Raw genomic sequence first — 138,506 nt, forward strand, 5'->3', positions numbered from 1 at the left:
TCATAAACAATGTTTTAATGCAAGTTTGTGAGTTTGGAGGGTTTTTTTTAAAGTGTCAAAATAATGTTAAAGATATGTTCAGGGGCAACCTCAAGATATATCTATGATATTTACAAATGTTCAGTTAAGCATCTGTTTATTGCATGGCTTCTGACAAGTGGAATGAATTGGCTCAGGTTGTTAATCCGGTAATGACTTTGAGGGATCATTGAATGTGTCTTTCATACACTGTATATGTACTTTCGATTTATAACATTATTTTACAGATTAATCAGTAACAGAAATTTAGTCAATAGTTAGTAAATAACGACTGTATATCTGTTTTGATAGTTTGATAAATCAAGGCAACTAGGGAAAACATTAACCCCAAACAAAAATGGTGGAATTATCATCTTCATATTTTTCATTCGTCTTATCTTAAACATCTAGTTATTAAATATAGACAAGTCTGTATAGGTTTATTCAAGATTTGAATCTCTCGCCGTGAGTGGCTTATTTCTATTGACAATTGCAATTCATGTATCCCAGCTCAGGTCGTCATGCCTTGTAATCACCTGGCCCCGATTTCTCGAAACAAACTTAAGTCTGAGTTTTTACTCAAATTTGAGAAAAAGCAGGAAAATGCATTTTCCACAATGAACTGAAATCGATATTACACTCAAACATAGTTGACAATTTGAGTTGGGTAGATAGGCTACTTAAGTTGTTTGGGCCTTTTTATCTTAAAAAATGCAGTTGAGTTAAGAAATCAGCTGTTTCAAATTGTCAAACTCAGTTTGAAATTTGAGTAAAAACTTAAGTTTTTTCGAGAAATCGGGGCCTGAACGCCCAGCGACAAAGTGAGTCATAAGCTATAAATAGTTTTCCGGGCAATTCCTGTTAAAGCGAAAGCTGTCGGGCTTATGGGCACTTGGATATCATCAATAGTGCACTACCTATTACTGACTTTGGAAGGGAGGTAAGACAGAACACATGTCTGTTACATTATTCAGTACCAGAAATGTACTGACGAAAGGTCGAATTTACAGGACTCCCCTTACTGACAATTGTGTATCTGTTTTGATAGTTTGGCAAATCAAGGCAACTATCGGTACACATTAATCCTAGCCAATAATAATGGAATTTATGCCTTCCTATTCCTTATTCTTCGTATCTTTAAAACTCTGGACGGATGGACGGCCTGCACACAGTGAGATTTTTTCTGTAAGTTGTTCATTTTCGCATGCTGTTAAATATTCTCCCACACTTGGGACAGGACTGTTTCTGTAGACTGCTGTCTTAATGTTATTGTTTAGTTTCTAGTGTTACGAACATGTCATGACTTAACTGTTACTGGTGACCAAACACTTGAGTTCAAAGCCACACGCTCTCATATCAGCCCTCCACGGAAAGGAGATGTACAGTAAACCTCTGGAATCAAATCATTTATAAAGCATTTAAAAACAAGCATCTTGAAGATGTCATATTTTCTAAAGTCAACATTTGCAGCCAAAAAACGTGAGAGTTAACGAGCAAAGTTGACATTAATGAACAGCAAAACTAGAACCATAACACCGTAGTTGTATGAGTAGTTCTCATAGTTATAACATTCGCATATATATAAAGGAATGAAACCTCTTTGATATACTACAGCGACAATTATGAAGATGAAAATAAGTCTTGAAAACAAATTCTATTGTAATTATTCTCAGCTGCATCAGTCGAGTGACATTCATCGATTTTTTACCTTTCTCAATGCACTGTATTGTAAAGATGACTTTTGTATCCCATGGATAGATCTTAGACTACGATTGTTAGAATAAAGGTATCCAACATTAACATGCAAAGATTATGTTAGCGTGTCCCAACATATGGTAACGTAACGATAACTAGAAAATGAAACATATAACTTGGAACACAAGAGTGTAAATTGAGCCCCGATTTTAACCTGTCCACGACTGTGGTGATGTGGAAATATAATGGACTGTTACTGCACGAGTTCTCCCCCTTCTTGTACGAGGACGGACGTAGAATACTGGTTACTTCCTGGTTGTATGGACGGGTGGAGCGGGCGTACATAATGACAGTATCTCTGCAAGTTGTTCATGTTTAATGTTGTTTTATGCTCTGTCTCCGTGCCTTGGACTGAACTGTTGCTGTCAACTGTTATCTCAATATTATTGTTTAGCTCTTTCAACACCAGTCAACCAGAGGCATTTACTGCCATGACACCGAGTTCCCAGAGACTCTGAGGTCATAGATGCAGCCTATGTTTATGAAGGAAATTATAAGCTTGTAAAACGTTATTGCTACTACATCCCATACACCATTTAAAAGATCTAATCCTACTGTTGATAAATATGAAGTTTATTTTTATAATATTATTCAAATAATACAACTACAACTTAAATAAATTTATACTTGAATGAAAATGCAAGCTTACATTTATAACGTCCAGATAAACCACGAAAGAAGCAAAAACTATGGCGATTTTTTCCATTTGTGACATGTCATAAAATGACCGTGCCTTTTTCTTTTATATTTTCATTTTTACGTAATCAGAAAATTATTATAAAAAGATTACTTAAACAATATGTATGGTCGCCTATTTCCCGATATCTGTGGCTTTCCGCTCGGTAAAATGACATAACAACTGAAAATACCTCCGTTTTCGAAGCTTCGTATGAATAACATGCGCGGCAAATCGTTTCATGTCGGGCATCGTTCGAAAGCTTTGAACATCAACAATATCACTGTACCCTTGCCGAGAGTATTTTCACAGTTGTAAGAAGCGATTTTATTGGATAAAGATTGGTTTCTAATGACGCTTTTTCGCTACAGTCTGCTATAAAGGTCGTGATTGGTCAAAATCAGACACGTGACCTAAGGCAGCCAATTCTATGTCGAGTGTCTTTCCCAAGTTTTTGCAAAGTGGCCTATCAATCGGTATACTTTGTAAGATGGTTGTTTTGTTTCAGCAGATCTTCATAACTGGTAATTTCCTGGCGTTGATGTTAAGATCTATGAAGCTATGTGGCGGTTTGCATATGTCCAAGCCTGGTGTTGGTCATGCTGAAAACTTAGTGGCCCAAGCGATCTCAAACTTGCTAGCTCTTTGGCCGCCTTTGCAAAATCTACTCATACGTATTAATTGTCAATTTGGTGGATGAAAATGAAAAAAATAGGGTCAGAATTTTCTCCTGCATACTCCTGGACATTACCATATATGTTTATTTAATCATTTCGATTTTCATCTTGCATGATTTTGAGGAGGGGTGAGGTGAAATTGGGTTTAACGTCATGCTTGAGAATATTTCGCTCATATGACGACGTGCATGCCTGTGTATGTGTATCTGCGGCTGCTTGTACAAGCCCAGACTTCCGCTAGTTTTATAGTGCTAGCCCATGCCACAGTGAAGCATGAATACCCCACTCAGACACATTATACTGACTCCGAGCCGACCAGTCCTTGTTGTACCCATTAATGCCGAGCGCCAGACAGGGACCAACAAGTACCATATTTTAACGTCTTTTTTGTATGACGCGGTCGGGGATCGAACCCGCGACCTTCCGCTCTCCGGGCGGACGCTCTAACCACTAGCATGATTTTGAGTTTTAAATTTGACCATGTTCATTATTACCCTCAAACGTAAACTTATTTGGCGTATCTGAATTTGTGAGCCTGAAAAAGATGAACCTTGTCATGTCCGATTATTTCTGGTTGTAATTTTAACTTTTAATGACAATATTTATTGAGAAATACATAGACATATGATAAACTATTGACTTCATTTACAGAATGGTCTCATGAAGAATGGAAACTGGACCACTGACAAACTTTCCAGATGCGACAGAGTGCATACAGTCCCCATCGACATCAACTCTTGATGGCGCGGTGGCAGGATCAACAGCAGGCACACAGTCTGTTATTGAAGGGAACCAACACCAGGACATTCACTCCACACTGTCGCCAACACAAGATGGTGCTGTAATAGAAGGGAGTCAACAGCAGGGGAGACAACCCAACCCTTCCTCAACACAAGATGATGCTTTGGCCTTACCATCAACAGACACTCCGGTGGTAAGAAAATGGAGTCAACGGCAGGGTATGCAATTCAACCCTTCCTCAACACAAGAAGGTGTTATCGCCGTACCATCAACAGACACTCCGGTGGTAATAGAAGGGAGCCAACAGGAGGGGATGCAATTCAACCCAATTCATGAAGGTGTTATGGCCTTACAACGAACAGACCCTCCGGCGGTAATGGAGGAGAACCAGCGACAGGGAATTCAATCCAGTTCTCCAATAACACACAACTACATCGGTAAATCTTCCCCTACCATCACTGTCTCCTTGTTTTTGGAGCATACTTTCCCCATCATGATGGCTGCCACTGTACTTGGATAGAGTGTCTGCCAAGTTAAATACAAAATAGGACTGGTTCTACTCTAGATTTCTCTCAATATAGTATATCTCTGATATGTGGTCAAGCATATTTACACATCCTACAGGACTTAATCAAAGTCTAGAATGAAATGTGATGTAAGTTAGTTAAAGGATAGCGATTAAAGAACATTCTGGTTTCATATGTTAAAAAATATTGATCATCTTCACACATACTGTTATTAAAATGTTTAATGTCTGTTTGGGCTTAGGTCCTGTGTTATTGTTCGTTGTCATTCCGTCTGATAGCTCTGATTGATCACAATTTACCATGATCAATTTTCCAAAACTGAAAGCACACTTTAAGAACATAGTCAGCAGTTTGCTTGTTCCAGGTTGTTCAGTATCTCAGCAATTCCTGTCCACGTCACTCAACGTTGTTTTCATGTTTCAGATTGTTCTGTACCGCAGTGTGACCTGTCAAAGTCCTTCAACGGTGTTGTCTTGTTCCAGATTGTTCAGTATTCCACTCTCACCTGCTCAACGCATTCAAATTTTGTTTCTTGTTCCAGGTTGTTCTGTATCCCAGTATGATCTGTCCAACTCATCTCACACTTCATTGGGGAATCCCGGACATCGTGGCTGTGTATCACAAGGTAACTAATAGTGAAGGGTCACTCACAGCCTAAACATGTCTCCCATAACTGTGCAGCATCTTCTGTCTTCAGTAGGACCCGATTAGGAATGAACCTAACTGTAAGTTAGCATACTTTGTACATTGATGTTGTTACTAGTTTTATTGGAGAAGAAATATTTAAAAAATTAAAATATATTGCTTTTTGTTTAGTCCCTAGCCTTATGTGAAAATGTATTGTAGATTGTATGTATAATTATGCATCTATTTTACTTAAACACCAAATCCATCTGGTGTTACAATTTCTGGGAAGACGTCCTCTAGTTTCTGGTGTTCTTGTTTTCAGCATCTCTTAGCATCAGGATCAAGCAGCTGAATGAAGTGTTTGAGGGAATTCACACACTCCACACAGCAGAAGAACTCCTGAAAAAAACACAACCATGTGGCAGTTTGTGGAGCTCCTGGCGATGGGAAAACAAGCATTGCTCTCAAGATATGTGAGAAATATCTGCAAAAGAAATATGAAGTTGTGTTTGTTGAAAATCTTGAAGAGTTTCAAGTAGATACAATAATTCAACGACAGTGTGACATGCTGATTGTGTTTGATGATATGTTTGGTTCTGTAGCATTTCCATCCTATCTGCAGAAAATCAAGAAAGTGTTGACCGCCCTGGCTGATGATATAGTAAACATCTCAGTCCAGAAGGAGCAACAGGACAAGAGGAAGAGAGAGCTGAAAAAATTGAATGCAGACAAGAAGAATGAGACTTTAGGTGATGATGATTCAAAAGCCTCTACAAACTCCGCTTCATCTTCACATCTAGAACATACAACTGGAATGAAGGATGTAACAGACTTCACCAGTTTAAAATTAACCTCTTCAACCCTGTGAGTGTTATTGATATGACCACAACTACTCTGACTACTAAGGAAAAGGAATCTATAATAAATTCCTTCTGGAAAAGAAATCACATGTTTGATATCTCCAGTCAGGACAAGAACACAATTACACAGTTACATGAGAACGTGTTTGGGTTTCCACTCATCTGTCAACTTTACTGTACCAACCCAGCCTTCCAGATACACAAAATCACTTACTTCTTTCAGAACCCTGTGTCCTATCTTAGAGGTGACCTTGACACCATTATCCGTGAAGGTAGCAGCAGATCAGCAGCTCTCGTTCTCCTCGTCCTGTGTGGGGGGAAGTTGGACCTTGTCTCCTTCAAGTCGGGGACAAAATGTGCAGCATTGTTTCAGGTTGTAAAGGAGGAGATAGCGTCTTGCAATCGTACAGACATCGGTAAGGAGATCCGCAACTTTATCGGCACCTACTGTACAGTGGAGAATCATGTTGCCTCCTTCTCTCATCCATCCATCCACGACGCTGCAGCATGTGCTTTGGGCCATCTCAATGAAGAGTTGTTACTGGAACATTGTTCTCTGCAGTTGCTATATGAAAGAGTCAGACTTAACAGGGATGCCAGCTTTCAGTCAACCCACACTGATGATGTCACAAACATGATCTACATCACTTCCAGTCTACATCCTTTAGTGATCTCCAGACTGGTGCAAGGTGTCCGAGAAGGGTGTTTCAGATGGACAGTTGGCCACTCTATATTCAGCAACGTCCAAATAGCCTCCTCCTTCTTGACACAAATAATGCCAGACCTGCCCGAGATTGTTCACAGAAAAGATACGAAATCCGGTGAATGCTTTCTGTATTGGGTCTCAGTTTCAACTAACCATTCACTGTTTGAACACTCGGTGTCACTGATGTGTAGAGAGACGTACCTTTCAAATTCTATTGTCACTGACTTCTACGATAGTATCATAGGCTGTATACAGAGTGGCAATCTACTGTATCTTCAACGTACTGCTGCTGCACTCAAACAGCTTGACAGTTTTGATGTTGACAGGAGGACAAAAGACCACAAAACACTGCTGATGGTTGCTGCTGAGGCAGGACAGTTGGATGTGTTCAACTTCCTACTGAAAGAGGGAGCTGATGTTTCAGCGACAGACAATCGACATTGCAATTGTCTTCATTTTTCATGTAAATCAGGAAGCAAAGATATAGTAAACGTTCTCATTAAACAGTCTCAACATCTGATCAATGTTGGTGACGAAGATGGAGTTACTCCCGCTATTTTATGTGCTGAATCAGGGCAGGTGGAAATCCTCAAACTTCTTGTTTCGCACAAAGCAGATTTAACTAACACGACTGAGTATGCCAAGATAAACTCTTTTCACATAGGTTGCAGCAAAGGTCATGTATCAGTTGTAAAATATTTGCTGACGTGTGAAATCTTAAAGCTAGACATGCGAGGAGGAAGGAAGGATAAAACAGCAGTGATGTTGGCAGCTTCAAGAGGACTCTATGATGTATACAATCTTCTTGTGTCGGAGGGAGCTGATCTGTCACTGACTGATTCAGACAACAGTGACTGCTTTATGTTGGCATGTAAGGGAGGTAACATGTCTATAGAGAAACACCTCCTTTCCTTGGAAACATTTGACATCAACAAGCAAGGGGGAGCTTATTGTCGGTCAGCAGTTATGATGGCAGCTTCAAGAGGACACTATGATGTATACAATCTTCTTGTGTCGAAGGGAGCTGATCTGTCACTGACTGATTCAGACAACGATGACTGCTTGATGATGGCATGTATGGGAGGTAACATGTCTATAGTGAAACATCTCCTTTCTTTGGAAACATTTGATATCAACAGGCAATGGGGGATGTTTTATCAATCAGCAGTTATGGTGGCAGCTTCAAGAGGACACGATGATGTATACAATCTTCTTGTGTCGGAGGGAGCTGATCTGTCACTGACTGATATATCCAACAGTGACTGCTTTATGTTGGCATGTCAGGAAGGTAAAATGTCTATAGTGAAACACCTCCTTTCCTTGGAAACATTTGACATCAACAGGCAAGGGGGAAATTATGGTAAGTCAGCAGTTATGATGGCAGCTGCAAGAGGATACTATGATGTATACAATCTTCTTGTTTCGGAGGGAGCTGATCTGTCACTGACTGATACAAACAACAGTGACTGCTTGATGTTGGCATGTGGGGCAGGTGACATGTCTATAGTGAAACATGTCCTTTCCTTGGAAACATTTGACATCAACAGGCAAAGGGGAGCTGATGGTCAGTCAGCAGTTATGATGGCAGCTGCAAGAGGATACTATGATATATACAATCTCCTTGTGTCGGAGGGAGCTGATCTGTCACTGACTGATACAGACAACAGTGACTGCTTGATGTTGGCATGTTGGGGAGGTAACATGTCTATAGTGAAACATCTCCTTTCACTGGAAACATTTGACATCAACAGGCAAAGGGGAGCTGATGGTCAGTCAGGAGTTATGATAGCAGCTTCAAGAGGACACTATGATGTATACAATCTTCTTGTGTCGGAGGGAACTGATCTGTCAATGACTGATAAATGCAACAGTGACTGCTTGATATTGGCATGTGAGGGAGGTAACATGTCTATAGTGAAACACCTCCTTTCATTGGAAACATTTGACATCAACAGGCAAAGGGGAGCTGATGGTCAGTCAGCAGTTATGATGGCAGCTTCAAGAGGACACTATGATGTATACAATCTTCTTGTGTCGGAGGGAGCTGATCTGTCACTGACTGATACAAACAACAGTGACTGCTTTATGTTGGCATGTAAGGGAGGTAAAATGTCCATAGTGAAACATCTCCTTTCTTTGGAAACATTTGACATCAACAGGCAAGAGAGTATGTTCTGCGAATCAGCTGTTATGATGGCAGCTGCAACAGGATACTATGATATATACAATCTCCTTGTGTCGGAGGGAGCTGATCTGTCACTGACTGATAAATACAACAGAGACTGCTTGATGTTGGCATATGAGCGAAGTAGCATGTCTATAGTGAAACATCTCCTTTCCTTGGAAACACTTGACATCAACAGGCAAGGGGCAACTAATGGTCAGTCAGCAGTTATGATGGCAGCTTCAAGAGGACACTATGATGTATACAATCTTCTTGTGTCGAAGGGAGCTGATCTGTCAATGACTGACACAAACAACAGTGACTGCTTTATGTTGGCATGTGAGGGAGGTAACATGTCTATAGTGAAACATCTCCTTTCCTTGAAAACATTTGGCATCAACAGGCAATGGGGGATTAGCTATCAATCAGCAGTTATGGTGGCAGCTTCAAGAGGACACTATGCTGTATACAATCTTCTTGTGTCGGAGGGAGCTGATCTGTCACTGACTGCTACAGACAACAGTGACTGCTTGATGTTGGCATGTAGGGGAAGTGACATGTCTATAGTGAAACATCTCCTTTCCTTGGAAACATTTGACATCAACAGGCAAAGGGGAGCTGATGGTCAGTCAGCAGTTATGATGGCAGCTTCAAGTGGACTCTATGATGTATACAATCTTCTTGTGTCGGAGGGAGCTGATCTGTCACTGACTGATAAATACAACAGTGACTGCTTGTTGTTGGCAAGTAGGGGAGGTAAAATGTCTATAGTGAAACATCTCCTTTCCTTGGAAACATTTGACATCAACAGGCAAAGGGGGGCTGATGGTAAGTCAGCAGTTATGATGGCAGCTGCAAGAGGATACTGTGATGTATACAATCTTCTTGTGTCGGAGGGAGCTGATCTGTCACTGACTGATACATACAACAGTGACTGCTTGATGTCGGCATGTGGGGGAGGTAACATGTCTATAGTGAAACATCTCCTTTCCTTGGAAACATTTGACATCAACAGGCAAAGGGGAGCTGATGGTCAGTCAGCAGTTATGATGGCAGCTTCAAGAGGACTGTATGATGTATACAATCTTCTTGTGTCGGAGGGAGCTGATCTGTCACTGACTGATAAATACAACAGTGACTGCTTGATGATGGCATGTGGGGGAGGTAACATGTCTATAGTGAAACATCTCCTTTCCTTGGAAACATTTGACATCAACAGGCAAAGGGGAGCTGATGGTCAGTCAGCAGTTATGATGGCAGCTTCAAGAGGACACTATGATGTATACAATCTTCTTGTGTCGAAGGGAGCTGATCTGTCACTGACTGATACATACAACAGTGACTGCTTGATGTCGGCAAGTTGGGGAGGTAACATGTCTATAGTGAAACATCTCCTTTCCTTGGAAACATTTGACATCAACAGGCAAAGGGGAGCTGATGGTCAGTCAGCAGTTATGATGGCAGCTTCAAGAGGACTGTATCATGTATACAAACTTCTTGTGTCGGAGGGAGCTGATCTGTCACTGACTGATAAATACAACAGTGACTGCTTGATGTTGGCAAGTAGGGGAGGTAAAAGGTCTATAGTGAAACATCTCCTTTCCTTGGAAACATTTGACATCAACAGGCAAAGGGGAGCTGATGGTCAGTCAGCAGTTATGATGGCAGCTTCAAGAGGACACTATGATGTATACAATCTTCTTGTGTCGAAGGGAGCTGATCTGTCACTGACTGATACATACAACAGTGACTGCTTGATGTCGGCAAGTTGGGGAGGTAACATGTCTATAGTGAAACACCTCCTTTCCTTGGAAACATTTGACATCAACAGGCAAAGGGGAGCTGATGGTCAGTCAGCAGTTATGATGGCAGCCTCAAGAGGACACGATGATGTATACAATCTTCTTGTGTCGGAGGGAGCTGATCTGTCACTGACTGATAAATACAACAGAGACTGCTTGATGTTGGCATATGAGGCAAGTAGCATGTCTATAGTGGAACATCTCCTTTCATTGGAAACATTTGTCATCAACAGGCAAGGGGGAGCTGATGGTCAGTCAGCAGTTATGATGGCAGCTTCAAGAGGACACTATGATGTATACAATCTTCTTGTGTCGAAGGGAGCTGATCTGTCAATGACTGATACATACAACAGTGACTGCTTTATGTTGGCATGTGAGGGAGGTAACATGTCTATAGTGAAACATCTCCTTTCCTTGAAAACATTTGACATCAACAGGCAATGGGGGATATGGTATCAATCAGCAGTTATGGTGGCAGCCTCAAGAGGACACTATGCTGTATACAATCTTCTTGTGTCGGAGGAGCTGATCTGTCACTGACTGATACAGACAACAGTGACTGCTTGATGTTGGCATGTGGGGAGGTGACATGTCTATAGTGAAACATCTCCTTTCCTTGGAAACATTTGACATCAACAGGCAAAGGGGGGCTGATGGTAAGTCAGCAGTTATGATGGCAGCTGCAACAGGATACTATTATGTATACAATCTTCTTGTGTCGGAGGGAGCTGATCTGTCACTGACTGATAAATACAACAGTGATTGCTTGATGTTGGCATGTGAGGGAGGTAAAATATCTATAGTGAAGCATCTCCTTTCATTGGAAACATTTGACATCAACAGTCAAGGGGGAACTGATGGTCAGTCAGCAGTTATGATGGCAGCTGCAAGAGGATACTATGATGTATACAATCTTCTTGTGTCGGAGGGAGCTGATCTGTCACTGACTGATACAGACAACAGTGACTGCTTGATGTTGGCATGTGGGGGAGGTAACATGTCTATAGTGAAACATCTCCTTTCCTTGGAAACATTTGACATCAACAGGCAAGGGGATGCTGATGGTCAGTCAGCAGTTATGATGGCAGCTTCAAAAGGACACTATGATGTATACAATCTTCTTGTGTCGGAGGGAGCTGATCTGTCACTGACTGATAAATACAACAGTGACTGCTTGATATTGGCATGTGGGGGAGGTAACATGTCTATAGTGAAACACCTCCTTTCCTTGGAAACATTTGACATCAACAGGCAAGGGGATGCTGATGGTCAGTCAGCAGTTATGATGGCAGCTTCAAAAGGACACTATGATGTATACAATCTTCTTGTGTCGGAGGGAGCTGATCTGTCACTGACTGATAAATACAACAGTGACTGCTTGATGTTGGCATGTGGGAGAGGTAACATGTCTATAGTGAAACATCTCCTTTCATTGGAAACATTTGACATCAACAGGCAAGGGGATGCTGATGGTCAGTCAGCAGTTATGATGGCAGCTTCAAAGGGACACTATGATGTATACAATCTTCTTGTGTCGGAGGGAGCTGATCTGTCACTGACTGATACAGGCAACAGTGACTGCTTGATGTTGGCATGTTACGGAGATAACATGTCTATAGTGAAACACCTCCTTTCCTTGAAACAATTCGGCCAGGGTCAACGGGGATTAGAGAAGTATGTCTCTATTGCAGAAAGATGCCTCAACAAAGCCATTGTGAATCTTCTAAGGTCCTCTTCATCATGATGATAGTTGCCCCGGACTGAAGACTGAACGTTGTGAACATGGTGTCTGAACAGTTGTATGACTGATATATAACTGGCACTGCTCAAGCATGTATATAACATGTTATGATGACTCCTGAAGAGAATACATATCTGTGCTACTACGAAAGTTGATAAATCAATATTTTGTGTTTCAGTGTAACTACAGAGATTTAAAGTTACAATAGTCAATGTGTGTTACAAATCATACCAATTGCTTATTTTTTGCTATTTGCTACGTTACTGTTTTTAAGTAGAAATGTCACCCGAGAATGTGTTCATTATTTGATTATTCTAGGAGTTTTGGTATTTTTCCAACTGAGACAGGTGGTATAAAAAAATTAACCTTTATGGTACTGTTAAATATTAACATTGGATGAATTAAATTTTATTAACAGAGTTTTCGACCCAAAACCTGACTAGAAGTATTTAATACCAATCCCTTCCGTAGGCACTACGTCCAACCCTGACCTCGGAGAAAGTTTGTAAGCTGCTTGGTTCTTCTCACTTTTATCCTACACTAATATTGTAATGTTTCACAAATACTGTTTAATGAAGATTTAGATTAGGCCGCTGGGGGGTATTCCTCCGTTGGTAGATCATCAAGTGGCATAAGTGTTAGTCTTGCATCAGTCAGTCTCTGTATCTTCGCTTTTCGGTAAACATTCACAAAATGATACATATGTTATATTTGGGATTACACTTTCTCAGTAAAGTACAGATTTGGGATTCGAACCCACACCCTCAAAATCAGCAATCCCAGTTCATCAATAATATGGTCTGGATTTCCATTTGCATATGTGATTCGCTACTCTACTAGTATCGGAATGAAAGGACGATAACCTGTGTCGTTTATTCGGCAACATTCCACCTGCACCATCTGAGTCTATTTCTTTTGACTATGGTGACAAACATTACATCCATAAACTTTGTAAATACCCCGGAAGGTCCATTCAAACGTATGTACAGTTTATGCCTTTTGGTGATTCTATATTATTATTCTTCTTATTAATATATTACCGCTTGTTTGTTTCTTTGTTTATTTTACATGATGACAATGAAGGGTATATCATAAATTTTGTATTTATGGCTAGTATTGGCTACAACTAAAGTTACTAAAGTTATGGCCAAAGTCCTTGATTTATGCTGGAAGCTGAAGTACTTTAAGTTCCTATGATCTATGGTAAGGTTTTGATTGCTAGTGTTCTACTGCTCGTATTTTGTAAATATTGAATGTGATATTGATCGATGTGTTGATGAGAATATTGTATTATTTGAAATACTTCGTTTATAGGATAGCAAATTGTCTAAGACGTCTCTGTCAGATGTTCATCAGCATAACTGTTATCTTCACTATATGGCTTTGACTGTTCGACATTAGACTTTCACTCACTCACTCTTTCCATATAAGAGTAAACTACGGTTATAACAAACACGAAGGGGCCGTTTATTTTACCTCGTTATAACCATAGTTCATTATAACCGTATTTCGTGAATCGTTATATGCATTTCTGCTAAAATATGTAAAAAGTGCCGGAATCCCAAAAAACACATCAGTTCGTTTTAAGCGTGTTCGTCATAAGCATAGTTTACTGTGCGTCATAACATCTCTGCATTCTGTTCAGAGCTCTCCCTGCATACTGAATAAACGGAACATTTCCGTTTTGAATTTGACTCTTAGCTCAAAATTTGTAGTTGTTCCCACTGACAATGTCTCAAAGAATATAACCTGGATATGTTGGCATCATTACAATACTGTTTGAACAAAGAACGAGGTATCAGTGATGTGTCAGGTCACATATAAGGCCACAATGTTAACTAGAGTAGCAATTTACCAAAATATGGCATCAGCAGACACATGGCATCAGACTCCACAGACATGTCCAAAATTCATAGCAAAGAGATGCTAGGCTCAGCAAATGCACAACAGAATCCGTCTCTCGCAAATTGATCTTAATCCGTCAGTCAAGGAATGATATTCCTATAGTCACAGAAAGTATTTGACACAGGTGGAAAAAGGACTCTGAGAAGTTCAAACGATTTGTTTGTATTTATGCAAACAAATTTGAGTGAATTTCAGTTTAAAATCGCATTACCAGTTTTTCAGCCTACTGCATTTAAAAGGCCATGTTATGTGTTTATACAAACCTACATGAAGGTGACCAAATCAAAACAACTTTTTAAATTGTTACCCAACCTTTTATTTCAAAATATAACAAAAAAAGTGAGTATAATTCCTAACAGCCTTACACCATATGTATGTATTTCCACCAACATTTGTGTAGATTTGAATTCATGTTTGCAGAATAGAACCAACTTGACTCATTGTTATTTAATATTGACGTATCAATTTGACTTACTACACACAAGAAAGACATTCCTGTGTAAGTATCTGGATTAATTATCTAGATTTTGTTTCTTGCTTTTCACTATGGAAGTGATCTTTTGTGTATTTTCTCCGCTATTGATACTTTGCATATATATTTGTACCTTTGACTCATGTATCAATAAATTTGTTAACTCTAACTAAACTTATTTTGTCGTAATCATGCGAGAAGACTGGAGCTTTTCATTTGTTCGATGTGTGAAATTCATCATTTGCACTTTCGTGTGTATGTTTGTGTTTGTTTGTTTGGTTTTGTTTGTTTGTTTGTTTCAGAAATTTATTTCACGTTCAACCAGGTGTATAGCAACAAGGTTACATGCAAGTTCAGACAGATCGTAGTCTCCACCTACAGTTAATATTGATAGGATTCTCCTTGAATTCTTCAGTTTCAGATATATTTTAAAGTCATTTTGTGTATCTATTTCATTACAGCTGAAATTAAATTTTATTTAATTGCGAATTCGGGAAGAAAATACTTGCGATTCTGGAAATCGCTTGAAGAAATATACATTTGGACATGATTGTAAGGTGGACAGCCTGTAATAATTACATCATTATTATTGTTTAAAACAGGTTATAATCTAATTTTCGAGTGTTCAGTAATGTTAAGTACTGCTGGAATTAAGGTCGGTTGGTTGTTGTTTAACGCCGCACAAAGCAATATTCCAGCTACATGGCGGAAGTCTGTAAATAATCAAATCTGGACCAGGCAATCCAGTGATGAACATCATGAGCATCGGTCAGTTGGGATACGATAACATGTGTCAGCGAACCTGACCATCCGATATGGTAAGTTCCCTTTAACTACAAGCATGGGTTGCTGAAGACCCCTTTTTTCTCAAGAGTGCGCACGCGCACACACACGCACGCACGCACACACACACACACACACACACACCTATTCCTCAAAAAGCTGTATCCGCCCCTGTCGGGTATGACAAAAGTGACTGATGTTGACAGATGTTGCACAGACCATGGGCGGTATTCTAAAAAAGTCTTAAGTCCTTAAAAAAACTTAAGTCTATGGGAAATGACAAGTTCTTTTAAAAAACTTAAGTTTTGTCTTAAGTCACTAGTTTTTTCTTAGTCATATTCAATAAAGGTTTTAGGACTTAAGTTTTATTGTTTTTGGACTTATTTCCTAAGACTGCATCCATGAAGGCTTAACTATAGGATTTCAACTTAATCTGTAAGTAAGATGGCTGCCGCACAGCGTGTTTATTTGCCAAGATCAAACAGATTCAGTGATATGCGTCATGAGGAACTTCTTCAGAGATACAGACTGAACCAACAAGGTATTAGATTTTTATTGCAACTTGTTGGAGCACAAATACAGCCATTAACTGGACGGAATCATGCTATCGACGCGACAACAAAACTTTTAGTCACTTTGACTTTTTTAGAATACCGCCCCATGCTTCCGATTCAGTCTTCCCTCACAGTAACTATAGTAACTTAACTACCTCTGCTGAATCGTAACAAAACTTATGCAAAACAACAAAACTGTTCTATACTAAACAGAAAAAGAAACTTCACATGTGTCACTTTATGCTTAAAACCATGATAACCTACAGGTTAGAATACCCGAGAGGGGTATCAAAATCGAACAAGCTCCTACACCAGTTTATATTCTTCTATTCTCCCTGATAAAACACACAAATATAGAATTAGATGCAGGAGCTTGTTCGATTTCAGTACCACGTTCGCCCCCTCTCGCGTTCACAACGGCAAGTGCAAATTCCAATCACTGACAATCTTTAAAAGCTGCCTGAAGACGTATCTCTTTCAAAAGTGCTATAAAGATTGATTTAACAGAGAAAATGTAGCACCTCTACTGCAGTGTATTTTAATTTTGTGTAGCGCTATGAGCAAGCCCTATAAAGAGCTGTATTATTCTTCTATTATTAACGTACGTTGTATCAGTGACTGCCTAACAAAAGTGAACACTTCTTCCAAAAGTGAGTGAGTTCAGTTTTACGCTGCTTTACGCAACATTCCAGCAATATCACAGCGGGGTGCACAAGAAATGGACTTCACACATTGTACCCATGTGAAGAATCGAACGTGACAAACGAACGCTTTAACCACTACGCTACCCCACCGCCCCACTTCTTCAAAGAGCATCCCATACGTGCTCGATGGTATTGAGTTCAGGCAATTTGTCTGGTCACCCCATGACGCCTAAACCTAGAGATCCGGGCGTCACGAAGGCGTCAAACGTTCGAGCTGGTCTATGCACGTCGCCAACTTGCAATGTGAGAGACGGTAGCCCAGCTTGCTAAGATGGTTCCCGGTTCTCTTTACGCATCGTCAAGCCCGCTCTGTGACGCAGCTCTTACCTGAACGAACGGGAACCAGCTGGGCCCCGTCTCACATATCGCAATATACACGAGCCGGTACAGGTTAAAGAGACGATGGCTATGAAGGCCTACGAAAAACCAACATTGACAATGTTATGTCATTTTCTATTGGTTGCTATTTTTAGACGGCTGCGCTGTCCTTCGACGGCCAAACCACATTTTGTATCCTTTATTTTAAAAATCCCTGTCATGCAGGCGCTGGAAAGACCTTTGAAAATTAAAATGTCTTGGGAACTTCTTGATCAAAATTCTTACTTTCTGTTATTTTACGTATTTGATGTCAATGTTCACGAGAAATAATAATAAACGTAAATATTCGTTTTATTTGCGTGAAAGGATCGTCGCTTTTCAAATACACACCCTAATTTCCCTACGCGACAAAGATTTTTATTATAAGCTTGTCAGAAAACTGTGAGCGAATAAAATCATCTCTGATGTATGAACGAGAAAACTATGCAGGTAATTTTACATATGGACATCGGTCGAGCCACGCATACCAAACACGCATTCCAAACTTTCCTCGCAGATGACGTTAGAAAAGTGTGTTTTAGAGCGGTTTGGTGCGCCAACATTGGCACAAAATCAGTAGTAAGTCTGAAAACGAATCAATAATACTTAGTGGCGATATATAGGTATTGAATTATCAACTGAGAAAATACAGAATTTGTCCTGTAGACACTTTATTACAGCAACAAGAATTTTTTGATGCGATGCATCAACACCGCGGCAAACTCTTTGTTCATCAATCAACATGGGTAGGCTTTTTAAGCAATATGGTCTTGTCATCAGTACGAAGTGGTTATATGAAATCGAGGAATAAAGATAAGGTGTGGAAACAAAGGCGGTGCAAACTGTACTTGTGTAAAATGTAAACAAATCATCACAATTCAGTTCTTAGACTGTGTAGCATTTAGATTTAGATACCTCTGAACATAATGTGATAGTCGGAGGACCATAGATCCAATACAACGTTCACTTTTAAGATAATGTAAAACTGTGCGTCACAAAATACTTCCGCATACAGTGGTTGTATTATTTTCAGCAATTTCATTAAATTTGAAGATATGACTATTACTCTGTTACTAATGATGCCAAATTAGTCAAAATACATCTACACAAACAGGAGAATATGGGAATCTAAGGGCTAATTTACATATCGGATAGGGCCATCAAAATCGCTATTTGGTTTTCTTTTTTCATGTAGTACGTTGTCATCTTTCTTATAAATTGTGAAACTACCAAAACGTATCCACTCACATTGGGAAACTTTGTATTGGAATAATTTGGTTCAGGGTTAACAAACCGTAACGAAAATATAGCGTCCATATCCACAACAAATTCTATCCAAGTATCCTGAGTTACATTGAAATGGTGTTAGCATATAGGAGTTATGCCTCATTATCTGTATACCGTATTTCCCCTGCACCACCTAATCCCCCACCCCCACCCCACCCCCGCCGCGCTTACTTTTTCAACGGACCTCCAGACCCGGCGCTAAGTAAAATACCCTGTATTTTTAAAAGCGGGGATGAGTACATGAAGTTATAATTTAAAGGACCATTCCTTAATATATTTATTTTTAGACCAAGAGAATACATTTGCGAAAAAATGCAAAGGTCTATACCCGGCGCTTATTAGAGGCCCAGCGCTTATTTCTTAAAGCACTGCTTTATCCCCGGCGGTTATTTGAGGCCCGGCGCTTAATAGAGGAAATACGGTATATACGTATATGGCCACTCTGTCGTCGTTTGACGTCATAGAACAAAATCCATTTTAGACATTTATTGCGAGTCATTTTTAAGGTTGAGTATTTATTTTATGAAACGTTAAGCATAAGTACACAAACCCATTTCATATATACTTATGTCGTTCAGATATCAGACTGTACACTTTCCATAAAGAGGCCAAATTAAAAAAAGTCGCAGCACAGTGGTTTTATCGGTGCATGATAAAAACCGGAGACCTTTACTGTTTTTTAACGCATAACAAAATTTGACAGCATTTAGCTGTGTTTATTTCTCAAACCGCCGAGGTATTTGCACTTATATTTATACCAACGGATAGGAAATGTTTTATTCTACATTTCTGCGTAATTTTATAGCCGTACGCAGATCCAGGACCACGCAAGAGCAATTCTAGCTCAACGTTCACTTTTCCAACCTAATGATTCCCAGATCTTTCAGCAGGACGTCAATGTACAGCTTGACCAGCTTGACCAATCCAGATGTGACGGCGGCCTGTACCGGCTCCTAGCTTTGGCGCAAGGTGTACTGACGACTACCTTTGCGCAAAGGGAGCCAGGAACCAGCTTATGCGGGAAGGAGCTCGGTGCTCACCTAATGAAGGGAGAGCACTCTAGTTTGTTGTCGAGTCGATAAACCAAACAATCACCCCGACAGATGCAAGGACCCAGTACATGTGACTGATGTAATAGAGTGATCGATAACCTGATCATGGAAGAGGAGGAGGCAGACCTTCAAACGTGTGATTCTTTCAAAAGTGAGTATGTGGAAGGATATTTTTAAGGAAAACAGATTGATCAGATGCCAAAATGAGACTGAATGTCGCTGCGTTTCATTTCATGCAACAAATAGGATTGTCACTGCTAGTCGGGCAACAATCTTTGGTATGCAATGTTCTGATCGTTGACTGCTACTCATATAAACAGTAAACAGCTTATCACAAGAGTAATTTTGCATGGGAAAAACATGGTATATAGTTCCAAATGATAGTGATTTTACAAACTGATGGCAATAAACATATGCATGTTAGAAGTAATAGAACTATACTCAGTCAGATGAAATGAACTATCACATCACATTCAAGATTTTAACATTCAATGACGTACCAGGTTTTTGAAATTTTAGAATTATCTATTGTACAATTTCCGATCTATGTAATGAAGTTGTGGTGTTTGAGTACTTGAAATATGCATCCAAAAGACACGTCAGAGTTTATGGTTATCAAGGGATCTTGATTTTGAAGCCTTGACAAATTCCTCAATAGACAAACCTTAAATGCAAAATGTTTGGTCACCTCTGATCCCTGATATTGCACATTAGTGTCCAAGGTAAATATGATCTGTCCCAAATGTTGCCATGGTTACGGATGATTCCTCTCACCACATACATCCTAGGTATGTCTCCATGTTCATTGTATGTTTGTTCAGCTGAGAAGAAAGCTCAACGCTTGTCCTTGCATCTACTTGTAACCAGACACCTTCCTCCAGAGGCAACTTCTTCATGGGACCAGGAGAAAATGTAAATATCTTTTGTCTGTATTTATCTACTTTGTTAGTGAGGCAAATTCTGAGGTGGGGATAAAAGAAGGGTACTGTTTATGGGCACAGCTGACTGTAGCGATAATTGGCTCCTTGTTGATTCGACATTTCAGAAGTTGGTGAGTCAAAAAAAGAAAACAACTTTATTGATGACAACTTCTTGTTTATTGCATTGAGCGGCGTTTCGATGTAGATTCATACACCACCATGAAGCTAAAAGTGACTACAACCAAATGATTAGAAATATATATGAAGTATGTTTCAACAAACCTTGAGATAACATGGTAGGTTGTGACAAACAGCAGATTAACATTAACAACAGCATAATTGGCCCCCTTGCATTTGTTAAAACTGATATAAAATACAAAATCTTTGATGCTCCAAGCAGTATATCCGAATGTTTTCACAGGCCCCTTCACAAGATAATCATTCCATGTGTATATTCTGAATAGCAAGTTCATTTGGGCAAATTTTGATAATCAAAATAAGCATGGTAGTAATTATAAACATGGTAATCTAAGTATAAACATGGTAATCTAATTATAAACATGGTAATCTAAGTATACACATGGTAATCTAATTATAAACATGGTAATCTAAGTATAAACATGGTAATCTAAGTATACACATGGTAATCTAATTATAAACATGGTAATCTAAGTATAAACATGGTAATCTAATTATAAACATGGTAATCTAAGTATAAACATGGTAATCTAAGTATAAACACGGTAGTATAGTTAATATGGAGAACTCAGTAAGCATGATTATCCAATTAATTGCAAACATGGTAATCTAATTATAAACATGGTAAGCATAGTGAACATAGAGAAAATACTAAGTGTCATTATCCAATTAATTAAGAACCTGGTAATCTAATTATAGACATGTTAAGGGCAGTTAGTATAGGCAACGTAGTAAGCGTTATTATCCAGTTAATTTTATACATGGTAATCGAATTATACACATGGTAAGCATAGTTAATATAGAGAAGATACTAAGCATGATTATCCAATTAATTATAAACATGCTAATCAAATTATAGACATGGTAAGCACAGGTAATGTAGAGAACTCAAAAAGCATGATTATCCAATTAATTATGAACATGGTAATCTAATTATAGGCATAGTAAGATTGTTAACATAGAGAACATGCTAAGCATGATTATCAGTTTAATTTTGATTAGAGCTTAGATGCAACAAAGAAATGAAACATTATTAAAACACAATTATCATTTTTTCATGTATATACATTGCTAATTATGAAAAAAAACAAATAAACACAATTATAAGCGTACAATCGCAAATCAAAAGTGCAATATTTTGTACTTGGGTTTACTTCCCTCAAAATGAACACCCGGGATACCGAACCCAGTCAGAGTGGGTGGGCGTGCACTTCAGTGTAACGAAGGCTTTCATTGGCTGATTCATTTGCCGATACACTTAGGGCTCTTTGTGTGTGTATAGAGATGTTGGGTTTTGTAAATATATGCGCATTTTTTGTGTATAACATTTTGCAATCAACAGACATCATAGCATGTGATGTGTACAATTATCACACCTGCCTGTCTGTATAATCACATAATGTGACAGAGACAGAACTCAGGTGCACGAGCCATAAATCAATGCGTTTTGTTTTTGGTGTATAGCCTGATAGGTGTTAAGTACAACTTGCATGTGGTCAGTGATCGAAGTTGTGTATTGAATATTGTCATTAGCAGACAGGCAGGCAGACACATAGGTGTCAATAAAACAGACATTGAGTTTTGTCTGTGACATAGGCATATCTATATCACAGTTGCTTTTAAGTATCGAACTGAGAAGTGACTCGTTAAAAAGAATGTGTGGTGAAATAGTCAAATGAAATTATATAAACAGTTAAATCGGTAATCTACTGTCATAACATATTGAAAGCTCGCGCCTGTGAAACATTAACAAAAGTCAAAACATTAGAAAAATAGCTCAGATCAAAGCCTACTTCGAGTACTCACTGCCAGCAAAGGTTTTCCGTCTTGAAATGTCGAACATCTCACTGGTTGACACATAGCTGAGTAGATCTAGATCCTTAACAAGGTTCTTTTATGTAAGGAGTAGATTATTTACTATTTGTTGTTTGTGTACACAACCAAGATTAGACTACTCCTGCTCACGACCTTATAATCCGGGCATGCCGCTTCAAGCTGCACAAACCTATTCACTGCGCATGCACTATGAGCGCACCGCAGCACAGCTGTTGCAAACACTTTTCATCCCAGCTGGGACGATTTTAGTGAATCGTTTGAACTCCGATTTCGCTGGGTTTTTTTTCATCACATTATTTTTCAACTTTATAAGTCGAATTTGTGTTTTTGATAATTTGTTACTGTAAGTCCATACTGAAAGGTATCAGAATCTGCAAAGTTGTGTTTTGAGTTGCATGTAAGCTCTAGGTCAGCATTCTTTTCATGTGATTTACATAGCCACTGTGATCTAAAGTTGGGCTGGCTGGTTTAGAGTATAAAAGAGGGAATTAAAATATGTTCATTTCTACATCAAAAATGATTCTGCTTTATTTTGAATGTTTGTGGCCAGGGCAAATCTGCATATGGAAACAAAAAGACCTGTCTTCAACAAAACTATTTCTTCTATTTTCTTTGGTATTCGCGAAACTAAAATTATTTATACAGGAAAATCATTTGTTGTCAAATTTGCAGATTTTAAATCCGTAACAGATTGCACAGCAAGAAAAAGTAGCAGAGAACAAAGCAAACAGCAGAGACCATCGACAGATAATCAAAGTAGTTTTGACAATGATAATAAACATGATAATGACAGTGGACATAGCGAGCATAGTAAGCCGATTAAGCATGACTATCAAAGTAAGCATGGTATGCTTAATGAGCATAAGGCCAGTACAATGTCATTATTTTTTACAAAGCACACATGACACATGTGGACTCACCTTAAGCAAGTGAGTTTGTTCATGAATTGCCTCTGTATACCCAGCCGAAAATGGGTACGTGGTGGGATAAGCCATATAGCTTCCAGCGTCTATCAGGCAGCTTGGGTTATCCAGGGTAATAACGTGTTAGCACACAGCATGCACAAGTGCATGGAAACCAGCACTTTATTAATATCCATTATTATCATATTGCACAGTTGGACGTTTCAATTTCTTTTGAGAAACAAGTCTGTAAAGAGAAATGATCGTTCCTGGTTACTGTTTTTCGAACAAAGACAGTCAGAGTTAAGCCTCCCACTCATCCAACTGTCATAGCTACTAATTCAGAACAGCCATCGTCCAAGTATTTCCAAGGGCCAGTTACTATGTAGTCAAGACATTTGAGACTTAACTGTAATTATGTATAAAATCTTCATCACCCATCATCGTACATTGACATGTCAGTGAACCAGTACCAACCAGGCCCTGATTTCTCGAAACAAACTTAAGTCTGAGTTTTGACTTAAGTTAGAGATTTTACTCAAATTTGAGAAAATGCATTTCCCAGATTGAACTGAAATTGACTCAAACATAAGGGACAATTTGGGTTTGGTGGATAGATTACTTAAGCTGTATGGGCTTTTCTATTTTAAAAATGTAGTTGAGTTAAAAATTCAGATGTTTCAAATTGTCAAACTCAGTTTGAAATTTGAGTAAAAACTAAAGTTTGTTTCGAGGAATCGGGGCCTGGGGCTCCTTTCACCAAGCAACTTTTACTAAGGTTAACCTTCGCTCCCATTCTTTAACATTGAGGTAAGGTTACCTTAGTGACTTACGATCACCTTAGTGCTTTGTGAAAGGAGGCCCAGCACGCCCTTTAGAAAGGCGTTCACCAGACACCACATTGGTACAATAACACAACCAAGATTAATCATGATGAATTAAAAGAAGCATTTTTCATGTTTCACAGCTTAACAGCCCTTTGTGAGATCACACATGTTCGACTAGACCGTGAAAACATCAGTCATATTGACAGTCTGGAGCTTCTGAGTGATAAAGTCACCAACGTGTATCTCCAACAGGTGAGTGTGTGTGTGTGTGTGTGTGTGTGTGTGTGTGGTAACCTAATGGTTAAAGTGTTCGCTTGTCAACTCTAAAACCTGGGGGGCGGTGGGGTAGCCTAGTGGTTAGAGCGTTGGCTCGTCACGCCGAAGACCCGGGTTCGATTCCCTACATGGGCACAATGTGTTAAGCCCATTTCTGGTGTCCCCCGCCGTGATATTGCTGGAATATTGCTAAAAGCGGCATAAAACTAAACTCAGTCAGTCTAAAACCTGGGTTCAATTGCCTATATGGGTATAATGTGTGAAGCCCATTTCTGGTGTTCATGAATTTCACAGCTTGGTGTTCATGAATTTCATAGTTTTGCACCTGTTTGTCTCCGGCCAATTCTGGTGTCCCCTCTCGTGATATTGCTGGAGTATTGCTAGAAGTGGCATAAGGTTAGGGGGGAATTCAGGTGAGTTTCATTGATATATGATAAAGGGACTTTAAACACTAGTGTAGGGATGTACAAATTATGAGCACTGGATGATAGTCACTTCTAATGTGATGTTTAATATACACAGTGACTTTGTAGACACAGTGAGATCATGGACTCATTGACATCATAGACACAGTGAGATCATGGACTCATTGACATCATAGACACAGTGATATCATGGACACAGTGACATCATAACCTCATTGACATCATAGACACACTGACATCAGAGACACAGTGACATAATAGACATAGTGACATCCTTAACGCAGGTACCTCATAGACGCAGTGACATCATAGACACAGTGATGTCATAGGCACAGTGACATCATAGACACAGTGATGTCATAGGCACAGTGACATCATACATAGGCACAGTTGCATCATAGACACAGTGACATCATAGGCACAGTGGCATCATAGACACAGGGAGATCATAGACTTAGTAAGATCATAGACACAGTGAGATCATAGACTCAGTGAGATCATAGACACAGTGACATAATAGGCACAGTGAGATCAGAGACATAGTGACATCAGAGACACAGTGAGATCATAGACTTAGTGACATTGTAGACACAGTGACCTTATAGACACAGTGTGATCATGGACTCAATGACATCACAGACACAGTGACATCACAGACCCAATGACAGCATAGATTCAGTGACATCAGAGACAGTGACATCACAGACTTAATGACATCATTGGTGATGTCATGTACATGGTGGTGTCATAGACGCAGTGACATCAGAGACACAGTGGCATCAGAGACACAGTAACATCATAGACTCAGTGACATCATAGGCACAGTGGCATCAGAGACACAGTGAGATCATAGACATAATGACATCATATACATAGTGACCTCATAGACACAGTGTCATCATAGACACAGTGACTTCAGAGTCATAGTGAGAACATGGACTCAATGACATCATAGACATAGTGAGAACATGGAGTCCGTGACATCATGGACTGAATGACATCATGGACTCAATGACATCATAGACACTGACATCATAGACGCAGTGACTTCAGAGTCATAGTGAGAACATGGACTCAATGACATAATAGACATAGTGAGAACATGGAGTCTGTGACATCATGGACTGAATGACATCATGGACTCAATGACATCATAGACACAGTGACATCATAGATTCAGTGACATCAGAGACAGTGACATCACAGACTTAATGACATCATTGGTGATGTCATGTACATGGTGGTGTCATAGACGCAGTGACATCAGAGACACAGTGGCATCAGAGACACAGTAACATCATAGACTCAGTGACATCATAGGCACAGTGGCATCAGAGACACAGTGAGATCATAGACATAATGACATCATATACATAGTGACCTCATAGACACAGTGTCATCATAGACACAGTGACTTCAGAGTCATAGTGAGAACATGGACTCAATGACATCATAGACATAGTGAGAACATGGAGTCCGTGACATCATGGACTGAATGACATCATGGACTCAATGACATCATAGACACTGACATCATAGACGCAGTGACTTCAGAGTCATAGTGAGAACATGGACTCAATGACATCATAGACATAGTGAGAACATGGAGTCTGTGACATCATGGACTGAATGACATCATGGACTCAATGACATCATAGACACAGTGACATCATAGACGAGTGAAATCTTGGTTTCTGTAAGGTCATGGAACATGTCCCCAAAATCACTCTGTACACAGAAGTTCAAGTTTGTTTCCGTAGACAACACTGCTCAAGGTAGTTTCAAGTGTTGTGTTCCTGTCTTTCATGTCTCAAACTTTGTATTTCCTTCAAAAGAATCAGAAATGCTGTACATGCCAGAAAAAGCCGAGTTTGATTTGGACAGTTGTACTTGCTTCCAGAACCGATCACGCCAGCATCAGCAACCTCGACTGCCTGAAAAACTTACAGTTTCTGACACTGGCCGGCAACCTCTTACAGAAGGTGGAGAACCTCAGTAAACTCTCCAAGCTTCTCTTCCTTGACCTCTCAGACAACCGCATAGCACAGTTTGACATTGGTAAGGTGCCACCCCAGCTCTATGTTTGGAGACCAACAATTCAGGGAGCAGCCTTGGATGCTTTCTCAAGGCACTAGTTCAAGATTAAAGCCCTAAATGATCTGAAATAATGCCTCTGTATTTTTATGCATGCTAGGAATGCACAGGGGTGTCTCCAGGAATGTAGAAGTAGTGTGTCTGTGAACAACGAGGAGAGTTTTTATGGATATAACACTTTTATCATTAATATGAGCAATGTTTCAGTGTACTGCAGGCAAGGCTATATGTTACTAGTAAAGTTTGAACAGTAAACTGGTTGTTCTTTACACAATTATTAAGCTTGATCTACAAGATTGGAGGATGTATACACAAGGAGGCAACTGTTACACAAGCAGAAGTAATGAAGGAGGGATTAATGGGCAGGGGAAGTCAATGATATGACAGACAGGAGAATAATGGAATTAAGATTGCTTGGTGATGAGTTGGTGGTAGGCAGTGGGATGTAATATCCTTGGTCTCTGTTCATGGCTTCTAGTAGTCTCCCTGATCTTGTAGTGGGTGTGATTACTGGTGAGTACATAGATGCTGTTACAAAGGATCATATATGGTGGATTTGGAGTCTTTCTTCTTCACAGAGGTTTGATGTTCTTTGATTCTTACAGGGAAGGGTCTTGAGGTTTTGTGGATGTATCAGTCACCACAGTCACATTGTATGTGGAAAACTGTACCTCAAGGGTGACTGTTTGGCAGCTTGACTCCTGAGAGTTTCTAGGATTTCAGTCCTGTCTCACAACGAAGCACATGTGATACATGTGGTCTCACCTTAGGCAAGTGAGTTTGTTCAAATTGCCTCTGCAGAAAATGGGTACCCGGTTGGATAAAGTCATGTGACTATTACCTTCTAACGCCTAACAGGCAGATTGGGTTATCCAGGGTAATAAGAATCAGATTCTGATTAAGCGCTGCGAGCAATCACTTGGTGTTTGGAGACTGTGCGCTATAGAAGATGACTTATTATTATTAGTGGTATATCCATGTAACTCTCCCTGTTGTTCACGACCGCCTCCGTGGTGTAGTGGTTAGAGCGTCTGCCTGGAGAACGGAAGGTCGGGGGTTTGATACCTGACCGCATCATACTAAAAGACGTTAAAATATGGTACTTGTTGGTCCCTACCTGGCGCTCGGCATTAATGGGTACAACAAGGACTGGTCGGCTCGGAGTCAGTATAATGTTTCTGAGTGGGGTATTCATGCTTCACTGCGGCATGGTATCTCAGTGGGCTGGCACTATAAAACCAGCTTCAGTCTGGGCTAGTACAAGCAGCCGCACATACACCCGCATGCACGTCGTCATATGAGCGAAATATTCTCAAGCATGACGTTAAACCCAATGTCACCTCACCTCCCTGTTGTTCACCACACAAACTTCTGATTGTCACTCACAGAAGGTTGTCCGTCTGTGTTTACGTCATTTCAAGAATACAGTCTCATGAAAAGCATGTGAATATCAAAATGTGTCATCCATACACTTATGAATGTCAACTTTCAAGGTCATGTGACCAGCTTCTCTCGTCCAAAGCTGCATATTGTATAGGCTTCAAAATAAATGACCAGTTCTACATTTGTACCTGCCATTGTATCAAAGCAAAATGCTGATGATCAGTTTTCCAGCCACTGTTGCATGTCAGTACACTGATGATCAGTTTACCTGTCTTTATTTCATACCCATTCAGTGATAATCAGTTTACCTGTCACTCTTTCATAACAATATACCCGTGAATATATGGTCTGGGTTAGAATATTGAACTTTGATAACCCATGCTTGTCGTAAGAGGCGACTAACGGGATCGGGTGGTCAGGCCCGCTGACTTGGTTGTCACATGTCATCATATCCAAATTGCGTAGATCGATGCTCATGCTGTTGATCACTGATGATCAGTTTACCTGACATTTCAGGGGTGGAAATAACCCATTGCCTGATGCCCCAGTCCAGTGCTTTTTTTCTGTTGGGCTAGCAAATTTGTATGTCACACTGTACCGGTGTCCAGTTGACTTTCCAATGTTAATTATGTTAGTTATTTTTATAAAATCAACAAAAAAATCGGCCAGTATAGTGGAAAAATTGTTAGGGCAAGTGATTTTACATGTGCCACTGTACCGGAGTACACTAGCAATTTTAAAGTTATTTCCACCCCTGCATTTTTTATAGCAAGACACCAATGATTGATTTACCTGATACTGTTCCAGATGAGTTCCCCCAGTCTCTGATACTGCTGAACCTGTCTGGTAACCCCTGTACTCAGATGGCAGACTACCGGTGAGATACTAGCTTCATAATGTTGACAAACTACATCTTGTACATAACTCACAACTTAAAAATTTTTTTCTTTATTTAAACTTGATATGGAAGAATACTGCTGTATCTGTAACAGAACTGGGTCAGTGGAGTTTGTTTGTTTATATCACATGTTGCGGCACGTGGTCCTGTGCATAAAGCTCAGGACAAAAATTAGTTAAAGTTAAACAACGTTGAGCGCGGAGAGTAATTGGATGGGTGACCGTGTTTGGCGGCTTGACTCCTGAGAGTTTCTAGAACTTCAGTCCTGCCCCACAATGAAGCACATGTGATACATGTGGCCTCCCCTTAGCTTATGCAAGTTTGTTCAAAATTGCTTGTGTTCACCCATCTGAAAAATGGTTATCCCTGTGGGATAAATCATGTGACTATAACCTTCTAGCGCTACCCTGTGGGATAAATCATGTGACTATAACATTCTAGCGCTACCCTGTGGGATAAATCATGTGACTATAACATTCTAGCGCTACCCTGTGGGATAAATCATGTGACTATAACATTCTAGCGCTACCCTGTGGGATAAATCATGTGACTATAACCTTCTAGTGCTATCAGGCTGCTTGGGTTATCTGGGGGAATAATGTATTGTACTATTCATTGTTAATGCAATGAGCATGTCTAGTGTGGAGTCTGGCGCCATAAAAATGGACACATTATTTTGTTTGTTTGTTAAATGTCATATTAATTGTTCTGGATTAGACAGTCCAGTGATTGTCAGCCAGATAGTCATTGCTTCAGCCTTTGTGACAAAGGCTAGGGCACTTCAGTAAGGGGTCTTTCCTCCTCAACAAATCCAATCAGGTGTCTTTTTCCTTCTCTCTTGTTTTCCTATTTTGTTGTGAAAGTTGAAGCATCTTAATTCTTTCAGGTCCGGTAGGCTGCTCAGGGGTGCAAATAACTTTAAAATTGCTAGTGTACTCCGGAACAGTGGCACATGTAAAATCACTTGCCCTGATCATTTTTCCACTATACCGGCCGTTTTCTTGTTGATTTTTTAAAATAAACAACATAATTAACATTGGAAAGTCAACTGGACACCGGCACAGTATGATATACAAATTTTCTTGCCCGACAGAAAAAAAACACTGGACTCGGACGTCGGGCAATGGGTTATTTCCACCCCTGCTGCTGAACATTCTGGTTTTGTTGTTTTCCAAATAGATTGATTGATCAATTGTTGTTTAACGCCACACTCAGCAATATTCCAGCTATTTGGCGACGGTTTGTAAATAATCAAGTCTCGACCAGACAATCCAGTGATCAACAACATGAGCATTGTTATACACAATTGGGAACCGATGACATGTGTCAACCAAGCCAGCAATCCTGACCACCTGATCCTGTCAGTCACCTCTTACGACAAGTATGGGTTGCTGAAGACCAATTCTAACCCGGATCTTCACGGGTCATTTTCCAAAAAAGAGAGTGGTAACTCTGTAATTGTGGGTTTGATTTTTGTTGGTTGGTTGTAGGTCTGTTCCTAGGCCTGTATCATATATTGCTGACCCCCACCACCATGACTGATCATATTTTTCAATGAAACATTTCCTATGGATTGTTTATCAGCTTAACTGGCTGGTTTTGCTCTTTGGTATATTTTTCTGAATTGTACTTTGTTTCTTTTCATGGAAACAATTTGACTTAGTCTCACACGACTCGAGGCTTCATTCTCAAACTAATGATATTTTTGTTTGAAGCTACAAACTTTGCATTGCGTTTATGCTGAGCTGTTGCCTAATCATATTTTTGGGCTTTTTTATTTCTTGTGTTTCTATTGAAGCAAGTTGGACTTAGTCTCAAACAAGTAGCATTTGTTGTTAATTATGCAAACAAATATTTCCGCATGAAACCATTGTCTTCATAAGTTATAATACAAAACACATTTATAATAACAAATTGAATTTATGTATAAAATTTGGAGCTGGGGAGTTGGAGTAAAAATGCATTCTATTTGGATGTTGACCAAGCTAATTGATGGGTTAGCGAACAATGTAACCTTAAAAATAATATTAAAAGAGTGGCCCAAAATACTCATTTTATTAAAAATGATCATTTTACTTAAAATACTTTTGTATTAAGTATAGTCTCATACTGTTCTCCAGAGGCTGCATCATTCAAGACCTGCACAATCTGCAGCAGCTGGATAATGTGGATGTCACTCGGGAGGAGCGAGAAGAGGCGGGATACCCGGTGTCCAGTGAGGAGGACTCGGATGAGACAGAAGAGGAGCCAAGACGCAGGATGATGAGAGAACATGAGGTGGATGGTAAGTTGATCACATGTGGTACTTGACATGTCTGTCAGGAAACAGGTTGTTATCATATATGTGTAATATATGTTAAAAGTTTACAAGATCATATGGGTTTAGTGCAATTAATTGTAATAGTTTTGCCAAATGGTATACAACCACGGCAGCTAAGCAAAAGTTACATGCTCTAAATTTCCTGCGTTGTGTTTTCCCTCAGTGCCTCTACAGAGTCTAACGTCTGAGGTGTTGATGAGGTCACAGACCCGTCTAGAAGAGAGTCTTGCTGACCATCGCAGACACAACATGGAGCTGGACAATATAAGGCTCAAGTACAAGCTGCCCCCAAGTGCTAGATCCACTCCACGCAACACCTAACTCCACTCCTCACAACACCGGACACCGCTCCTCACAACACCTGACTCCGCTCCTCACAACACCTGACTCCACTCCACATAACACCTGACTCCACTCCACATAACACCTGACTCCACTCCACACAACACCTGATTCCACTCCACATAACACCTGACTCCCGGCTCCTCACAACACCTGACTCCACTCCTCAAAACACTTGACTCCTCTCCACACCTGATCCTGCTCTACACAATACATGCCTCCGCTCCACACAACACAGGACTCCACACCATACAGCACCTGACTCCACTCCACACCGGATCTGCTCTACACAACACCTGACTCCGCTCCACACCGGATCTGCTCTACACAACACCTGACTCCACTCCACACCGGATCTGCTCTACACAACACCTGACTCCACTCCACATCAGACCTCGCTCTACATAACACCTGATTCCTTGCCACACAACACCGGTGTACAAACTACACAACACCTGACTCCACTCCACATCTGACCTCGCTCTACATAACAACTGATTTCCCGCCAAACAACACCGGTCTCCACACTACACAACACCTGACTCCACCACTCCACACAACAGCTGACTGTACTCCACTCCACTCAAAAGTTTTACATGTATTTAGGGGGAGAATGGAATGATGTTATGTAAAATGGTGTTGGCAATTCACATCAATAAACCATTTCAGATATATAATCACAATAACCATATCCTGATCTGTATTACCTGGGTAAGATCACATATCATGTTTTGTATTACCTTGGTAAGGGCACATATCCCCATCTGTATTACCTGGGTAAGATCACATATCCCGATCTGTATTACCTGGGTAAGGGCACATATCCCATCTGTATAACCATGGGTAAGATCACATACCCCGATCTGTATTACCTGGGTAAGGGCACATATCCCAAACTGTATTACCTGGGTAAGGGCACATATCCCGATCTGTCTTACCTGGGTAAGATCACATATCCCCATCTGTATTACCTGGGTAAGGGCACATATCCCGATCTGTATTACCTGGGTAAGATCACATATCCCGATCCGTATTACCTGGGCAAGGGCACATATCCCGATCTGTATTTCCTGGGAAGGATCACATATGCCGATCTGTATTGCCTCGGTAAGGGCACATATCCCCATCTGTATTACCTGGGTAAGATCACATATCCCGATCTGTATTGCCTCGGTAAGGGCACATATCCCCATCTGTATTACCTGGGTAAGATCACATACCCCGATCTGTATTACCTGGGTAAGATCACATATCCCAAACTGTATTACCTGGGTAAGGGCACATATCCCGATCTGTCTTACCTGGGTAAGATCACATATCCCCGTCTGTATTACCTGGGTAAGATCAAATATCCCAAACTGTATTACCTCGGTAAGGGCACATATCATGATCTGTATTACCTGGGTAAGGGCACATCTACTGATATCATCTGGTTGTTCTTTTGTTCTGAGACCTTATATAATTTGTTTCTTGGTTTAAGCTTCTGCCAACATTAAAAGTCAATAATTCAAAAACAATGTCGGAGTTGACCAGGCCTTGAAGATATATGGGCCATACCACTTTTTGTTGTATTTATGCCTTTACATGAATCCATCCACAATGAACAAAAGCATATTTTTTATTTATCATTCTATGTCATGGTGACAAGTTATTTTTTGAGACGTGTTTACATGTATCATTTATTTATTTGTGTTGTTGAAATGTATATATTCAGTATCATTCCATTATAGTTCAATGTTGATAAAAAAATCCATGTTTTAAATGTTTAAAATGATAAGATTCATTTAGTCGTCAGAAATGAACAAGTTATGTTCAGGCCCAAATCCTTGAAGTATGTAAAATTGTATAATTGCCAAGAAATATATAGGCACAAAACAATGACAATATACTATAATAAGCTAAACACAGGTGTTGGGCTATAAACAGATATTGCACTGATCGATATTCATCACTTGTATCAGCTCTACATATCTGAGAATCTCATTTGAATATGGTACATGGGAATTCTGTTTATCTGACTACATTCCTGACAAAATGAAGAAGATTTATACATCCAAATTGAAAAAACTTCACAAATGAAAATTCCCATTTAATTAAATTAAAATTACCTAATGGTATGACAGTTAGTTTCAGTTGTCTCAAGAGCTTATTATTGCTGATTCCAGCAGGATCTAAGCAAGAGCTCATTTAGATCTGATTGCTCATTTGGAAGGAGATATAATTCTCCGTTTCTGTGACTTTGGCATGTCCATCTGTCATATACTGGACCGAGACACAAATGTGTTATCAATATGTGATTGTATCTAGCGCTGGCTAATCAGAAATATCATCGATTGGAAATATTATTAATGATTATCGATATGAAAATTGTGTGATCAATAATATCGTATATCAACCTATGTGATAGAAAACAAATCATAATTTTCTCACACAATACCAATTTAGGACATTATTCGTAATCTGCTTCTAAATTGTGTTCAGAATGTAGTTTTGTTAATAATCACAGCAAAAACATGTCAGCACTCCCAGTGATGTGAAATATATTCCTTTATTTCAGATAGTTTGGGCATTTTTGCTCGAAGTTACGTCTCCGATAATTATCGATAATCAATTATTATTTTTTAGTTGATGATTATCAATTTCTATAATCTATATCATCAATAGCCAGACCTAACTGTATGTTCTTAAAGTATTGTTAAACAACCAACGTTTATATTTTTTTACTTTGAAATAAAGGGTTTTGCATCTGTCTTCTGTTGTGTATTGTGTTCTTATGAATCACAGATACAGTTCTATTAGTGATTTGAATTCTGGGAATAGAGTGAGTGAGTGAATATGGTTTTACTCTGCTTTTAGTAATATTCCAGCAATATCAAGTTGGGGGACACCAGAAATGGGCTTCACACATAGTACCCATGTGGGAAATCGAACACGGATCTTCCGCATGACGAGCCAATGCTTTAACCACTAGGCTACCCCACCGCCCCTCAAGGAATAGGGGTTAGAGACGCTAGGACTGCTGTTGTCACAAACATCAATTTTTGCTGTATAAACCTAGTACACCCGTGAACGTCCGGGTTAGAATTGATCTTCAGGAACCCATGCTTGTCGTAAGAGGCGACTCACGGGATCGGTGGTCAGGCTCGCTGACTGGATTGCCACGTCATCGTATCCCAATTGCATAGATCGATGTTCATGCTGTTGATCCCTGGATTGTCTGGTCCAGACTCGAATGTTTACAGACCGCCGCCATATAGCTGGAGCGGTGTAAAACTAAACTCACTCACTCATAAAAGGCGATTGAGGGGATCAGGTAGACAGACTCGCTGATTTGGTTGACACATGCCATCACAAAAATATATTTGAAATTTCGTAGATATATGCTCATGCCGTTGATCACTGGATTGTCTGGTCCAGACTTGATTAATTACAGACCGCCTCCTTTCAGCTGGAAGACTGCTGAGAGCGACGATAAACAACAAAGAAAGAAGAAACATAATAATGGTGGTTTTAGAGGTGTTGGAATGCAGTGAAGCTTTAGGTGTCCCAGGTGTCCAGGGGTCCCAGGGGTCCCGGTGTCCCAGGGGTCCCAGTCTGAGGTGCCTTAAATGAAAACAGGAAGCTGCATCGCTTGTATGTGCCAGGAACTATGGGGAAACTATCACTTCACTTGTGCATCGTTAGTTTTCAAGCGCAGATACAAACCAATATTTTTTTCAGTATTGATACACCATAGGACTCTTGCTACAAAAAGAGTCCAGGGTTTTTGTAAGCCATTGCAACGTGTTGTAAAAAGCATCACCACCAACAATATCTGCCGCTTGTCATTTGAACCTGCTTCGAAATAGTTTCAGCAGAGAAGTAATCATGAATTATGAAACATAATACGCATCATACCATGACAGAGGTTCATATTTGTTTTTAAAAAAAGCAACTTGCCACAGGTCAAGGGACTTTAAGAAAGTAACTTGTCCTGACAAATTTTCCACTTGCCCTGATTTTATGACATAATCATGATGATGTAATTATGAAAGAAGAAATCAACATGGTATTTGATGTTAATGTCAAGCGGGGGTTACTGGACTATTTATTGAAAAGTGATAAATAGCAAAGAAAGATAACTCTACTTTATTATCATTGCAAAACTTTAAAGCTACATTTTGAGCAGATATCCAAATATCCAAGTTTATTTGCAGCTTGAAACCATAAGTGGAAATTATCTAGTAGCCCACGGACAAGTAAGATACCATTATTTGATTGCCCGAAATTAAAACTGACTTGTCCCGGGCGTCGGGCAATGGGATTTTTGAACCCCTGCGTGGCCCATCTATTGTGATAGATATTGTACCATGACCTTTGTATCAGACTATGACCTTGCTGTATTGTTTCACCAATACAAATATCTTGACTTTTTTCTGGTTTAGTCAGCACCCTATGCTACGGGTGAATTATTGCTTTATTGAAGCGGTCTGTACGTAATCGAGTCTGGACCAGACAATCAGGTGATCATCTACACAATTACATCTCGAGCGTCAATCTACACAACTGGGATACAATGTCGGGTATCAACCTAGCCTGTCTCAAAGTCCCTGAACCACATCATTTCCCCTTCCTCCAATGCTAATGCCCTAAATGAGGAAAATCTAGATTTCCACTGGTCTGGGTTTATCTCCAATCACACTGGGGCTCCTTTTCAATTCAAATGGGATTATTTGTTACTGTCAAAATTATAAATGTTCAATGACTAAGCATAAGTCAAATGTAAACCAAGTCCACAAGCCTGACCACAGATCCCCTCGGTTGCCTCTTTTGACATGCATGGGTTGCTGAAAACCAATTCTTGCCCAGCTCTTCGTGGGTTGTAAAGCGAAAGATTTGTATCACTTGCGTGACAGCGTTTGGCAAGCTTGACACATTAGGGATGCTAGGACTTTCGTCCTGCCTAACTCCGAAACACATATATGGGAACTCTCCTTTCTCTAACGAAGATGTTTTGTTCCATATATGCCTCTGGCGGCCCAGCAGGGAATGAGTACCTGGTGGGAATGAAATGGTAAGTCTGTGTCCATGTCTGCAATGTAGATGATAAGGGCTCTGTTCTGTGTCTGGAACTATCAAATCTTTAGGTGACACAACTTGGAACCAAACTATCATGAAGTGTCACCATATAACTGACAATGTTAACTAACCTTTCTACAGTCATAATACCTTTCAAAATTATTCCTGATTGATATAACGATATACCTCTAGTCTTGCAAAAACAGGGCAAGTTGTCTTACTTCATGGTTGAAAAGAACAGCAAATAAAGCTCTTAAGCAAATATGTTTGACATACATCCGAACTGCTTTACCACAAGACTTGCAAAAACACTTCCGAAAAACAAAAAGCAGCAAAAAGACAAATTTAGGCACCTTATATACATTCAGAACTATAACAAATATCCAAAACAAGCGTATATCATTATTGAACATTCAACAGCCTAATTCTCATGCATATGAACACAAAAAAGTTTTAACTTTTACTTTCTGTAAATTATGCAGATCGATTAGCCCGAGTCCACACCTTACCTTCTCCCTTCAAGCTGTTTCGTTTGTTTGTTTCATTCTTTTTAACCTCAAATCAGCAATATTCCAGCCACATGTATATGGTTTGTAAGTAATCCAGTGCTGGCCAGTGATCATTATTATGAGCATTAATCTACGTAATTGAGATATGATGACATGTGTCAACCAAGTCAGGGAGCCAGATCCCGTTAGTTGCTTCTTACGACAAACATTGGCTACTGAAGACCAATTATAACCCAGATCTTTACTGGTATCCAGCTATTTGAAGAGCTGATGTTCAGCAATCTGGTCAAGCAGTAATTTGCACCAGTGAGGTACATGACCTAAAGTTTTATAGAATGACACATACAAAACTGTCGCAAAGTGCTTTATTGAATAATTAAAAATATGGGGAAGAATTACAACCAAAATTATAGTCTGATAATATATGTTGTTAATGTTACACCAAAACAACATGTGTGAAAATAACTACAGTTATCAGTTTACAAACAATGAAAAAAAATTGCTATATTAACAAGAGAGGTGTAATAAATAAATATTAGATTAAATTAGTGACAAAAATTGTTACATTTACAAGATAATGCATAAAAATAGCTATACTAGCTTTAAAGTAATGATTACAATAATCTGGGATTCTAAGAACAATGACAAAGTTGGTCTCATGTAAAACTGTTTGAAAACAACAATGACCTCTATATGGACAGTTTCATGTAGCAGCATCGGTTTAGAAGTGAACGGCACTGGATGCATCCTCAGTAATACAGGGTACTATACCTCCACTCAATGAAGAGCCTCGACACATTCTCGACAATAGCTGGGATTCCCCTTCTATTGGTGGAATATGGTTAAAAGAGACACTGAACCATGCTCACACACCAACATAAATGACAATGTTCATTGAAGCAAGCGATACTATCAAGCTACTGGATAATTGGCTTTTGCTGATGTTCTCTCGCAAACAAACTGTCAATGACGGACTTCTGTTCAGAAGAGAGCTACAAACTACCACATGCATAGCTCTTGTCACTGTAGGGCCCAGCTGCTACAGCTCTCCCAGCTCTTGTAACTGTTATTACCACCTACTACAGCTGTTACAGCTCTTGTCACTGTTATGACCATCTACTACAACTCTCACAGCTCGTCGCTGTTCTGACCACCTACTACAGCTGCTATAGCTCTTGTCACTGTAAGGACCACCTACTACAGCTGCTACAGCTCTTGTCGCTGTTATGACCACCTACTACAGCTGCTACAGCTCTTGTCACTGTTATGACCACCTTCTACAGTTGCCTCAGCTTTGTCACTGTGGGGACCAGCTGCTACAGCTCTGATCCCTGTAATTACGAGATGCAACAGCTGCCACGGCTCTTGCCACCGTTGGGACAAGCTACTACAGCTCTTGTCAATGTAGGGACCAGCTGCTACAGCTCCTGACAACGTAATGACCAGCTACTACAGCTCCTGACAACGTAATGACCAGCTGCTACAGCTCCTGACAACGTAATGACCAGCTACTACAGCTCCTGACAACGTAATGACCAGCTGCTACAGCTCCTGACAACGAAATGACCAGCTGCTACAACCCTTGACAACGTAATGGCCAGCTGCTACAGCTACTGACAACGTAACGACCAACTGCTACAGCTCTTGACAACGTAATGACCAACTGCTACAGCCTTTGACAACGTAATGACCAGCTGCTACAGCTACTGACAACGTAATAGCCAGCTGCTACAGCTCCTGACAACGTAACGACCAGCTGCTACAGCGCTTGACAACGTAATAACACGCTGCTTCAGCTCCTGACAACGCAATGACCAGTGGCGAAAGTTCTTGACCAGATACTTGAGATACAGTCCCTGCAAGACCGGAAACTTGGGATACTACCACTACAGGGTCTAGCTCATTTCACTTCATGGACCAGCTGCTACAGCTTCTGCAGAGATGCCAACCGCAAAGTGGTGCAATTAGAAATCTTAGCTCCATTAGAGGGAAAATTAGGAATTAGGGTTCCCTATAAATTGTTGCACTAAAGGAACGAAACTTTTCAATGCAATTATATATGCACAAAGCGATCCTTATACAATCGAAACCGGTTTGCAGTACTCTGCAGCAGTGTTTGTGAATGTTAAGTGAATAAAATAAACAATACGTGGAATTTATCAGGCAGCCTACTCAACTTCCGGATTACTGCCTTGTGTAAACAATTTGAGAACGTCTGTAAATAAAGTGTTATATTTATTTAATCATCATTATTTATAGTCAAAGATTATCCTAGCCCTCCAGTAAGTACGACAATCTATATATGTTATATTTTGAAATATATCGGAATGAATTTAAAAAATGACGGAATCGACATGCATTATTCGGGATGATTCTGATAAATTCGGGAGGGTTGGCATCTCTACTTCTGTTGCCAGTTTATGCCAGAGACCAGTTTACTGGAGAGTGCCTATTTTTCTCCAAAGCAGCGTTAGTTTCAGAGAAACATTTGCAGTTTGCGGTCTCAATACTAACTAAAGTGGGGGTGTTCATTCCAAATGATTGTGTGCTTCTTATCATCAATAAGTGTGCGCTTTGTCTGAGCAAAGCTTCGCCAGAGGATGAAAACGACAAATGGGCACTGATCACTGATGATCTTGATGACCTGGTCAGTCAGCTTCTGCCAGCCATAGTCTTTATGGGAGTCCCTGAAACAGATAAGGGTAATGAAATGCAGGGATCAAAATAAAGAAATGAAATCTACTTGCACCCAGTGCAACAGTAGGTAATAACGTTGTTGCACGTGACATACACAGGTTGCACCTGCAGCTTAATTATACAATCATATTTATTGATTGAGTTTTGGTTTTGTGATTTTGGAGCATAATAACAAGGTTTTTCATGGCCTGAAAAGATCACTTTATCTTACTTCATAAAATTTCAAGACATGAGCAGTAACAGTCACTCAGTCACTGTCCGTGTAGTCACTGATTCTGGTTAGTTCCACATCGTTCTGTTATTCAAGTGAAGTCTGTATTCCTTGAGCAGCAAAATATTAACATGCACTAGGAGCAACTTGATAGAATTATGAGGTTGCATTTTGCAGTTTCACGTTGCACCAGTTCACTCTCTAAATTGTTAAATCCAGCCCGGATATGTCAGCAATATAAATAACTAGCGATGGCGCGATTGATCGAATAATCGAACAAAATCGCTTGCATCAGCTATGAAAAGATCAGATAATAACTTGCTGTGAGAGGGTCAGTGGATGTAAACAGCAAGCCAAAGAGGTGAGCGAAGACATAATTCCAAAGGTGTCTTGGAACTTCAAAAGCAATTAGTACAGACTTCATAGACTTTCATATTGAAACTTTTAACTATAAGTTGTATATATATATATATATGTATGTATATATATATACACTTATCCTATCTTAAGTTCTGTACTCTCTCTCATGTTCGACAGTTGAGTGGAAACGAACTGCAAATGAAGTTTTTGGCCTCTCTTGAAGCATCCGCCCGAACACACCCCCTGCTGCTCCCGTATCTGGACAGTCTGGTAGCTCCTGCAGCTTTGGCTCTGATTGATCATGTAATCCCATTATGTAGTCATTCTCGTCTTGGAGCAAGTAGTAGTAATATATGCAGCGGGGTTGGTCGGAATCCATCGGGTGAGATAGGATAAGTATATATGAGTTATCTGCTCTTGCGCCACTGGCAACACTTGAAACTGCTATAACAGTATTCTGAGCATATGTTGTTACTTTCCTTCTTAATAACAAAGTGTGCCAAAATATGGATTAAGGTGTGTGGACCTTGTTACCTTCACTGATGATCATCACTAAGAGCCTGTTGTGAGTTCTAAAGACAAATCTAAAGCTGAAATTTAAGCTGAGTGATGTGACAGTTTGTAGCAGTTGAGTTGGTAAACAAATGGGAGTTACCTCCCTTTATTATCATTGCAACGTCATTTCTCTTAAATCTAATTATTCAACAGTTTCTGTGTACTGCCAAAACGTGTTCATAATGGACCTGAAGGATATTCAATGACATTCAAGACATGAATCAATCTAATTGTGAAAATCTCTATTCTTCTGATTTTGACTTGCCAGTTGACTGGATCATAACAAAGGAGAGTTGCCTCCCTTGGATGACCCTAGAAACCCTTTAGACAATCGGATTCTGCAAAATATGTATTTCAAAAGTAAGAGATTTATTCTAGAGTCAACTAGAAGGACACTCAATGTATCTTTTATCTTATACAACTATCTCTTGTTGGAGTTCTGTAGTGCTTAGTAGCAACATGTGGCAGCAAGTTACTTCTCTCACATATTTTCATATTTATACACATACCTAACTCTGAACTTTCTACAGAAACATGTGATGATATGTTTCATTTGACAAAGAAAGTTTTGCCGAGAAAACTTCAATGATGTGGACATTATTAAGCATTTTGTCATATGACACAAACCCACTTACCCTACACTACAACGCTGTCCACTAAGGACTTGGATACATCCATTGTATACAGCCGACGAGACTTGATTGGTATCAAGGATTAAGCTGAGGTATAATATAATCTGTCTTGTGGCAAACATAGAATGAACTCTGACTTATATAACCTGAGAGACAAGTCTTACGGTCGCTTGGACAGACAACTGTGGGCTAAGCTGAAGCATCTAGGAGTTGGAAATGCTGCAACTTAACGGGGCTGTAGCGGAGGCTCAAGGAGACAGATTCCAGTGATTACCTCTTCACAAATCAAGGTTGACGCCCTTCAAAACTCAGGTGGTATAAATTCTGATAACTTGATAACACTCACACTCATTATTGCCCAAAACATTTAAGTTTGGTCTTCAAAATGCTCAGTCTGTATGAAACAAATCATTGTGTCTCCATGGCCTTATTACTGAGAATGACTATGACGTATTTGCTGTGACAGAAACAGGGTTGAATGACAATGACAAGGCTATGCTTTCTGAATTAGTACCTCAAGGATATGAGATAGTTACACAAAACAGACAGCGTAGCTGTGGTGGCGGTTGAGTAATAGTATAAAAATCTCCATAACAGCTTTCAATTTAAGTGTACATGCCTTCCAGTCATTTGAGGTTCGTGATCTCACCTTAAACATCAAGAGTGAACAAGTCAAACTTCTCATTGACCACAACAATCAAAGAAAAACAAACTTACAAATGATATGTTCACTACTGAAATGTCGGAGCTAATTGAAACAGTAGCAGTCTCTCATGGGCATCTTCTGATCACTGGTGATTTTAATATTTATGCTGACAAAAGTGTTGACAAGTTTGCACAGGATTTCCTTCAGCTACTGTCAGCTGCTAATCTTCAACAACGTGAAAATAGCCACACACAAACATGGTCATACTTTTGATTTGTTAGTACTAGCGATACGCATGACAAACTGAAGGCGCATCTTGAGACAAGTCACCTCGCAAAATTCGTCCTGTCAGCCTACAAGATATCTGACAGTACAGAGACAGCTTTGGTGAGAATCCACAAGGACATCCTTGTCAATATGGGCCTGAAGAAGGTGACAGCACTCGTGCTCCTTGATCTAACCAGCGCATTCGATACCATAGATCATACCTTGCTCGTGCATCGAATTAAAAATAGCATTGGGATAACAGGAACTGCGCTCAAGTAGATTTCCTCATATATACTAGCCACATAAAGAAACTGTGCACACAGAAAATGCCTTCAGAATTGTAATACAACACAGCAGAGACGAAATGATGTAGACACTTTATAAGCTGGAGAATCGGACCACAAGAAATTGTCAAAAGAACATGAACAATATCCGTAACGATGACGTCAGAAGTTCAAAATCGAGTAGGGGGTCACACGACGCAGTCACAAAGTCAATAACGGGTATGAAAACCATGTGCGTGAAGCACAGCAGTGCATCGATGACGCATAGAGGCTAGCAAATGAGCATTGAAGGCCTGGGGAATGGTCTGGGGCGTGGTCACTGCTGTCTGGAACCTGTATCTGAGATGAGTCACCCGAATCCACCTGTCCTGTCTTGGCGTCGTTACGTCGGGAACGCCCAGAATGTGGGTGGTCGGCGACGTCATTACTGTTTCGATAACGCCTGACCCATGCAGATATCGTGTTACGATGGCATTGGAAATGTGCTGCCACCTGGTTTTGGGTCATTCTTGCTCGAACCATTCCAATGGCTTCATGACGTTGAGCAGATGTTAATCTTAGCATGATGTGCATGTGACTTCTCATGTGAATTGGTGAACGTGTGAATGACCAAAGATCAAGCTTTCGACAGTGACAGCAATTTCAGAGTTTCACGTGTTGTGTGCATCTGTACGGGCTGCACGTGCAGTAACACATTGCAAGGCCTTAGGCCACCGTCAATGAGGTCACGTTGCCTGGCATGTGCATGAGCGTTTTATTGTCTCCAATACTTGCTATTTTCACAAATGTATTTATGTATAAATACGCTGTGTGCCTATATTTATATTTTCTGTGTGCACAGTTTCTTTATGTGGCCAGTATATTTGCGACGTCACACACAATCTCTCAAAATTGGAGATGTACAATCATCAAAGTCACCACTTTTATATGGTGTTCCCCAGGGATCAGTTCTCGGTGCCCTTCTGTTCACAGTCTACACTAAACGCCAAAAGAAACGTTACCCACCTACCTTTATGAATTACTTAAAGGTCACATGCAACCAAACAAAAACATAATTAAAACACAATTATCACTTATTCATGACATATAACATACATTGCTGATTATGAAAAAAAAAAAAAATAAACAAAATTATAAGCGTACGATCGCAAATCAAAAGTGCAATATTTTGTACTTTGGTTTACTTCCCTCAAAACGAGGCACCCGGGATACCGAACCCAGTCAGAACGGGTGGGGGTGCACCTAAGAGTAATGAAGTCCTTTCATTGGCTGGTTCATTTGCCGATACGCTCAGGGCTCTTTGTGTGTGTATAGAGATGATGGGTTTAGTAAATACATGCTTATCTTTTGTGTATAACATTTTGCAATCAACAAACATAATGACATGTCACGTGTACAAGTATTACACCTGCCTGTCTGTGTAATTACATAATGTGACAGAATCATAAATCAATGCGTTTGGTTTATGGTGTACAGCCTGATAGGTGTTATGTTCAAATTGCATGTGGTCAGTGATCGAAGTTGTGTATTGCATACTGGCATTAGCAGTCAGGCAATCAGACACATAGGTGTCAATAAAACAGAAATTGAGTTTTGTTTGTGAAAGAGACATATCTCTATCACAGTTAGAAATCCTGACAATGCTAAATAATGACGTTGCCTTTAAGTATCGAACTGAGAAAGTAACTGGGTAAGAAAAGAACGCGTGGTGAAATAGTCAGATGAAATTATATAAACAGTTAAATCGGTAATCTACTGTCATAACATATAAAAGCTTGGGCCTGTGAAATATCAACAAAACATTAGAAAAATAGCTCACATCAAAGCCTACTCCAAGAACGCACCACCAGCGAAGGTTTTCCGTCTTGAAATGTCTGACTGGTTGACACATAGTTGAGTAGATCTAGATCCTTAACAAGGTTCCTTTATGTAACAAGTAGACTATAAACGATTTGTTGTTTGTGTACACAACCAAGATTAGACTACTCCAGCTCACGACCTAATGTTATGATTCGGGCATCCCGTTTCATGCTGCGCAAACCTTTTCACTGTGCATGTGCTATCAGCGCAGCGCAGCACAACTGTTGAAACCACTTTTCATCCCAGTTGGGTTTGATTTAGTGAATCATTTGAGCTCCGCTTTCGAATCTTCCATCAAAGAGATGTTAGAAGGTGTTAGTTTACAAGGAGGATGAGCAATACAGCCTTATGCAAATCACGAAAAGAAATTCTCAAATGCATTCATATTTAGCTGAAATGCATTTTTTTGCAGAAGAGTTAAATTTTCCTGTTTTCATTTATGCGGAAAGAAACCATTAACAGTATTTTAGATGTCCAAAGGGAAGGTTGAAATAAAGTTCTGCTTTCAGACAAAGATAATTCATTTAAAGTCACCATTTTTCAACTATCAAAACAAGAAACAACTGCTGTAGAGTGTGTAAAATTGCCTTTTAAAACAGTTTCTGCTGATTTGCTTTAGTGAAAACAAGTAAAAGGTGTCTTTGGTATTGTGAAAAAATATTTAGGAACATCTAAAATGATCTTTGTTAACATTTTTCCATTTTCTGTTTACACATAGAAATATCAATCGCCAAAACGCAGCAATATTCAAGCAGTATTCGCATTCATTTCACACGTAGAATGATTCCTGAGGGTATAAAGAGAATCTAGAGTACATGATATGATACACAAGTACGAGAAATATGCCACGATTAACCGCTGAAGAAAGAGAAAAAGCCATTGGGATGGTGCAGATGGGGCCGACATACAACGATGACGCCAACATCCTCGGATGCCACCGTATCCCGGTTATGAGACTTATTCAGGGCTTCAGACAGACAGGGGTCACCATAGACAGACCAAGAAATGGCATCCTCTAGAGGGTAAAGTGTCTTTTGGCGTGTATTGTACATTCTCCCCATTGGTGATATTATCAGGAGCCATTTCATTGGTTTACACATATATGCGGATGATACGCAGCTCTACATTGCCTTTGAAGCAGATGATGTATCTCTCAGTATCAACAAACTTGGGCTCTGCATTCAGGAAATCAAATTGTGAATGATCTCCAACTATACACATGGAAATTAATTAAGCGGCACCCGCTTTTGCCAACTTTGGATAAGTGTGATGTAAAACTGCCATCAAATCAAGACAGGAATGGGTCCATCACTACTCTGTCATGAAAGTTGAACGTATTGAGCAATGAACAACACACAATAGTAAAAGGTGATAACATGTTTTAATCGTTTTTAGACATGTGATTCTGAAGTGGGAATTTCAGCAAAAGTGTTCCACGATACAACTTTTGAGGCGTGGAGATCGACAAAGACACAGATAAGTTCATTTCTGGCAGAAAGTGTACTGTGAGGTATCAAGAAGACAGATCACCAACAAAATGTCAGTAGCGAGTGTTCCTGCCACGAGCCCTGATGGAGGCATCGACCCTTCTCCTCCTGACTCCAGTGAGCTGTCGAATTCGTTCTAAAGACAGCTGCTGCCACTCACGATGCAATGCAGCCTCTAAACCACCAAGATTCTCTGGATGAGGTTCCAGCATTAGGATTCAACATTCAGTGATTTAAAGGATTCATATATGGACTCATAGCAGGCCAGGTGAGTTGGGTGATGGCATTGTTCTGAAGATACTCCTTCACAGCACGGGAACGGTGAGGCCAAGGGTTGTCATCCATGAATAAAGGACGAGTAGCTAAAGCATGATTGTCAAAATGAGGCACAAGGACGGGGTCAAGGATGTCCTGGATGTAGCGATAGCCATTGAGATTCCCCTTAACCATGACAAGATCCAGCTTACAGTCATGGGAAAGGCATCCCCAAACCATAACTGACCCCCCACCAAACAGAACTGAAGCATGCATGTTTCTTGGCATGTTGACAGTCAGCTGTGATGTGTAAAAGGAAGCGGCTCTCGCCTGACCAATAGACCTTCCTCCATGACGTCAAATTCAACTGATGTAGCCTAGTGGTTAAAGCGTTGGCTCTCACGCCGAAGGCCAGGTTCGATTCCCCACATGGGCACAATGTGTTAAGCCCATTTCTGGTGTCGCCCGCCGTGATATTGTTGGAACAGCTAAAAGCGGCGTAACACTAAACCTCAGTCAGTCAGACGTCAAATTCCACTGACATTGAGCCAAACACCAATCCAAATGGGCTCTTTTATGGAGATTAGTTAGTGCTGGACTGTTAATAACCCGTAGTTCCCTCATGCCAATCTACTTTAAGCGGTTTCTCACTGTTTTGTTGCTCACAGCTCTTTTGGAAGCCAAAGTAATCAATACGTTTTCAATACGCCCCTTGTAATGAAGGGTTGACGTCGCACGAGACGTGATGGGGCATTACTTTCCACTCTGGTAGTCTTCCTGGGTCAGCCTGGCCTTGGACGATCCCTCTCATGGTCGATAGCGATGAATTTTCTCACAAGTCTGCTAAAGACGGAGTGATGAATGTTCAGCTGACGACCAGTCAGTCGCTCTGGCGGACTTCTGATGAACTGCCTTGTTACTTATAAAGTCGACTGCTGTAATTCACTATATGCCAACTTCTCCACTAAATCACTCCAGAAACTACAAAGAATCCAAAATTTTGCTGCCAGATGTATCACTCACACTCCTCGTCATGACCATATCAGACCTGTACTGCAGTCTCTACACTGGCTCCCCATCTCTGCAAAAATTGCTTCAAAATCCTAATCCTGACTCATGATAGCCTCTACAATGATAACGTTCCAGAATATCTCAAACAACTCGTCTCTGTGTATGTACCCCAGTGAAGTCTCCGATCCTCCTGACTTTCTCCTCACCAACGCATATCTGCAAACCAACTGTCTGATCATGCCTTCTCCTTTGCCAGCCCTAAACTGTGGAACTCTCTTCCAAAGGAAATCAAGAACGCATCATTGAAAGAAACTTTGAAATCTCTCCTAAAGACCCATCTGTTCACTGCTGCCTTTTGTAGAAGGTATATGAACTATTTCCTTCCCCAATATTGTCACAGCGCCACTGAGCATCTCTACGGTGGATATTAGGTACTTTATAATTACACTATTATTATGTTTTACAGATTAAGATAAAAAATGCAGCAGAGAGGGTTCAGTTGATCCTTGCACAGTCAGGCTGGTAAGACCCATCATCAGCCCTTGCCCCCCTCTACTCGCAGCCCAGACTTCTTCCAGGAAACACTGCTTAGTCGAACCTACCAAGAACATTCTGGAGAATATGAAGGCTCCCCAACACTGCAGCCTTCTGCATTGCCCAGAGTGTCAGACAGACTATGCTCCTGGCAGAGAACCCAGGCACTCAACTGGTCTGCACCAAGAGATCAGGAGGTACCAAACTAAGGGCACCGAGAACAATGGGGAGTCTAACGACAGTGCACTTGGGATGCATGCGAGACATTTCAAAGGCGAGGTCCATATATTTATTATGCTTTTCCTGAATCTTGCCAATGTCAAAAGGGACTGTTCAGGGTCATATCAAGGATGGACCTCGGAGTCAAAGCCACAGGCATGGCAGAGACGGTAGTAAAAGCAACGAGCTATGCCATCTTGTCTATTAAGATATGCTGTTTGTGCCAGGGAAGGGCATCCACGGACAAGGTGTTGGACAGTCTCTGTAAATGTAAATTCATTGCAAAATCGACATTGCATGCAAATATACTAAGCAGCAAAAGAAACGTCAGTTTGGAATCTTCCTTTGCAGAAATGGACAACTGTAAACGCATTTAATGTTTTAATTGTATTTTTTGACAACATCTCCAACTTAACCTGAGCAAAGACATTCCTTCCCAAACTCAGAATGGAACCCAGGCAATGTTCTCAAAAACACAACCTGATCTCGGAGATGGTACGGTGTTCTCCATGTTTTTCATGCAACTCATGCTGCACGTGCTGTTCACAAGGCCCAGCCCTATAAAATGCATCCCCAATCCTGGTTGACACATTCACATTACAACGTCAGCAGGATGTCGCAACCTATTACAGCTCAGAGGAACCAGGCACTAAGAAGACTTGAAGCTGGCCACACTGTACAAGCCATTGCCAATCACTTCAAAGTCAACGTTCGGACCACCAACACCACAAATCATCACCCCATACTGGCAGACTAAGGGTGACCACAAGAACGACAAGGCCGCCATGCTGTGCGACAACATGTACAGAATCCCTTCATGCAGGCATCCGAAACAGCAGTGGGAACACACAGAGATCAATCAGTACTGATACAGTACGTTCACAGCGGAAACATCCATTGCCGTAGACCTTACAGTGGACCTATCCACCCCTGTGGTGTTCCAGAACCTTGGTCCAGGGAGAGGAGGCGGTGCACTACATCGACCAAGCTCTCAGAACCCACGTTATACCACATTTCGCACATCACCGGAACAACATTTCCAGCATGATAACGCCCGGGCCCATACTGCCAGAGCTACACAGGAATTCCTACAGCAGAACGGTGTCAACATTATGCAGTGGCCAGCCCTTTGTCCTGATTTAAACTCTAATTGAACATCTTTGGGATGAGATTCAGAGGAGACTGAATAATGTCATACCAAGGCCGAACACAGGCGATTTATTGTGCCAGGCTTTTCTCAGGGTGTGGTTCCAGGTGCCAATGGCCTTCATCAATCGATTGGTGCTCTCCATGCATAGACGTTGTGCTGCAGTTATTGCCACTCGTGGTGGTCACACTAGATACTGAAAAGTCTAAATGGACTGCAAGCATTCACCTAATGTCTTGTTATTCATTGATGTGTCAACATATTGTACACAAATTATGTTTTGATCCGCGTATTATGTCCATTTCTGTACGGTGTCTATGTAATTTGAATTCGTACTGACGTTTGGTGTTTTGAGTATATTATCTTTTAGAATCAAATTTTGGCGAGTGGGAAGTGACTGTTCCTGAGCAGCAAATAGGAAGCCATCACTTTCACATTTAACACCAGCCGACTTCATCCAGGCAAAGGAGTCAGTTGGATTACTGTTCTGTTCCACACATTGCATATATATGCAGTGGTCTTTCAAAAGCTTCTCCACAAATGACTGACTCCGGGGAGACTTGGTGAAAGGCTTGACCTGGTTTACTCCCATTGCTGTATCATCCAGTAGTACATCGCCATCAACAAAATCAACCTCAAATTTGATATTCTGTCCAACAACCTTAGCTCGCGTAAAATAGCTGTTGAATTCCATGCTTTCATCATGAGTCTTCACATGCATCACCAGATGATCATCCGATAAATAAATATGTGCAAAAGTACACAATAAAATCATATCATGAAGAGCCTCCAGATCCACATTAATCAAACCCTGATCTCCAGGACTGATTGGCATATATAAACGGTTAAGAGAGGAACCAGGGTAATGGGTTCTGTTATCAGACATGTTCCTTCTGGTTAGGCGGCAAAGACTCTGGATGTCTCAAAGGATTTAAAGACAAACAAAAAAGCAAAGGACTAAAGGAATCTCCCTGGAATATTCCTTTTCTGATTGGAATAGATTTCGAAGTCTGCACCTGCCCTTGCGAGTATATCTCAAGTTGAGTCGACCAGCAACTCATTAAAGACTTGAGTAAATCAAGTAATCACTGCGAGAGGTGAATACAATGAAGAGACTTAAGAATCCATTCATGAGGGACAGGTTCATATGCTTTTCTGTAGTCAATCCAGCACTTGTAGAGAGGTTGCAGAGAACAAGAGCATTTTCTGAACAAGAAGTGATCCATGCACCCCGACATTCCTTTCTTGCTCCCTTCTGCCGTCTATAAATGTTGTCATTAAACATGGAGTAAGATGACACGAGGTTTGTCAAACACCCTGTGAATATTTTGTGTTGTGTATTGAAACATGTGATAGGGCGGAAGATTTTGGGGTCAGTCAAGTGTCCTCTCAACAATCAACATCCCAGCATCAAATTCACCATTGAAACAGAGCAGAACAACCAACTACCTTTCCTCGATGTCCTCGTATCCCGTACCTCCTGCAACCAACTCCAGACCTCTGTGTACAGAACACCTACCCATACGGATCAATACATCCACTACAACTCCAACCATCTCCCTAAAGTCAAGACCGGCGTCATCTCTACATTGACCAGAAGAGCAAAAAACATCTGCTCAACCAATCTACGAGAAGAAATTGAACACCTAAGGAAAGTCTTTGTAGAACGTAACCACTACCCACCTGAAATAGTCAACCATCGAAGCAACGCTGTCACCTCCTACCAAAAGATCTAAAGCCGAACCAGCCCCCATCAAGATATCCATCCCCTACATAGGTAAATTAGCACACCAAATCTGCCGACTCTTGAAACAAGCAGACATAGACACAACCTTCTCAGTGTCCTCCAGCCTAAACAACCTCCTCCATGCCAACAGAAGAAAACAACCCACTGTCAACAACAACCACAACCCCAAATGTGTTATTTATAAAATAAACTGTGATTGTCGACAAAGCTACATAGGTGACACGTTGTGACCCATCAACGCCCGAGTCAAAGAGCATCGCACCTCCGTTACTAATTCCGACAGCAAATCAGCCATCTCTCACAACATCAAAGCAAACCCCAATCATCAAATAGAGTGGTCTGACATCACCATTCTCGCCAACAACCAAACAGACTTCACTAAACGCAAGCTCACCGAAGCTATTCACATCAAACGCCACAAGCCCACCATCAACCGTGATCAAGGATACTTCATTCCATCCGCTTATGATGCACACCTCCACCAAGCCCAATCTATTGCATAAACATATCACCTATCGTATACACATCTCCTTCATTGTAACTACTCCTGTATTTGTACATCTCTGGCTTCCATTCACTACCCTTTGTGTAGTCACTGGCTTCATCAGCTTACTGCTTAACCAATCGTGGCTATTATGTTGTTTTCTTTGTCAATTATGTTGTCTCATTGTTATATTCAGTATATATATACACACATCTCACTCCACTATCATGTACGATACTCAAGAACCTGTAACGAAACGCGGCACTTACGAAATAAAGAGGTTTTTATCCATCAAAAACATAAATTACTATAAAGTCTCCCTCTATAGGAAGGAGTATAGTGTGACCTTTGCAGAACCTTTGAGGAACATCATCTGTGTCCACAAGAGAGTTGAAACAGTGAAGTAATGGTGGTTGGACACAGTGGAACAATTTCTAATACCGGTTTCAAATGCCATCAGGCCCTGGAGCTGTATTAGATTCAGACTTTTCAGGCAATCTGGTGACATGTAACATACAAGCGAGACAGTTATTTTCTCATGCATTGCATGATCATAATCACGTACTCATAGTGCCTCCTGGTTACAGTCGCCGGGTACAGACCACAACTGTTTCCAGGACCTTCATTGGCGTCTTATGGGAACCTTCATATATGGGAAGTCACTTCGTGTTCACCAACACCCAATGTTTTAGTTTCCTGTACAAATGCTTTTCTAAAGAGTTTATTTTGTTTGATAAATTTACTTCATTTTCCCATTTCTTTTTTCTTCCAGTCCAAACCTTTAATTTTACCTTAAGGGACTCAACAATTTATTATTGTTGCCTTATGTTGTAATTTTCTCCACATTGACTTTTGCCTTTTAGACATTGTGTTCCCTGATCTTATTTTAAGGCACAGCCCTATCCAGAGAGTGTTTCTTCTAGTTTCATTAAGTTTTTCAAGAAACTGTATTTTTCTTTGGTCTTTTGTTGGTATCATTAGATAGTTTTTCTTTAGAAACCATGTGAAGTTCCTCCAAAATTCGAGCGGCAGCATAGACACAGCAATTTACTTCATGTAATGAACAGTCCGCTGAAAGTTTTATAAAAATAGTTTTATTAAATAAATTAATTTCATTTTTGGGGAAATACACATTGAGTTGTTTGACTGACCGCCTTTTCTCTAAAGGTAAATCATAAATTTCCTCATACATAGAATTGAACAAAATGTAAACAGGATTTTCGGAAAGATCTGCAACTGAGGAAGAAGAAGAGCCAGGGTCAGAAATTTCGGGGCCAGTTGGCTCTGTGCTGGAAGAGTTTCCATCAGAAAGAGATAAGACGTTGTCACAGACGTCAAACAGAAGGCTTGGGTCTGCTGCCACTTGAGCATTCTGCTCTTGCAAAGGTTCCTGACGGGTGCGGTTATGGGTTCAACTGACTCACGGGACATGAGATTTTTATTATTGCATAAATATACAATTTATAGTCAAAAAATCAAATTTTCAAACTTATTTTATCTCACGTTTTACTTATCCGAGGGTTGGATGGTGGGCCACAGATTACCCTGTGTCTGTGAGTGGATATACAGCCATGGTAAATATGATGATCTTGCACAAGAAGGCCGGTTATGAGTGCAATCTGCCGATTGACTACATAACTTACTTGTGACGGGATGCTTCTAATAAACCCCTTAGCGTTGCCCCGCACAAACTCCCAGGGAGTCTGTGCTCAAAGTACAAGTGACGGAACTCCAACAGGTTTCCCTGCTTTGCCCTGATTTCCAGAAGGCCACAGAAAACTAAAGTCTTGCAACTCTAGACTGCTTCGAAAGCATCCCCCACGATCAAACATAAAAGTGAAAGGCAAAACGGCTAGGATAGCACAACTGTTTAACGTTCAGTTCTGAATGATATTGACGATGCATTTGTATATGCGTTCGAGTGCTTTGCGTACTTGTACATTTTGCGCCTGACCCTGTCATGTGGTAGAAACAAGAGGTCGGCATCATGTGCTTCATGTTAGAAAATGCGCCACCCTAGCGATCACGGACCTTGGAGCCAAAGCAGAGGTAAGCTGTATGCCTTGCAAAAGAAAAACACCATGTACAAACGTACCAAAGTGTCCCGCTGTGACGGCGTCAGCAACCGAGGAGATTTGGACAATGCCGAGACTGTTGGACTCATAAACTACACTCTATACAATCTTGCTTGTAACGACAATGACAAATGGGTGATGGTCGTATCATTCGATGTTGGTCTACGTGATTTAAATGATGTCGAGACACGGGGTACCTCCGAAAACAGCCCGTATAACCATGTCTACACTGACGACAACCAATGGTCGATGATCTTGTCTAACATCGACTGGCTGCTCGATATCAACGTCATGTGTCCCTGTGTGTGTGCCGAAAACAAGGGTCATTACGTCACCAAAGTCGTCAATAATGGGATCGTGCTGGGAGCTTATGTCCTGTCACAAACACGCAGCATGTTCATGGGCGCCGTCCCAAGAAAGGCAGACCAAATGCTTTCAAGTCAACCGAACCGCCAAGACAGCACAAGTTTGCACCTGGTGGCCGAATTCAATGAAACATCGGAGGCATTACAAGGAATTACATCGACCACTACGCTATACATCAAAGTATTTCTCGGAGAACAGCGGACATGCAATGTTGAAATCATTATGGGAGTCAAACTCTGTTGGGCTCAAAAACATCAATATCACGTTTGCGCAATTTACGTACAAAGAAGCACAACGTTTTCGATGGTTTCGAGAGGGTCAATTTCACCTTGGAGAAGAATATTCCCAGCAACAAAATGTTCTTACCCACGAATATTCATCTCATGAACTTGAAGTTCACACATGAAACACTTTCAGAAAACCAATTGAAAACTATTTTGTACAAGCTATAATTATATATGATGGGTGACATTTTGGGTAAACATTGCATCGCAAAATGCACCGCACTAGCGCTCTCTGATCTCAGGGAGATGCAAGGATTCGATCAACCTGGTAGTGGTACGGAAAATATCTTTTACGCACTTTGCTTAAAAAATCATGTTTACAAACGATGAGAAATGATGCCCGAATTAAACTGGATAATCAGTACTACCCTTACCCATCCGTACGTTCACGGAAGATGAGGGGGTTTTGTCACTAAAATATTAAACAGTGGGCTTCCACTCGGTACTTTAGTAGCTGAATAAAAGACGTCGTACACAGATTCATTATCTCGAGACTGGATAAGAAATGTGTTAGTCACCCGTCCCAGGGAGAAAAAATTAAAGAGTTAGTTCTCCTTTTTTAAAAACTGTATCAACCCCCACAATCGTGGATAAATGCTGTACAAGGTTCTTCTTATTGATGTCTTTCTTCTTGTTGCCCCTGCAGAAGATGTTAAAATTCTGGCTAGGTTAAAAATTCCTTGGGCTTGAAATCGTCGTTTTAAACATTGCCTTATTTATGTACAACCAGGAACACCCACCTTCACAAGCCTCGAGGTGATCATGTTTTTTCAAGATTTATCATCTCCCATTTCACTAAATACATTGTATTTATCCAAATGTATGTGCCAAATAAGCGTAAAGTATACGCACAAGAAATTGATAGAAAACCAATTAAATATTATTTCAAAACTTATATTACCATACAAAATGGGATTGTATTCCACCATGGGCGAAGTGGTTGAAACACCAGAAACCGTGGACGGATTTCGTCTGTGACAAATAAGCGAGATCAAACGCCAACTGGAACAAGAACGAGATGTCGGAAGCGCATTGCACAAAAAGTACCACAGTGCCATGGGACTCAGGGCGACCAACGCTGGTTTATTGTTGACCATCGTGTCCGTGCCCGTCATCATCAGGTTGCAAATACTAGCCGGGGTGTCGGTGCTGGCAGGAATAGCTCTCAAATTCATTTCACGTCGGCTGAAATGCAAAGCGCTGAAGCATGAAGAGATCAGGGTTCTAGCCGAAGCCAAGTTGAACACTATCAATGATCACCTATCAACAGCACTTGCTGACAACAAGATCACGGAGGAAGAGTTCCATCTGATCTTGGCAGAACTCGCCAAGTACCACAGCATGAAACAAGAGGGCAGGCGGTAAAATAGGGCAGATGTCGCTTGACAACGACATTAGAATCCATGTCGAACCGTCGCCTAAATAGAATAAAGAAGTTGTATATCCATAAAAATTGTCCTCATTCTTCAACTGCCCCCTAGGAGAATTGCCCTCCATCAAAACTAAAAGTGACCCCCCTCGCCCATCTTGATAGGATTTATTAAATTCAATTATTAAAACAATGTGTTGAGTTGTGATTAACATAACAACTTAAGTAAGAAAACATTAATTACATTATATCAACAAACAGTGCCTTTCTTCTTTATCTTGGAGAAAGTTAATCTTGGAGAAGGTTATACAGTAATGTGGCCTTTGCTAGATGGGTTGATGGACACAAGAAATCATTAATTGCTTTGAAAACTATCACTTCATCTTGAAAATCACAAGAAATCATTATAAAAACATTCAAATGACCATACTGACCAACATACCCCTAATGCACAGACTAGTTAATCCCATCGCCCCTAATAATGCTAGTATATAAGCATTGTGCAAAAGGTGTCCTGTCAGTCATTTCACAATCATGGAGTGGATTCCAAGTCAGAGAGGGAAGGTTAAGTTATCTTTAGAGGGATTCTTGTATGTTACCAGAAAGAGGTACAAAGTGGAGTTAACTCTTTTGAATGTGTTAAGAGAATACGCAGTCAGTTTAAGGCTAGGGTTAAAGACGGGGAAGTAGTTTGTCATCTGCATGATCACACACATGCACCTGACTTGAGAGAAGCAGAAGTGGCTAAAGTGAGAAATGCTATTAAACGTAAGGCAGTTGACACTTTTGAAACACCCCAACAGATTCTCACCAGAGCGTAACAACGATAGATGAAGCTTCCTCCTCCCAACTTCCACCTTTGAGGACACTTCGCTGTTGTATCAGGAGGTACAAACAGTCTGCAAAAGTTCCATACGCCATATCTAGAACCAGTGCCGATCTGATAGTCCCAGAGGAACTTACACAAACTTTGCAGGGAGAACCTTTCCTTCTGTATGACAATGGTGCTGAGCAAGATCGTCTGTTATTGTTTTCCACTGCCAGAAATCTAAACCTCCTCGAAACGTCCTCTACATGGTTAAGTGATGGTACATTCCAGAGCTTTTTTATCAACTTTACACCATACATGCTTTGTCCAATGATCGTGTTCTTCCCTGTGTGTATGGCCTTCTTCCTAACAAGCGACAGTCAACATATGAGCAGTTTTTCACACAGCTATCATCCCGAAATCCAGATTTGAAACCAGAGTATTTGATTGTGGACTTCGAACAAGCAGCCATTAATGCGATTCGTGAAGTATGTCCTGCAGTACAAGTGACTGCTACCACATGTCTCAGAACATTTATCGTAGGATTCAAGCTGCTGGACTTCAGTAGCAGTACTCCCAAGATTTAGAGCTCTCCATCTCAAGTCGCATGTTGGCAGCCCTTGCTTTTGTCCCTCAAGCCGACGTCATCGATGCCTTCGAGACCCTTGAGCAGAACCTTCTAGAGGTCCTCACGCAAGTAATCGACTACGTCGAAGATACAAACATAAGCCGCTAGGAAATCGACCTATGGAATGTTCACGACCGAATTGAGTCAGACCTACCAAAAATAAACAATGCTGTTGAAGTGTTCCATCACCACCTGCAGTCCAGCATACAGGCTAGCCATCCCAACATCTGGACATTTATTGGAGTCTTACAAAAAGAACAGGCACTGAACGAAGTCCAGATGAGTCAGATGGTGACTGGTCAGGAACCACCCCCCAAAACGAAAAGCCTACCGTGACAGTGCCAAAAGACTTGTACGTGTCGTTGAGAAATACAACTTTATAGACATTTTGGAATTTTTAAGAGCCATCTCCCACAATCTGTCCTTTTAAGTGAATTGACATTATGAACTTTCTGAAAATGAGCTCTAAGGGAATCTGCAGATTGATATGTGTTGTGTTATATTACATAGTGCTTTAAATTAAACTATTAAAACTATTACGTTTAGTTTTGTGTGTTTTTGATATGATGGGGGGCCGTTGTCCGGTGGGCAATTAACCCAGGGGCAGCTGTCCCGGGAGAGGGAGGGACAATAAATGGACTTGGGGGCAGATAGCCAGGGGCAGTTGTCTGGGGCAGATGTCCGGGGGCAGTTGACACGTTTAGTTGCCTCCTACAAAAAGCATGAGTTGCTGAAGACCAAATCTGACCCCGATATACTGGGGTACTGACGCTTTGAAAAGAGCATTGACACACATGAAAATCGGGGTAAGATTTGGCCTTCGGCAACTCATGACTTTTATAAGAGGCAACTAACTGTATACAAACAAACTTCCAAGCTATTTTGGAGAAGATGCCAAATATATATAATTTTCAACTGAAAAATATTTATGGACAATGCTGATGACAGACAAACCGAATCATATGGTCATTCAAGTCAGTCAACCCTGTATCATGCAAACATTATATGACAAACTTACCCCACAGTGAGCTTAGCATTGAGAAGAAACACTCCTTCTGCTGCCCATTTCTCTAGACTTCCGACAGCAGGCCTCTTGAACCCTTGGATGTCTTTTTCCAACTCCTTGAATATGTTGTCTAGAGATGGGGGAAAAGGTGGCCTTTTAGGCGTCGAGAATGCCAGCCCGTCCGCCTAAAAAAGAAAAAACCCATGGTTTCAAAATATCGAAAACGGTTAGCACCAGATCCCAAGTTACTACACAGTTACCTTCCTTAGACCATTCTGGTAATGTCTCAATACTTTGGCTTGCGCTTAGTATCTGCAAATACATAACTCCAGACTTGCTTCATTAAGAGGATCTGCATCACGTGCAGTGCAGGATAGAAGGGGAATAATATGGTTCAGTACAAACTATCTCACAAAACAATGATGAAGTGTTATTATCCCCAACTCCCCGATAACTCCCTGGGGTTGTGTGAGACGAAGTGACCGCTACCACAACTCTCCAAATTACTCCCTGAGGTTGTGTGTCTGCAAATAACTCGTTGGTTTTCTGCATGAAACCAAGAACGCTACTCAAACAAAATCTGATATCTATCTTGTTTCTGCTTGAGGAGTGGAAGTTATCCCAACACCCCCAATAACTATGTGAGTTTCTCACCTCCCAGTCATTGCAGTACGGCTCTTCTCCAAGGATCACAACCTTCACCTGAAAAGCAACACCCACTGTCAACATGCCATTAAGAACGGTACCAGTGTGTTGATTATTTACAGATGGCCACCACGAAGCTGGAATATTGCTGAGTACAGCGTAAAACAACAAACAACAAATATACGATCAGGAAATCAGAAATATATTATAAATATATGGATCGATATAAAGGATCGATCACATACAAAAGAAAATATGGAGTCACTTTACTTTATGTATAGATGTCAAATATTATGGGATGATTTTGCCGATCTAATACCAGGTTATAATTACTGTTTGCAGCGTATCCGAGATAAAACATCACAACTACGGAGATATAGTGGTGTATTACTGTTGATATTAAAAAGGACATTTCGCCCTATATGCACAGGAAATCTAGAAATGCACTGATATTAGATGCTGAATGAGTACAATAACCGCAATTCTATATTGAAAGTTGGTTTTAACTGTAGGTGAGGTGAGCTGAAATTGGGTGTAACGTCGTGTTTGAGAAAATATTTCGATCATATGACGACGTGCATGCGTGTGTATGTGTATGCGCGGCTGCTTGTACTAGCCCAGACTTAAGCTGGCTTTATAGTGCTAGCCCACTGAGATACCATGCCGCAGTGAAGCATGAATAGCCCACTCAGACACATTATACTGACTCCGAGCCGACCAGTCCTTGTTGTACCCATTAATGCCGAGCGCCAGGCAGGGACCAACGAGTACCATATTTTAACGGGTTTTGGTATCACACGGTCGGGGATCGAACCCGATTTTAACTCTAGAACATTACAAAATTACATTATATTTGACAATGATAAGTATATACTGCTTGACTCTTTAATATCGAAAGACCATCCCAGTATTTAGTTGTCAAACACTACGACAAACAATTTCTGGATTTATGCTCAAAATTGATTTCCATGACACCAACGGAGGATCGGAAGGGGGACAAAGTTGGTGAATTCACGTTTGTCGGTGCACAAGGTAACAGTGTAACTGATTACTGTGTAATGTCAACAGACATATTCCATTACGTCCCGTGTTTTCTGGGCCAACGGAAATCGACATACCACACGAAGCACCTGCAACACGGACGCCGACCATCACTTGTGATCGCTTCGTGTGGGATTACAACAGCGTGCCCTATACACTGTCCATAGAGCACAGCCTTAAATCATGCTAGGACTTCTTTGAAGAAAACTCTGATGATGTCACTAAGTGTGTATATTATTTGCAACAATTATTTGTTTCTTCTCTCAATGACTTAGACTTTAAAAGTAAGAAAGACTTTAATAAACAAAATTGCAGTCGCCCAGTTCAGCCAAAGTGGAATGTGTGATAAACATAAACTCTTGAATATTTTTAGAAAATCTGATTGTGTTGATGACTGTAAGAAGTATATTGAATGTAAACATTATTTTCAGGCAATTCGTAAACAAAAGAAGAAAGAATATGATCGTAAAGTGGTAAATGCAGTAACGGGAGCTGCTAAAAACAAAGACTGTAAAGCTTTTTGGAGACTGTTGAAATCTTTATGGTGTTGGGGAAAAATCTGCCGACTGTGTCATATCTGCAGATAATTGGTAAAGTTACTTCAAAACTCTGTTAAATCCTGACGTTGACTTAGAAAACCCTTTTGACAAATATGTACAAGAATATTTATCAGACCATAATGCATCGGTTTGCGAGAATCGTGCAGAAAGTAACGATGTTCTTTCCGACTCTATAACTGAAGAGAAAATATAAAGATATATTAAGAACTTCAAAAATGGTAAATCTCTTGGACTGGATGGCTTCCCAGTCGAGGCGACAAAAGCTATTGTTGACATTCTATCTCCGACCCGGACAATTATAGACGGATTACTTTGCTTGATATGTTAGGCAAAGTATTCACCTCAATTATTAATACAAGATTACAGTTTTGGTTACAACTGCACTCGGCGGTATCGGAAGCACAACATGTTAATTTTAATTACATTAGCGCATAAGTATCTCAGAAAAAAACAAGGGAAACTGTATCATATTTTCATAGACTTCAAAAAGGCATTTGATCATGTCGATAGAGGCAAGCTTCTCATTCAGTTACTTAGAAAAGGAATTCATGGCAAATTATATAAACTGTTAGAAAGTATTTATCGTAATGTAAACGCGTATGTGAGATGTACGCCATGTTGGTTTACAGAAATGTTCTCATCTTCCCGAGGTGTTAGACTAGGGTGTACGTTGTCACCAGTTTTGTTTGCGATGTATATTGAAGAATTAGCTTCAACTATTGTTCAAACGGACCCATGAAGTATTTTTGTAGATAGTTATATTGAAGAATCTTGTCTGCTTTTATTTGCTGATGATGTAAGTTTTATAGGATATTTTTATAGGAAAATTCAGCCAATTTTAATGTTCGGTTCAGAAATTTCGGGAACAAAACAAAGGGAAGTTTTAGAAATTATCCACACAAAATTTTGTAAATTCATTGTAATGGTTAGTTACCGCACAAGCAACTTGTCAACTTTGGGCGAATGTGAGTGAGTGAGTTTAGTTTTACGCCGCTCCCAGCAATATTTGGGCGAATGTGGACGCCATTCCTTGTTTATTCATCAACAGCTAAGAGCTATATGCTTTTGGTTAAAGATAAGCGCTATGAATTGTAATACATATGTACAACATTGTTATTTACTTATGAAGCAACACGATGACATAGGCTATATATTTATAAACTGGGCATCAACAGTTAGACATTTCTTATTTTCTCATGGCTTTGGTCTTGTATGGATCTGTCAAGAAGATGAAAATCGTAAATTATTCATGTTAGAATGTAAACAACGTTTCTTAAACCTGTATAGGCAACATTGGAATCAAGATGTTTGTAATTCTACTCTTTAGTCAACTTATTGTGTATATAAATCTCAGCTTAATACTGAAAGATATTTAACTTGTATAACATCTGTACAATTAAGAAGGGCTTTGACTAAGTTCAGATGTTGTTCAAATAATTTTAAAGTTACTAAATACAAACATGTTCACAATTGTAACCCTGCTGATTTATTATGCCCGTACTGCGGAACAGGTCAAGAAGACGAATTTAATATTCTTTTTATATGTCCATATTACGCATACATTCGGGTATATTATCTTCCTATGTGTTATTATAGCCATCCATACTTCATTACCTGGTTATCAACAACAGACAGTATTCAATTGCTCCGCTTAGCCACCTACATGTACAAACTATTCAAATCAAGATTACAGAGTATCATATGTTGTGTTTGGGATTAGGCTTTCATGATGGGGTTCGGGCTCTGGTGTTTTGTTGGGTTGGGTCACGTCCGGGATTCGGGCCCGCACCTAAATGGATAGAGTACTCTTTTTGTGTGTGTGGCGTGTGTGTGGATATGTGTTCTATGTTTGACCTGCCCAGGATAGCGGTTCATGTGGGCCCGCACTCTCGAATTCGGACACCTGGTCGCCGGCGCACGGGGCCGCCCGCAAGCCCGTCCAGCCACCGCGTAGGCGGCGAACTTTGTGTGCTAGCGATTTGGTGCCTGACTCGGAGGGCGTGGGCTCGCGTCCTGGGTGTGACTCGGCCCGGCAGGGTGCGGGAGTCTGTGCTTTACTTTGAGGGCGTTGTCCCTAATAGAACATGTGTTGCATTTGACCACTTTCTTAATGGCATTGTATATGTATGTCACAGTTTTACATCCTAAAACTGTACTCTAGGCCTCCTGGCCTTGAAATACGATAAACTTCTGTTATTTTGTTAAATATTATGGACTTTACAGTACATAGTAAAAAACAATTTAACCACAAAATATTTCAAAACATTTTCAGATTATCAATTAAAGTTTTAGTTAAAAAAATCTGACGCCTTTACAGATTCAGATCTGTGACCTCACTTCACACTTTCACAAAAATGTTTACCTTGTCAATTGGGGTCAGGTTAAAAGCATTAAAAATCTTTTCTTTTGGAGGAAAGATCTGCTTTGCTCCTGAATAATCTTGCTCCAGCTTATTCTGGAGGTCTTCAAAATACTTCTCTCTGAACACTTCCTGTAAGGCTCTTCTCCAGCTGCGTTCCGTTAGAAGGGACTTCAGGTCAAACGATGATGCTTTCACAAGGAAACAAGGAAAACATTAGAGTGTGGCAATTTAACATATTTTGCACATGTTTAACATCCTAAGAAAGATTTCAGTTTTTCAATACTTCCATGATATTACTGCGTACATTTGAGAGGAAATAAATCTGCTGTAAATATTTCAACGATGCCTGATGGCAGGTATTGTGTGGTCAAGGTCACATTACATCAACGGGGGACCTATTCCGTCATCAAGGGCACTTTTATAAACACACCCTTTTTAAATCTAATATGTGAACCTTTTGGTCCAGGTTTGTTTGTTTGTTTGTTTAACAACACACTCATCAATATTCCTGCTAAAATTGTAAAGAATTATGTCTGGACTATACAATCCAGTGACTAACATCATGAGCATTCATCAACACACTTGGGCTACCAGGACATACATGAACATACACTAGGGAACAAAACAGTGGTTGGTCTACTTCGATGCCCATCCATCCTTTTTCAAGCAATTATGGGCGCAGTGGGGTAGACTAATGGTTAAAGCATCCACTCGTCACGCTGAAGACTGTTGTTCGATTACTCACATGGGTACAATGTGAGATGCCCATTTCTGATGCCCCAGTTGTGATATTGCTGGAATATTGCTAAAACTGGTGCATGTAGAATACTACACGAGGTCTCAAAAATTGACAAAATAGCGTATTTCTGTTATTTCTATGCTTTCAAACCGACTAACCTTTGCCCTTCTTTTGACATTCCTGAATATGCGCAATTGAATATAGTCCTTATCTGGTTTACATTATGATGAAGACAGAACTTGTGGAAACGCTTTGTAAATGCAAGATTTCTTTACATTCATTTCAGTGTACAAATTATTTCATATGAAATTGTTTATTAAGTTGTTACAATTGGTTTTAATTATTTTATCCATGGTGGTCCAATAATTAAAACACTTAATTAATATCTAAAGTTCATTTCCATTTAAATCCTTATCAGTCAAAAGTGTAACAATGTTTACATGTGGCCCAGTAAATTTCCATTACTCTGTGGCCTTAACCTTCATGTGTGATGTCAAAGCTCACAGGTCACATCATGACCTCTCCAAAGCTCATGCATTTTGGAGCACATGCTTGCCAGTGTGTATTGGACGTGTATGCTGCCTGGTTGTCACCCAGCTGACTGTAGGCTGCACTATGTAAAGACATATGTGAGTACTTTACCCTTTCATTGCTAGGTTGTACTATCTCTAAATTACAATGAAATTGTATATATGCCAAAATGTTAATTGTTTAGTGCAATAATTGTTAATATATTTCACACAATTATTTGTAGTTGTTACTTTTGCACTTTCAATGTATTCACATATCATTCGAATGAAATATTGAATGTTATGTACTATGAAATTTGTACATTTTCTGAATTTCATCGAAAGCTATTGTTTGTTGTAGTTTTCTGAACCTCATCAGCTCATCAGCAACTTTACTCTTCAAGTGAACGCAATAATATTCATCAAGTCCTCAGCAGCAGCCATTTATTATGAACTGTAACTCCTAAAATGTCAATACAATAAACCCTGTTGATGCGAGTATCAGTTTGTGTGTTCTGCATTAACATTAGTTCAGAAAATATGTCAGTAAGGTGTAACTATTGGAAACATGGCAGTATTTTGAACGTTTCACTTGTAATGGAGGCCAATACACACTCATCTTAGACTCTCTGAAACGGTTAATAGTTCAGTCTTGGATCCGTTGATATTGAATTGTTTATTGCTTAACAGTGAGGATTAAACGTTTAACTGTTAAGCCATTTCTCGCACAACAGGTGTTAATTGTTGAAAAGTGACATCTGTATTCTTTGAATGAGACTCAAGTCATGGCTACAGGGGATGTGAGAGATCCTGAGGATGATTCCATTCCTACAGAAGAGGTCAACCACTGGGACACGCTTGGAGGTGAAGGGAATGAGGACACCACACAGCGTCCAGTAAGACAAAGAGTGCTGACGGAGAAGGGAAAAAGTGAACATCTTCGTCTGCTGAGGAACAAGTGTATTGCAGTTCTTTCTGCATTGACTCAAAAATGAACTTGTTTCTCTGATAAACAATCCTGATAATTTGCATTTAGTTAAATCTTTTCTTGATAAGCTTGTTGCTCTATATTTCAGTTATGAAAATTGCTCACAGCTCTATTCCAGTGAAATTGACATTCCAGAGCAGAAAGTAGAGGCTATTCAGCATGCTGCAGTTAGGCTGAACGAAGCTAACGCTTTCAGGGCTTTGGTCGTGAGTTGGATCCAACGTGTTGAACGTGAGTTGTCTGATCAAGTTAATCAAGAATCCATTTCTAAAGACAATTCTGTTATCAGGGGGCTGACTAAGCGTTCAGGTAATTCTAAAAAGTCTACCACTAGCTCTACTAGGTCTGCTCATATATTTAAAAAAGCTAAACTTGCTGAGCTTCCTGCAGTAAAAGCCATGTTCCATTCGATGACACAGGCACAGTGATCTATGCATGAAACTCAGTTGAAGATGAAAGAGCTTGAGCTAGACATTGATATTGCGAAGACAAGTGGAAGGGAACAGATTTTCGCTGATGCTGACCTGAAATCTACAACAGAAATGAAGGTAAAGATGCGAGATACAGACAATGGTGAGATAAATCCAATCCCTCCTGTCACATCTAAGATTAAACCTCATATAAATGATATGCAGATAAATAGCAGTCAAGCGAATTACTGCACTGACCAGCCACCCAGGCAAACGTTGAATCCAACTGAAACTTGTCCTAACCCTGTGCATTATAACACTGGGCAGTCTTCACAGCCAAAATTAAATATTGATGCAAAGAACTTTGTGCCAGAAAATGTAATTTTCTGATGAAAATTGATATTTTATACTTATCCTGACTCATGCTTAATTGCTTGTCTTCTTCTTGCTAACTATAGTGGAACACTTGAATCCCCTTTTGAAGCTCCCTTAAAAAAAGTGGACGTAAAATCACACCCCAGGAGTCTCCCTTTCCCCCATCTTTGGCGCCAAAAGTTGGTCACATGATCAGCCATGCTTGTCACTCTCTCCGTATGTTCGAGCCCGACACTTGGATTTGCAGGGAAAGCTTACCGGACCTACGAGGAAGTTTACCGGAATGCTCTGCAGCAGGTGCGGGTGGTCATCCACGAGGCCTACCTCTCCTCGATTCAGAGGTCGGCCCTGGAGGCTGAGGGGCACGCTGGGGACGTTTCTCCGCATGTCGTTCTCCTCTGCCAACTTTCCGAAGTTCAGGCCCACCTAGCGCGTGACTCCTTGCGGTCAGCAGCGTCTACGGTGATGTGCGCAGTCATCGGGATGCGCAAGCAGTGGCTGTTGATGTCTCGCTACTCGGCAGCTACACAGCAGACCTTGCTGGCCCTTCCCTACCGTCTGGGAGCGACGTTGTTTCCTGGGGCACAGCAGGTCATCCGGGAGGCTGCCGCTGCAGCTACCTCCTTCAAGAGGCCTTGTTGGAGCACCCGTGGGCTTATCGCCCCCACGCTCCCGTTCTGGCTTCCTTCTCCGGGGTGCAGCCAACACCCTAGTCTGTGGGCTGGCTTCGGCCGCTGGGCAGGGGTAGGCGGAGGAGCCGTCCTGCCAAGGGTAAGGGCAAGGAGCAGTCCTCTTCGTCTGGCTCCCAGCATTTTCGCGGGCGCGGGAGGTCTGCCCCGACCTCCCATTAACCCAACAGCCTGTCGCCGTGGGTCCGTCCCAGTCAGCTCAGCTACTCGGGACCACTCACTCCCTCTTACCACACGTCCCAGTGGGAGGCTGCCTCTCTCTATTCCTGCCGGAGTGGGAGAAGGCTACATGCAACACTTGGGTGCTGTCCACCGTCAGTGTCGGCCATCTACCACTGTGGAAGCGAGGTCCGGCGAGATCCGGCATACGTCGCACTCCAGTGCCGTCATGTCAGGTGCGGGCGGGTATACTGCGAGACGAAGTTCAGGCTTTGCTGGACAAGTCCGCTATAGAGCGCATACCACCGGGCGAGGAACAGGCGGGATTTTATTCCACGTACTTCCTCGTTCCGAAGAAAGACGGCGGGTTCCGTCCCATTCTCAACCTCAAGGGGTTGAATCGCATGCTAGAGGTTCCATCCTTCAAGATGGAGACACTTCACTCGGTGATCTCCTCTGTTCAGCCCGGCGATTGGCTCACGTCAATTGACCTAAAGGATGTGTATCTACATGTGCCCATACATCCATCGTTCAAGCAGTACCTTCGGTTCTCTTACGACGTGATGAATTACCAATTCACGGTGCTCCCCTTTGGCATATCCACTGCCCCCAGGGTGTTCACCAAGCTCATGTTAGTGCCAGCTACCCTCGCTCGATCGCAAGGAAGGCGTTGTTACCCTTACCTCGACGACTGGTTGCTCAGCGCGCTAACTCAGCCAGCGAGCCTAGATTCTACTCACACAGTGATAGACATTCTAGTTCGACTGGGGTGGATCATCAACCTCAAGAAATCCGACCTGTTACCCACCCAGGACTTGGTTTTTCTCGGGGCGAGGTTCCAAACTCACAAGGATCTTGTTTCCTTGTCGCCCGTCCGGGTCACCAGAGTACGGGAGATGGTTTCTTCGTTCCTCTCCCAGCCCCAGGCACCAGCACGGACTTGGCTCCATCTACTGGGCCATATGGCGGCGACTATCTCTGTAGTGTGGTGGGTGTGGTTGAGGATGCGACGTATACAGCAAGCTTTGACAAGTCTGTGGGCTCACTCGGAGGACCTGGAGCGGAGTCTCAGTCCCCGGGTGGTTGTCTCCTCACCTTCAGTGGTCGACCAATGTCGGGAATCTCTCCAAGGGGGTCCCTTTGGAAATCCCGACGCCAGCTCTTACAGTTCAGACCGATGCGTCCCTCACTGGCTGGGGGGTGTTCTGGGCAGTCTGTCGGTGTCCGGACTCTGGTCCGAAGCCGAAACCCGCCGTCACATCAACGTGTTGGAACTGAGCTGTGCGGTTGATTTTTGAGCGCTTCCGAGAGCATGTCCAGGGCCAGGTGGTTCGTCTTCAGTTGGACAACCGAACGGCCATGTCGTACATCCTGAAGCAAGGCGGCACGGTGTCCCGAGTGCTCCTTCGGGAGACGTGGGACTTTCTCCTCTGGTGCGACTAGTGCGATTGCCAGGTACTCCCTGTTTATCTCCCGGGGCTGGAGAACGTGCGAGCAGACGCTGTCTCTCGCCGGATCCTGGCCCCGCACGAGTGGATGCTCGACAGGCAGATATTCGGAGTTATCTCCCAGTTGTACGGATCATTCCAGGTGGATCTGTTTGCGTCCGGCGGGACGAATCAGATGCCCGTATTCTGCTCTCGAATACCTGACCCGAGGGCGTTGGCTGCCGACGCCTTCCTGCTGGATTGGACGGGCGAAGTGCTCTGGGCGTTCCCGCCGTTACAACTCATTCCCCGGGTCCTCTCCCAGCTGTCCACCCAGCCAGCTCGGCTGCTTGTGCTACTGGCACCGCTTTGGCCGTCACAGAGCTGGTTTCCGGTAATTCTCAGGTTTCTAGCTCAGCCTCCTGTTCTATTACCTTTGCGACCGGACATTCTCACTCAGAACGGCGCGCCATACCCCAATCCAAGGATTCAGTGGGTGGCTTGGCCTCTGTCAGGTCTAGCCTCGAAGCACGCGGAATTCCTGCAGCAGTTGCAGACACAATTCTGGCTTCGAGGCGGGATTCGACAAACGTTCAGTATGAGGATAGGTGGTCCCGCTATGCGCGCTGGTGTTCAGATAGGGGGATTGCAGATCCCTTTTCTGCGGATTTAGTCTGAGTATTGGAGTTTTTGCAAGCTCGTTTGGAAGAAGGCCTGGCGTCTTCGACCATTCGTGGCTACTCCACCGCTATTTCCACCTTTCACACACCTGTCGATGGTGCTCTTCTGGGGCAGCACCCTCTCGTACAGCGGTTTTTAACTGGCGCGGATCGGGTTCGACCTGCTGTCAGGCAAACCAGCCCACCTTGGGATTTGTCAATCGTGCTCGATTGGCTGTCTGGTCCTACGTTCTCACGTCTATCGGCTATGTCCATTCAGTTGTTAACATGGAAGGCTGTATTTCTGGTGGCGGTAACATCTGGGCGTAGGGTTGGCGACTTACATGCTATGTCGTCCGACCCGGCGCTGACTGTGTTCCACACAGATCGTGTCAGTATTCGCCTCCCGGATACTTACCGCCCGAAGGTCGATCACGCTTTCCATGTGACAGCTCTTATCGAACTTCCTACTCTTACCCAGCCTTCCACATCGGGGACCTCTCCTATGAGCACTCACCCATTGGGATGTCCGTAAGACTCTCAAGGTCTATATCAAACGAACACAAGGGATCCGTACTGGTACCCATCTGTTCTGCTGTTACCGTTGCGGGAAGGCTGGGGTGCCGGCAAGCAAACAGACCCTGTCTCGCTCGCTTGTCTCGGTCATTTGTGCTGCTTATCAGGCTACGGGCAAGCCTCCCCCTAAGGGGTTGAAGGCTCACTCGGTCAGGGCAGTAGCCACGTCAAAAGCTTTTGCATCGGTACAACCCATTGCAGAGATATGCTCCGCCGCTATTTGGAGCCGGCCTAGCACTTTTATCAGGCACTATCAGCTCGATACACATTCACGTGATCGTGCGAGCTTTGGCCGTTCTGTTCTCTCCAGTGGACAGTGTCCTGCCACCCTGACCGAGTGAGTCTTGGTTATCTGGTTTAGTTGACGCTGCTGTTCAATATTGTGTTTTATTGATATGTCTGCTGCTGGGTGTATAACCTCCTTTCGATTCTCTACGGAGATTATGGTCGGTAGTGAGTGTTTTTTACCCCCTACGGTGCTCTCTAATAGACCATAAGGTGGGTGGGGTTTGTTTACATTCGCAATATGTGCGTTCTCATTATGCTAACCTGCGAGGTCGACTCTCAGTACCTTTCCTCCCTGTCGGTTACCCTCCCATAATGCCTCTCGCGGAAGCTCAAAACGGGACATGTGACAGGTGAGTGATTGTGGCATCTGTTACATTATTCTTAATGATCGCTATTTGTGTGTACTTTGACAGAATTCCCTCCTCCCTGGCCTCCGGTCTTTGGGAGTCTGTGTTTATGCATATATGTACCCCAAGGACGATCACTCTGAAAAAGAATTAACCAAACCTGAAGAGGTTTTCAATTCTGTGAAGAGAGTTGTCCTTGGGGTAGGGTCGCCCGCCTCCTCGCAATTCTGTTCAAATTTATTCAGCAGAAGGAATGATGATACGGGCCTAGGTGCCTACCTGGTTGACTGCGCATGCGTAGCGGGAGGTAACTCCATGAGGTGGGGGCCGTATAATAGATAAAAAAGATTATATTTATTGTACAATATTTTATTAAAAAAGATTGATACAACTGTCACAGGACATTTTCAGCGCAGAAAATGCATATATGTACCCCAAGGACGACTCTCTTCAAAGAATTGAAAACCTCTTCAGGTTTGGTTAAATTGGTGTTCTTACGAGATTCCGCTCAGACGATGTTGCCTTTATGGGTGATGTGGAAGCAATGTTCCACCAGGTAAAAGTGCCCAAAGAGCAACAAAACTTTCTCAGGTTTTTGTGGTGGCCAAATGGGGATTTGAACAGCGAGGTGAAGGAGTACAAAATGACCGTTCACACTTTTGGAACAGTGTCATCACCCACTATTGCAAACTATGCACTGAAGGCATCAGCAAGAAATGCAAAATCAAAGTATGACGCAAATGTTGCTAAAACCAGAGAAAGGAACTTTTATGTGGACTACTGTCTCAAGTCTGTTGAAAATGAACAAGTAGCTGTTAAGCTGATAACTGACTTGCAATCCGCATGCACAGAAGGTGGCTTCAATCTTACCAAATTTACCAGTAACAGCAAAACTGTTTTGGCATCTATTCCCTCAGAACATTGTGCTAAGGAAATTCAAACCATTGATTTGAATTATGATGACATTCCAATGGAATGAGCACTTGGCATGCAATGGGACATAGGACTTGATAGTTTCAAATTCTCTGTAGAGTTGCCTAAGAAACCAACGACAAGGAGAGGAATTTTGTCCACAATGTCTTCCTTGTATGATCCTTTAGGCCTTGTATCACCAGTCTTGCTATCTGCCAAAAAGGTTCTTCAAAGCTTATGTGAAGACAAGTCATTGGGCTGGGACGATGATGTTAGCGCTGGGCACAAACAAGCATGGGAACATTGGCTTCAAGACTTGGAAGCATTAAGAGGCTTAAAAGTTAAACGCTGCATCAAGCCTTTTGGTACAGTTGTTTCCAGACAAATGCACATTTTTTTCTGATGCTAGTACTACTGAGTATGGATGTTCAGCTTACCTTAGACTATATGATGACAAAGATACCATACACACTGTGCTGTTACTAGGCAAAGCCAGGTTAGCTCCCTTGAAACCTCTGACCATTCCAAGACTTGAACTGACAGCAGCTACAACTTCAGTTAAACTTGGTCAGCTTTTGTTGCAAGAATTGGACATTGTCATTGATAGCCTCACTTATTACACTGATTCCAGAACTGTTCTGTACTACATCAGCAATGAATGCAACATATTTCCGGTATTCGTAACAAACCGTGTGAAGATGATCAGAGATTACAGTACGCCTCAGCAATGGAAGTACATTGACTCAAAAGTAACCCTGCAGATATTGCTTCTAGAGGCTCATGTTTTAAGCAATTTCTCAAGTCAACACTCTGGTTTAATGGACCACAGTTTTTGGTAAATCCTGACGAATGGCCAGTCTGATTATCGTGAATATGCTGGAATGATGAAGTCAGAAGAAGTTGGCAAGGCTGATGTCGAAGCTGTAGATACTTTGATCAAGCATTATTCATCCTGGTATCGTTTAAAGAGGGCTGTTGCAATTTACCGCAGATTTTGGGCTTATTTTCAGGTCAAGAAATCACAGCCTTCCAAATCTCTGAAGATGCAATGCACTCCAATGAAGGGACCATTCAGTGTCCAAGAGCTAGCTTCAGCTGAAAGAAAGATTCTTAGATTTGTCCAAAGGAAAAGAATTTCTTGAGAGCACAGCAAAGGAACGAAGCCAAGCAAATGACAAACTGCCAAAGACCAGTTCCATTCAGAAGCTAAATCCTTTTGTCAATGATTTACTGCAAGTCGGTGGTCGTTAAGGCAAAGCAAATGTGCCTGATTTGGTCAAACATCCAATTATCTTGCCTCATAAAAGTCATGCGGCTACCTTGATCATTCAACAGATTAATGAATTACAAATGGGAACTCTACTGTTAGGTCAGTTCTTAACAAATGTGTTGTGTGCAGAAGGTTCAAAATGCCAACAAGCGTACAATTTGTCAGAACTTCCAGTCAACCCAGAACCACCTTTCACATATACAGGTATTGACTTTTTTGGGCCACACATTGTGAAAGAAGGGCGCAAACATGTCAAACGCTATGGTGCACTTTTTACGTGTCTTGTCAGTAGAGCTGTACATATTGAAACTGCCAATTCTTTAAACACAGATTCTTTCATCAATGCTCTTCGGCGCTTCATTACACGTCGAGGCCCAGTTAAAGAAATCTACTGTGACAATGGAACAAACTTCAAAAGCGGCGCCAGGGGAACTTCGTCAAACTAAAGATGGTTTGGATCAGTCAAAGTTGAATTACCATCTGCTTCAGCAAGATATAAGATGGAATTTCAATCCACCTTCGGCAAGCCATATGGGCGGAGTGTGGGAAAGACTCGTCAGATCTGTTCGAACTGTCCTGAATCCTCTACTTCATGAGTTCAGTCAGCAACTGGATGATAAATGTACAGAACTCTCCTATGCGAGGTAGAAGCAATTTTGAATCCAAGGCCTCTTACTGCAGTTTCTAGTGATCATGATGGTCTTGATCCACTCACTCCAAATCACCTTCTTATGATGAAATCAAATGTTTTCATTCCCCCCACCTGGTGAATTTCAACTTGATGATATTTATGCTCGTCAACGTTGGAGATACATTCAACATTTAGCAAATGTATTTTGGTCACGTTGGGAAAAACTAATATCTTGTGTTGCTACAAGAGCGTCCAAAGCGCAATTTCCAACTGAACGATATTGTGCTCTTGAAAGATGATACACTTCTCCAAAGTGCTTGGTCGATGTGTCGTGTTACTGAAATTGAGCCTGATAAAAGTGGATATGTCAGGAGTGTCATCCTGAAAACAAAAGAGCTGTGAAGACTAGTTCACAAACGTTTTTACTTCTTCCTTCAAACATGTGATTTAAATGTTTGTTTTGTCGTCTGAGTTTCATCTCGCATTTTTGGTAGTTTTCGTTGTTAAACACACTGTGAGTATGTTTAAGGGGCCAAATGTGTATATGCAAGATTTCTTTACATTAATTTCAGTGTACAAACTCTTTCATATGAAATTGTTTATTAAATTATTACAATTGGTTTTAATTATTTTATCCATGGTGGTCCAATAATTAAAACACTTAATTAATATCTAAAGTTCATTTCCATTTAAATCCTTATCAGTCAAAAGTGTAACAATGTTTACATGTGGCCCAGTAAATTTCCATTACTCTGTGGCCTTAACCTTCATGTGTGATGTCAAAGCTCACAGGTCACATCATGACCTCTCCAAAGCTCATGCATTTTGGAGCACATGCTTGCCAGTGTGTATGCTGCCTGGTTGTCACCCAGCTGACTGTAGGCTGCACTATGTAAAGATATATGTGAGTACTTTACCCTTTCATTGCTAGGTTGTACTATCTCTAAATTACAATGAAATTGTATATATGCCAAAATGTTAATTGTTTAGTGCAATAATTGTTAATATATTTAACACAATTATTTGTAAATTTGTAGTTGTTACTTTTGCAATTTCAATGTATTCACATATCATTCGAATGAAATATTGAATGTTATGTACTATGAAATTTGTACATTTTCTGAATTTCATTGAAAGCTATTGTTTGTTGTAGTTTTCTGAACCTCATCAGCTCATCAGCAACTTTACTCTTCAAGTGAACGCAATAATATTCATCAAGTCCTCAGCAGCAGCCATTTATTATGAACTGTAACTCCTAAAATGTCAATACAATAAACCCTGTTGATGCGAGTATCAGTTTTTGTGTTCTGCATTAACATTAGTTCAGAAAATATGTCAGTAAAGTGTAACTATTGGAAACATGGCAGTATTTTGAACGTTTCACTTGTAATGGAGGCCAATACACACTCATCTTAGACTCTCTGAAACGGTTAATAGTTCAGTCTTGGATCCGTTGATATTGAATTGTTTATTGCTTAACAGTGAGGATTAAACGTTTAACTGTTAAGCCATTTCTCGCACAACAGGTGTTAATTGTTGAAAAGTGACATCTGTATTCTTTGAATGAGACTCAAGTCATGGCTACAGGGGATGTGAGAGATCCTCAGGATGATTCCATTCCTACAGAAGAGGTCAACCACTGGGACACGCTTGGAGGTGAAGGGAATGAGGACACCACACAGCGTCCAGTAAGACAAAGAGTGCTGACGGAGAAGGGAAAAAGTGAACATCTTCGTCTGCTGAGGAACAAGTGTATTGCAGTTCTTTCTGCATTGACTCAAAAATGAACTTGTTTCTCTGATAAACAATCCTGATAATTTGCATTTAGTTAAATATTTTCTTGATAAGCTTGTTGCTCTATATTTCAGTTATGAAAATTGCTCACAGCTCTATTCCAGTGAAATTGATATTCCAGAGCAGAAAGTAGAGGCTATTCAGCATGCTGCAGTTAGGCTGAACGAAGCTAACGCTTTCAGGACTTTGGTCGTGAGTTGGATCCAATGTGTTGAACGTGAGTTGTCTGATCAAGTTAATCAAGAATCCATTTCTAAAGAAAATTCTGTTATGAGGGGCTTCTCTAAGCGTTCAGGTAATTCTAAAAAGTCTACCACTAGCTCTACTAGGTCTGGAAAAATCTTAACATGTATGGTAGTTTAAAAAGAAAACAAACACTCATAAAAACCTGACTTCATTACAATTTACAGTACTGGTATTTGCTGTTAAAGCATGGCTTCCTGAACATGTATTGATTAAATGCACTGGTAGTTTAATATGAAAATATTTTTAATAGAAAATAAAACAATGTCGCTACTTCATCATCTTAGTCCCGACCATCATATTGTTGATCACTGGATTGTCTAGTGCAGGCAGGACTGTTTACAGACTGCTACCATATAGCTAGAATATTGCGGAGTGTGGCTTTAAGCAACAAACAAACCAAACCTCAGACATGCCTGTGCCTATATAAGTCGCCGCAATATGATCCTGTAACTAGTCTGTCCGGAAATGGCTATAGGTTGAACATTCATTCGTTTCCGAAAGATTTATTTCTACCTTTCATGTGCCTGCCAGGCATACTTCCCAGAGAGCTTAAAATGAAAGATCATTTGTCTTCACATTGATCCATTTACTCGGGTAATAATGTTAGCACTTTGAACATGAATGTACACCTATTGTTATTATTATTATTATGTTTTACAGATTAAAGATAATATGCAGCAGGGAGGGTTCGGGTGATCCTGGCTCAGTCAGGCTGGTAAGGCTCATCATCAGCTCAGGGCCCTCGCCCCCTCTACACGCAGCCCAGACAGCGAATGGGACTTCTCCCAGGAAACGCTGCCTAGTCGAACCCACCAAGAATTTTCCGGAGAATATGAAGGCTCCCCAACACTGCAGCCTTCTGCATTACCCAGAGTGTCAGAAGGGCTGTACTCCCGGTGGAGAACCCGGGCACTCTCCTGATCTGCGCCAAGAGATCAGGAGGTACCAAACCAAGGGCACCGAGAACAATGGGGAGCTTGACGACAGTGTACTTGGGATGCAAGCGAGACATTTCAAAGGCGAGGTCCGCATATTTATCATGCTTTTCCTTAATCCTCTCAGTCACATTCCTGTCAAAAGGGACAGAAAATTCAATGATATATATAAATTCATTGGCTTTATCAAAAAAGGACAAAATCAGGTTTGTTGGCTGGAATTCTCCGCAGGCTGTATATGGGCCTATTCCAGAGAAGTTTGAAAGCATCATTTTCCATGACGCCCTGGACATGTTCATGGTCGTACCATGGATGGACCTCGGAGTCAAAGCCACAGGCATGTCGGAGACGGTAGTAAAAGCAACGAGCCATGCCATCATGTCGTTTAAGATATGCTGTTTGTGCCAAGGAAGGGCATCCACTGACAAGGTGTTGGACAGTCTCTGTGAATTCATTGCAAAGTCGACATTTCATATTAATATTCTCTTTAAGAATCACATTTAGGCGATTACGAGTGGGAAGTGACTGGTCCTGAGCAGCAAAAAGGAAGCCCTCAGTTTCACATTTAAGACCAGCTGACTTCATCCAGACGAAGGAGTCGGTGGGATTGCTATTCTGTTCAACACACTGCATGTACACACGATGCAATGGCTTCTCAGAAAGCTTCTCCACAAAAGACCGACTCTGGGCAGACTTGGTAAAGGACTTCACCTGGTTTACTCCCATCGCTGTACCGTCCAGCAGTACATCGCCATCAGCAAAGTCAACCTCAAATTTCAGATTCTGTCCAACAACCTTGGCACGCTTAAAATAGCTGTGGAATTCCTTGCTTTCATCATGAGTCTTCACATGCATCACCAGAGGATCATCCGATAAATAAATATGTGCAAAAGAAAATTCTGTCATGAAGAGCCTCCACATTAATCAAACCCCGACCTCCAGAATTGATTGGCATGTATAAACGGTTAAGAGAGGAACGAGGGTGGTAGGCTCTGTTATCAGACATGATCCTTCTGGTCAGACGGTCAAGACTCTGGATGTCTTGTTTTGTCCAATCAACTACTCCAAAGGAATACGAAAGGACTGGCACAGCAAAAGTATTGGTGGCTTTGACCTTGTTTCGAGCATTTAGCTCTGAGCTCCAGATTTTCTGTAAACGAGATTTGTACTCAGCCCGAAGTTTTTCTTGAATTTGGGCATTCTGGAGCTTGTCTCGAACTTGCATTCCAAGATAGGTGTAGGCCTGATCTTCCACAAGATGCTCAATAACTCCTCCCCCTTGTAACCTGACCGATCCATCATTAACTACCTTGCCACGTTTCAAATGAAGAGTATTACATTTGTCAAGTCCAAATGTCATGCCAATATCATTCGAAAAGGACTCGACAAGGAGAACCTGCTCTTTCAAATTGGTATCTCCTTTGGCAAGGAGCTCGATATCATCCATGTAAAGGAGATGAGTAAGAGGTGTTGGGGATCTGTGCTGAGGAGGTCCAGGATAGTAACCCTCCTCTTTATTGAGCAGAAAGCTCAAAGGATTTAAAGACAAACAAAAAAGCAAAGGACTAAAGGAATCCCCCTGGAAAATTCCCCTTCAGATTGGAATAGATTCCGAAGTCTGCACCTGCCCTTGCGAGTACATCTCAAGTTGAGTCGACCAGCAACTCATTAAAGACTTGAGTAAATCAAGTAGTCGCTGAGGGAGGTCAATACAATGAAGAGACTTCAGAATCCATTCGTGAGGGACAGAGTCGTATGCTTTTTTGTAGTCAATCCAGCACATGGAGAGGTTGCGGTGATACTTTTTTGCCTCTTCCAAAATCATTTTCTGTACAAGAAGTTGATCCTTGCACCCCCAACATCCCTTTCTTGCCCCCTTCTGCTCTCTGTAAATTATATCATTGGAAGAGCAGTAAGATGACACGAGGTTTGTCAAACACCCTGTGAATATTTTGTATTGTGTATTCAAGCATGTGATAGGGCGGAAGTTTTGGGGATCAGTCAAGTCTCCTTTTTTGGGAAGGAGTATTGTGCGACCTTTGCAGAACCATGGAGGAACATCACCTGTGTCCACAAGAGAATTGAAACAGTGAAGTAATGGTGTTTGGACACAGGGGAGCAGTTTCCAATACCGGTTTCGAATGCCATCAGGCCCTGGAGCTGTATTAGATTTGGACTTCTTTTGATGACACTTTCCAGGCAATCTGGGGAGATGTAACAGACAAACGACCTAGTTACTTTCTCATGCATTGCATGGTCATATTCACGGACCCATGGTGCCTCAAGGTTACAGTCGCCGGGTACAGACCACAACTGTTTCCAGAACCTTTCATTGGCATCCATGGAAGGCCGTTTATCATGCTCATCATTACCGTTTGTTTTAAGTTGCCTGTAGAAGTGTTTTTCATTATTTCGAAAAAGTTTATTTTGTTTGATGAATTTATTTTTCTTTTCCCATTTTTTCTTTCTTTCAGTCCAAACCTTTATTTTGGCCTTAAGGGAATCGACAATTTGGAGAAATATCTTTTCTTTCGTTGTTTTGTATTTCAGTTTTAATTTTCTCCAAATTGCCTTTCGGTATTATTATTATGTTTTACAGATTAAAAATTGTATGCAGCAGAGAGGGTTTGGGTGATCCTGGCACAGTCAGGCTGGTAAGGCTCATCATCAGCTCAGGGCCCACGCCCCCTCTACACGCAGCCCAGACAGCGAATGGGACTTCTCCCAGGAAACGCTGCCTAGTCGAACCCACCAAGAACTTTCCGGAGAATATGAAGGCTCCCCAACACTGCAGCCTTCTGCATTACCCAGAGTGTCAGAAGGGCTGTGCTCCTGGTGGAGAACCCGGGCACGCTCCTGATCTGCGCCAAGAGATCAGGAGGTACCAAACCAAGGGCACCGAGAACAATGGGGAGCTTGACGACAGTGTACTTGGGATGCAAGCGAGACATTTCAAAGGCGAGGTCCGCATATTTATCATGCTTTTCCTTAATCTTCTCAGTCACATTCCTGTCAAAAGGGACAGAAAATTCAATGATATATATAAATTCATTGGCTTTATCAAAAAGGACAAAATCAGGTTTGTTGGCTGGAATTCTCCGCAGGCTGTATATGGGCCTATTCCAGAGAAGTTTGAAAGCATCATTTTCCATGACGCCCTGGACATGTTCATGGTCGTACCATGGATGGACCTCGGAGTCAAAGCCACAGGCATGTCGGAGACGGTAGTAAAAGCAACGAGCCATGCCATCATGTCGTTTAAGATATGCTGTTTGTGCCAAGGAAGGGCATCCACTGACAAGGTGTTGGACAGTCTCTGTGAATTCATTGCAAAGTCGACATTTCATATTAATATTCTCTTTAAGAATCACATTTAGGCGATTACGAGTGGGAAGTGACTGGTCCTGAGCAGCAAAAAGGAAGCCCTCAGTTTCACATTTAAGACCAGCCGACTTCATCCAGGCGAAGGAGTCGGTGGGATTGCTATTCTGTTCAACACACTGCATGTACACACGATGCAATGGCTTCTCAGAAAGCTTCTCGACAAAAGACCGACTCTGGGCAGACTTGGTAAAGGACTTCACCTGGTTTACTCCCATCGCTGTACCGTCCAGCAGTACATCGCCATCAGCAAAGTCAACCTCAAATTTCAGATTCTGTCCAACAACCTTGGCACGCTTAAAATAGCTGTGGAATTCCTTGCTTTCATCATGAGTCTTCACATGCATCACCAGAGGATCATCCGATAAATAAATATGTGCAAAAGAAAATTCTGTCATGAAGAGCCTCCACATTAATCAAACCCCGACCTCCAGAATTGATTGGCATGTATAAACGGTTAAGAGAGGAACGAGGGTGGTGGGCTCTGTTATCAGACATGATCCTTCTGGTCAGACGGTCAAGACTCTGGATGTCTTGTTTTGTCCAATCAGCTACTCCAAAGGAATACGAAAGGACTGGCACAGCAAAAGTATTGGTGGCTTTGACCTTGTTTCGAGCATTTAGCTCTGAGCTCCAGATTTTCTGTAAACGAGATTTGTACTCAGCCCGAAGTTTTTCTTGAATTTGGGCATTCTGGAGCTTGTCTCGAACTTGCATTCCAAGATAGGTGTAGGCCTGATCTTCCACAAGATGCTCAATAACTCCTCCCCCTTGTAACCTGACCGATCCATCATTAACTACCTTGCCACGTTTCAAATGAAGAGTATTACATTTGTCAAGTCCAAATGTCATGCCAATATCATTCGAAAAGGACTCGACAAGGAGAACCTGCTCTTTCAAATTGGTATCTCCTTTGGCAAGGAGCTCGATATCATCCATGTAAAGGAGATGAGTAAGAGGTGTTGGGGATCTGTGCTGAGGAGGTCCAGGATAGTAACCCTCCTCTTTATTGAGCAGAAAGCTCAAAGGATTTAAAGACAAACAAAAAAGCAAAGGACTAAAGGAATCCCCTGAAAATTCCCTTCAGATTGGAATAGATTCCGAAGTCTGCACCTGCCCTTGCGAGTACATCTCAAGTTGAGTCGACCAGCAACTCATTAAAGACTTGAGTAAATCAAGTAGTCGCTGAGGGAGGTCAATACAATGAAGAGACTTCAGAATCCATTCGTGAGGGACAGAGTCGTATGCTTTTTTGTAGTCAATCCAGCACATGGAGAGGTTGCGGTGATACTTTTTTGCCTCTTCCAAAATCATTTTCTGTACAAGAAGTTGATCCTTGCACCCCCAACATCCCTTTCTTGCCCCCTTCTGCTCTCTGTAAATTATATCATTGGAAGAGCAGTAAGATGACACGAGGTTTGTCAAACACCCTGTGAATATTTTGTATTGTGTATTCAAGCATGTGATAGGGCGGAAGTTTTGGGGATCAGTCAAGTCTCCTTTTTTGGGAAGGAGTATTGTGCGACCTTTGCAGAACCATGGAGGAACATCACCTGTGTCCACAAGAGAATTGAAACAGTGAAGTAATGGTGTTTGGACACAGGGGAGCAGTTTCCAATACCGGTTTCGAATGCCATCAGGCCCTGGAGCTGTATTAGATTTGGACTTTTGATGACACTTTCCAGGCAATCTGGGGAGATGTAACAGACAAACGACCTAGTTACTTTCTCATGCATTGCATGGTCATATTCACGGACCCATGGTGCCTCAAGGTTACAGTCGCCGGGTACAGACCACAACTGTTTCCAGAACCTTTCATTGGCATCCATGGAAGGCCGTTTATCATGCTCATCATTACCGTTTGTTTTAAGTTGCCTGTAGAAGTGTTTTTCATTATTTCGAAAAAGTTTATTTTGTTTGATGAATTTATTTTTCTTTTCCCATTTTTTCTTTCTTTCAGTCCAAACCTTTATTTTGGCCTTAAGGGAATCGACAATTTGGAGAAATATCTTTTCTTTCGTTGTTTTGTATTTCAGTTTTAATTTTCTCCAAATTGCCTTTCGGTATTATTATTATGTTTTACAGATTAAAAATTGTATGCAGCAGAGAGGGTTTGGGTGATCCTGGCACAGTCAGGCTGGTAAGGCTCATCATCAGCTCAGGGCCCTCGCCCCCTCTACACGCAGCCCAGACAGCGAATGGGACTTCTCCCAGGAAACGCTGCCTAGTCGAACCCACCAAGAACTTTCTGGAGAATATGAAGGCTCCCCAACACTGCAGCCTTCTGCATTACCCAGAGTGTCAGAAGGGCTGTGCTCCCGGTGGAGAACCCGGGCACACTCCTGATCTGCGCCAAGAGATCAGGAGGTACCAAACCAAGGGCACCGAGAACAATGGGGAGCCTGACGACAGTGTACTTGGGATGCAAGCGAGACATTTCAAAGGCGAGGTCCGCATATTTATCATGCTTTTCCTTATTCTTGCCAATCACATTGGTGTCAAAAGGGACAGAAAATTCAATGATATAAATAAATTCATTGGCTTTATCAAAAAGGACAAAATCAGGTTTGTTGGCGGGAATTCTTCTGAGGCTGTATATGGGCCTATTCCAGAGAAGTTTGAAAGCATCATTTTCCATGACGCCCCGGACATGTTCAGGGTCGTACCATGGATGGACCTCGGAGTCAAAGCCACAGGCATGTCGGAGACGGTAGTAAAAGCAACGAGCCATGCCATCATGTCGTTTAAGATATGATGTTTGTGCCAAGGAAGGGCATCCACTGACAAGGTGTTGGACAGTCTCCGTGAATTCATTGCGAAGTTGACATTTCATATTGATTTTTTCTTTAAGAATCACATTTAGGCGATTGCGAATGGGAAGTGACTGGTCCAAAAAGGAAGCCCTCAGTTTCACATTTAAGACCAGCCGACTTCATCCAGGCGAAGGAGTCGGTGGGATTGCTATTCTGTTCAACACACTGCATGTACACACGATGCAATGGCTTCTCAGAAAGCTTCTCGACAAAAGACCGACTCTGGGCAGACTTGGTAAAGGACTTCACCTGGTTTACTCCCATCGCTGTACCGTCCAGCAGAACATTGCCATCAGCAAAGTCAACCTCAAATTTCAGATTCTGTCGAACAACCTTGGCACGCTTAAAATAACTATTATTATTATTATTATTATTATTATTATTATCAATATTAGAGATGTAACGTTTACCTATGATTAGCTTGATTGCCATAAGGGCATGCTTGATTGGATGGCAACAATAGAGTCCTGTCCTGTATTGTGATGGGCTTCGAACCACAGATCTTCTGATCGATGGTCAGATATTTTGACCAAAAACCATTACCCAATCAACGGAAGATGCTTCGGCCCTTTTCAAAATTCATTTCACTCACATTTGATATGAAGTGCTCAGCCACACCTTGGGCAGTAGTGGAGAGACTATGCAATTAATTATTCTGATCTATATAATCGCAAGTATCCTGCCAATACAGATTACTGAGAGCCTATAGGGCTCTCTAACCAGTGTAAAATCCCATGAAAGGTGAGTTGAAAAATGGAATGATAAAAATAGAGCTTATTATGGACAATACGGTTGTTCGTGCTCGACCTATCCCCTTGTGTCTTTAATTGTGTACAGTGCGTAAGGGTATTCCGGATCACTGCGACCTACTTAACACCTGGAAACTGTAAACCTCAATGGTGGAAATCCTTTGTCGCACTTTCGTGCACTCGTTACGATTTTTGCGCACGAAAAACTTATATGAATGACTTCTTCGTACTTAAACCTACATGTGCGCCCTAAAAATATCTAAAAATAAATAATTACAAGCCTTCAAACATCTCAGTCGATCGCTCACATACGAGCGGCGCCATTTTGAATCGCGTGACCTGTGACGCGAAGGGGATTCCCTCCCTAAAAAAGTAAAACACGTGTTCAATACCTCGTTGTTTGTTTCCCAAAAAAAATTCATACATTTTTAGGCAATTAAAAAGATTGTATGGAGACTTACGTTCCCAATCTAGACTGACTGACCTCCCCTGCTCTTTCAACAGCTGCTTTCAAAGGAATTGCTGGTGAGTTTTCAATGCTTCATATAATAATAGATTATTGCTGTCACCATGACAGTTCCATGGGTGTTTCTGTAGTACTCCTGAATATTTGCCTACAAAACAGTTTACTAATAAGACTTACTAGAATTTAGGAATTAAATAATTAATGAGTTCACAAATTAATTATCTATAAATTTCATTTATACCCCTAAACCTAAAATATTTCTCAGGTTCACATTTCTCCTACCTTGAATAATATTTTTAATATTTCCATGTTGTGTTAGGTCTCAAGCACCAGCTTCAAACCTTGCTAAAACATCTTTTCATTTCCATATTAGCAACCAAATGGCAAAAAAGTGTTACTAAAATAAGGGGATACAACTATAAATTAATTGTTAAAAGGGGGAGGATCATTCAAATTACAGCACAATGCCAAATATCATATTTAAACTCTTGTGCGTACACCATTGGACAAAAGGCCTTGGCTTTTATTAAATGTTAGGTCAAAAGAAGAAATTCATTTGCAAACATTACAGTACCTCCTATCATTCGACAGCAAAAATAGCAGGCTTTTCCAAATTATCAATGAAGTGTTAGTTCAGAAAGTCTGCTTTTCAAGGTGCAATTAGATGTTTATTGAGAACATTAACAATGATACGGATATGAAATTGTGCATGGAGTTTATTCTTTTGAAGTTAACTCATGATAAATCAAGTGATAATTAATAATTAACATTGATATGCACTTTATTTACTGGTATTCAAGGTTGAAAGTTGAGAAGAAACCATGGATGAAGCTGTCCGCGGCCATTGCAAAGGCAAGTTCAAGAGATAAACAAAGGAATGGAAGAGATAAAGTTGCAGCTTAGTGTTTGATGACATGTCTATTTTTTTGTGATACTCGCTACTACAACTTATCAAAACAAGAGTCATCAAAAGATGACGAATCCCCCGGGCTCCACAAATTTGAAAGAGCAAATCATCTGACAGTTACTTAAAGTCCAAGTAGTAGATATAATGATAGTCCGAGATCAAGTCCAACAAAAGGCTCTGCAAAGCCTTATTTCACAAATAAAGGTTTTGTCAGGCCCTTAGATCTCGCACCAGTATATCTACTACTTTTGAGTCCCCCGTTAATTTCCCACCCACACGTGGCACTACTATGCCACGTTGGCAGGAGGTAACATTGTCCCGTACGGTACGATCAATAATTCCTGTCTAACAAACCCTCTCCCTGGCCCATCTCTCAAGTAGTACAAGTTCGGCTCGTCGGCTTTGATGTCCACTTTATCTATGTTGTAAGTTTTGACTTACACCCTAGTGTTCCCCCGGCTGGTAGAGGTACCTCACGAGGGACCTATCTGGTATTTGTTTCTCCTTCCCACGCGATCATCTCCAATCATCACCCCAGCCGCCAGTATTGCAGCCCACGTGCTATCTTGCAAGCCCTGGGAGCAAAACGCGACATTGCAGTTGGTGACTGAATTCAAAGGCGTGATCGACATCCTGGAGAGCCTAGAGGAGAACGCCAGTCTGATCATCAAAGTCTACCTAGGGGAAGCATCGCGGGATGAAGTCGAAATCATGAAAGGGGTCAAACTCCGGTGGGGGAAACAACACAGTATCAGGTTTGCACTGTTTACGTTCGGGTGGGTGTCCCCTCCCACACCAGTCTGCAGGGGGTCACCGTGATTGTGGAAGACACGATATCACTCACCAAGATCTTCCTGCCCAACAACATACACTTCATTTGGGTGAAGTGCACCCCTGAGAGATTATCAGAAAAAACAATTGGAAACTATCTCGTAATAGTATTATAGCAATGACTAGACATCACCCCAACCCTACACTTAACGATCTAGGGGACACGGAGGGATTCGATCAGCCTGGTGAGGAAGACACCTTATACATCCTGCACTTCAAAGACAACGTGTATAGGCGGGTGTCGTTATCAGATTTTAAAGAGCCTGAATGGGTAGTCAACTTAACCCTCGCCCCACCTTATATCTCCTTGAAACAAAATAATACTATCTCCGAGATTAGGAACAACTGCGTCATTCTAGGATCGTTCGTTCCGGAATCTAGTGTACAAGTCATACCAATACCAGACCACTCGGGCAACACGTTAGCTTCCAGTGAGAGGGTAAAGACAGACCAAATTACTCGATTACCAAGAGGTGTTTAGAGATGTCGCGGAAAACTTCACATTCATCATAGACGTCTATCTCGGAGATATAAGTTTGAGTAGTTATTTTCGCATTATAGATGATATGCTGATAGGTTGGGAAGACAGGTGTAATAACCAACGTTGCCGTATTATTAAGGTATCGGGAAACAGACCTTTAGCAAGCCTTGATGGAGTTCGTCTCCTTAATGGAAGTAGAGCTGAGACCCCTCTTTTTTACACGCAAGTTAATCTAAGTATTATAAGCTTTAAGTACATTAATCGAAGGTTAAACGAAACCCAATTAAAATATCTTTCGTAATATATATTATAGGATGGGGCTATACCCAGTCGTAGAGGAAGTAGTGAAGACCCTGGAAACCGTAGTCGGGTTCGGCTTGAGACAGTTATGTGATGTAAAACGCCAACTAAAACAAGACCGTGACACTCGGAAAGCACTATGTAAGAAGTACGATAGAGCTTTCAATATCGTGGACGGGACTGATACTGCCCTTATGACAACCAGCATGGGGCTGGGGGCGGCAGGTGTTGGGTTGTTAGACACCATCGTGGCCGCACCTATAGTTCTAGGCATTGAAATAACAGCTGGGGTGGCAGGGGTGTTAGGGTTGGTGCTTAAGTTTGCATCCCGTAGACTGCATTGTAAGGCACGACGAGATCAGGGTTCTGGCCGAAGCAAAGCTGAACACGGTAAGTGAGCGTATTTCCACGGCACTCACTGACAGTAAGATCTCAGAGGAGTTTCGTTCAATCCTCTCTGAACTCACAAAATATAACAAAATGAAACGAGATTCGATCCAAGTCTCCTAAGTCTGCTATCAGCGAAGACGAGAAAAAAGTACATAGAACAGGGAGTACGAAAAGCCCAGCAAGCCTTTATTACAAACACCAAAGAGATCATAGGCGATTCACATTAAACTGTTTCATCGAGGTCAACGTGATATTGTGCCAGGTGTGGGCGGGAAATTAACCGGGGCTCAAAAGTAGTAGATCAAAAGCTTTATTTGTGAAATAAAGCTTTGCAGAGGCTTTTGTTGGACTTGATCTCGGACTATCATTATACATACACTACTGTCCAACTTGATTTTTTTACTTAGTCCAAAGCGTTTCCATGGAAGCCAAAACTTTGCAAATAACAAAAGGCAGCACTTCAAGATCTTTCATATCTGCTACGTTTTGTTGAAAGATAATTAAAGGTTTTCGATTTGTGCTCCGGAAAAGAAGCCCACCTACACTTTTTAGACTAAGTCCAAATCGTTTCCATGGAACCGACACAAATATAAAAGAAAAAAACCTGCAAATAGCTAAAGGCACCACTTTGGGTTCTGATTTATATTGATACCAATTTGTGTTGAAAAATATTGAACGGTTTTTGAGTTATGCTCCCGAAACAAAATGGACAGGCGCACGGTAAAAAAATAAGACAAAATCATCAATATCCCCCGCAATGGCAAAATACTCTTCATTAATATGTCTACTAGTTAAGATTGTGTCAAATGTTTTTGCCTGTATATAACAAAGTGGAAGGAGAGTATTGAAAGGTTGTTAAGTCAAATAAAGTATTCAGAATTTCAAAACTACCAAAAGGCACCAGTACACCACCAGATCTATCTATGTGCCAAGTTTGGTGAAGAAATAGTGAACGGTTTTGAAGTTCTGCTCCGAAGACGAATGTGCATGGACGGACGTGCATTTTAAGAACCACAAATGTAAACTGAGAAATATTTAAGGTTTTGTGGTACAAATGATATTGATAGATAATTAATTCGTGAACTCGTTAATTATTTAATTCCTAAATTCTAAGTAGTCTTATTAGTAAACTCTGTTTTGTAGGCAAATATTCAGGAGTAGTACAGAGACAACCATGGAACTGTCAAGGTGACAGCAATAATCTGATATTATATGAAGCATTGAAAACTCACCAGCAAATCCTTTGAAAACAGCTGTTGAAAGAGCAGGGGTGGTCAGTAAGTATAGATTGGAAACGAAAGTCTCCATACAATCGTTTTAATTGCCTAAAAATGTATGAAAATTTGTTGCAAACAAACAACGAGGTATGGAACGCGTGTTACTATTTTAGGGAGGGAATCCCCCTCGCGTCACAGGTCACGTGATTCAAAATGGCGCCGCTCGTATGTGAGCGATCGACTGAGATGTTTGAAGGCTTGTAAATATTTATTTTTAGATATTTTGATAACGAAAATAAGGCGCACGTGTAGGTATAAGTACAAAGAAGTCATTCATATAAGTTTTTCGTGCGCAAAGATCGTAACAAGTGCGCGAAAGTGCGACAAAGGATTTCCACCATTGCGGCCTATGGTGGTGCTGCATAGCGTTCATGTTTGTGAACGCTTTGTATCTTAGCTAGAAGTTTACTCGCCCTGTAACGAGGATACCTATCGCCGTAATCATATGCCGTTGACACGACTCATTCGGAACGGCCCGTCTCGAATAACAATAGAATCAACACAATAAACTAAATGCTAACAATCCATTGCATACAGAAACATTTCACCTATAAAAAGCAACAAATCTCTTTGACATCTGCCATATTTTTGGACAAATATTAAATTTGTTTGACCACGTGGTTAAGTCAGTTTCGGATCACCCGAAAATAGGGATCATCTCTAAACTTTCAACTGCCGAAATATGTTAATAACAGTTACTGTTCAAATAACGTAAATATATGTACTTTTACGATGTCCCGTCGGTTCCCTTTATTTAACATACACTTATATACGTAGTAACTTGTTGATCTTCATTTCACCCGTTTTGTAATATGCTGTACAGAAGAGTATGCCCAGGTGAAGGTGGAAAGAACCAGCATGACAACGCGTAGGGTTTGAAAAGATAGTTCTTTCCAATTCATATAGTTCTTTTTCTTAATAACTTAATGTATTTTTGTATGGTACAAACAGAGCTACATTATATACTAGGCACATAAAGAAACTGTGCATACAAAAAATCTAAATTTATCAAACCTGTTTAGACACATAAGGATTTAACCTCAGAGATTAGTGACATGTATCCAACATCAGTGTTCACGAATACCGTCTGACCCTCTGACAAATCTGGCCGATTCACCAACAGTCCGATAGAAGTCTACAACCCGCCAGCCCCAGTGTCTGACTCTATATATCAAAATGACTTTGACAGAAGTTGTTATATGTGACATGTGACACTTGTTTGCTGCTCATAAATCTTATGTTTGTTAATAATTTCAATACCAATTATAAGAAATGTTCAATCTGAAATGTATGTTTAATTATATTCTATGGGTCCTCTGAATTTTCAATGGGTCAGGCAGACATCTGAAACTTATAGGACCCAATGTCCTGTCACTTTGAAACACCATTCGTGAACACTGCAACATGCATGCACGTGCCACTTTCCGTGACGTCAGTGGGTTCGTCCTTGAGACGTGCAATACGTTGTTGCACGTGCATTCCGGGAAAGAGAAAAACAGAGCAAATAAATGCCACACAATACTGTCACTTTGGAAAGCTCAACCCCTGCCCTTGCGATCGTTCAAAAAATTAAACGGCTATTGAAACGCACAGCATGCCAAGGCTCACGTCTGCACAACGTCATGAGGCCATTGGGATGGTCCGTGGAGGAATGTCTCAACGACAAGTGGCTGCACATTTCCACTGCCACGGGAACACCATTTCTGCACTGGGGAGACGCTAACAGAACAAAAATGACGTCATCGGTCGGCCACGTTCTGGACGTCCACGTGTAACAACGCCAAGACAGGACAAATGGATAAGGGTGACCCATCATCGCCACAGGTTTCAGACTGCAGTGATGACTGCCCGAACCATCCCAGGACTTCGCCGTATCCACCCCAGCACAGTTCGACAACGTTTACGTCATCACGGGATCAGACCACGACGTCTCGCCATACGGCCTATCCTGACACAACGTCATCGACAAGCTCGCCGAATGTGGTGCCGAAATCATGTCCGCAGACCCTTGTTTTGGTGGAGAAATGTTGTTTATACAGATGAGTCCAGGTTTAACATTTCCCATAGTGATGAACGTCAACGTGCCTATAGACGCGTAGGATAACGTTATGCACAGGCCGGTGTCTTGGAGAGGAATCGCTTTGGTGGTGGTTCCGTGATGATTTGGGTTGGAATAACAGCACGCCAAAGAACTCCTTTGGTGATTATTCAGGGCAACTTAACTAGTGTGGGCTACAGGGATCAGATTCTTCGACCTGTGGCAATTCCTTTTCTCCAACGTCATGGCCCTGGGTTAACATTCCAACAGGACAATGCCCGCCCTCATACGGCAAGGGTTGCTATGGATTTCTTGCAACACCACAACGTTGATTTACTGCCTTGGCCTGCAAATTCACCAGATCTCCCCCCGATAGAGCATGTTTTGGACGAGATTGATCGACGTCTACGCCGTCTTCCTCATCCGCCAGATAACGTCCTTGACCTTGCAAACTTGAGAGAATCTGGCGTGACATCCAACAAGCCTTCCTTGCACGTTTGATAGGCTCTATGCGTCGTCGATGCACTGCTGTTCTCAATGCCGATGGTGGACATACCCGTTATTGAGCTTGTGACATGGTCGTTTGACCACTGTCCCGCTTGTGGACTCGTGACGTCATTGTGATTGACTTTTCAATTGAAATTCTCCCGACTTGTTATGGTCTCATGATCCCTCCATTAAAGTTTATATGTACCTTTGACACTGTTATCGTACTTCAACTGGGGTAATATTTTGACAATGCACTGTTTCTTTATGTGGCTAGTATACATACAGTACAGCTACAGATTGTTCACTGTGCAACTGCCACTATAGTTTGGCATGAAATGCATGTGGACCCGGTTTTTTGTAAATATCTCTTCATCCAATGACCCAATCGATCTCAAACTGTGCAAGTGGATGTTTTGTCAGACAACCTAATCACATTGTAAATCACCGATTTTATGCATTTGTATTAAAGAATCTGGTCTATGTAACTGTCAACAAAATAAACAGCAGAACGCAGACGACTTGCAGAGGGAGAGAGCCAGTACATTCTGATTTTAGAATAGTCACATGTTAAACATGATATGTATTGGAGAAGTCGAAGTTTACGTTCATTTTATACCGTTTGTTTTGCGTCAAGGGCTTACCTCTAACTTTTAATTGCTGAAAGGTAAATCAGCAACCAAACATTTTAGAAATCTTCCTTTTTAAGTCTCTATGAGTAAATATTGATGAGTTTTGCATGGGGTTGCAGGGTCATTCAGGCAAATTCTTGATGTGGGTGGCATTGTTTGCTGAGCAAACAGATCCTGTTCTAAGTTTTCCCCACTGACCTGAACCAGCAGAGAAAGGAGAAGGAGTGGCCATACGTTGCCATTCCCTAATTAAACACAGCAACAGAGATTTGGCTTTCATGACAATTAAAACTGCTCTGTTACTTATGCCAGAGGTGGAATGAATGAGGCTAGAGTAGACAATATTTTGTTTCCTTGATAATATGACAGATATAAGAGGATACACTCAGATAAACAGTTCAAACCTCTCTGTATTAGTATTATTATGATGTTATTAACTGCGCTACATTAGGAGTTACCAATGAGGTCTAATTTTTGTTCCTTATTTGCTTTGATTATTTTCGTTCGCTAACAACACATCTGGGTCCACTTTACTTTCAGTGACTGATGTCAGCAGTTTTACATGTCTCATAATGACCGAATAAAGAGTTACTGTTACTGAAAAAATGGATTATTCTGTCTTGATAGTTGTAATTTACAAGTTAAATTCGCATGTCATTGACACGTCAAACATATAAAAATAGTACATAAGATTCACAACAGATCGGCGTATAGCGAATTTCGCCTAATTCATCAGCCATAACCCCGTATGGTTTAACTTCTGAATATGCACCTTAAGCCACGCATGTGTAAATCCTAAGATAATATTTCGCGTTGGTACCTGGAATCCTGATGCTGGAATATGGATGTATTGTAATGAGGAGCAAGTGATAAAACCTAGAAGAAGCCGTTATCAACTGCAATGTTTGTCATGTGTAATCGAGATATCAATATGAATGTTCTCCACGCGGCTGTTCAATTAAACACATGTTACTGTTTGACACAGCCCCTTATTGCCCTAAACGTGCATTAATAGCCAGACCACTCCCTCGTTTTGTCACTTGATCCGGAATACCGAAAAATTATTCGCAACTGCCGTAATGGCGGGGCGTTTCTTAATAAATCTATAGTTAAATTTATAGTTTTCTATAATAAATCGTATCGATTCCTTATTTTGGTGCGAGTAACATGAAACATTCCTAAGATAGAATTTGCCCTTAGGCACTTGAGACATCTTTTCGCGTAAGCGCATGCAGTCGTTGTTTCGTTAGTGATCCGGAACTGCCTTACACATAGTATCATTCAATGCAATCTCATTGTCATTACGAGACAAGCATACTTAAACATTTGACATCGAATTTTACGTTGGCCATACCACGACTTGTTCAAAGCAGTGTAGATCAACGAACGATGGATATTACCGGTAAAACGCTTGTACTTGTAGTCAGTGATCAATGGCTGGATGGTGCATCGTGAGTTTCGACATTACCTTGTTCTTGTTCCGCTCTTGGTTTGGCCTTAACATGTTTACCTTTAGAATGTTTCTTTGCCTTGGGTTGATCAGCAAGAGGAGCCAAGCTTTTGCGTTTGGGTGGCATCGTTAGATCGCGTATCAATGGAAATGAACTTTCAAAACGCAACTCGCGACCTAGATTGATTGCGGAAGTAACTATCAGACGAACAGTAGTATATACAATATTAATTAACCCATTCAACACCGCAGGCCGCTTAAGCGGCCACAACGTTATGAGTCCCCAGACACCGGAGGCCGATTAATCGGCCAGGCAGTAGTCACGTCAAAATGAGACATAATTTTAGGAACCTACCTGACTTATGATTCATATATTAAATCTATCACATTTCACAATGTCTGAAAACACTTATTAAATTTCAATTTATCATATATTATCAGCAGAATTAAAAGGATAAACTATTTTTTGCAATGTTATTGAAAACAACGATTCTCGGACACATGCTTCGGCAGCGGGTCTACAATAACATTGTCAAAGAGCAAAGTAACGATGTTTCGAGGAATTCATTAAATAAATTGAATAAACTAATGAATAAAATCAACAAAAACATTCTTAAAAGTTGTCAAACGTACATATAAAATTACTATTTCCATCTTTTTGTGCGATCATGTAATGTAAGTCAAGTCACTGACGAGTGACATCTCGGCTCTCGCCGCCTCAATCTTCACGCTCGGACACGATGTTTAATGCGAAAATATATACATGAAGCATTTTTGTCACAGGTCATAACCTAGCACGATACGTCCAATAAGTTCTATAATTGACGTACAGGTAGTGATTTCTTGCTTGATATGTTCAGAATAGCATTATTTTACCCAAACCTTTTGTCTAAATTTGAAGGTTTTCGTTTCACGACGAGGACGGTATCCATTGCCGTATCAAACGATTCGCCTCGCATGTTATGCATACGAAGCTTCCTATGGAAATAGGCAACCATACATATTATTTAAGAAATCTTTTTATAATAATTTTCTGATGACGTAAAAAATGAAAACATAAAAAAAAAAGGCACGGGCATGTTATGACATATCACAAATGGAAAAAAATCGCCATAGTTTTTGCTTCTTTCGTGGTTTATCTGGACGTTTTAAATGTAAGCTTGCATTTTCATTCAAAAATACATTTATTTAAGTTGTAGTTGTATTATTTGAATAATATTATAAAAATAAACTTCATATTTATCAACAGTAGGATTAGATCTTTTAAATGGTGTATGGGATGTAGTAGCAATAACGTTTTACAAGCTTATAATTTCCTTCATAAACATAGGCTTCATCTATGACCTCAGAGTCTCTGGGAACTCGGTGTCATGGCAGTAAATGCCTCTGGTTGACTGGTGTTGAAAGAGTTAATGGGAGTAGGGGTTGGCTCCCATGTGCCGTGTGCCGGGAGTCACTGTGAAGAGCCAGTCACCGAGAACCTGGGCAGGGTTGGGTTACGTAGACTGGCGGCAAGTCTCCGTCATTGTATTCTCAGGCTGCGGCTGGAGGTAACTCGACCCGCCCGTATCTCACCAGCTGTCAACAGAAATCTCGCGCCGACTTTTTGCGTGAAAGAAAAAACTTTTGCAATGTTCTTCACTTCGTTAAACATGTATCATGTGTTTTTAAGAATTATTAGTTAAATACATCGTTTTATCAGCAAAACGGGAAATGTATTATTTGTTTAAGGTTGATAACACGTATATGACCACATTTTATGTAATCTGAGAACCTTGATATCCCTCACATCATTTCTATTTAGTCCAGAATGTGCTGTTTATACATGGGGACACTCCCAACAAAACTTCGCTCATACTGTGTGGTCTAATCAAGCAGGAACGTTTGCCGAAATAATTAAACAATGTCATTATTACTTATTCCTTTTTAACTTACATATTAGACCCATTATACCTTTTTTCACAAATGCACCCTGGTCACGGCTTTAACTATGTATCGTGTAGTAACGTAGAGCAACCTGCTATATGTACTATATACATTACAGAATACAGAGCGCATCAACGCCCACTTGGGTGATGTGTTACAGTATGTTTGATCATAAGTGAACTATTACATGACGTCGTGTACACTGGAACGTGTATCATGATTAATGCAGTATGCATCGTGCGTAACGAATCTCCATGTCATGTTTTCATCACTCTTTTTTGGAAACATTCGGCCACCGTGAAATTGCTGGAATATTGCTTGTAGCGGCGTAAAACTAAATTCACTCACTTCTATTCCTGCATGACATTTGGTCAGTACTTCGTATGGAACCCATTCAGGTATTGCCCCGCCGCCGTGATACGGCCACAGAAGTACTTAAAGCTACAAAACCATTCAAACGCATGCAGTGCACACAGAGAACACAACTATGAAGTACAGTATAACAAACGAAACCATTTATTTCATAACACAAAGAAACATTTATGCATACATAAATGTAAGTTTATGATACATATCATAAATACAAAGTATATTTGGGAGTACTTGCACACTTGGAGTGAAAGTATAACAATGCACAAGACATAATCCTCTACATGATCCTTATAACTACAGGGATAAGAAAATAATAACAAGATAAGAACAAACAAGAGGTAGACTATGTGTTGAAATGAACTTATACGTGTTCTAAACAATGTGCTATTATTATATGTTTTGCTACTCATCATATATATATATATATATATATGATTCATGATAGATCTTGTTTATGTAGTTTTTATTAGAAGAATGAATGAATACGTTTTTACTTGTTTGACCCAGAATATCAGCCAGTCGAAAGCAAATTAATGTCGAATGAACCGTATGCCCACGCACCCATTATGACGTCACTTGACAACAAAACTGATAGTGGCCCGTAGTTAAGGTTGAGCGGTCCAATATCATTTGCAGCGGCCCGCAAATTTCTGATAATAGGAGGGCCGTTTCATGATAATTCCTTGTATTTTAGCTATAATATATGTTATATCTATACATATATCCTATGAATAATTTCCTAAGGCCTTAGGCGTTTCACTGACACTCCAATAACATTATACATCATTATAGCTAAAATACATGGAATTATCATGAAACGGCCCTCCTGTTATCCTTCGTCGGGCAGTTAATGGAAGACCTCGGGCTTCTGCAAATGATAATGCCCTCAAAAATAGCATTACGCTTATAATGAAATGTATATTTTCATTAATTTTCTTATTACATGGTGAACTTTATCATAAATAGGTGTAAAAAATTGGACGATATAATTAAATAAAGTGTAGTATTTTTGAACGTTGACAGTGCTTGTAAAAATATTAGGGTTAAATTGAATGCTGACAATTTTAAAGGACATTTTAAAATGGTTGAAGTAATTTGGTACATATATATACATCATTTGTTTATACTTTCTTTATCACAGGATGATGCAATAGCCTTTGCCCTCATGAAGTATAACCATAATCAAGGTACAGCAATCAATCTACTGAGGATTCTTCAACGTGAAGTCATAGAGAAGGTTTTACAAATCACACCATTGCCATGTTACCCACAGGATATGGAAAATCACTCTGCTATGAAATTCTCCCAGATGTCATTGAATACCTGCTAAAGAAACCTGCATTTGTCATTGTCATTGTTCCCCTGAATGTTATTCTGTCTCAACAAAAGGAGAAAATGGGAAGAAGGCCACATGTTTAAACAAGGAGCATGATAGGGAACTAACTGCAAACAGTGCAGAGAAGACACGTTGGACTGAAGGGCAATACCAGTTTGTGTTTGCACACCCTGAGCAAATAATTGGCAATGATGCTGTCAGAGAAATATTGCTACATAATTATTTCCAAGAGGAGGCCACAACTTTTATTGTTGTAGACGAGGCACATTGTGTCTTGGAATGGGGTCAGGATTTCAGGCCTGTTTTGGCCAAACTTGGAACACTTCGTGCCTTACTTCCAAATGACAAGGTTCTAGCTCTAAGTGCAACCCTCTCTCTTGCGGGACAGAATGACGTTCTAATAAAAGCTTCTGTAAAGCTTTATTTACAAAACAAAGCTTTATCAGGCCCTAATTCCTTTCCGCCAGTGTGTATACAACTTTATGAAATACCACAAGCATGCACAGTGGGTAAAACTCACCCAGCCAACTGTTTATGCTTCCTGGTCATGAATATTTTCCTATGACGCAATGTGCAGCCAGCCATTGTGATCACTCGACAGGGAAGTAAGTGTTGCGGCCATGTTGTTTGTCAAAGCAACGAATTTTCACATCAATAAACTATATAATGTTGATCTCAGCGAAACAATGTAATGTGAATCTCCTATGATCTCTTTGGTTTTCGTAATGAAGGCTTGTTGGGCTTGTTGTATCCCTTGTTCTATGTAAAAAAGGTTCTCGTCTTCACTGATGACAGTGCTTTTACGAGACTTGGTTCGAATCTGTAGTTTCATTCAGTGATATTTTGCGATTTCAGCGTACCAATCGAAACTCTTCCTGAGTTTTTACTGTCCGTGAGTGCGGTGGAAAAATGATCGTCGGGAGTACTTCACTTTACCGGGCGCACTTTTTCAGATTAATTAGCACTGCTGGGTGTCCCTAACCCTAACCCCTAACCCTAAGGATCGTAAAGGGTGCCTATCCCTACACCCTAACCCTAAGGATCGTAAACGGTGGTATTACCCTAACTCTAAGGATCGTAAAGGGAGAGCCAAACAGCTTATCATAAGGGTTATTTTGCTTGGGCGTGAATGAGTGTGGTTTTACGCCGCCTTGAGCAATTGCCAGCAATATCGTGGGGGGATTTTGCAAGGGAAAAACATGGTATACCGATATAGTGCAATAAACATGTTAGAACTATACCCAGTCAGATGAAATGAACTATCACATCACGTTCAAGATTTTTACATTGAATGACGTACCAGGTTTTTGAATTTTTAGAATTATATATTGTACAATTTGTAATGAAGTTGGGTGTTTGAGTACTTGAAATATGCATCCAAAAGACATTTTAGAGTTTGAGGTTATTTAGGTTCTTGATTTTGAAGCCTTGACAAATTCCTCAATGGACAAACCTTAAATGCAAAATGTTTGTGCAACTGATCCCTGATATTGCACATTAGTCCCCAAATATGATCTGTCCCAAATGTTGCCATGGTTACTGATGATTCCTCTCGCCACATACATCCTAGGTATGTCCTCCGTGTTCATTGTATGTTTGTTCAGCTGAGAAGAAAGCTCAACGCTTGTCCTTGCATCTGCTTGTAACCAGACATCTTCCACCAGAGGCAACTTCTTCATGGGACCAGGAGAAAATGTAAATATCTTTTGTCTGTATTTATAGGTCCGTCTCCTATTCTCGTGGGTTTCCTATTCTCGCGGTAAACACGCTTTCTGCCGAAATCGCCGATGCACGACACTTAGCGGTTGTTTACATCACCGACTGGTGACTAGGAAGTGGCCCAAGTCTGTGAGTGATAAAAATCTTGCAGTGTCACGAAAATTGAGGAGTTTATTATCAGTTTAATTTTGATTAGAGCTTAGATTCAACAAAGAAATGAAACATTATTAAAACACAAATATCATTTTTTCATGCCATATAATATACATTGCTGGTTATGAAAAAAACAAATTATAAGCGTACAATCGCAAATCAAAAGTGCAATATTTTGTACTTGGGTTTACTTCCCTCAAAACGAGGCACCCGGGATACCGAACCCAGTCAGAGTGGGTGGGTGTGCACTTCAGTGTAACGAAGGCTTTCATTGGCTGATTCATTTGCCGATATACTTAGGGCTCTTTGTGTGTGTATAGAGATGTTGGGTTTTGTAAATATATGCGCATTTTTTGTGTATAACATTTTGCAATCAACAGACATCATAGCATGTGATGTGTACAATTATCACACCTGCCTGTCTGTATAATTACATAATGTGACAGAGACAGAACTCAGGTGCACGAGCCAGAAATCAATGCGTTTTGTTTTTGGTGTATAGTCAGATAGGTGTTAAGTACAACTTGCATGTGGTCAGTGATCGAAGTTGTGTATTGAATATTGTTATTAGCAGACAGGCAGGCAGACACATAGGTGTCAATAAAACAGACATTGAGTTTCGTCTGTGACATAGACATATCTATATCACAGTTGCTTTTAAGTATCGAACTGAGAAGTGACTCGGTAAAAAGAATGTGTGGTGAAATAGTCAAATGAAATTATATAAACAGTTAAATCGGTAATCTACTGTCATAACATATTGAAAGCTCGCGCCTGTGAAACATCAACAAAAGTCAAAACATTAGAAAAATAGCTCACATCAAAGCCTACTTCGAGTACTCGCTGCCAGCGAAGGTTTTCCGTCTTGAAATGTCGAACACCTCACTGGTTGACACATAACTGAGTAAATCTAGATCCTTAACAAGGTTCTTTTATGTAAGGAGTAGATTATTACTATTTGTTGTTTGTGTACACAACCAAGATTAGACTACTCCTGCTCACGACCATATAATCCGGGCATGCCGCTTCAAACTGCACAAACCTATTCACTGCGCATTCACTATGAGCGCACCGCAGCACAGCTGTTGCAAACACTTTTCACCCCAGCTGGGACGTGTAGAGTAGAGACCATCAAAAGATAATCAAAGTAGTTTTGACAATGATCATAAACATGACAATGACAGTGGGCATAGCGAGCATAGTAAGCCGAGTAAGCATGACTATCAAGTAAGCACGGTGTGCTTAACGAGCATAAGGCCAGTACGATGTCATTATTTTTTTATAAAGCACACATGACACATGTGGATTCACCTTAAGCAAGTGAGTTTGTTCATGAATTGCCTCTGTTAACCCAGCAGTGAATGGGTACCCGGTGGGATAAGCTTGGGTTATCCAGGGTAATAACGTGTTAGCACACAGCATGCACAAGTGCGTGGAAACCAGCACTTTATTAATAGCCATTATTATCATATTGCACAGTTGGACGTTTCACTTTCTTTTTGAGAAACAAGTCTGTAAAGAGAAATGATCGTTCCTGGTTACTGTTTTTTTCGAACAAAGACAGTCAGAGTTAAGCCTCCCACTCATCCAACTGTTATAGCTACTAATTCTGTACAGCCATCGTCCAAGTATTTCCAAGGGCCGGTAACTATATAGTCAAGACATTTGAGACTTAACTGTAATTATATATAAAATCCTCATCACTGCAGCATCGTACATCGACATGTCAGTGAACCAGTACCAACCAGGCCCCGATTTCTCGAAACAAACTTAAGTCTGAGTTTTGGCTTAAGTTAGAGATTTTACTCAAATTTGAAAAAATTCATTTCCAAGATTGAACTGAAATTGACTCAAACATAAGGGACAATTTGGGTTTGGTGGATAGATTACTTAAGCTGTATGGACTTTTCTATTTTAAAAATGTTGTTGAGTTAAAAATTCAGATGTTTCAAATTGTCAAACTCAGTTTGAAATTTGAGTAAAAACTTAAGTTTGTTTCGAGGAATCGGGGCCTGGGGCTCCTTTCACCAAGCAACTTTTACTAAGGTTAACCTTAACACCCATTCTTTAACAGTGCACTAAGGTTACCTTACAGACTTACGATCACCTTAGTGCTTTGTGAAAGGAGGCCCAGCATGCCATTTAGAAAGGGGTTCACCAGACACCACACTGGTACAATAACACAACCAAGATTAATCCTGATGAATTTAAAGAAGCATTTTTCATGTTTCACAGCTTAACAGCCCTTTGTGAGATCACACATGTTCGACTAGACCGTGAAAACATCTGTCATATTGACAGTCTGGAGCTTCTGAGTGATAAAGTCACCAACGTGTATCTCCAGCAGGTGTGTGTGTGTGTGTGTGTGTGTGTGTGTGTGTGCGTGCGTGCGTGCGTGTGTGGTTCAAGTGTTCGCTTGTCATCTCTAAAACCGGGGTTCAATTGCCTATATGGGTATAATGTGTGAAGGCCATTTCTGGTGTTCATGAATTTCACAGCTTGGTGTTCATGAAATTTCATACTTTTGCACCTGTTTGTCTCCGGCCAATTCTGGTGTCCCCTGTCATGATATTGCTGGAGTATTGCTAGAAGTGGCATAAGGTTAGGGGGGAATTCAGGTGAGTGTCATTGATATATGATAAAGGGACTTTAAACACTAGGGTAGGGGTGTACAGATTATGAGCACTGGATGATAGTCACTTCTAATGTGATGTTTAATATACACAGTGGCTTTGTAGACACAGTGAGATGATGAACTCATTGACATCATAGACACAGTGAGATCATGGACTCATTGACATCATAGACACAGTGCGATCATGGACTCATTGACATCATAGACACAGTGAGATCATGGACACACTGACATCATAACCTCATTGACATCATAGACACACTGACATCAGAGACACAGTGACATAATAGACATAGTGACATCCTTAACGCAGGTACCTCATAGACACAGTGACATCATAGACACAGTGATGTCATAGACACAGTGACATCATAGACACAGTGATGTCATCGGCACAGTGACATCATAGACATAGTGACATCATAGACACAGTTGCATCATAGACACAGTGACGTCATAGGCACAGTGACATCGTAGACACAGTGAGATCATAGACTTAGTAAGATCATAGACACAGTGAGATCATAGACTCAGTGAGATCATAGACACAGTGACATCATAACCTCATTGACATCATAGACACAGTGACATCAGAGACACAGTGACATAATAGATATAGTGACATCCTTAATGCAGGTACCTCATAGACGCAGTGACATCATAGACACAGTGATGTCATAGACACAGTGACATCATAGACACAGTGACGTCATAGACACAGTGACGTCATAGACATAGTGACATCATAGACACAGTTGCATCATAGACACAGTGACATCATAGGCACAGTGATGTCATAGGCACAGTGACATCATAGACATAGTGACATCATAGACACAGTTGCATCATAGACACAGTGACATCATAGACACAGTGACGTCATAGGCACAGTGACATCATAGACACAGTGACATCATAGACTTAGTAAGATCATAGACACAGTGAGATCATTAAAACAGTGAGATCAGAGACATAGAGACATCATAGACACAGTGAGATCAAAGACATCAGAGACACAGTGAGATCATAGACTTAGTGACATTGTAGACACAGTTACCTTATAGACACAGTGTGATCATGGACTCAATGACATCACAGACACAGTGACATCACATACCCAATGACAGCATAGATTCAATGACATCAAAGACAGTGACATCATAGACTTAATGACATCATTGGTGATGTCATGTACATGGTGGTGTCATAGACTCAGTGACATCAGAGACACAGTAACATCATAGACTCAGTGACATCATAGACACAGTGACATCAGTCATAGTGAGAACATGGACTCAATGACATCATAGACATAGTGAAAACATGGAGTCAGTGACATCATGGACTGAATGACATCATGGACTCTATGGCATCATAGACGCAGTGACATCATAGACACAGGGAATTCAGAGTCGTAGTGAGAACATGGACTCAATGACATCATAGACATAGTGAAAACATGGACTAAGTGACATCATGGACTGAATGACATCATGAACTCAATGACATCATAGACACAGTGACATCATAGACATAGTGAGAACATGGAGTCAGTGACATCATGGACTGAATGACATCATGGACTCATTGACATCATAGACACAGTGACATCATAGACGCAGTGAAATCTTGGTTTCTGTAAGGTCATGGAACATGTTCCCCAAAATCACTCTCTACACAGAAGTTCAAGTTTGTTTCCGTAGACAACACTGCTCAAGGTAGTAGTTTCAAGTGTTGTGTTCCTGTCTTTCATGTCACAAACTTTGTATTTCCTTCAAAAGAATCAGAAATGTTGTACATGCCAGAGAAAGCCGAGTTTGATTTGGACAGTTGTACTTGCTTCCAGAACCGGATCACACGCATCAGCAACCTCGACTGCCTGAAAAACTTACAGTTTCTGACACTGGCCGGCAACCTCTTACAGAAGGTGGAGAATCTCAGTAAACTCTCCAAGCTTCTCTTCCTTGACCTCTCAGACAACCGCATAGCACAGTTTGACATTGGTAAGGTGCCACCCCAGCTCTATGTTTGGAGACCAACAATTCAGGGAGCAGCCTTGGATGCTTTCTCAAGGCACTAGTTCAAGATTAAAGCCCTAAATGATCTGAAATAATGCCTCTGTATTTTTACGCATGCTAGGGAATGCACAGGAGTGTCCCCAGGAATGTGGAAGTAGTGTGTCTATGAACAACCAGGAGAGTTTTATGGATATAAATCTTTATATCATTAATATGAGCAATGTTTCAGTCATTCTCTTCCCACAGAGGTAACTCCTGTAACTTCCTACGTAACTTCTGTCCTAATACATCCCTTTCATGGTGTGAGCCTACAAGACTCGTGATTGGAGGCAATCAGATTTAGTTGTGCAATCAGCGACGTTGTTTCAATAGTGTTCATTTGCAAGGCCTCGCTAATTTCCGTATACTTTGAGAAAACTAAACCTCTTCCCCTGCGCGATGCGCAAACATTTCTTCTAGACAGAACTCAGTCATGTTATGGCGGATCAGTGGCGTCTCCATCGCCCTCGTTGACAACGGACAAGCTAGCCATTAAACGTCTTGTGTGTAACATCAACACAAGTCCCCGCCAGATGGGGGATATTTGTGGCCTCACATTTGCTTGTGTTAGTTAAGTTGAATCTAAGTCGATGTAGCACGTGTTCTGATTGGATAGAAAGAAGGGAGATAATTCGTGTTGCAATCTTTTGCCGCTAGGGGATTTTACGAGGACCGGGAAATATGGCCGTATTAGAACAGAGGTTGGTAGGAAGATATGACAGGAGTAACCTCTGTGGGAAGAGAATGTGTTTCAGTGTAGCTACAAACAAGATTTTAAGCAAATGATGTGCAACACTGCAGGCAAGGCTATATGTTACTAGTAAAGTTTGAACAGTAAATTGGTTGTTCTTTACACAATTATTAAGGATGATCTACAAGATTGGAGGATATATACACAAGAAGGCAATTGTTACACAAGCAGAATTAATGAAGGAGGGATTAATGGGCAGGGGAAGTCAATGATATGACAGACAGGAGAATAATGGAATTAAGATTGCTTGGTGATGAGTTGGTGGTAGGTATTGGGGATGTAATATCCTTGGTCTCTGTTCATGGCCTATTGGAGTCTCTTGATGTGAATGGCTTCTAGTAGTCTCCTGATCTTGTAGTGGGTGTGATTACTGGTGAGTACATTGATGCTGTTACAAAGGATCATATATGGTGGATTTGGAGTCTTTCTTCTTTACAGAGGTTTGATGTTCTTTGATACTTACAGGGAAGGGTCTTGAGGTTTTGTGGATGTATCAGTCACCACAGTCACATTGTATGTGGTAAACTGTACCTCAAGGGTGACAGTTTGGCAGCTTGACTCCTGAGAGTTTCGAGGACTTCAGTCCTGTCTCACAACGAAGTACATGTGATACATGTGGTCTCACCGTAGGCAACTGAGTTTGTTCAAAATTGCCTCTGCAGAAAATGGGTACCCGGTTGGATAAAGTCATGTGACTATTATCTTCTAACGCCTAACAGGCAGCTTGGGTTATCCGGGGTAATAAGAATCAGATTCTGATTAAGCGTTTCGAGCAATCACTTGGTGTTTGGAGACTGTGCGCTATAGAAGATGACTTATTATTATTAGTGGTATATCCATGTAACTCTCCCTGTTGTTCACGACCGCCTCCGTGGTGTAGTGGTTAGAGCGTCTGCCTGGAGAGCGGAAGGTCGCGGGTTTGATCCCCGACCGCATCATACCAAAAGACGTTAAAATATGGTACTTGTTGGTCCCTGCCTGGCGCTCAGCATTAATGGGTACAACAAGGACTGGTCGGCTCAGAGTCAGTATAATGTGTCTGAGTGGGGTATTCATGCTTCACTGCGGCATGGTATCTCAGTGGGCTAGCACTATAAAACCAGCTTAAGTTTGCACATGCACAAGCAGCCGCACATACACATACACACGCATGCACGTCGTCATATGAGTGAAATATTCTAAAGCATGACGTTAAACCCAATGTCACCTCACCTCCCTGTTGTTCACCACACCAACTTCTGATTGTCACTCACAGAAGGTTGTCCGTCTGTGTTTACGTCATTTCAAGAATACAGTCTCATGAAAAGCATGTGAATATCAAAATGTGTCATCCATACACTTATGAATGTCAGCTTTCAAGGTCATGTGACCAGCTTCTCTCGTCCAAAGCTGCATATTGTATAGGCTTCAAAATAAATGACCAGTTCTACATGTGTACCTGCCATTGTTTCAAAGCAAAATGCTGATGATCAGTTTTCCAGCCACTGTTTCATGTCAGTACACTGATGATCAGTTTACCTGTCTTTATTTCATACCCATTCAGTGATAATCAGTTTACCTGTCACTCTTTCATAACAATATACCCGTGAATATATGGTCTGGGTTAGAATATTGAACTTTAATAACCCATGCCTGTCGTAAGAGGCGACTAACGGGATCGGGTGGTCAGGCCCGCTGACTTGGTTGTCACATGTCATCATATCCAAATTGCGTAGATCGATGCTCATGCTGTTGATCACTGGTGATCAGTTTACCTGACATTTCAGGGGTGGAAATAACCCATTGCCTGACGCCCCAGTCCAGTGCTTTTTTCTGTTGGGCTAGCAAATTTGTATGTCACGCTGTACCGGTGTCCAGTTGACTTTCCAATGTTAATTATGTTATTTATTTTTATAAAATCAACAAAAAAATCGGCCAGTATAGTGGGAAAATTGTTAGGGCCAGTGATTTTACATGTGCCACTGTACCGGAGTACATTAGCAATTTTAAAGTTATTTCCACCCCTGCATTTTTTATAGCAGGACACCAATGATTGATTTACCTGATTCTGTTCCAGATGAATTCCCCCAGTCTCTGATACTGCTGAACCTGTCTGGTAACCCCTGTACTCAGATGCCAGACTACCGGTGAGATTCTGGCTTCATAATGTTGGCAAACTACATCTTGTACATAACTCACAACTTAAAACATCTTTATTTATTTAAACTTGATATGGAAGAATACTGCTGTATCTGTAACAGAACTGGGTCAGTGGAGTTTGTTTGTTTGTTTATATCACATGTTGCGGCACGTGGTCCTGTGCATAGAGCTCAGGTCACAAATCAGTTAATGTTAAGCAACGTTGAGCGCGGAGAGTAATTGGATGGGTGACCGTGTTTGGCAGCTTGACTCCTAAAGAATTTCTAGGACTTCAGTTCGGCCCCACAACGAAGCACATGTGAGACATGTGGCCTCCCCCTTAGGTTATGCAAGTTTGTTCAAAATTGCCTGTTCACCCATCTGAAAAATGGTTATCCCTGTGGGATAAATCATGTGACTATAACCTTCTAGCGCTACCCTGTGGGATAAATCATGTGACTATAACCTTCTAGCGCTATCAGGCTGCTTGGGTTATCTGGGAGAATAATGTACTGTACTATTCATTGTTAGTGCAATGAGCATGTCTAGTGTGGAGTCTGGTGCTATAAAAATGGACACATTATTTTGTTTGTTTGTTAAATGTCATATTAATTGTTCTGGATTAGACAGTCCAGTGATTGTCAGCCAAATAGACATTGCTTCAGCCTTTGTGACAAAGGCTAGGGCACTTCAGTAAGGGGTCTTTCCTCCTCAACAAATCCAATCAGGTGTCTTTTTCCTTCTCTTTTGTTATCCTATTTTGTTGGGAAAGTTGAAGCATCTTAATTCTTTCAGGTCCGGTAGGGTGCTCAGGGGGTGCAAATAACTTTAAAATTGCTAGTGTATTCCGGAACAGTGGCACATGTAAAATCACTTGCCCTGATACTTTTTCCACTATACCGGTCGTTTTCTTGTTGATTTTTTTAAATAAACAACATAAATAACATTGGAAAGTCAACTGGACACCGGCACAGTGTGATATACAAATTTGCTTGCCTGACAGAAAAAACACTGGACTCGGACGTCGGGCAATGGGTCATTTCCACCCCTGCTGCTGAACATTCTGGTTTTGTTGTTTTCCAAATAGATTGATTCACCAATTGTTGTTTAACGCCACACTCAGCAATATTCCAGCTATATGGTGGTGGTTTGTAAATAATCAAGTCTCGACCAGACAATCCAGTGATCAACAACACGAGCATTGTTATACACAATTGGGAACCGATGACATGTGTCAACCAAGCCAGCGATCCTGACCACCCAATCCTGTCAGTCGCCTCTTATGACAAGTATGGGTTGCCGGATCTAACCCGGATCTTCACGGGTCATTTTCCAAAAAAGAGAGTGGTAACTCTGTAATTGTGGGTTTGATTTTTGTTGGTTGGTTGTAGGTCTGTTCCTAGGACTGTATCATATATTGCTGACCCCCATCACCATGACTGATCATATTTTTCAGTGAAACATTTCCTATGGATTGTTTATCAGCTTAACTGGCTGGTTTTGCTCTTTGGTATATTTTTCTGAATTGTACTTTGTTTCTTTTCATGGAAACAATTTGACTTAGTCTCACACGACTCGAGGCTTCATTCTCAAACTAATGATATTTTTGTTTGAAGCTACAAACTTTGCATTGCGTTTATGCTGAGCTGTTGCCTAATCATATTTTTGGGCTTTTTTATTTCTTGTGTTTCTATGGAAGCAAGTTGGACTTAGTCTCAAACAAGTAGCATTTGTTGTTAATTATGCAAACAAATATTTCCGCATGAAACCATTGTCTTCATAAGTTATAATACAAAACACATTTATAATAACAAATTGAATTTATGTATAAAATTTGGAACTGGGGAGTTGGAGTAAAAATGCATTCTATTTGGATGTTGACCAAACCTTAATGATGGGTTAGTGAATAATGTAACCTTAAAAATAATATTAAAAGAGTGGCCCAAAATACTCATTTTATTAAAAATGATCATTTTACTTAAAATACTTTTGTATTTAGTATAGTCTCATACTGTTCTCCAGAGGCTGCATCATTCAAGACCTGCACAATCTGCAGCAGCTGGACAATGTGGACGTCACTCGGGAGGAGCGAGAGGAGGCGGGATACCCGGTGTCCAGTGAGGAGGACTCGGATGAGACAGAAGAGGAGCCAAGACGCAGGATGATGAGAGAACATGAGGTGGATGGTAAGTTGATCACATGTGGTACTATGTCTGTCAGGAAACAGGTTGTTATCATATATGTGTAATATATGTTAAAAGTTTACAAGATCATATGGGTTTAGTGCAATTAATTGTAATAGTTTTGCCAAATGGTATACAACCACGGCAGCTAAGCAAAAGTTACATGCTCTAAATTTCCTGCGTTGTGTTTTTCCTCAGTGCCTCTACAGAGTCTAACGTCTGAGGTGTTGATGAGGTCACAGACCCGTCTAGAGGAGAGTCTTGCTGACCATCGCAGACACAACATGGAGCTGGACAACATTAGGCTCAAGTACAAGCTGCCCCCAAGTGCTAGATCCACTCCACACAACACCTGACTCCACTCCTCGCAACACCTGACTCCACTCCTCGCAACACCTGACTCCACTCCACACAACACCTGACTCCACTCCACATAACACCTGGCTCCACTCCACACAACACCTGACTCCGCTCCACATAACACCTGCCTCCACTCCACAGAACACCTGCCTCCACTCCACACAACACCTAACTCCACTCCACACAACACCTGCCTCCACTCCACACAACACCTAACTCCACTCCACACAACACCTGACTCCACTCCACACAACACCTAACTCCACTCCACACAACACCTGCCTCCACTCCACACAACACCTAACTCCACTCCACACAACACCTGACTCCACTCCACAAAACACCTGGCTCCACTCCACACAACACCTGACTCCACTCCATGCAACACCTGACTCCACTCCACACAACACCTGACTCCGCTCCACACAACACCTGACTCCACTCCACACAACACCTGGCTCCACTCCACATAACACCTGGCTCCACTCCACATAACACCTGGCTCTACTCCACAAACACCTGACTCCGCTCCACACAACACCTGACTCCACTCCATGCAACACCTGACTCCACTCCACACAACACCTGACTCCACTCCACAAAACACCTGGCTCCACTCCACACAACACCTGACTCAACTCCATGCAACACCTGACTCCACTCCACACAACACCTGACTCCGCTCCACACAACACCTGACACCACTCCACATAACACCTGGCTCCACTCCACATAACACCTGGCTCTACTCCACAAACACCTGACTCCACTCCACACAACACCTTACTCCACTCCACACAACACCTGACTCCACTCCACACAACACTTTACTCCACTCCACACAACACCTTACTCCACTCCACACAACACCTTACTCCGCTCCATACAACACCTTACTCCGCTCCATACAACACCTCACTACACAACACTGACTCCACTCCCCACAACACCTGACTCCGCTCCACACAACACCTGATCCCGCTCTACACAACACAGGATCCCACACCATACGACACCTGACTCCGCTCCACACCGGATCTGCTCTACACAACACCTGACTCCACTCCACATCTGACCTTGCTCTACATAACACATGATTCCTTGTCACACAACACCTGACTCCACTCCACATCTGACCTTGCTCTACATAACACATGATTCCTTGTCACACAACACCTGACTTCGATCCGCATCTGACCCTGCTCTATACAACACATGATTTTTCGCCACACAACACCGGTCTCCACACTACACAACACCCGATTTCTCGCCACACAACACCGGTCTCCACACTACACAACAGCTGACTGCACTCCACTCCACTCCAAAGTTTTACATGTATTTAGGGAGAATGGAATGATGTTATGTAAAATGGTGTTGGCAATTCACATCAATAAACCATTTCAGATATATAATCATAATCTGTATAACTTGGGTTAGATCACATATCCTGATCTGTATTACCTGCAGGTTCTGTATAACCTGGGTAAGATAACATATCCTTTTTTGTATTACTGGGTAAGGACACATATCCGGATCTGTATTACCTGGGTAAAATCACATATCCCCATCTGTATTACCTGGGTAAGATCACATATCCAGATCTGTATTACCTGGGTAAGGGCACATATCCCATCTGTATTATCTGGGTAAGATCACATATCCCATATGTATTACCTGGGTAAGATCACATATCCCAAACTGAATTACCTGGGTAAGATCACATATCCCGATCTGTATTACCTGGGTAAGATCACATATCCCAACTGTATTACCTGGGTAAGGGCACATATCCCCATCTGTATTACCAGGGTAAGGGCACATATCACAATGTGTATTACCAGGGTAAGGGTACATCTACTGATATCATCTGGTTGTTCTTTGGTTATGAGACCTTATATAATTTGTTTCTTGGTTTAAGCTTCTGCCAACATTAAAAGTCAATCATTCAAAAACAATGTCCAAGTTGACCAGGCCTCGAAGATATATGGGCCATACCACTTTTTGTTGTATTTATGCCTTTACATGAATCCATCCACAATGAACAAAAGCATATTTTTTATTTATCATTCTATGTCATGGTGACAAGTTGAGACGTGTTTACATGTATCATCTATTTATTTGTGTTGTTGAAATGTATATATTCAGTATCATTCCATTATAGTTCAATGTTGATAAAAAAATCCATGTTTTATATGTTTAAAATGATAAGATTCATTTAGTCGTCAGCAATGAACAAGTTATGTTCAGGCCCAAATCCTTGAAGTATGTAAAATTGTATAATTGCCAAGAAATATATTGGCACAAAACAATGACAATATACCATAATAAGCTAAACACAGGTGTTGGGCTATAAACATATATTGCACTGATCGAGATTCATCACTTGTATCAGCTCTACATATCTGAGAATCTCATTTGAATATGGTACATGGGAATTCTGTTTATCTGATTACATTCCTGACAAAATGAACAAGATTTATACATCCAAATTGAATAAACTTCACAAATGAAAACTCCCATTTAATTAAATTAAAATTACTTAATGGTATGACAGTTAGTTTCAGTTGTCTTAAGAGCTTATTATTGCTTGTTCCAGCAGGATCTAAGCAACAGCTCATTTAGTTCTGATTGCTCGTTTGGAAGGAGATATAATTCTCCGTTTCTGTGACTTTGGCATGCCAATCTTTCATATACTGGACCGAGACACAAATGTGTTATCAATATGTGATTGTATCTAGCGCTGGCTATTCAGAAATATCATCGATTGGAAATATTATTAATGATTATCGATATGAAAGTTGTGTGATCAATAATATCGTATATCAACCTATGTGATAGAAGAAAAATCATAATTTTCTCACACAATACCAATTTAGGACATTATTCGTAATCTGCTTCTAAATTGTGTTCAGAATGTAGTTTTGTTAATAATCACAGCAAAAACATGACAGCGGTCCCAGTGATGTGAAATATATTCCTTTATTTCAGATAGTTTTGGCATTTTTGCTCAAAGTTACGTCTCCGATAATTATCGATAATTGATTGATTTTTTAGTTGATGATTATCAATTTCTACAATCTATATCATCAATAGCCAGACCTAACTGTATGTTCTTAAAGTATTGTTAAACAACCAACGTTTATATTTTTTTACTTTGAAATAAAGGGTTTTGCATCTCTCTTCTGTTTTCTATTGTGTTCTTATGAATCACAGATACAGTTCTATTAGTGATTTGAATTCTGGGAATAGAGTGAGTGAGTGAATATGGTTTTAATCTGCTTTTAGTAATATTCCAACAATATCAAGTTGGGGGACACCAGAAATGGGCTTCACACATAGTACCCATGTGGGAAATCGAAAACGGATCTTCCGCATGACAAGCCAATGCTTTAACCACTAGGCTACCCCACCGCCCCTCTAGGAATAGGGGTTAGAGACGCTAGGACTGCTGTCGTCACAAACATCAATTTTTGCTGTATAAACCTAGTACACCCGTGAAGGTCCGGGTTAGAATTGATCTTCAGGAACCCATGCTTGTCGTAAGAGGCGACTCACGGGATCGGTGGTCAGGCTCGCTGACTGGATTGACACGTCATCGTATCCCAATTGCATAGATCGATGTTCATGCTGTTGATCCCTGGATTGTCTGGTCCAGACTCGAATATTTACAGACCGCCGCCATATAGCTGGAGCGGTGTAAAACTAAACTCACTCACTAATAAAAGGCGACTGAGGGGATCAGGTAGACAGACTCGCTGATTTGGTTGACACATGCCATCACAAAAATATATTTGAAATTTCGTAGATATATGCTCTTGCCGTTGATCACTGGATTGTCTGGTCCAGACTTCGTCGCCTGAAAACCAGAGTGTTCTATGTCACTTAAACCTGATTTGGAGATAATGGACTCCAAACATTGAAACACGATTTTCTTACCATTTATTGAAAATTGTCCAGTCAGATTTACACATAGGGACGAAAACAGTGTTCTTAAGCACTTAAAACCTTCATTTGGCCAAATTGCATAGTCATTATCTACTATTTGGTATTTTTTGTGTGGAGATGGAACAGTCACTTTCCATGAAAGTGGACTTTTGTTAAAACCAAAGTGTTCCAAGTGCATATTCTAGGAGAAAATGATGTAACTGTTGATGTAACTGAACCAATTACTTAATTTGGAGGTGTTTACAATGAATTTCAGCTTACATATATCACATTGACTGTCAAAAATTATGAACATTCCTCGCATAATCTAAAATAGGGTCTCTGTATTCCATGGAACCTGTTCCGCCTCCAAGTATTTTTGTAGTGGACTAGTAGAAGGCCTTCTGTTTAAAACAAACCACCATTTTCAAAGACAAAACAAGAGCATCTTTAAAGAACATTATTTATTTGTCAAATATCAACATCAAAACAGAAACTGTAGAGGTTTCATCCTGAATACCTCATTAACATTAAAAATAAATGTTTTACTTTCCCTGAGCACCTTGTACAAAGATTAACATGGCAGGATGGATGTATGGTTAATATATACTGTACGAGAACTCATTGCAGAATAAACAACTAAGCATGAAAAGTTTCAACAAGTCATTTGAAGGATTTTGTTATTTTAACAAAGATTTAACATTTCAAAGGGTGCATGGTATATCTAGGTTTATGAATGTGTCTATAACATTGATATCCCTAAAATATTTCAATAATGCCTCGGACAAGAAACACTAAATCTTCAACAGTTAAGAAAAACAAATTTCGAGATATCCACTGCATTGACTCCAGGCTTAATTCTCCAGCCTGTTTATCGAGGTAAATAGAGGAGCCTTTTATGGTACAGTGTTTTACCATGTTCATCTGAAATCAATGATAACAAGACTCGATGCAGCAACAATCATTGAGAATTACCAACTAACATCTTGATAACAACTACGAAGTAAAAAGAGAATACTGGATTGAAAATCTTTGTAACTAGCTAACAGAACAACGAACAGAGTTCTAAACGCCAAACAATCGCTAGTGAATCTGCTGTTTGAGGAAACAGGATCCATGAATTCAGCATTGCATGGATATCTTTCAGTTTCTCATTTATACTAACGAGGCCTCATTTTGGGGAGAAGTCCAATCATGAATTTCTTGTCAACAGGATTCATGAATTTCAGCATTGCACGGATATCCTTGGCTTTCTCATCTGTCATGCTCAAAGTATTCATGATGGTTTTGACTTGGGGCCATTCCAGGTCACTAGGACTCCGCGTTGGTGATGACAGTCTCCTCTTATTTTCTCTGGGACGAATGCACACCCTTTTCATTTCCTCATCATCGAATGATGTCTTGAACTGAACTGTAAATGGCTCCTCGTTGGTGTTCAGAATAGCTTTCACTTTTGTAAAGGGCACTTTAGTGAAATTCAGACATCGGGAAGCTTCAATGTACTTTTTGAAGTGATTCTGTCTCAGCTGAATGACATCAAGGGGATTCTTCTCAGTTGCCAACTTCATGCATCTTACAATTCCAAGAGGACTAAAGACATCTGATCGTTTCAGCTGTCGTTCAATGACACTGTGTACTGCATCCACTTCCTGAATGCTAGAATGTCCAGGCTCACAGAATTTCTGTTCAATGCTTTTGATATTGTGATTTGCCATAAAATCTTTTAGTGCAAATGTAATTCCAGCATTTCTGTTTTGCGCAACACAGGAATCTGACCAAAGGGTGATGTGTTCTGGCTGGTGCTTTTCCACTACTTTGGTCAATATGGATATTAAGGCACTGGTAATTTCATTTGCACCTCTTCCTGCTTGTGTCTCATTCCAGATTGCACAATAGCCCTGTGAATCCAACGAGCAATGACCAGTTAAGTTATAAACACTAAGTTTCCGGCGGTAAAAGAAACTTGAAATGTTTGCCTGTGGACAGCTTAAGACATTTTCAAGATCAAAGCATACAACAAGTTTTTCACGGTCTTCACGGTCTCTGTCACGTTCCTGCTTTGTTGCCACCTTAGACTGGAAGTGGGCCAGGTATTCCTCTCTGAGTTCTTCATCAACATCGTCATGCTTGGACTTCATGTTATATTCTTCACAACGGTCACAGCGATCTTTCTTTGGTACATGGAAAGCAAGGTTGAACTCTCTGTTGAAGATGTTTCTATAGGTGTGGATCAACACTGCAGTATTCGTTTCCAGTTGGCACTTTTCACGATAAAGACGATACATGGTGGCAAGTGACAAGTTTTGAGCGAGATATTCCTTATGTGAAGATGCTCTACAGTAATGCGATTCCACTCTGGGGAATGAATTTATGTGGTCACGGACCCCTTGTTTCTGTTCTGGGGGTATTCTGTCTTTTGTTGATGTACCCCTGCAATCACCACTGGTTGGAACCTTCGTGTTTGGGTCAACTTTGTTTTCAAAGAAATAGGAAACTCTCCTCTGTGAGATACTTAATGTTGTCAGATAAAACTCCTTGCAAACACGATATTTGTCATTCCCATTAAACAAATGATACGCGTATGAAAATGTCCTGCTGTTCTTAGCATCTACTCGACTTCTCTTCTTCTGTTCTCTGTTTACTGTTTTGGAATAAAAATGGCTCTTTTCGCTGTCAGAGAGGTTCCAGAAAGATTGAAAAGTTCTTTGTCTTTGATCTGGCGGTAGCTTCTGGGCACATTTATATTTGCATTTACCCTGACAATCTTTTGTTGTCTTCAGGTTTTTAGTTGGTACTTTCCTCCCACTCTCAGACACATACTGCTTTCCTGACTGTCTCATCCGCTTTCTGATTGATTTTTTCCAATTATTCGGATTTCGCTTTCGTTTTCTGCTCCGTCCTTCATCAGATGCTGGTACGGACAATTCCACTGGATTCTCTTCAGAAATCTCGTTGTTGTGATGATCTGAAATGGCAGTTTGCTGTTCTGTAACATTCTTTTCGACCATCTCATCATTTACTTCACCTTCCAATTCCAGTTCCGATGTAGTATTTTCATAATCTGGATGGAGATCCTTGCAGTCTTCCACACCTTCGGACAGAATATCAACTGCATGCAAAAGGGTTATTTCAGATTCGTCCGTGACAACTAGATCATCAAGAGTTGATGGGTTTCTCTGCAAGTCGATGACGGGTGAAACCTCCAGTAAATCACATTCTCTTTCATCTTCATTTTCAGTGTCAGAATTATTAATTAGAGTTAATACCTTGTCTAATTCAAATATGGTAGACATGATGTTTAAATCATTCAGGCCTTATTCTAATTCTGCAGTCAACAAATTCGTCAGTGACAAAGTCTTGGAACTCCTGGAGTGAAACTCTTTCATCTAAAGTGAGATCAAAGAACATCAAGGACTCATGGGCTTCGCACATCAAGTCCAGACAATCATTCAATGTGAACGTCACACCAGTGGCTTCCAAGTTAAAACATCTCTTTGTTCCCTTGAAAATGTCTACAAGTGTAGAGGGCTGTATGCAGGTGTGGCTGACATTTAAATGCTCAAGCCTCCAACATGACCTGATAACCTGAAAATCTTCGTCAATTAGGTTTTTGCACTTTTCAAGGCAAAGCAGTTCCAAATTAGACAGACTCACAAGAAATGACAGACTTGATATCTGCAAACCTCTCAAGTTAAGCCATAAGAGTCTTTCAGCTCTTAATAGTCCTACGGTAAATGTGTAATCTATCGCAGCAGGGCATCCATGAACAGTCACATCACCAACATCAAGGCTCTCAAAATAATATGATGTGCTCAAGATTTTGTGAACTTGCCCAAAAGTTAGATGTGTGTCACAAGGAAATGAAATGTCCTTCCATAGGGTCTTATTTTCCTTTAAAAGTTTCCTTAGATGCTTGCAGGTTTTGCTAACATTACATGCCAGATCAGTAACTGGTACAAATGACAGGATGAGGAGAAGGATTTCATCTGGGAGAAACAGTAGAGGAGCCGCTTGATTCTGAAAAGAAATGGATCAAAATTTAAAATTTATATCAAAATTAATGAAATTGAATTAGAACGGTAATTGTTCCATATCCTTTATAACACAAATGGAATGTGCATGATACATTCACGACTGTCTCAGATCCAAAGTGTTCTATCTCCAACATTCATTTTAAGAAGAATTTTTCATCAACAGAACTTTAAAAACACGACAAATTGATTTATGTGTTGTCTTGAAGTATTAAATAATCACTTGGTTTTAATTCTAAGTTTGCATTGTGTCATTTTTGTGCAAAAATCAATAAAAGTGTACTCACCATGTCCACATGACTTAATCCGTATTGTCAATACCAGATTGTTCTATCTCCAGGTCATGTGATTCAAAACTCATCAGTGATTGGTCCATCACTTAGAACAGTATGGTCCGTACAAAACCCCTGATTTTGTGGAGATAAAACAATTTTAAAATCTAAAAATGACACTTCTAGTGCATATTTTCTTCTGAAACTTTATCAGAAGATAGAATAATACCTCAGCTTTAGTAAAATAGTCATAACTAATTTTTTTTAAAAAGTGGACTTGGAACACTCTGGTTTTCAGGCGACGACTTGATTAATTACAGACCGCCTCCTTTCAGCTGGAAGACTGCTGAGAGCGACGATAAACAACAAAGAAAGAAGAAACATAATAATGGTGGTTTTAGAGGTGTTGGAATGCAGTGAAGCTTTAGGTGTCCCAGGTGTCCAGGGGTCCCAGGGGTCCCGGTGTCCCAGGGGTCCCAGTCTGAGGTGCCTTAAATGAAAACAGGAAGCTGCATCGCTTGTATGTGCCAGGAACTATGGGGAAACTATCACTTCACTTGTGCATCGTTAGTTTTCAAGCGCAGATACAAACCAATATTTTTTTCAGTATTGATACACCATAGGACTCTTGCTACAAAAAGGGTCCAGGGTTTTTGTAAGCCATTGCAACGTGTTGTAAAAAGCATCACCACCAACAATATCTGCCGCTTGTCATTTGAACCTGCTTCGAAATAGTTTCAGCAGAGAAGTAATCATGAATTATGAAACATAATACGCATCATACCATGACAGAGGTTCATATTTTTTTTAAAAAGCAACTTGCCACAGGTCAAGGGACTTTAAGAAAGTAACTTGTCCTGACAATTTTCCACTTGCCCTGATTTTATGACATAATCATGATGATGTAATTATGAAAGAAGAAATCAACATGGTATTTGATGTTAATGTCAAGCGGGGGTTACTGGACTATTTATTGAAAAGTGATAAATAGCAAAGAAAGATAACTCTACTTTATTATCATTGCAAAACTTTAAAGCTACATTTTGAGCAGATATGAAATTTAATCCAAGTTTATTTGCAGCTTGAAACCATAAGTGGAAATTATCTAGTAGCCCACGGACAAGTAAGGTACCATTATTTGATTGCCCGAAATTAAAACTGACTTGTCCCGGGCGTCGGACGATGGGATTTTTGAACCCCTGCGTGGCCCATCTATTGTGATAGATATTGTACCATGACCTTCGTATCAGACTATGACCTTGCTGTATTGATTCACCAATACAAATACCTTAACTGTTTCTGGTTTAGTCAGCACCCTATGCTACGGGTGAATTATTGCTTTATTGAAGCGGTCTGTACGTAATCGAGTCTGGACCAGACAATCAGGTGATCATCTACACAATTACATCTCGAGCATCAATCTACACAACTGGGATACAATGTCGGGTATCAACCTAGGCTGTCTCAAAGTCCCTGAACCACATCATTTCCCCTTCCTCCAATGCTAATGCCCTAAATGAGGAAAATCTAGATTTCCACTGGTCTGGGTTTATCTCCAATCACACTGGGGCTCCTTTTCAATTCAAATGGGATTATTTGTTACTGTCAAAATTATAAATGTTCAATGACTAAGCGTAAGTCAAATGTAAAACAAGTCCACAAGCCTGACCACAGATCCCCTCGGTTGCCTCTTTTGACATGCATGGGTTGCTGAAAACCAATTCTTGCCCAGCTCCTCGTGGGTTGTAAAGCGAAAGATTTGTATCACTTGCGTGACAGCGTTTGGCAAGCTTGACACATTAGGGATGCTAGGACTTTGGTCCTGCCTAACTCCGAAACACATATATGGGAACTCTCCTTTCTCTAACGAAGATTTTTTGTTCCATATATGCCTCTGGCGGCCCAGCAGGGAATGAGTACCTGGTGGGAATGAAATGGTAAGTCTGTGTCAATGTCTGCAATGTATATGATAAGGGCTCTGTTTTGTGTACTGGAACTATCAAATCTTTAGGTGACACAACTTGGAACCAACCTATCATGAAGTGTCACCATATAACTGACAATGTTAACTAACCTTTCTACAGTCATAATACCTTTCAAAATTATTCCTGATTGATATAACGATATACCTCTAGTCTTGCAAAAACAGGGCAAGTTGTCTTACTTCATGGTTAAAAAGAACAGCAAATAAAGCTCTTAAGCAAATATGTTTGACATACATCCGAACTGCTTTACCACAAGACTTGCAAAAACACTTCCGAAAAACAAAAATCAGCAAAAAGACAAATTTAGGCACCTTATATACATTCAGAACTATAACAAATATCCAAAACAAGCGTATATCATTATTGAACTTACAACAGCCTAATTCTCATGCATATGAACACAAAAAAGTTTTAACTTTTTCTTTCTTTAAATTATGCAGATCGATTAGCCCGAGTCCACATCTTACCTTCTCCCTTCAAGCTGTTTCGTTTGTTTGTTTCATTCTTTTTAACCTCAAATCAGCAATATTCCAGCCACATGTATATGGTTTGTAAATAATCCAGTGCTGGCCAGTGATCATTATTATGAGCATTAATCTACGTAACTGAGATATGATGACATGTGTCAACCAAGTCAGGGAGCCAGATCCCGTTAGTTGCTTCTTACGACAAACATTGGCTACTGAAGACCAATTGTAACCCAGATCTTTACTGGTATCCAGCTATTTGAAGAGCTGATGTTCAGCAATCTGGTCAAGCAGTAATTTGCACCAGTGAGGTACATGACCTAAAGTTTTATAGAATGACACATACAAAACTGTCGCAAAGTGCTTTATTGAATAATAAAAAACATGGGGAAGAATTACAACCAAAATTATAGTCTGATAATATATGCGGTTAATGTTACACCAAAACAACATGTGTGAAAATAACTACAGTTATCAGTTTACAAACAATGATAAAAAAATTGCTATATTAACAAGAGAGGTGTAACAAATAAATATTAGATTAAATTAGTGACAAAACTTGTTACATTTACAAGATAATGCATAAAAATAGCTATACTAGCTTTAAAGTAATGATTACAATAATCTGGGATTCTAAGAACAATGACAAAGTTGGTCTCATGTAAAACTGTTTGAAAACAACAATGACCTCTGTATGGACAGTTTCATGTAGCAGCATTGGTTTAGAAGTGAACGGCACTGGATGCGTCCTCGGTAATACAGGGTACTATACTTCCACTCAATGAAGAGCCTCGACACATTCTCGACAATAGCTGGGATTCCCCTTCTATTGGTGGAATATGGTTAAAAGAGACACTGAACCATGCTCACACACCAACACAAATGACAATGTTGATTCATGGTTGAAGCAAGCGATACTATCAAGCTACTGGCTTTTGCTGATGTTCTCTCTCAAACAAACTGTCAATGACGGACTTCTGTTCAGAAGAGAGCTACAAACTACCACATGCATAGCTCTTGTCACTGTAGGGCCCAGCTGCTACAGCTCTCCCAGCTCTTGTCACTGCTATGACTACCTACTACAGCTGTTACAGCTCTTGTCACTGTTATGACCATCTACTACAATTCTCACAGCTCGTCGCTGTTATGACCACCTACTACAGCTGCTATAGCCCTTGTCACTGTAGGGACCACCTACTACAGCAGCTACACCTCTTGTCACTGTTATGACCACCTTCTACAGTTGCCTCAGCTTTGTCACTGTGGGGACCAGCTGCTACAGCTCTGATGCCTGTAATTACGAGATGCAACAGCTGCCACGACCAGCTACTACAGCTCCTGACAACGTAATGACCAGCTGCTACAGCTCCTGACAACGTAATGACCAGCTACTACAGCTCCTGACAACGTAATGAACAGATGCTACAGCTCCTGACAACGTAATGACCAGCTGCTACAGCTCCCGACAACGTAATGACCAGCTGCTACAGCTACTGACAACGTAATGACCAACTGCTACAGCTCTTGACAACGTAATGACCAGCTGCTACAGCTACTGACAACGTAATGACCAGCTGCTACAGCTCCTGACAACGTAACGACCAGCTGCTACAGCTCTTGACAACGTAATGACCAGCTGCTACAGCCTTTGACAACGTAATGACCAGCTGCTACAGCTACTGACAACGTAATGACCAGCTGCTACAGCTCCTGACAACGTAACGACCAGCTGCTACAGCGCTTGACAACGTAATGACCAGCTGCTACAGCCTTTGACAACGTAATGACCAGCTGCTACAGCTCCTGACAACGTAATGACCAGCTGCTACAGCCTTTGACAACGTAACGACCAGCTGCTACAGCGCTTGACAACGTAATAACACGCTGCTTCAGCTCCTGACAACGCAATGACCAGTTGCGAAAGTTCTTGACCAGATAATTGAGATACAGTCCCTGCAAGACCGGAAACTTGGGATACTACCACTACAGGGTCTAGCTCATTTCACTTCATGGACCAGCTGCTACAGCTTCTGCAGAGATGCCAACCGCAAAGTGGTGCAATTAGAAATCTGAGCTCCATTAGAGGGAAAATTAGGAATTAGGGTTCCCTATAAATTGTTGCACTAAAGGAACGAAACTTTTCAATGCAATTATATATGCACAAAGCGATCCTTATACAATCGAAACCGGTTTGCAGTACTCTGCAGCAGTGTTTGTGAATGTTAAGTGAATAAAATAAACAATACACGGAATTTATCAGGCAGCCTACTCAACTTCCGGATTACTGCCTTGTGTAAACAATTTGAGAACGTCTGTAAATAAAGTGTTATATTTATTTAATCATCATTATTTATAGTCAAAGATTATCCTAGCCCTCCAGTAAGTACGACAATCTATATATTTGTTATATTTTGAAATATATCGGAATGAATTTAAAAAATGACGGAATCGACATGCATTATTCGGGATGATTCTGATAAATTCGGGAGGGTTGGCATCTCTACTTCTGTTGCCAGTTTATGCCAGAGACCAGTTTACTGGAGAGTGCCTATTTTCCTCCAAAGCAGCGTTAGTTTCAGAGAAACATTTGCAGTTTGCGGTCTCAATACTAACTAAAGTGGGGTGTTTATTCCCAATGATTGTGTGCTTCTCATCATCAATAAGTGTGAGCTTTGTCTGAGCAAAGTTTCCCCAGAGGATGAAAACGACAAATGGGCACTGATCACTGATGATCTTGATGACCTGGTCAGTCAGCTTCTGCCAGTCATAGTCTTTATGGGAGTCAGTGCCTGCCCTGAAACAGAAAAGGGTAATGAAATGCAGGGATCAAAATAAAGAAATGAAATCTACTTGCACCCAGTGCAACAGTAGGTAATAACGTTGTTGCACGTGACATACACAGGTTGCACCTGCACCTTAATTATACAATCATATTTATTGATTGAGTTTTGGTTTTGTGATTTTGGAGCATAATAACAAGGTTTTTCATGGCCTGAAAAGATCACTTTATCTTACTTCATAAAATTTCAAGACATGAGCAGTAACAGTCACTCAGTCACTGTCCGTGTAGTCACTGATTCTGGTTAGTTCCACATCGTTCTGTTATTCAAGTGAAGTCTGTATTCCTTGAGCAGCAAAATATTAACATGCACTAGGAGCAACTTGATAGAATTATGAGGTTGCATTTTGCAGTTTCACGTTGCACCAGTTCACTCTCTAAATTCTTAAATCCAGCCCGGATATGTCAGCAATATAAATAACTAGCGATGGCGCGATTGATCGAATAATCGAACAAAATCGCTTGCATCAGCTATGAAAAGATCAGATAATAACTTGCTGTGATAGGGTCAGTGGATGTAAACAGCAAGCCAAAGAGGTGAGCGAAGACATAATTCCAAAGGTGTCTTGGAACTTCAAAAGCAATTAGTACAGACTTCATAGACTTTCATATTGAAACTTTTAACTATAAGTTGTATATATATATATATATGTATGTATATATATATACACTTATCCTATCTTAAGTTCTGTACTCTCTCTCATGTTCGACAGTTGAGTGGAAACGAACTGCAAATGAAGTTTTGGCCTCTCTGAAGCATCCGCCCGAACACCCCTGCTGCTCCCCGTATCTGGACAGTCTGGTAGCTCCTGCAGCTTTGGCTCTGATTGATCATGTAATCCCATTATGTAGTCATTCTCGTCTTGGAGCAAGTAGTAGTAATATATGCAGCAGGGTTGGTCGGAATCCATCGGGTGAGATAGGATAAGTATATATGAGTTATCTGCTCTTGCGCCACTGGCAACACTTGAAACTGCTATAACAGTATTCTGAGCATATGTTGTTACTTTCCTTCTTAATAACAAAGTGTGCCAAAATATGGATTAAGGTGTGTGGACCTTGTTACCTTCACTGATGATCATCACTAAGAGCCTGTTGTGAGTTCTAAAGACAAATCTAAAGCTGAAATTTAAGCTGAGTGATGTGACAGTTTGTAGCAGTTGAGTTGGTAAACAAATGGGAGTTACCTCCCTTTGTTATCATTGCAACGTCATTTCTCTTAAATCTAATTATTCAACAGTTTCTGTGTACTGCCAAAACGTGTTCATAATGGACCTGAAGGATATTCAATGACATTCAAGACATGAATCAATCTAATTGTGAAAATCTCTATTCTTCTGATTTTGACTTGCCAGTTGACTGGATCATAACAAAGGAGAGTTGCCTCCCTTGGATGACCCTAGAAACCCTTTAGACAATCGGATTCTGCAAAATATGTATTTCAAAAGTAAGACATTTATTCTAGAGTCAACTAGAAGGACACTCAATGTATCTTTTATCTTATACAACTATCTCTTGTTGGAGTTCTGTAGTGCTTAGTAGCAACATGTGGCAGCAAGTTACTTCTCTCACATATTTTCATATTTATACACATACCTAACTCTGAACTTTCTACAGAAACATGTGATGATATGTTTCATTTTGACAAAGAAAGTTTTGCCGAGAAAACTTCAATGATGTGGACATTATTAAGCATTTTGTCATATGACACAAACCCACTTACCCTACACTACAACGCTGTCCACTAAGGACTTGGATACATCCATTGTATACAGCCGACGAGACTTGATTGGTATCAAGATTAAGCTGAGGTATAATATAATCTGTCTTGTGGCAAACATAGAATGAACTCTGACTTATATAACCTGAGAGACAAGTCTTACGGTCGCTTGGACAGACAACTGTGGGCTAAGCTGAAGCATCTAGGAGTTGGAAATGCTGCAACTTAACGGGGCTGTAGCGGAGGCTCAAGGAGACAGATTCCAGTGATTACCTCTTCACAAATCAAGGTTGACGCCCTTCAAAACTCAGGTGGTATAAATTCTGATAACTTGATAACACTCACACTCATTATTGCCCAAAACATTTAAGTTTGGTCTTCAAAATGCTCAGTCTGTATGAAACAAATCATTGTGTCTCCATGGCCTTATTACTGAGAATGACTATGACGTATTTGCTGTGACAAGAACAGGGTTGAATGACAATGACAAGGCTATGCTTTCTGAATTAGTACCTCAAGGATATGAGATAGTTAAACAAAACAGACAGCGTAGCTGTGGTGGCGGTTGAGCAATAGTATAAAAATCTCCATAACAGCTTTCAATTTAAGTGTACATGCCTTCCAGTCATTTGAGGTTCGTGATCTCACCTTAAACATCAAGAGTGAACAAGTCAAACTTCTCATTGACCACAACAATCAAAGAAATACAAACTTACAAATGATATGTTCACTACTGAAATGTCGGAGCTAATTGAAACAGTAGCAGTCTCTCGTGGGCATCTTCTGATCACTGGTGATTTTAATATTTATGCTGACAAAAGTGCTGACAAGTTTGCACAGGATTTCCTTCAGCTACTGTCAGCTGCTAATGTTCAACAACGTGAAAATAGCCACACACAAACATGGTCATACTTTTGATTTGTTAGTACTAGCGATACGCATGACAAACTGAAGGCGCATCTTGAGACAAGTCACCTCGCAAAATTCGTCCTGTCAGCCTACAAGATATCTGACAGTACAGATACAGCTTTGGTGAGAATCCACAAGGACATCCTTGTCAATATGGGCCTGAAGAAGGTGACAGCACTCATGCTCCTTGATCTATCCAGCGCATTCGATACCATAGATCATACCTTACTCGTGCATCGAATTAAAAATCGCATTGGGATAACAGGAACTGCGCTCAAGTAGATTTCCTCATATATACTAGCCACATAAAGAAACTGTGCACACAGAAAATGCCTTCAGAATTGGAATACAACACAGCAAAGACGAAATGATGTAGACACTTTATAAGCTGAAGTATCGGACTACAAGAAATTGTCAAAAGAACATGAACAATATCCGTAACGATGACGTCAGAAGTTCAAAATCGAGTAGGGGGTCACACGACGAAGTCACAAAGTCAATAACGGGTATGAAAACCATGTGCGTAAAGCACAGCAGTGCATCGACGACGCATAGAGGCTAGCAAATGAGCATTGAAGGCCTGGGAAATGGTCTGGGGCGTGGTCACTGCTGTCTGGAACCAGTATCTGAGATGAGTCACCCGAATCCACCTGTCCTGTCTTTGCGTCGTTACGTCGGGAACGCCCAGAACGTGGGTGGTCGGCGACGGCATTACTGTTTCGATAACGCCTGACCCATGCAGATATCGTGTTACGATGACATTGGAAATGTGCTGCCACCTGTTTTTGGCTCATTCCTGCTCGAACCATTCCAATGGCTTCATGAAGTTGAGCAGATGTTAATCTTAGCATGATGTGCATGTGACTTCTCATGTGAATTGGTGAACGTTTGAATGACCAAAGATCAAGCTTTCGACAGTGACAGCAATTTCAGAGTTTCACGTGTTGTGTGCATCTGTACGGGCTGCACGTGCAGTAACACATTGCAAGGCCTTAGGCCACCGTCAATGAGGTCACGTCGCCTGGCACGTGCATGAGCGTTTGATTGTCTCCAATACTTGCTATTTTCACAAATGTATTTATGTATTTACAAATATGTGCCTATATTTATATTTTTTGTGTGCACAGTTTCTTTATGTGGCCAGTATATTTGCGAGGTCACACACAATCTCTCAAAATTGGAGATGTACAATCATCAAAGTCACCACTTTTATATGATGTTCCCCAGGGATCAGTTCTCGGTGCCCTTCTGTTCACAGTCTACACTAAACGCCAAAAGAAACGTTACCCACCTACCTTTATGAATTACTTAAAGGTCACATGCAACCAAACAAAAACATAATTAAAACACAATTATCACTCATTCATGACATATAATATACATTGCTGATTATGAAAAAAAAACAAATAAACAAAATTATAAGCGTACGATTGCAAAAAGTGCAATATTTTGTACTTGGGTTTACTTCCCTCGAAACGAGGCACCCGGGATACCGAACCCAGTCAGAACGGGTGGGGGTGCACTTAAGAGTAATGAACTCCTTTCATTGGCTGGTTCATTTGCCGATACGCTCAGGGCTCTTTGTGTGTGTATAGAGATGATGGGTTTAGTAAATACATGCTTATCTTTTGTGTATAACATTTTGCAATCAACAGACATCATGACATGTCATGTGTACAAGTATCACACCTGCCTGTCTGTGTAATTACATAATGTGACAGAATCATAAATCAATGCGTTTTGTTTATGGTGTACAGCCTGATAGGTGTTATGTTCAAATTGCATGTGGCCAGTGATCGAAGTTGTGTATTGCATACTGGCATTAGCAGACAGGCAATCAAAAACATAGGTGTCAATGAAACAGAAATTGAGTTTTGTTTGTGAAAGAGACATATCTCTATCACAGTTAGAAATCCTGACAATGCTAAATAATGACGTTGCTTTTAAGTATCGAACTGAGAAAGTAACTGGGTAAGAAGAACGCATGGTGAAATAGTCAAATGAAATTATATAAACAGTTAAATCGGTAATCTACTGTCATAACATATAAAAGCTTGAGCCTGTGAAATATCAACAAAACATTAGAAAAATAGCTCACATCAAAGCCTACTCCAAGAACTCAAAGCCAGCGAAGGTTTTCCGTCTTGAAATGTCTAACGCCTGACTGGTTGACACATAGTTGAGTAGATCTAGATCCTTAACAAGGTTCCTTTATGCGCCACCCTAGCGATCACGGACCTTGGAGCCAAAGCAGAGGTAAGCTGTATGCCTTGCAAATGAAAAACAACATGTACAAACGCACCAAAGTGTCCCACTGTGACGGCGTCAGCAACCGAGGAGATTTGGACAATGCCGAGACTGTTGGACTCATAAACTACACTCTATACAATCTTGCTTGTAACAACAATGACAAATGGGTGATGGTCGTATCATTCGATGTTGGTCTACGTGATTTAAATGATGTCGAGACACGGGGTACCTCCGAAAACAGCCCGTATATAACCATGTCTACACTGACGACAACCAATGGACGATGATCTTGTCTAACATCGACTGGCTGCTCGATATCAACGTCGTGTGTCCCTGTGTGTGTGCCGAAAACAAGGATCATTACGTCACCAAAGTCGTCAATAATGGGATTGTGCTGGGAGCTTATGTCCTGTCACAAACCCGCAGCCTGTTCATGGGCGCCGTCCCAAGAAAGGCAGACCAAATGCTTTCAAGTCAACCGAACCTCCAAGACAGCACAAGTTTGCACCTGGTGGCCGAATTCAATGAAACATCGGAGGCATTACAAGGAATTCCATCGACCACTACGCTATACATCAAAGTGTTTCTCGGAGAACAGCGGACATCCGATGTTGAAATCATGATGGGAGTCAAACTGTGTTGGGCTCAAAAACATCAATATCACGTTTGCGCAATTTACGTACAAAGAAGCACAACGTTTTCGATGGTCTCGAGAGGGTCAATTTCACCTTGGAGAAGAATATTCCCAGCAATAAAATGTTCTTACCCACGAATATTCTTCTCATGAACTTGAAGTTCACACATGAAACACTTTCAGAAAACCAATTGAAAACTATTTTGTACAAGCTATAATTATATATGATGGGTGACGTTTCGGGTAAACATTGCATCTCAAAATGCACCGCACTAGCGCTCTCTGATCTCAGGGAGATGCAAGGATTCGATCAGCCTGGTACGGAAAATATCTTTTACGCATTTTGCTTAAAAAATCATGTTTACAAACGATGAGAAATGATGCCCGAATTAAACTGGATAATCAGTACTACCCTTACCCATCCGTACGTTCACGGATGATGAGGGGGTTTTGTCACTAAAACATTAAACAGTGGGCTTCCTTCCACTCGGTACTTTAGTAGCTGAATAAAAGACGTCGTACACAGATTCATTATCTCGAGACTGGATAAGAAATGTGTTAGTCACCCGTCCCAGGGAGAAAAAATTAAAGAGTTAGTTCTCCATTTTTAAAAACTGTATCAACCCCCACATACGTGGATAAATGCTGTACAAGGTTCTTCTTATTGATGTCTTTCTTCTTGTTGCCCCTGCAGAAGATGTTAAAATTCTGGCTAGGTTAAAAATTCCTTGGGCTTGAAATCGTCGTTTTAAACATTGCCTTATTTATGTACAACCAGGAACACCCACCTTCACAAGCCTCGAGGTGATCATGTTTTTTCAAGATTTATGATCTCCCATTTCACTAAATACATTGTATTTATCCAAATATATGTGCCAAATAAGCGTAAAGTATACGCACAAGAAATTGATAGAAAACCAATTGAATATTATTTCAAAACTTAAATTACCATACAAAATGGGATTGTATTCCACCATGGGCGAAGTGGTTGAAACACCAGAAACCGTGGACGGATTTCGTCTGCGACAAATAAGCGAGATCAAAGGCCAACTGGAACAAGAACGAGATGCCGGAAGCGCATTGCACAAAAAGTACCACAGTGCCATGGGACTCAGGGCGACCAACGCTGGTTTATTGTTGACCATCGTGGCCGTGCCCGTCATCATCAGGTTGCAAATACTAGCCGGGGTGTCAGTGCTGGCAGGACTAGCTCTCAAATTCATTTCACGTCGGCTGAAACGCAAAGCGCTAAAGCATGAAGAGATCAGGGTTCTAGCCGAAGCCAAGTTGAACACTATCAATGATCACCTATCAACAGCACTTGCTGACAACAAGATCACGGAGGAAGAGTTCCATCTGATCTTGGCAGAACTCGCCAAGTACCACAGCATGAAACAAGAGGGCAGGCGGTAAAATAGGGCAGATGTCGCTTGACAACGACATTAGAATCCATGTCGAACCGTCGCCTAAATAGAATAAAGAAGTTGTATATCCATAAAAATTGTCCTCATTCTTCAACTGCCCCCCTAGGAGAATTGCCCTCCATCAAAACTAAAAGTGACCCCCCTCGCCCATCTTGATAGGATTTATTAAATTCAATTATTAAAACAATGTGTTGAGTTGTGATTAACATAACAACTTAAGTAAGAAAACATTAATTACATTATATCAACAAACAGTGCCTTTCTTCTTTATCTTGGAGAAAGTTAATCTTGGAGAAGGTTATACAGTAATGTGGCCTTTGCTAGATGGGTTGATGGACACAAGAAATCATTAATTGCTTTGAAAACTATCACTTCATCTTGAAAATCACAAGAAATCATTATAAAAACATTCAAATGACCATACTGACCAACATACCCCTAATGCACAGACTAGTTAATCCCATCGCCCCTAATAATGCTAGTATATAAGCATTGTGCAAAAGGTGTCCTGTCAGTCATTTCACAATCATGGAGTGGATTCCAAGTCAGAGAGGGAAGGTTAAGTTATCTTTAGAGGGATTCTTGTATGTTACCAGAAAGAGGTACAAAGTGGAGTTAACTCTTTTGAATGTGTTAAGAGAATACGCAGTCAGTTTAAGGCTAGGGTTAAAGACGGGGAAGTAGTTTGTCATCTGCATGATCACACACATGCACCTGACTTGAGAGAAGCAGAAGTGGCTAAAGTGAGAAATGCTATTAAACGTAAGACGGTTGACACTTTTGAAACACCCCAACAGATTCTCACCAGAGCGTAACAACGATAGATGAAGCTTCCTCCTCCCAACTTCCACCTTTGAGGACACTTCGCTGTTGTATCAGGAGGTACAAACAGTCTGCAAAAGTTCCATACGCCATATCTAGAACCAGTGCCGATCTGATAGTCCCAGAGGAACTTACACAAACTTTGCAGGGAGAACCTTTCCTTCTGTATGACAATGGTGCTGAGCAAGATCGTCTGTTATTGTTTTCCACTGCCAGAAATCTAAACCTCCTCGAAACGTCCTCTACATGGTTAAGTGATGGTACATTCCAGAGCTTTTTTATCAACTTTACACCATACATGCTTTGTCCAATGATCGTGTTCTTCCCTGTGTGTATGGCCTTCTTCCTAACAAGCGACAGTCAACATATGAGCAGTTTTTCACACAGCTATCATCCCGAAATCCAGATTTGAAACCAGAGTATTTGATTGTGGACTTCGAACAAGCAGCCATTAATGCGATTCGTGAAGTATGTCCTGCAGTACAAGTGACTGCTACCACATGTCTCAGAACATTTATCGTAGGATTCAAGCTGCTTGACTTCAGTAGCAGTACTCCCAAGATTTAGAGCTCTCCATCTCAAGTCGCATGTTGGCAGCCCTTGCTTTTGTCCCTCAAGCCGACGTCATCGATGCCTTCGAGACCCTTGAGCAGAACCTTCTAGAGGTCCTCACGCAAGTAATCGACTACGTCAAAGATACAAACATAAGCCGCTAGGAAATCGACCTATGGAATGTTCACGACCGAATTGAGTCAGACCTACCAAAAATAAACAATGCTGTTGAAGTGTTCCATCACCACCTGCAGTCCAGCATACAGGCTAGCCATCCCAACATCTGGACATTTATTGGAATCTTACAAAAAGAACAGGCACTGAACGAAGTCCAGATGAGTCAGATGGTGACTGGTCAGGAACCACCCCCCAAAACGAAAAGCCTACCGTGACAGTGCCAAAAGACTTGTACGTGTCGTTGAGAAATACAACTTTATAGACATTTTGGAATTTTTAAGAGCCATCTCCCACAATCTGTCCTTTTAAGTGAATTGACATTATGAACTTTCTGAAAATGAGCTCTAAGGGAATCTGCAGATTGATATGTGTTGTGTTATATTACATAGTGCTTTAAATTAAACTATTAAAACTATTACGTTTAGTTTTGTGTGTTTTTGATATGATGGGGGGCCGTTGTCCGGTGGGCAATTAACCCAGGGGGCAGCTGTCCCGGGAGAGGGGGGGAGGGGACAATAAATGGACTTGGGGGCAGATAGCCAGGGGGCAGTTGTCTGGGGGCAGATGTCCGGGGGGCAGTTGACACGTTTAGTTGCCTCCTACAAAAAGCATGAGTTGCTGAAGACCAAATCTGACCCCGATATACTGGGGTACTGACGCTTTGAAAAGAGCATTGACACACATGAAAATCGGGGTAAGATTTGGCCTTCGGCAACTCATGCTTTTTATAAGAGGCAACTAACTGTATACAAACAAACTTCCAAGCTATTTTGGAGAAGATGCCAAATATATATAATTTTCAACTGAAAAATATTTATGGACAATGCTGATGACAGACAAACCGAATCATATGGTCATTCAAGTCAGTCAACCCTGTATCATGCAAACATTATATGACAAACTTACTCCACAGTGAGCTTAGCATTGAGAAGAAACACTCCTTCTGCTGCCCATTTCTCTAGACTTCCGACAGCAGGCCTCTTGAACCCTTGGATGTCTTTTTCCAACTCCTTGAATATGTTGTCTAGAGATGGGGGAAAAGGTGGCCCTTTAGGCGTCGAGAATGCCAGCCCGTCCGCCTAAAAAAGAAAAAACCCATGGTTTCAAAATATCGAAAACGGTTAGCACCAGATCCCAAGTTACTACACAGTTACCTTCCTTAGACCATTCTGGTAATGTCTCAATACTTTGGCTTGCGCTTAGTATCTGCAAATACATAACTCCAGACTTGCTTCATTAAGAGGATCTGCATCACGTGCAGTGCAGGATAGAAGGGGAATAATATGGTTCAGTACAAACTATCTCACAACACAATGATGAAGTGTTATTATCCCCAACTCCCCGATAACTCCCTGGGGCTGTGTGAGACGAAGTGACCGCTACCACAACTCTCCAAATTACTCCCTGAGGTTGTGTGTCTGCAAATAACTCGTTGGTTTTCTGCATGAAACCAAGAACGCTACTCAAACAAAATCTGATATCTATCTTGTTTCTGCTTGAGGAGTGGAAGTTATCCCAACTCCCCCAATAACTATTTGAGTTTCTCACCTCCCATTTATTGCAGTACGGCTCTTCTCCAAGGATCACAACCTTCACCTGAAAAGCAACACCCACTGTCAACATGCCATTAAGAACGGTACCAGTGTGTTGATTATTTACAGATGGCCACCACGAAGCTGGAATATTGCTGAGTACAGCGTAAAACAACAAACAACAAATATACGATCAGGAAATCAGAAATATATTATAAATATATGGATCGATATAAAGGATCGATCACATACAAAAGAAAATATGGAGTCACTTTACTTTATGTATAGATGTCAAATATTATGGGATGATTTTGCCGATCTAATACCAGGTTATAATTACTGTTTGCAGCGTATCCGAGATAAAACATCACAACTACGGAGATATAGTGGTGTATTACTGTTGATATTAAAGAGGACATTTCGCCCTATATGCACAGGAAATCTAGAAATGCACTGATATTAGATGCTGAATGAGTACAATAACCGCAATTCTATATTGAAAGTTGGTTTTAACTGTAGGTGAGGTGAGCTGAAATTGGGTGTAACGTCGTGTTTGAGAAAATATTTCGATCATATGACGACGTGCATGCGTGTGTATGTGTATGCGCGGCTGCTTGTACTAGCCCAGATTTAAGCTGGCTTTATAGTGCTAGCCCACTGAGATACCATGCCGCAGTGAAGCATGAATACCCCACTCAGACACATTATACTGACTCCGAGCCGACCAGTCCTTGTTGTACCCATTAATGCCGAGCGCCAAGCAGGGACCAACAAGTACCATATTTTAACGGGTTTTGGTATCACGCGGTCGGGGATCGAACCCGATTTTAACTCTAGAACATTACAGAATTACATTATATTTGACAATGATAAGGATATACTGCTTGACTCTTTAATATCGAAAGACCATCCCAGTATTTAGTTGTCAAACACTACGACAAACAATTTCTGGATTTATGCTCAAAATTGATTTCCATGACACCAACGGAGGATCGGAAGGGGACAAAGTTGGTGAATTCACGTTTGTTGGTGCACAAGGTAACAGTGTAACTGATTACTGTGTAATGTCAACAGACATATTCCATTACGTCCCGTGTTTTCTGGGCCAACGGAAATCGACATTACACGAAGCACCTGCAACACGGACGCCGACCATCACTTGTGATCGCTTCGTGTGGGACTACAACAGCGTGCCCTATACACTGTCCATAGAGCACAGCCTTAAATCATGCTAGGACTTCTTTGAAGAAAACTCTGATGATGTCACTAAGTGTGTATATTATTTGCAACAATTATTTGTTTCTTCTCTCAATGACTTAGACTTTAAAAGTAAGAAAGACTTTAATAAACAAAATTGCAGTCGCCCAGTTCAGCCAAAGTGGAATGTGTGATAAGCATAAACTCTTGAATATTTTTAGAAAATCTGATTGTGTTGATGATTGTAAGAAGTATATTGAATGTAAACATTATTCTCAGGCAATTCGTAAACAAAAGAAGAAAGAATATGATCGTAAAGTGGTAAATGCCGTAACGGGAGCTGCTAAAAACAAAGACTGTAAAGCTTTTTGGAGACTGTTGAAATCTTTATGGTGTGTGGGAAAAATCTGCCGACTGTGACATATCTGCAGATAATTGTTACAGTTACTTCAAAACTCTGTTAAATGCTGACGTTGACTTAGAAAACCCTTTTGACAAAAACATGTACAAGAGTATTTATCAGACCACAATGCATCGGTTTGTGAGAATCGTGCAGAAAGTAACGATGTTCTTTCCGACTCTATAACTGAAGAGAAAATATAAAGATATATTAAGAACTTAAAAAATGGTAAATCTCTTGGACTGGATGGCATCCCAACCGAGGCGACAAAAGCTATTGTTGACATTCTATCTCCGACCCGGACAATTATAGAGGGATTACTTTGCTTGATATGTTAGGCAAAGTATTCACCTCAATTATTAATACAAGATTACAGTTTTGGTTAAAACTGCACTCGGCGGTATCGGAAGCACAAGCTGGCTTCAGAGATGGTATTCGACTGTAGACAACATGTTAATCTTAATTACATTAGCGCATAAGAATCTCAGAAAAAAACAAGGGAAACTTTTTTTTATTTTCATAGAATTCAAAAAGGCATTTGATCAGGTCGATAGAGGCAGGCTTCTCATTCAGGTTCTTAGAAAAGGAATTCATGGTAAATAATATAAACTCTTAGAAAGTATTTATCGTAATGGAAACGCGTATGTGAGATGTACGCCATGTTGGTTTACAGAAATGTTCTCATCTTCTCGAGGTGTTTGACTAGGGTGTACGTTGTCACCAGTTTTGTTTGCGATGTATATTGAAGAATTAGCTTCAACTATTGTTCAAACGGACCCATGAAGTATTTTTGTAGATAGTTGTATTGAAAAATCTTGTCTGCTTTTATTTGCTGATGATGTAAGTTTTATAGGATATGTTTATAAGAAAATTCAGCCAATTTTAATGTTCGGTTCAGAAATTTCGGGAACAAAACAAAGGGAAGTTTTAGAAATTATCCACACTAAATTTTGTAAATTCTTTCTAAAGGTTAGTTACCGAACAAGCAACTTGTCAACTTTGGGCGAATGTGAGTTAGTAAGTTTAGTTTTACGCCGCTCCCAGCAATATTTGGGCGAATGTGGACGCCATTCCTTGTTTATTCATCAACAGCTAAGAGCTATATGCTTTTGGTTAAAGATAAGCGCTATGAATTGTAATACATATGTAAAACATTGTTATTTACTTATGAAGCAACACGATGACATAGACTACATATATAAACTGGGCATCAACAGTTAGACTTTTCTTATTTCCTCACGGCTTTGGTCTTGTATGGATCTGTCAAGAAGATGAAAATAGTAAATTATTCATGTTAGAATGTAAACAACGTTTCTTAGACCTGTACAGGCAACATTGGAATCAAGATATTTGTAATTCTACTCTTTTATCAACTTATTGTATATATAAATCTCAGCTTTATACTGAAAGATATTTACCTTCTTTAAAATCTGTACAATTAAGAAGGGCTTTGACTAAGTTCAGATGTTGTTCAAATAATTATAAAGTTACTAAATACAAACATGTTCACAATTGTAACCCTGCTGATTTATTATGCCCGTACTGCAGAACAGGTCAAGAAGACTAATTTAATATTCTTTTTATATGTCCATAGTACGCTTACATTCGGGTATATTATCTTCCTATGTGTTATTATAGCCATCCATACTTCATTACCTGGTTATCAACAACAGACAGTATTCAGTTGCTCCGCTTAGCCACCTACCTGTACAAACTATTCAAATCAAGATTACAGAGTATCATATGTTGTGTTTGGGATTAGGCTTTCATGATTGGGTTCGGGCTCTGGTGTTTTGTTGAGTTGGGACATATCCGGGATTCGGGCCCGCACCTAAATGGATAGAGTTCTCTTTTTGTGTGTGTGGCGTGTGTGTGGATATGTGTCCTATGTTTGACCTGCCCAGGATAGCTGTTCATGTGGGCCCGCACTCTCGAACTCGGACACCTGGTCGCTGGCGCACAGGGCCGCCCGCCAGCCTGTCCAGCCACCGCGTAGGCGGCGAACTTTGTGTGCTGGCTATTTGGTGCCCGACTCTGAGGGTGTGGGCTCGGGTCCTGGGTGTGACTCGGCCCGGCAGGGTGCGGGAGTCTGTGCTTTGCCTTGAGGGCGTTGTCCCTAATAGAACATGTGTTGCATTTGACCACTTTCTTAATGGCATTGTATATTCAAAGATTACAGCTCTTGTAAAATGGTATGTCACAGTTTTACATCTTAAACTGTACTCTAGGCCTCATGGCCTTGAAATACGATAAACTTCTGTTATTCTGTTAAATATTATGGACTTTACAGTACATAGTAAAAAACAATTTAACCACAAATTTTTCAAAACATTTTCAGATTATCAATGAAAGTTTTAGTTACAAAAATCTGACGCATTTACAGATTCAGATCTGTGACCTCACTTCACACTTTCACAAAAATGTTTACCTTGTCAATTGGGGTCAGGTTAAAAGCATTAAAAATCTTTTCTTTTGGAGGAAAGATCTGCTTTGCTCCTGAATAATCTTGCCCCAGACTTTCCTGGAGGTCTTTAAAATACTTCTCTCTGAACACTTCCTGTAACGCTTGTGTCCAGCTGCGTTCCGTTAGAAGGGACTTCAGATCAAACGATGCTGCTTTCACAAGGAAACAAGGAAAACATTAGAATGTGGCAATTTAACATATTTTGCACATGTTTAACATCCTAAGAAAGATTTCAGTTTTCAATACTTCCATGATATTACTGCGTACATTTGAGAGGAAATAAATCTGCTTTAAATATTTCAACTATGCCTGATGGCAGGTATTGTGTGGTCAGGGTCACATTACATCAACAGGGGACCTATTCCGTCCAGAATTAATCAAGGGCACTTTTAAAAACACACGCTTTTTAAATCTAAAATGTCAACCTTTTGGTCCAGGTTTGTTTGTTTGTTTAACAACACACTCAGAAATATTCCTGCTAAAAATGTAAAGAATTATGTCTGGACTATACAATCCAGTGATTAACATCATGAGCATTCATCAACACACTTGGGCTACCAGGACATACATAAACATACACTAGGGAACAAAACAGTGGTTGGTCTACTTCGATGCCCATCGAAGTAAAGTAGACATTTCATATTGATATTTTCTTTAAGAATCACATTTAGGCGATTGCGAATGGGAAGTGACTGGCCCTGAGCAGCAAAAAGAAAGCCCTCAGTTTCACATTTAAGACCAGCCGACTTCATCCAGGCGAAGGAGTCGGTGGGATTGCTATTCTGTTCAACACACTGCATGTACACACGATGCAATGGCTTCTCAGAAAGCTTCTCCACAAAAGACCGACTCTGGGCAGACTTGGTGAAGGACTTCACCTGGTTTACTCCCATCACTGTACCGTCCAGCAGTACATCGCCATTAACAAAATCAACCTCAAATTTCAGATTCTGTCCAACAACCTTGGCACGCTTAAAATAGCTGTGGAATTCCTTGCTTTCATCATGAGTCTTCACATGCATCACTAGAGGATCATCCGATAAATAAATATGTGCAAAAGTACACAATAAAATTCTATCATGAAGAGCCTCCACATTAATCAAACCCCAACCTCCAGAATTGATTGGCATGTATAAACGGTTAAGAGAGGAACGAGGGTGGTGGGCTCTGTTATCAGACGATGTCATCCATGTAAAGGAGATGAGTAAGAGGTGTTGGGGGTCCGGGATGGTAACCCTCATCTCTGTTGAGCAGAAAGCTCAAAGGATTTAGAGACAAACAAAAAAGCAAAGGACTAAAGGAGTCCCCCTGGAAAATTCCCCTTCTGATTGGAATAGATTCCGAAGTCTGCACCTGCCCTTGCGAGTACATCTCAAGTTGAGTCGATCAGCAACTCATTAAAGACTTGAGTAAATCAAGTAGTCGCTCAGGGAGGTCTTTACAATGAAGAGACTTCAGAATCCATTCGTGAGGAACAGAGTCGTTTCCTTTTTTGTAGTCAATCAAGCACATGGAGAGTTTTTTTTGTACAAGAAGTTGATCCTTGCACCCCCAACATCCCTTTCTCGCCCCCTTCTGCTCTCTGTAAATTATATCATTGGAAGAGCAGTAAGATGACACGAGGTTTGTCAAACACCCTGTGAATATTTTGTATTGTGTATTCAAACATGTGATAGGGCGGAAGTTTTTGGGATCAGTCAAGTCTCCTTTCTTGGGAAGGAGTATTATGCGGCCTTTGCAGAACCATGGAGGAACATCACCTGTGTCCACAAGAGAATTGAAACAGTGTAGTAATGGTGTTTGGACACAGGGGAACAGTTTCCAATACCGGTTTCGAATGCCATCAGGCCCTGGAGCTGTATTAGATTTTGACTTTTTGATGACACTTTTCAGGCAATCTGGTGAGATGTAACAGACAAACGACCTATTTACTTTCTCATGCATTGCATGGTCATAATCACGGACCCATGGTGCCTAAGGTTACAGTCGCCGGGTATAGACCACAACTGTTTCCAGAACCTTTCATTGGCATCCATGGAAGGCCGTTTATCATGCTCACCATCACCGTATTATTATTATTATTATTATCAATATTAAAGATGTAACGTTTACCGATGATTAGCTTGATTGTCATAAGGGCATGCTTGATTGGATGGCAACAATAGATTCCTGTCCTGTATTGTGATGGGCTTCGAACCACAGATCTTCTGATCGATGGTCAGATATTTTGACCAAAAACCATTACCCCATCAACGGAAGATGCTTCGGCCCTTTTCAAAATTCAATTCACTCACATTTGATATGAAGTGCTCAGCCACACTTTGGGCAGTAGTGGAGAGACTATACAATTAATTATTCTGATCTATATAAACGCAAGTATCCTGCAAGAACAGATTACTGAGTGCCTATAGGGCTCTCTAACCATGCACCTGTGTAAAATCCCATCAAAGGTGAGTTGAAAAATGGAATGATAAAAATAGAGCTTATTATGGACAATGCGGTTGTTCGTGCTCGACCTATCCCCTTGTGTCTTTAATTGTGTACAGTACGTAAGGGTATTCCGGATCACTGCGACCTACTTAACACCTGGAAACTGTAAACCTCAATGGTGGAAATCCTTTGTCGCACTTTCGCGCACTCGTTACCATTCTTGCCCACGAAAAACTTATATGAATGACTTCTTTGTACTTAAACCTACACGTGCGCCCTATTTTCGTTATCAAAATATCTAAAAATAAATAATGACAAGCCTTCAAACAACTCAGTCGATCACTCACATACCAGCAGCGCCATTTTGAATCGCGTGACCTGTGACGCGAAGGGGTTTCCCTTCCTAAAAAAGTAACACACGTGTTCCATACCTCGTTGTTTGTTTACAAAAAAAAATTCATACATTTTTAGGCAATTAAAAAGATTGTATGGAGACTTACGTTCCCAATCTAGACTGACTGACCACCCCTGCTCTTTCAACAGCTGTTTTCAAAGGATTTGCTGGTGAGTTTTCAATGCTTCATATAATATTAGATTATTGCTGTCACCATGACAGTTCCATGGGTGTTTCTGTAGTACTCCTGAATATTTGCCTACAAAACACAGTTTATTAATAAGACTTACTAGAATTTAGGAATTAAATAATCAATGAGTTCACAAATTAATCATCTATAAATTTCATTTATAGCAATACGCAACTGACAGCTACGGAA

General features: G+C 40.9%; 3 protein-coding genes and 1 long non-coding RNA gene across 15 annotated transcripts in view; 2 read left to right on the top strand and 2 right to left on the bottom strand.

Annotated features, from left to right (window-relative positions):
* Positions 1-13,959, top strand: part of LOC124292475 (serine/threonine-protein phosphatase 6 regulatory ankyrin repeat subunit B-like) — a 15,041-nt gene extending 1,082 nt beyond the window's left edge. The window contains exons 1-7 of one of the 12 annotated variants that reach the window (XM_046729633.1): positions 858-958; positions 3,778-4,118; positions 4,206-4,304; positions 4,936-5,019; positions 5,344-10,323; positions 10,528-10,990; positions 11,601-13,959. In XM_046729633.1, coding sequence (XP_046585589.1) covers positions 5,901-10,323; positions 10,528-10,990; positions 11,601-12,297 — 5,583 coding nt within the window. In that variant the 5' untranslated portion in view covers positions 858-958; positions 3,778-4,118; positions 4,206-4,304; positions 4,936-5,019; positions 5,344-5,900 and the 3' untranslated portion in view covers positions 12,298-13,959. The other 11 variants (XM_046729625.1, XM_046729600.1, XM_046729619.1 and 8 more) reach the window with 11 other exon arrangements.
* A 5,539-nt stretch (positions 13,960-19,498) lies between these two features.
* On the top strand, positions 19,499-107,844 carry LOC124292538 (leucine-rich repeat-containing protein 46-like). The gene is made up of 7 exons (XM_046729663.1): positions 19,499-19,559; positions 20,230-20,320; positions 24,232-24,343; positions 102,079-102,235; positions 105,097-105,166; positions 107,181-107,344; positions 107,540-107,844. The coding sequence occupies exons 1-7, from the start codon at positions 19,514-19,516 to the stop codon at positions 107,695-107,697; spliced, it is 798 nt and encodes a 265-aa protein (XP_046585619.1). The 5' UTR covers positions 19,499-19,513; the 3' UTR covers positions 107,698-107,844.
* A 249-nt stretch (positions 107,845-108,093) lies between these two features.
* Positions 108,094-109,458, bottom strand: LOC124292544. The gene is made up of 3 exons (XR_006902474.1): positions 109,412-109,458; positions 108,594-109,346; positions 108,094-108,308 (listed from the first exon to the last, which is right to left on the bottom strand). It is a non-coding gene; the product is annotated as an uncharacterized LOC124292544 (long non-coding RNA).
* Positions 109,459-118,734: 9,276 nt separating this feature from the next.
* LOC124292557 (uracil-DNA glycosylase-like) lies at positions 118,735-138,096 on the bottom strand. Its single transcript, XM_046729697.1, has 5 exons — positions 138,081-138,096; positions 135,268-135,455; positions 131,259-131,306; positions 130,617-130,789; positions 118,735-121,177 (listed from the first exon to the last, which is right to left on the bottom strand). Exons 1-5 carry the CDS (start codon positions 138,094-138,096, stop codon positions 120,901-120,903), a joined length of 702 nt encoding a protein of 233 aa, XP_046585653.1. The 3' UTR covers positions 118,735-120,900.
* Positions 138,097-138,506: the final 410 nt, after the last annotated feature.

Source organism: Haliotis rubra, unplaced genomic scaffold (genome assembly GCF_003918875.1).
Source record: "Haliotis rubra isolate DU_JTF1 unplaced genomic scaffold, ASM391887v1 Scf1138, whole genome shotgun sequence".
In the NCBI taxonomy this organism is placed as follows: Eukaryota; Metazoa; Mollusca; class Gastropoda; order Lepetellida; family Haliotidae; genus Haliotis; species Haliotis rubra.

Excerpts from the sequence above, each read along its gene's own strand:
- LOC124292538 (XM_046729663.1), top strand. The coding sequence starts at position 19,514 with ATGGAAGAGGAGGAGGCAGACCTTCAAACGTGTGATTCTTTCAAAA. Across the intron at positions 19,560-20,229 it reads AACGTGTGATTCTTTCAAAA|CTGAGAAGAAAGCTCAACGC; the intron begins GTGAGTATGTGG and ends ATGTTTGTTCAG. Across the intron at positions 102,236-105,096 it reads CATAGCACAGTTTGACATTG|ATGAATTCCCCCAGTCTCTG; the intron begins GTAAGGTGCCAC and ends ATTCTGTTCCAG.
- LOC124292557 (XM_046729697.1), bottom strand. Across the intron at positions 131,307-135,267 it reads ACCTGACCCCAATTGACAAG|GTGAAGGTTGTGATCCTTGG; the intron begins GTAAACATTTTT and ends GTTGCTTTTCAG. Across the intron at positions 121,178-130,616 it reads AATGCTAAGCTCACTGTGGA|GGCAGGCACTGACTCCCATA; the intron begins GTAAGTTTGTCA and ends TTTCTGTTTCAG.